Below are 137,416 nucleotides of genomic sequence, written 5' to 3' on the forward strand. Positions count from 1 at the left end.
TGCAGACATACAAAACTCCGAGAGCTCTTTGAATTGCAGTCTGCATGGGAAACCACAGTATTTCAGCCCCTTTCCTCCAGTATCCCTGCAAAGCTTTGTAAGGGCTGTTTTCCCATGCTTGCCCTGCTTTCTTGAGCACCCTCACTGTCCTAAACTGTCGGTTGCAGCTCTGGGATGTATGTAGTGGTGCCAGCATCTGCATAATGCTCAGCTCAAAATGTGCCTTGGGTAATTCTAGAAAATTATCATGTCTGAGCAATGCGACATTTGAAGCTAGACTGAAAGGCATGCTGGCATGTCTGCTTTCCTGGGAAGTCAGTGTTGTTTGTAGGGAGCACAGAGAAACAGGGCAGCTCTTAACTTGTGCAGAGCCATCTTGTGTAAGTTCACTGAGAGACAAAGTGCCAGTAACACAGCTGTGCTGTGACTCTGGACTTGTGCAACACCAGCACCCCAAGTGTTTTGGACAAGTGATGGCGTCATGAAGTCTGTCATACTAGTCTTGTGCCTTGCTCCAGGTCCTGACTGGTCCTGGGCCTCCCTTTCCAGTGTTCCTTCCCATAGACACAGCAGACACACCTATGGGTTCTTTCCAAAAAAAACCAGGTGAGGCTAAAGCAGGTCATGTCCTTTGCTGCATTCCCCAACATCTGCCCCAGATCACCCGTCTCCCAGTATCTTGGTGCCAGCTTGGCGCTGGTGCAGGTGTGGGGTGAAAGGGACATGCCAATAAGACTCCTGGGACAAGCACAGATGTTGGGGATTCAAACGGCTTCAGATTTTTTCCCTGAAGATCTTACCAGAATTGCAGACAAGACAATTTAATTTTGACATGGTGCCATTTTCCAGTGGAGCAGCTTTCTGTTCAGTCCTGCCCTAAAACAGAGCAGCACTGGGGGCAGCTGTACAGCCAAGCGTGTAGCTGAGCCGTTCTGCACCTTGCTTGAGCTGACCTGGTAATAGGGGAAAGACTATGTGGAGCAGAGGACCCAGCTGACAGCAGATCCTGTCCCTATGCAGTGGAGGGAAAAAATGATAGGGAGGTATGGACCTATGTGCCAGTGTCAACAGAGGGCTGCTGTTTTGTTTTCCCTCCCTGGACACTTATGCATACAGTGAATTTGTGAGTCACAGGATGGCAGCCCAGCAGATCGACTCATTTGCCCAGTACTGGAATAAGCTAGTGTGCAAGCCTGAAATGGTGAGCTGGCTCTGTTTGCTCAGCTGACAGCAGTGCAGCAGTTTTCTAAATCCACTGCATCCCTTAGAGCAAAAAAGGAGGAAATGTAGCAACCACCAAGAGAAAATACAGAAACTCTGTATTGCTCTTTCCACTAAATATGCCCAAATGCAGGCAGACAGCTCTCTCCCCTTATTTCCCCAAGCACAGAGTGTTCGCTTTATCCGGTGATGTAACAGATTGCTAAATAATAGACAAACCTGATATGAACTCTCCTACTTATCTCTGTGCTGTGGAAGAATGCGGAAGAATCTTGGTGCATTTTTCACTTGATTTTAACATCTTTGCCACGAGCAATATGCCACTGCCCTCTGCTGGAAAAGCAAGAGCGGTCGTGCCAGTCAAGCGGGAAAGAAAACCAGAGCAGCATTTTGTAAATGCATAATATTATTGCATTTACTGCACTTGGAACTGCAGCACTGCAAAATGCAGGATGACAGGGACAGCGGGATCCCTGTGCCCTTTGGGCAGAGCAGGATGCACTCCCCTACTACAGCCCTCTTCCGTTGCTTTGGTGAGCTCCCAGGACAGGAAAAGGCTGGCAGTGAAAGGAAAAATGGGACCAGAGTTATTAGCATTTGTGCTTTCTCATACACTTCAGAGAGGAGAATGAAATACTGCTGGGATTTTTGAGAACTCTTCTATCTAAAGCTGTTTTTTGAGAACTCTTACGACAATAGTCCGGATGCAAAACACCCAGTCTTGGCTATTTTGTACATGCTAAAGTTCCAAGCTGCCATATATAAGGTAGGTCATTCAATACACCTCGAGAAAACCATGCCATTCACATAGCTGTCAGATGCCTTTTGTTATGTATCACCACAATGTGCTCCCCTCGTAAGTACTAAATCTGAGCTTAATCTTAGACCAATAGCAGCATTGGTTCCGAGCAAACAGATGTATCTGAGGCATGCCTATCTTTCCAGAAAAGGTTTCCATAAGATTTATTTAGCTATTTCTGGTTTGGTGCTTGAACCTTATCAGACTGATTTCTCATCATGATGGGGCATTAGGTTCTTCCTAAACTCACAGATAGCATTGTTAGGTTAGTCTCCAAGCACGGAAATAGTGGAGTTGCTGCCTTGAAGAACCATAGCAGATCTTCAGCTTAAAGCTGGAGGGTCAAAAACATTAGTTTTAATTGATAGTGCACAAATAGCCATAGCAGTGTGTTCCACCTACTCCAATGGTCTGCCTATATCACTGGTCAGGGTAACATCCTGCGGAAGGGTTGAGAACTCATGTAGAAAGTGTAAGAAAATGCAGCGCAGGCCTTGACAACTACCCTTTCCCTTTCAGTCTCTCTTTATTTCTCTTCTCCTTACCCTTCCCCTAGCACTGCAGCAAATGATTGTCCTGAGGATGGGAGTGCCAGGATGGGGTCAGGAGATCTGAAAATTAAATGGACTGAGTGACCAAAGACCAGCTAAGCAGTGAACGCAAAAGCCTCCTTAGCATAGAAGCAGCTGGAGCACTGGGCGTGAAATGGCTGTTCCACAACCTGGTTTGCACGATTGCTTTCCCTGACATTAACTTCTAAGCCCTCTGCCTAATTTGCTGACCCATATATAGTTTTAGGTCTTTATATATAGTAAGTGCATAACACCTTTTTTTATAATGGCTCCATGAATGACACACTGTTGCCCTGTAACTCAGTAGCTGTCCCTGTGGTTACATAGATGTGTCTGATTATAGATCAGGCTTTCAAAAGTAATAAAATGAAGTGGCATTTTATGTAACTTCAATGGGTTACAGTAGGAAGCTGTTAAAAGTAGAGGCTTAAAATAAAATTGTTCTTGATATTTTAAAAGTGATGAAATGAGGAGAAATATAAATCCACCCCCAAACACTGCAGATCACTCTTTACAAGTTTGGCATCTGCCAAGATCCTTCTTGGGGAAAAAAACCTGTCTCCTTCCCTCAGAGGGTCCTCCCACACTGTTCAAAACATAAAGCTCAAGGGTAATGTTCACTGTCCACAGACACATGGACAGATCATTCACAGGCACACTCACCATCCTCATTAACAAATGCCACTTATCACACGGGTTTTTTTGATTGCTTTCTAAAAAGTATTACTGCTGTCTTCATATTCTGTGCACTTTCTGTGATAAGACTCAAATATAGGGGAGCAGAGCTGATATAGCCAGTTCAGCCAGTTTCTGCGTTCTTTAAAGGTAAATATTTGAAGCTAGGCCATTACTGTGTTAAATTTAACGTTTATACATTAGTGTGCACTAATCAAGTGATTAGCTGACTATAATATTTCAGCAGTGGTCAGTCAAAGTATGATTACAAGTAGAATCAAGTTACTGATAATGAGAGAATATAGTCAGCTGGAAAGAAACACATGAACAGAAATAACTCCAGAATTTTAGATTATTCATTTGTGTTACCTCTAGAAGATCATCCCAGCATATTGTCTGTTGCCTTGATTTTCCTTTCATTTCTATGACATGGCTGTTGCCATAAATAAATGAACTTGCATAACTTTCAGATCATTCACTGAGTAAATCATGAAAGGAAAAATTATATTCTGCAAAATGCATTCCTCTGATGAGATGGAGTAAGTCTTGCACATTTATTTCCAACATTTTGGCTAGGCATATACCTGTCTCACATACTTAATAAACACAAGATTATTTTTCAGAATTCCACTGAATGATTTTTGCCATTAAACACAAAAAGGAAAATAAAAAAATTAAAAAAAACCCAACCATTCACTATTAAAAGACTTTAATTACTTGGAACACTAACATCAAGAATGTTTACTTGAAAATATTTCTTTCCACTTTAGTTCATCTTCAAACCTGTTACACTATATTCCACTGACTAATATTACAAATTACACTGACATGTTTCCTCACACTTATAAAAGATAGAACTACAGTAAATTGTTTCACAAGGTGTTTGGAAAAAACATATATAAGAAATTATTCTCTCCCTCTTCTTCTATGATGAAGCAGAAGCTCAGTTTTAACGTACAAGAACAGTCATTATAGAGCTAAATATATCTGACATATTTAACCTCACAAATAAATAAATATATACAGGGGAGGTTACAGCATGTCAACTACAAAGTGGAATATTACATTGTAGAACTGAGAGCATTCAAGAGCATCTAACTGACACAGTTTAAGATTACTACATGGTAGTAAAAAAAAAAAAAGGAGAAAAAAATAATTCAGCAAAAATATAGGTAGCTATACATTAAACTAATAGGTTACAGCTCAGCTTCAGTCAGGATACGGTGTTTGCTTTTTATTTATATTTTACTAATCTGTTACATTTTATTGATTCCTCATTTTTCAGGAATGTCTGGTCATCCTTCACTTCTGAACACCTTAATCAGGTAGAAATCTCACAGTAAGCTGCATGTGAACACTATTATCTACAGTAGGTAAGCAAGTGGGATGATAAATGTAAGTTCAGTAAATGCTTGTACATAATCTCTCCCTAAATCATTTCCCTTACTAAAGATGATCTGACAACACTCATCTCTGTTAATAACTAGATTTTAAGCTAATCAATCAGGTTGACTTTCATTCATACCACCATGTAAGTATTTGCAGTTATGAGACTGAGGTCATTATGGTCCATGTAGTGACTGCGGTCAGATGGACAGAATACCATCAGGGCATCCTCCTTCCACCAGGGGTTTGCAGCCAGGGAAAATACACCATTTGTGCAGTCACAGCATTAAATGATCTCTGCACATGATCACAGCATTAAGTGATCTCGTGCAAAGAGCAAAGAGAGGCACAAATCCACATCCCTAATCACTGAACATCCACCTGCTTGGCAACTGAAAAATCTCAGCACAACTTTCTGGTCCCTTCTGAATACTATAAATAAATACCTGGCTAAAAATATTTTGGTTAAAAAAAAGAAAAGCCTTTTCAAAAATGAAAATTTCCATGAGGAAACATTCTCCTCTGAAAACAGTATTTAAAAATACCTTTGCTGTTTTGGCCTATTCCTTCAGCAACATGTACAGTTACAATTGTTATAAAACTTGTCATGGGGCAAGACATGCTTTCTGGCAGTCATGGCCACATGCTAATGTGTCACACATTTATTAGAACAAGTTCTTTTATGTTCTTGTTCTCTGCACACATACAACTCAATGTCGCTGTGCACACAGTATAGCTATGTGGAATTCCCCAATGTTGCCTAAATGCTGTTTAAACTCTGTGCCTCAACAACCTCAATCAAGTCAACCAACAGAGGGGCAGGAGAGGAATACTGATAACATTATGTGCCCAGAAAGATGTTATTTATTTATTACTGGTAAACGTATTCCAGGTTATTCTAATGTTGCAATGCCATCTGATGGAGGTGTCTATACATACAGCAATCTGAAGTACAGAAACTGACAAATGAACCCATGGGTTTACAAAGTATTCATCTTGCATTTAAATACTTACGTTTTAGCACCGTTCATTTTTCTTAAGACTGTGGTACACATTGTGGTTTCCTGTCATATTTACTGTGTGCATTATAAAAATGTGTGGAGAGAGTCCTACATACATATTTATACATCTACATATAGCTGCATGTCTTCTATTTTGTTTAGTGAAAAAGAATATTAAACATAGAATTGGCTGGAGATGTTTTATACATACCGATCAATAAACGTTGAAACATGACTTTGTGTAAACTTTGGATTTACCTGTGTACTTGTTGTGCACAGATGCAAATGATAAATATGACTGTGTTTCCATATATATCAATGGGCTTAAAATCTGCAAAAGTTACTAATGACCTCCATGCCTTTCTCAGCCAGCACATTTATGTAATACGTGTATTTCTTTGTACATGGATATAATATAGCCTGAATTTACAGCACATACTCTTTTGGTAAGCAAGATTTGCATGATTAGGTCTATTTAGTGAAAAATGGTTTAAAATAACCCTTTAACACTGGTGGTAGGGTTTTTCACTTATGAATAAAGAACAGACAGCACTAGACAGTAAAAAAGCAAGAATCTAACAAGTATAATAGGGAAAAATACCTATTTTTCAACAGAAAAAGACCATCAGTAAACTGCTTTTCTGTACTGCATGTCACATCTGTTATTTTCACCAGGAGTTAAGACTCGCTTCTGTCTGGACTATATAATTTAGAGATAGGCTTGTGGCTCTTCAGTTTTAAGAAATATTTACACAGGATTACAATTAGCTGTCCAGGCATCATGTTGGCTGGCGCGCATTTAAAAACAGCTCAATACCATAGTGGAAAAATTGACTTTTTCCACAACAGTAAAAAATCAGTCCTTGAGTGGGAGCTGTTAACAGGAGAATATTATAAACTGGGAAAAAATAACTAAACAGGTCACATTTTATGACATCCAGTACTGGCAGTTCAAAAAAGACTTTCTGTCTTCCTTCAGTTTAAAAAATTCAGAAGCCCAGTTAGAACTTTGTGCTGTGACTGAATGTGTCGGACATGATGATATTTTTATAGAAGTTGTTGGAGTGAGGATTACAGTATCCCTTGACCTTGTCAATAACCTGGTGGACAGGGATAATTGATGTCTGTTCTCCATCATCTTGGGCAAATTTTGAAGATGGCTTGTCAAGATAAACATTCTCTAGAAAGGGGAAAAAGCAACAATAAGAAGTTAGAGCTTCTTAAGTAAACTCATAGTTTAACAGGTCTAACAGTGTCATTCCCACATAGTTATGCCTTCATTTGCCACTACTGGCATTATCTAAATACATTAATTTACTGTTGATGCTTTGAATCTTACAAACTAAAAACATTTTGATGTTTTTAGCACTGGAATAGAGGCTACCTCCTTAACATCTGGTAAATCACATCTCCACACAATAAAGTAGGGGAAAATGACAATAAAAGGATTTAATTATTTCAGTAGCTGAGGTTTTAGGGTAGCACAGAAATAATGTACTCTGTGCAAAATATACCAGAAAATGACTTGCATTTTAAAGCAGACAGCCAGACTGAAACTGGCCTAAACTTTGACTTGCCGAGCATCCCTTTGTTTTTTTCCATAATATAGAGGGTACTGAACAACAGTGGGGAGAAAAAGATGCAGAAAACTGGCACCCCCTCACATTTCAGGTGCTACCAGCCAAGGGTGGAGCTGAAGAGAAAGAGGAGCAAGGCATTTCCCAGCCGGGCTGGCGAAGTGCTTCGGCGGCTAACAGTATTGCTGTTCAGAGAACGGTCAGTAGGTAGAGCTCATGTAGTGAGCAATGAGACGACAGAGCCTGTATCTCATTTTCTCAAGTACAAAGTGCCAACGAGCTTTCTTATCTCTTCCACCGCAGTGAATAAAGCTGGAATTAATTTTCTTAACCCAGGCAAGTTTTGCACCATTGCAAGCCAACAGTAAGATGGAGTATCCTGTGAAGCAATGTTTTCTACAAGTGACATTTTTGATGGCTGTTTACAAGACTAGTGAAATCACCCTCAAAAATTCCTTGCTAAAGGATAATTTAAGAATTTAGCCTACTACTTAAACTATGATTTCATACAAAAAAATCTTAGAGAAATAAATTAACTAAAAGTAAACGGAAAAGTAACCCACCCCTGCAGAAGTCATGATACCAAGCCATAAAAAGCGTTGCAAAGGAGAAATGGATTGCAGAGTGAGAAATCAACACAATTTTACTTGTGACAAAAGAAACAGGCATGTTCAGGCATATCAGGATGATTTTTTTTCAAAGCACGCAATAATATCTATGAATTGCAGCAAATAACTCCATGTCCAACAGCAACCTGCAGAGTACTGTGTGCCTTTCAGATGTATGCATTTACTAGCCAATGCTACTACATTTTGAAGTTTTTCTACATATTTAATCTTATTACAAAGTTAGTTCTCAGTCTTTAGGGAAAGTTTTTGAAATTCCTTGTAAATATGTACACTTTTTCTCACAAGGCATCATTACGTTAAATACCAGCTACTTCCTCATGAAATTTGTATGCACAGGAATTACATAAGGCCTTTGAAACCACTGGGAGGCTCTTAAATTTTTTTTAGCTCAATGGGCTTTGCACTTAAGTACAGGGTTAAAATCCTGTATCACTGAAGTAATTGGTAGTTGTACCATGAAATTATCCACAGAAATAATCTTAACTTTTAATTCACATAAGTGTCACATATGGTACTATCTACAAGTTTGTATCAGGCCCCTAGACAGCTGTCCCACAAGATGCTGAAGTGATTTTTTCCTTTACCCAGTGAGGTCCACTCAATATTCGTGTTCCAATCGGTGCATTCTGCAGTCAACCAGCAATTCACAGCATGGCTTTCAGGCATATATAGTTTCTCATTCCGAGTTATTTTGGGTGTGACTAGATATGAAAACCCATAGCTAGAAGACTAATTCCATAATGGCCATAGACCAAATAGAAACACAGTATCTTGAAATTCCTGTAATAACTTTAAAAAAATATGAAAACATTTTCTAGGACTCAATCAGATTGCTTTTGCTTTTTATTGTATTTTTTGTGTATGGGTATTTCAACTCAGTCTCTTTTCCACAGATTACTGTACACAGCATTAATGTCAGGACATGGTCTAGTTTCTAAAAAGGTATCTTCCAAATGCTTTATGCCCCATGCAGAGTGCAGACACCCAGACTCCGAAGCTCACTTATCCTTTGATTCAGCATCGATGGTGCAAGATGTAATATTGAGAAACAAGCAGCGCTTCTGATTAGCAAAGTACTTTGTGTCAATGAGGTCATCATGCAAGACATGTCCCTCCACCCTGCTGTTCGACCCATGCATTCAACAAAAGCAATTCTCATTTTACCTGTAATGCTCCACCACTGATGAGGAAAGGGCTTTAGAAGACATTATCTATACCACAAACACATGAACGCTTGTGTCAATTCCAGAGAGCACATTATAACCATATTAACAAGAGTTGCCAAGACATGTAGCTATTATATTATTTGTTTGCAATTTAGCTAAGACATCAAACAACTTTAGCTGTATTAAAAATCAGAATCTGAACGTTATTTTCTATTACTTTAACATGTGAGAAGAATGTCATCATATAAAAACCTAACCTTATCAAAAATTCCTTTGGATTATCACAAAAAATGTGTATTTTCAGAGGTCAAAGCAAAATGTATTAGAATCTTAAAAGCAGAGAGAAAACTGTGGTATTCCCTTAACGTCCAACAAACCATCACATTACAGACTCTGATTACATTACCAACGGCAGTCCCTTTTACTTGTCTATGGGATTAAGCTCACCACTTTTGAAGAAAGCACGAGCTTCTTCCTAAATGCAAGTTTCTTTTAACCTACTCACTTTTTATCTGGAACTGTTTTATTGTTTTGCTTTAAGAATGCATTTCAAAAGCCCCAGCATTAAGTCTCTTTAATTGTCAGACTGATAGAAAGTCGAGTCCAGCAAAACATTCAAGCATATTTTTATCATTAATCCCAATACTAAGGGTCTAAATGTTTATCTGCCACAAGTGCAAATGGGAATTCTCTGTCTGCAGAAGAGAGGTTGCTCTGCAGTGGACAATGCTCTCCTCCTCTACTATTAAATTATGAGCAGCATTGTGATCAGTGACTATTATAGATGCTGTCTGTGGAAGACTGCTGACAGAAGTGTGCCTTCATAGGAGAGAGTACTGAAGACAGCTTGCTTAGGGCAGTTGTGTGTGTTGCCCATCAAACCTGAGGTGGCAGCACGGACAGGTACCCTGGTGAGGCAAGCCCCAGATGTGTACTCCAGCATGGCTGCAAACAGCAGTCCTGAAAGCAAGCTCAGGTACACTGGGGTATTTCTAAGACACTGGTCATTTTTACTGCATTCAAAGCAAATGTTCTTCATGTACAATCTCAATAATCAGGAAAGACATACACTCTTAAAACACTTGATGCATAGCCCCTCATGCTAATGGATGCACTGAATATCGGTTACTGAGAAAATAATAGTAAGATTCTTATTAAACAGTAACATACATTTTAAAAATACCAAACCTATACAAATGGATAAATTTTCTCACATTAACCTTTGAGTAGAAATCCCTATTTTGCCTTTAACATGAAACTACATATTCAGAGAGGCAAGAACTCACCTGTATGGCTGTTTCGTTTGCAATATGTATTTGTTGTAGATTTTGATTTGGATGTTAAGTAGGTTGAATTGGAGCCAATGGAACTAGAGGATAGGGATTTCCCAAGATTATCAGAACTCTTCTTTATAATATTGGTGGCTGTTTTGCTCCAATCTAAAAATGATTGAAAATTTTTACATAAATAATTACCATAGGCACTAAATGCCTAATTTATTCAATTGTGAACATTTCAAGTATCAGGTACATTTCCTAATGTTGCTTCTTACACACAGCCTGTCCTTTTCCTATTAGGTAGCCTCTTTTATGCTTAAGAAATACAAATCAAGACAAATATTTTATCTTAAATCATTGCTTTAGGGTATAGGTTACTATTTCTCTGATCTAGCTGTGGCAGTGTTGCAGGGCTTTAACTTGTTTGTTTCTTTGCCTTATCATAGCATGCCCTGAAGTATACTTCAACTGGATAGGTATGCAAATTCACATTTGGCTATGTTTCAGTATTCTGCCTGAAAACTATGTCAGGTTCGTGCACAATAAAACCAGCCGATGGGGTTGGACTGGTTAGTGCTAGGCATAATGGCCGCACATAACTATACCACTGAGGTACTCAAATCATACCCACAACAGCAGCATAAAAATCTGGAAATAATGTGATCCATCTGTGTCTTCCAGTTCAGGAGTTACAGCATGAACCACGTGGAAACTGAACAGATGAAACAATCTGGATGCCTGATCAGAAAGAATATGCTTTTCCTAATTTGTATTAACTCTTTAAAATCATGAATCAGATTTTCTTACTACAAAGTGAAAGCAGAAATACTTTATAGTGTACAATGACAATGCATTCCCTAACAAAACAGAGCAAGACAAAGCAGAAGTCGCCATGGCAAAAAGGTTACTTAAAAACTTGAAAACAAACCTTGGATGCCAAGACAGAAAGGACACAAGGATATCTGGAGCATTGTTATTATCCAGGATATACCAGCTCACCTTACTAGGCAATGAGCTTATGCCACCTTACATCAACTGTAGATTTCAATGCTGGTCACATTGAGCAAGAACCATATGAGCAAAAAATCATCTGGTTCCATCAGACAGTAAAACAAAATCCAGTTCCTAAACATAGGAGTCTAATGCCATCTGAGACTGCCAAAGGTACAAGAGACTATAAATGCAGTGTCCCAAGTGGTGTACTTTTAAGTGTCCAAACCAACTGCTCTCCTTGCTCTCTGAGAGTTGCAGATGAAGATGAACTTCAATCCTGGAACCTCATTAGGCTTCTCCTAAAGGAATTTTCTATGGTTTTGAGTACTCAGTGGTCTCCCTGAATTATACGGTCAAGTACAGAACAGTTTGAACAGGCAAAGATAAAAACAAAGGAAGTCAGAGTATTTCTATCTGCTCTTTAATAATTGCTCCTAGATCAACCTCACAGTCCACACAATTCATCGAACATGCTGTAATGTAGGAGACAAAGACTGGCTTTTGAATAACAGAGTTTGAATCTCTGGAACTTCTTTTTTTTTTTTTTCCAGGTCCAAAAGACTCTTTTGAAACCATGCTTATAGCACAGAATTCACCAGCTGCTTCAGTGGAAAACTGACAGAGAAGGCTTGGGCATTTTTATGAAGTGGTATATGAAAAGTCCCTTGGCAAGTGTTAGTACTGAAGTGAAATGACAGGCTATGATTAATCTATATTTCCACATCTCTGGCTTACATTGAGTTATATTAAAAATAACATAGCAAGCTGTTCACTTTTATAGACTACTGGACTTTAATAGACTACTGCAGCACCTAAGGAGGGGAGCTATGAATTGCTTTTACCTGAATTGTCTGCCAGTCGGAATCTGCCACAGCAAAGATGCCTCCTCCATTGCTTCTGCACGTTTTCTTTCATTGCACAATGGAATACAAATATAAACAAACCTGTGACAAAAGCAAATAAACAGCAAATGAAGCATGTATTTATAAATAAACAGATTAATGAATGTCTGCTAAAACAAAGACTGAACTGTAAGTGAAGGAAAACAATTTTAAAGTTTTGTTATTGTCATCTCTGCCTCCTTTAGGAAGTATGGAAATTAATTAAAGTTTTTCCAACCTCTAACTGCCGTGTCAGTGTCTGGAGAGAAGAAAGGAAATCTAAAGAGAGAGAATAGGACCCCTTTTATTGACACTGTTGATTTAGATCCAGCTCAGTGTGGATTTTCTAATTATTTTTTTGGCTGAAAGGGAAATAATTAAAAGGTTTTGTCTTTGAACCAAATGAGTATTTTCACCAAACAGGACTGCTAGAGACAAATTGCAAAGTAAATACAGGCACTTATATTAGTAAGGAGATAATTTTATCTTCTCCTGTTCTGTATGTATAGAACTCTGGGCTGTATTCCTTTACAACCAGAAATTCTTGTAATTGGCACTAAAGAATGCCCTGGAAAAGAGCACTTTGATTTATGTGCATCTCATGTATGTACTTGAAATGATTATGAAAATGGTAAGAATATGTTTACAAGTACTAATTAGGTGTCCAGATACTTCTTAAGAAAATTTCCTGGTTTGTGCATGCGATTGTAATAAATGTGTTTAAGAATGTTTTTGTAGTTTATTTTTTGCTTGCAATTGTATAATCTTTATTTTCAAGACAAAAGGTAAGCATCTACCATGCTATAAATGAGGTCTTAACTGGGCATATGATACAATTTCATCAGATATTTTGGAGCTAAATATAGAAGTTGGAAGTCTCATATGCTCCTGGCTCTTTCCAGGTAGGCACTAGTTGTGGAATCTTCCATCGTTCTCTGTTTTGGCCTGTTCTTGTTTTACTCTTACTCTCTAGGAGAGAGCTAGCCTGAGGCTGAACACCTGATGGCAAAATGTCACTGCCAAATCCCTCATGATTATATCTTAAACATGGATAAATACTACTTAATGTGGGCAAATGTGGTTAAGTACCATCCCTTAAAACAGTGCCTTTATGATCATCATGAATAGTTCTGTATACTAATGCCTACTATGTTTCAGCTGGTAGAGCACAATGGCAGGGTACAGCTTGGAAAAAAGTGCTCTGGAGCATAAAATTATCCTCTTTCCTCCAAAGCGTTAAAGTCTAATTTTGCATGAATGCATGTCATTGAACTGGACTTCTATTTGCTTACAGCCATCACGCCAGGCTCAGAGCACTGAGATCAGTTAACTTTAGGTAAAAGTTGTGACATGGAAAACTTTTTGCAGTTTTTCAAGAGCTGATAGGGAAAAAAACCAAACCAAAACAAAGCAGCACAATTTAGGAAAGGCAAACATACCTTAACGCATCCCATACACAAACTCTGCTGCACTACAGTTTTTCTGTTCAGTGAAACATTTCTTTGTGTGGTTTTAAGCACACAATAATCCCAATTCAATCATTAGCAGCTCTTACAGGCTTAGAGATAAGCAGTTGTTTGTGGCCCAAATTACCTCTTCGTACTTCTGCACAGCTACAAACTTACTAAATTGATGCTTAATTAAGTTGTAGTGAATGTCTGGACTATTCTGAATGGTTAAAAAAGAAAATGTGCATGCCTATAGTAATACAAAACAAATGTACTGCATTAGTACTTTGCCTTTGCCCTGTCTGGACTTGGTCTCTAGATTTTTTTTTTTAATCTGTATTTCATTATTCATTAAGTTTACAATGTGCTTTAGTAGCACAGTTTTGGTTTTGCTTCCCAGAGCCAAATCAGACCTAGGCTTGGTTTGGACTTGAAGGTATTTGGCTTGCCCAGGCATACATATAAAATGAGCAGCCAAAAAAAGATGTTCCCATTTTTTTTTACTTTGAGCATCAAAGAGAAAAAAATCATTTCCTATGTAGATGAAATAGCAAAGTACACTAACACCAGTAGCTGCTGCAATTTACTTTTTCACTGACAGCGCACAGAAAACTTGATGGAGGCTGCAGGTATAGCTTAAAATACTCATGCAGGTTTCAAAAAACTTGAGAGGGAATAAACGTATTTACTGAGGTCTTCAAAAAAGCTCATTCTAATACTGATGAAAGACTTGTCAGACTTTGCCCATCTTTTTGGTGCTAAGAAATGCTTCCCGATACAAACCCTAATTTTTCCTTTGCTCCATTCCATCCCCTTACTGCTACATGTGCACTGCACCAGATATATGTGATTTTAAATATCCTCTTCCTTAGCTTTGCCTAGCTCTTTCTGACACAGCAGTAAGCATTTTGAGATATGGGATTGTTATCTTCCTGTGCTTTATATGACATTCCTGAGCATATACTGTGCCATCATTGCTACCAAAATCTGTGAAAAGCTCTTCACTCTTGCTTTTGCATTTACTCCTCAGCTTTTTCAGTTTCATCTCCTGGCTTAACTGCCTTCCAAATACTCATTTTCCATTGAATGGTGTTATTACCCCACAGAGACTTAAGCAGTGGTGGTCAACCTTGTGTACACTCTGCACATACAAGACTAATTGATTGCACTGGAAATTCTGGTTACAGAGAACTTGTTCAATTTGGTCCTTGGCACGCTTTTCAGAGTTTCAATCTTTTTTCATGTTCTTCGCATACTTCTAATCTCCTTAGGCCCTTCTAAATTTCTAACAGGGACACACTGCAGCAAATACTTTACTATGCTGCCAGGGGAGTATCAGAATCTGTTCTTTGGAAAACAAGTCTTTAGTAAGAACACCACATCCGAACAACTTTTGCCATTTTACCAAAGTATTTTTGGTTGAAACTGAACCATACCAAAACCTACAACATTATTCTCTTTCTGCAAATGCTCAATAAATCTTTTAGCACAGTAAATATACCTCAGCTGTAAGAGATATAATCTACACAGTGTCACAGTAAGTACGTTTTTTCATAAAGGGAAGATATTTTGCTGACCCTGAGAAAATTTGTTTCTTATCTCAGTATTTGTGTGGCATAACACATGCTCCTCCAATGACATTGAAGGACAATGCAAATTTCAGCTCTCAGCTGAAATTCTTTTAAATGTCACCTATACAATTCTGTAATTTATGGCTGTTTGATTACAATTTCCAGCATTTTCAAAAAGATGAACTATGTTGGAAAGGTAAATATCCAAAACTTCACTAAAGGCAACCAAAAAAAAGCTGACTACAACAGTCACTGGATTTTCCTTACAGAGCTAAAGGATATCCCATATCTTTGTGCTACTTATTCACATTGGAACAGGACTGAATTTTGTCTTATGAGCTTTTCATGCCTAAATAAAATAGTTATGAGCTTTACAGATTCCCTTCAGGGATAAATTAAGTAAAGAGGCTTCCTATATTTGTTATAATCAGTGAAAGAAAATGCTGAAGGTCATACAGCATGTATCTCAGCACTGATTGCTGAAGACTGGCAGCTAGGAATAGCATTATTTATTATTCAGTGCATTTTATGGAAAAGACCTTGAAGTGCTAATTACTTTAACTAAGACATTCAAGCCATATGTAATTGGTATTATTTCACATAAAGGGAAACTAATGACGGTTTAGCATCAAGGGAAAAACTAGAGTGCTTGGATCTGTGTTTCCTAGTCAAATCACTAAACGTAGTATGTCCCAGGACAGCAACAGTTCAAATATTATTTGATCGGCTTACCTTGCAGTGAATTGAAAATTGAGAAGAGGTACAGGAAAGGAAGAGTTAAGGGACCCCAGGCAAAAAAGGCAAAGCCCCATGTCATGCCCAAGAGGAAGGTCAGGCTGACCACGCTACGGAGGTTCCTCAGGATCTCTTCCTTCAGGCTCCGATTAGTTCTTTTCCCATTCCTCCCACAGATCTGCACCATCACCACAATAAACATGGCAACATTCATCAGAAACATGATTCCAAAGTATCCAGCACATGTCACATAAAAGACAACTTCATTCTTGATCCAGCAGCTGTAAAAAAATACAAAAATACGATCATTTTTAGGTAATGCAAACTATACTCCAACTATTTATATGCCTACAAGGAATATCCATCTATCTCTGATATCACTGATGCTGAGCTATACTTTAACATGAAACCTTTGTCTATTTTCTGTTTGTAAAGAGGATCAAGTTTAGTGACATTTTAAATGACCATAGCCCATCTTCATTAGGGACTGTAGTGATAGGACAAAGGGTAACGGGTTAAAACTTAAACAGGGGAAGTTTAGATTGGATATAAGGAGGAAGTCCTTTACTGTGAGGGTGGTGAGGCACTGGAGTGGGTTGCCCGAGGAAGTTGTGAATGCTCCATCCCTGACAGTGTTCAGGGCCAGGTTGGACAGAGCCTTGGATGACATGGTTTAGTGTGAGGTGTCCCTGCCCATGGCAGGGGGGTTGGTCTTAAGGTCCTTTCCAGCCCTAACTATTCTATGATTCTATGATTCTACGTCAGAAGTCTGAGGGTTGTACTGCATTTTTGTTGAAGCTAAACAGAAAATCTGGCCTCAGATACAAGTTGTGGGGACTGCAATGCCATCATGGAAAGCTTAGCCTCAGTATGTGTAGCTTCCACACTTTCACCTGTGTGAAGCACAGGATACTTTAGTAACAGAATGGGAAAACTTGGATTTTCAGTGTCAAAATCCCAAGTTTCTGTCACTTGAGTGAAAGGAGAACTCACATCTCTGCAGAATAAGCAGGATGGGTAGCCTTTTGAGGTAGCCGTTTGGCAGCTGGCCGTGTGAGAGACCCAGCTTGCTCCTCTAATAGCAAACTGACAGAATATTTAGCATGAAACAATAATAAAAATACAAAATGACAGCTTTGCCAGGCAAGGAACTTTTCCAAAGCATCTGACCAATGCTGTTTTTTCGTACTTTTCTTTCATACATTCAGTGCAATTTCTTTCATACTTTAAATGCTAAATGGTATGAGATTAAAAGAAATACTCACAAGTTGTCTCCTCCTTGTCCATTAGCATCTTTGCCGTATAACTGTTTGCCATATACATGACTTGCATTTGTATTAGCACTTGCAAAAACAATTGCTATCACCAGAGCTGGCAAACCTGAAACAAGAAAACTAGCAGCTTGCTTTCAAATCACCTAAAACTTCAAAATCACCATGCAAAGCCAAATTACTGATGTCTCCACCCTTATTAATACAGACTATCCTGAGGTAGTTCTGTCAGAAAACTGCACAGAGAAGTAGAAGGAAACAATTTTTTAAACAATAGTTCAAATAGTAATCGAAGAAATTAATGGGTATTAACTGAATAAGCCTCATAACATCCTGTAAGTATGCAATATGGAAAGTAAAGTAAAATAATCTCCCTTAGTTACCAAATTTGAAATTGCATGCAGGCTCTTATAGCGAGAAGAAGGTTAACAAACTATTACAAAAATGAGATCTAATGGAGGGATGATACTGGGAGTTTTTGGGGGGATCTTTTTTCATTGATGCTAGTGTCACTTTATTACTCTGGAGAACTGGGGAATGTGAACTTGAACCTGTAGTTTCTCCACTGCTTCTCGCAGCTGTAAATGTGTGTTAAGTGTGTGCATTATTTCTTAATAATTAGGTAAAGGGAATATTTTTGTAAAATCGACAGCTATACAGAAGAGAACTCTGTGCAGAATGGTACAGCTCACACAAAAGAAACCTACATTTCCTGACATGCCTTATTTACATGTCTTATCCTTGCTATGACAAAACAGATTCAAAGGGGAAGAGGTTAATTTGCTTTTCCAACCACTCAGTCCTTGTCCTCTGCTGAGGCTGCCAAAGAGGATGCTAGTTGCCAATGGAAAGACATCAATTATCAGCTGGACTGAGGTCAATGCTCTAGCCATGAGGTTAATGGTTTTGTATTGTGTTGTATTATTTCAAACACAATATGTGCATTCAAGCAGAGGGCACAGATTCCTGATACAGAAAAAAAAAAAAAAGAAGAATAAAAGCCTTGCTGCCTGACCCTTGCAGTTATTTTTTAATATTATATTTTCCATTTCAGTCCTGCTGTGTACACTGCTTAGGGCAGGCAGGCTCTCTCTGTGGTTTAAACACTGTGCTGAAGCTCAGGAAGTTTTGTTTGCTTCTGATTCTGCCATAGTCTTGTACTTGTTGGGAAGAAACTTTAAGTTGGGTTGAAAGCTTTTTGAAAGTCAATGCAAAGATCCCCATAGGCTTTGTAGTAACTGCAAGAGTTTCTGAATTCATTGTGTGCCACGGTTCTCTGTATTTGATATGACACTAATATTTGCCCTCTCCCATTCTGGCCTCCCTGGAAAGTTTGTTTGGTCTCCACACTCCTCCTTGGGCTGTGAGCTGCTCTGGACACGGGGTTCCAGTTATGGTGTATTTGCACAGAATTAATACAGAGTAATTCCGCAACAGAGTGGGTTTACTGCACTCAGGTACCACCGTGTGGAAAATGTCACACAAATTTTGATTCTGCTCTGCATTTGTGATAGACAGTTTTTATATAGCATAATTTCAAAATCTATGCTATGTAAATATTGACGCTACTGAACTCACCCCAGCCAATGATGCAAAACTTCAGTATGTATCGCTGTATATACGTGTTAAACACTTTCACCAGAGCAATGTACATGTGAACAGCTTCCAGTCCCATCCATGTAAAGGTGGCCAGAAGAAAAAAGTGCAAAAGTGCAGCTACAGCTATGCAGAGGCCATCTATGTCAAAGGATGCAATCCAGCCATCAAGTAAGAAGATCAGGTTAAGAAAGAGCAGGGCTGTGCTCAAGTTCATCAGGATCTTGGATGGGTAATCTCTTCGCAACTTCCTAATGAGAGAAATACAGGCGCATATGATTAATTGGCTTCAATCACCCAAGCTACTTACTGGGATTTGCTGCTATCTGTAAGCTTTTATGGCAATAAAGCATAGTGATGTGTACTTCTGTGTGATATCTCTGCAGGCTTCTGCTATATGTGATGCGGGAAAACTACTACTTCTTTGGGTGCTTAATAAGCTAATTAACTACTACAATATTTTAGCAACCAATCTATTATTAAACCCCCTTCAAATTAAATATAACACAATGTGTTTTGTACTTTAAATGAAAACTGAATTAGAAGAACACTTGCAAAATACAGCTGACCAGAAGCTCATCTGGTAATTTTCCACGTAAATCTTTGCTTGATTTTTGGAATATATAGTTCAGTGCATAATCTTTCCTGTTTGTTTGGGTTTTTTTGTTTGTTTGTTTGCTTGCTTAATAGCATTTTAGGAATATTGAAGATCAAGTCAGTTTTTGTTTTTAACTAACACACATTGAAATGTATGAACTGATGGCCAAGCCAACAACTTCTGCCATGTTGGAACAGAATGCTATACCATAGGTAATGCCATAGGAATGCAATCATTGGAGATATTCAGAACTCAGAAAATCCTTTTCCTCCCCTAGCAGACTATCATTCTTCAGGAGCTACTCTGTCCTGTTTTGTTACAGGCGGAATGGTTCCTTTGTGTTGACATGACTTCATTTTCTCTTTTTACTATTCACAGTACTGTACCACTTCAAAACTTTTGGATTCCCTTGAGTCACTTTCACATTTCAGTAGGACTGCTATTGAAATTGTTGCAACATTTCACAATTTATATTAATTTTATTTCTCTTTCCACTTCTTCCTGAAGGGCTCTAGAATGTAATTGGAAATTACATTCCATGTAATGTAAATGTAAATGCAGCTGGAAATTTCTCTCTTTATACTTAGGACTTGTTATACTCACACAGGTAAGATTTGTTTTGTTTTTACTAAAAGCCTGGTGGAGGATTTTAAAATAATACATATCTGTTTAGACTCTAGAAGATTCTGTACTCCCAAAAGTGAAATTTTTGAGACGCACTAACATAAAGTTAAGTCTCTTTTAAAAAAAAAAAAAAAATCACAACATTGTGACCATGATTTTGGAGGCTTTTTTAAAATTTTATATATATATATATATATAAATTTCCTTTCCTAGACAAATAAACCACACTAACCATACAACTAATTTATTTTACTCATCACATTCAGATACCTCCTTTGTGATCTTTTTCACAGAACTAATACTTACTCAAATGCAATATATGTCAGAAGAGTTGCAGCTGAAAATATAGCAGATATCCCACAGCCTATGTAAGTGATAAAGGTGAGGACCTTGGTATTCTGTGGGTCTATTTGTGTAACGGTTCTCTGAAGATCCTATTTGAGAGAGGAGGAAGAGGTATCAGTTACAGCAAACACTTTCGCCATGTGCACAACACTCTTGGTAATTAGTCAAGTAAAATTCCAAAGCACTTTGGCAATATTACTGTAACCCTGACATGAGGGTTCATGTTTATTGAGTATACTTAGTCTATAGTTGTTACACGTCTCACTTCCTTCCCATAGCTCTTCAAAACATTGTGTTTTAAGTATTATAACTGCTGGGATCAGCAGACAGAGTCTGATACTGACCCTTATAATTCAGTACCAGGAATTGAAATGTCCTTCTCTGGGAAAATTTTCAAAATTTTTAGTTCCATTGCTTTTTCAAAATTTTTAGTTCCATTGCTTACAAGCAACACTCTTTAAGAAGATGCAAGATTTAAGAGAATGTAATTTAAAAGTATTCATACTAAAATGTGCAACATTCTGGGAAGTTTCTGACATCACTTCTCATTATTAAAAGTTCCTGATCATCTATGGGTGAAACCAAGGGCAAGATACTCCTTTTTGGTTTTATGGTCTGTTTTGACATGCAAACTATAGTCATAAATAGAATTGGTCAGAAAAAAAGTGACAAAGACAACATTAAAAAAAAATTGGAAATGAAGCAGGAACATCCTGAGGATTTTTTTTTTCCAGTTTTCTGTCCAGCTGTAATTGCCACATAGTACTGTCTGAGCATAAATGGCAGTGTTATTTCCTTTTTTTAAGGACAAAAAAAATGAGAATGTTTGGATCTATATCACAGTGGAGTAAATGTAAGCAAATACTAACACATAATGGTTTCCATTTTACAGTAGCTGTACCTAGGAAAATTATCTAGCAAAAAGAATGAAATGCTCCAAAGATTGCATTCTTTATAGGAAAAGGAAGAAGCAGGTTTCTTACACCTTGTCCCAACCTTATATGACAGTTTGTATATACAAGAAGAATGTTATTTGAAAACAATTTAATATCTAAATTAAAGTCAGAAAAGATTATTAAAATGGAAAAGCAATTAGAAGGGTCAAAACTATGTAAAAATCTACTGGAACACAGCCCAGATTCAGAGAACTTCTGCCTTATTTCAAAGTGCCACAAAAGCATTCGGAGAAGAGAAGGGACTCATTGACTATACCCTACAGAAAGCTCTTTTTTTCTGTGTTTGAGGATGAAAAGTGAAACAAGACTACAATTTAGCCTGCAAAAAGACAAAAAGCATGTGGCTTTTTCATATGTACATCTGAGCCTGACATGAAGAGAGTAGCTCTGTTAAGAAGGATCTGGAAAGCCAAAGCTGAAAAAATTGGTGCACGGGGCTCCCTTGTTCAGTTAAGTCAAGTCCTATGTGTCACTGAAACAAGTTAAATTAAACCCCAAAAACTTCCATTAGGAGCACTGTTGTGATCAAGAGCAGATATCTTTTATGTAGGTATGCTTCAGAGGCCAAAGAATGTTCATTTTAGATGGAAAGAAATGTTCCAGCCCACTTCTGAGCATAAAAAAAATCTCCACATGTTAATACAAGGTAACAGTATTCCATCTTTTTAATGTTGAGATTTTCTTCCTCTCAAAAAGACTTCATGTGCAAATTGCTGGAGACACTTGAATGCCAGAAGAATTATGATACTGTGGTTGAAGTGCTCTGTACATTTCCCTTTTTCATCTTCCTGATAGGCTATGCCCTACCTATCTCAGCCACCCTGTCTGGAGACTTTGCTTAAGGCTCTGAAAGAGTATGAGTTACACATATTATATGAGCTCTCAGTGAGCAGCCTTTTTCCAGGAAAAGGCTTGTACTGCAAGGCATCCCCAAAGCTGATTAAAGCCGTTTATAAGAAAACAGCAAGTACAGGTTTACATATTTCAGGAAAGAAGGTATTGATCTATACTTTTTGGCAGTAGATAAATATAAATATTGTCAGATTTGCAACCTAAATTTGTGAGGGATGATTTAGTCTCTTGAATCTCAGGATGAAAGGGAATTATTGTGCTCCCTTGACTTTTCATCCTCCTTAGCCATTTTACTGACGCTAGGACATTTTTTCCCCATGACTCTTTTCCCTGACAATGTGAGTCTCTCTTTTATTGTTCTGAAAACAGCACCTGAACTTTTTCTCCTACTTTTTTTTTTTTTCTGCAAACAACTTTCCCACTTCCCTGATCTTGACATTTCAAATCTACCTAGACTTCGTTCACTTCCCTCTTGCTACGCCCTCTTGTTACATGTGACAGCTGCATGTCATTGTTGTCAGATTATATTGGTAAGAGAAATCCTTATGAGTCATTAAGGTAATTTTTTTCTGTTTCACTAGTGGAAGTGTTATTATTGGGCCTTGACTTTACAGTCTATGACTTTCTTTTTCACTGAGCCTTGTCCCAGCTTTGAAGGATGGTATAATATGCTCTCTGTATTTTGGTATTGCTCAGAAGTCTCAACACCAGGTCTTTTGTGGCACAGTATTTTTAAAATATAGAATACTCTTATGGGCACAATTTTTTATTTTTAAATATTTAGCCACTTGTAAAGAACTCAATAATAATCATAACAATAAAACAGCAACAACAACATACTTTCATTGCTAACTTTACATTACCTCATTCCCGAGTCCTTATCACTAGCTATTTTGTTATGAAAAAATAACTTTATGACAATAATGGGGAAAATGATGATACGAAAAATATGAGTGTTCTTGACCCAAGACAAAAACTGCATTGCAGTTCCTAGAAAAGGTAACTTAGTGAACAGTGAGTTTACCTACCATTAGGACCCCAAAGTGTGTGAGGTGATTGCATAAGCAAACCGTCTCATTTTCATTGGATTCTGTGTCCACCTGGCAGCCCTCAGGGTTCCAGCCACCACTTCCACCTGTGGAAATCAAAGAGGAGAAACTGTGCTTTCCCACAAACTCATGTCATTCTCTCTTCTAATACATATTTCATCTTGTGCAAACGCTTTCTCAAATTGTGTAAGTGAACATAAAAAACAATCAGGAGAGAAGCAAGTGTCAGATTTCCTAGTTTCTGCAGAGAATCACACCAGATGAGTGTCCCAGTAATGGACCACTGAGCTGAAGCAATAGATCAAGATCTAAAAAGTAGGAAGCTTTTTTGAGCTGATGAATGACTTTGTGGATCACTCATTAAAACACAGCTTAGTTTTACCCAACAGGTTTTAGAACTCTTTTTTACCACACTGACATAACGTCTGCAACTACCTCCCTCTACTTATATATCCCCAGGCATTTATTGCCTGGAGCAGAGGGTCCCACCCTTCCTCTCTGGAGCATGTAATGCACAAGGTCAGCGTGGATAATCCCAATGATCCTTTGTGGCCTTCAGAAAAAACATGAAGTAAACAATCCCCTACCCCCCACCTGAAAAGGCCATTATGAGAAATAAGTAGAAATATTATTTTTTTAAAAATAGAAAGGTAAAAAGTAAAATTTGGATTTCCGATTACTTCTCCTTTCATTTTCTCCTGCTAAAACATGAACTAATTTTGTGAAATAGTTCGTATTCTCTGAACTCTTAGGACATTTTTGCACAGCTCCAGGCAAAATCAGCAAATTACCTGACTGGCCCTATAACTTTACCCCAAATTCAAGACAGAATCTCTCAAAAGACTGCGATGATGTTCCAAAACCACTTAAAAGTCTCCCCCATTCAAGCAGCTACTAGAAAAACTTTTCTCCCTGTGTGTTTCTCCTTCTTAAGTTTAGTTTCCAAACTGGATTATTCTTACCCATCCCACCCAGCCCCCCCTCATTTTTATCCTTCTGCATTCTCTTCAGTTCTTCTGTTGAATTTCACGATTTCAAGGACAAGTTTGGACGGTAAATTTTATTTCTTGCAACACTAAATCTCTCCCCTGGGAATCCTCCTGGTAAGGACAGTTATTTCTTTGCTTTATTTGTTTCACTGTAAGCAAGAGAAATATCTCAGTAGTGATCTTCTAACGTAGAAGGATCTGGAAATTCATCCCAGAGAATGACTTTGTCTTTGCAAAGAATGAAGAACCTGAGTGTAACATCACACATGGGTTAGACAGTAGCAATGAAGAATGGGCTAAAATGCTGTCTTGTTAATGTCTCCATATGAGACCTCATCATGCTGGACTGCCATCCATTTACAAGGTGGATGAGGTTTGTGTAATGCAGTTCCTAATCTTCTATGGAAGAAAAACGAGCTTAAGATTTGTAACAGGCACAATCTCACAATTAAATAACCAACATATAAAAATGATCAATTAAAAATATGGCTAAGAACCATTCATTTATCTGTGCAGCATTACTTTTTTAATTAACACATACAGACAGATCAGTTAGAAACTGCTATCAGATACAGAAAAGTAGAAAAAAATAATTTACAAATTTAAAATGTTAAACAAATTAACATTAAAAATTTTCTAAAAGTATATTTAACCTCTGCTGTTGCAAGCAACTGTATTAACCAGAAGAAAAAATACAATCTAAAGATTTCATTGAATTGTGCAAGGACTGATTAAGAAGCAAAATGGCCAAGTCTGTGACCAATTTTAAAACTTAGACACTTTTATTCCCCACATAAAAGAAAATACAGTAATTTTAAACTTACCATTTTTGTTCATATCCCAGAAGACACAGGTAGGCTTAGGATCTTCCTAAGAACATATGCAAAATTAGGCTTTGTATACCTCTTCAGACAAGTCTTATCAACATATACATGTACAGCAGAAGTTTTACTACATATCTTTTCATTAAATGAGCAGAAGACTAAATATCATTCGGATTCTTGAAATTTTGTCTACTGTCAATTTAAAACGTACTCTGCTAGAAAGACACAGCTGCCTAGATTATAAAATCTAGAGCACTGTTCCTTTGAACTGCTTCTTTTCCACATCCTCAGAATAATGATGTTTTATTTTCTCACTACAGTTATCCATGAATATGATGTTTTTACAGACTAAATACTTTTTACTGTTCACTTCCTTAGGACTTTTAAGTGAATCCTCTATGTAACTGGCCTAGAAAACATGCAAAAGCCTGCTGAATTTAAGGGAAGGTTGTTTTGCCTGACAAAATATTAAATTATAATGAAACATAAGATTAATCCAAGTTAATCAAACTGTGAAAATCACAAACCAGGCTCCCACTATATAAACAGTTTTCTTCGGTACTGCATTTTAACATCTTAATATTCTGTCTTAACTTCTACAGTGCTGTCTCTTTTGGAGTAGCTATTGACAACATGAAGAACAGAGTCAAGCTGACATATTTTTTAACTGAAACAGCATGTAGCCAAAGGTTACATTTGGTCTGTATTTCCCTAAATTAATTGTAGTCATCTTTTAACAACATGGTTCTGTCCATTCTTCCTTTGATGAAAACCACATGACAACAAAATAATATGGGGAACTATTAACAAAGCAATTCATGCTTGATCAAACAATTTAAGTCATTCTAAAGCTGCGGTGTAATAAATCACATCCCTGGTCACTGGTTGCGAATTTGGTCATGAACAGAGGTGCTGCCTACAGTTAATGGCACGGAAATTGCCTCTGAGTGGCAAAAATCCATCCAAATGAATCAGGCTATATGCTTTGCCTATACATAATCTGCATTCTTTTCCGCTGAATGGTGAGTCTTGTTTTACCTGAATTTTGGTATGCTTGATTGTAACCTTCACGTAATCCTGAAGATCCTGAATGGTTATGTTTCCAATACTGCATGCTACCACAAAACTGGTCAAATCAGCAGGATTTTCTGCATCCTTTGAAAGATTCAGAAAAATATAATAAAAGCTTACATAGCAGGTAACATAAAAGCCAGAGTACACAATTTCATTTTTACAGAGTGATAGAGTAAGTAAGTTGTCAGCATTTCTGCACTTTTGATCATGCAATATAAGAACATTATGTTATTCAATCAAATTATGGGTTTCCCTCATGGAAGTTTCCCTATTTTCCATATAGCCATAAACACATATAGGCACAATTATTCTGGAGAGGTTAGAAGGCTTAAATTCTCCTTTTAATCATTATGCCTGATGCCAAAAAAATTATGACTCAAACAATGCAGCAGATAACAACCCATGATATGATTAGCTCATTTCCTTAAACAATAATGAACTAGCTTTCTTATCTTATTGTCAACACTATCCTTTTTAGTAGATGCAAAGTTTTTGAAGCATAAAATATTTTCTGTGTATTGTTGCTAAATCATCCTCCATCTTAGAATGAATAAGAAGTAGTAAACAAATTCAAAACAATGTTATAGACTGTAGGAGAGAGTAATATCTATAATGTCTTATTTGATGGGATTTTAAATAAAAGGCTGATGCTGTCAATAAGCAGTACCATTTCTAACCTGCAGTGAAAAAGTACCAGGTTCAGAATTTTCCAAAAGATAAGTTTTCCTTGAAAACTGATGTTTTACTAATATGGAAGTGCTTTGGAAATCCTATATTCTTTTGACGACCTTCCACTGAAACCTCATAATTACATGCCTGGTTGGCCTCAAGGGAAGGTGAGAAGCTTGGTTACTGCCTGTGGCAGATCTTAGGTCAAATAACCTATTGCCACTCACTTTACCTCCAAAAATCTGGGCTGCTAAACTCCTAAACCCCTGATTCCTTCAGTCCAGGGGTTTTGTTAGCCTCACAAGATGTCAGATACCAGTACTGGGCTCATGATACCCCATCAGTCATGAGACACAGAATAGCTTCAGTTATTAAGTGCACACTATCCTGAGAAGAATATTTTCTTTCTTAAGAACCATATCCAAGAGTTTTCAAACACAGTATTTCAGATTATACTGAAGCTTTGAAACATAATTTCCTAAAAACTGAAAAATTGCAAAGAAATGAAAATGCAGTTTTCTGGACAGTTCTTTAGCATTTAAAAAAGAGAAAACATCTTGGCTACCAACTAAATTTCAATATTAGTCAATTCTATGGAAGCCTTTGCACAGATTTTGATGGTTTTTTATGTATTCTATCTCCTGCAGATAAAAAGCAGAAATTAGTATCAATTGGTCTCTTTATAATATATGCTTACTTGTCCTTATAAAGGAATAGAAATAAGGTTTACATTAAAGTAGAATACAGGTAACTGATTATTTAGCTATAAGGCTGTGCTCAGCTAAATTAGGGGTAAGCTTTCAGCTAGCAAAATACATAGAGGTACAAAGTAAAGCAATGCTGAGGCTAGTTTCAATGACATAAACCTGGTCTAGTTTAAGCAATCAAAACAATTCACATATTTATCATATTCGTACATTACTTTCATGGCCTCAGAACTCATGAGGATGATCCTTTCAAATAACTTTACACATGCAAAAAGATGATGTCTAGAAATGAAGTAGCCATTCCAGTGTTTCTTAACATAGTCAAAGATAGGAAATCAGTATGTCCAGAGCATAATACATCTTACCTATTCTTTCTAAATATCTAGGTTGAATATGGGTCGCCTAAAAATATGTGTCCATTGTAAGAGGCTTTAAAGTATCCTGTCCAGTCTCTAGCTGCTACTGCAGAAGATCTCACATCTCTTACAGATTTATTGTCACATCTGTCAGCCAGTAAGTAGTACCTTTTACCTTGGGGTGTTGCAAAGTGCACCCCTTTGTCTGATGCCTAGTCCTGCACCAGGATGAGATGTGTCACATCTCAACATCATTGTTAATTCTTTTCCATCAAGTGGCTTTGAAGGAAATTTACGGACAACAGTTCAGGCATAGGTATATATGCTGAACACACCTATGTTTGGTGAAATGCATCCTACCCTGAATATCTTACATCAGCTTTTCATACAGACTTACAAGTAATGTAACAATCATATTTTTATGAATCACAAGATAAAAATTACTAGTATTTTCTCAGTTGCAATAAAAAAAAAACAAACAACCCTCCAGTGCTTTAAAGCATGCCGTTTCACTGTTATATTGAATGCTTGTAAGAAACACAGCCAATAGCATTGGGATTTTTACTTGCAACTGTAATAAATATTTATGAAATACTTTTATACTAATGGATAAAGTTATTGGGTTTGAGATGGCATGTACAATTCTATGATTCTATGTGGGTCAATTTATTTTTAGGCTGTATTTTTAGGCTGTATTTACTTTTAATTTACTTAATTTTTAGACTTACCAAAATGAGATTTTTACACATTTTTAATAAATTACATTGAACATGTCAGCCATAAATAGTTTGAAAAACACACCAAAAAAAGAAGGTATTTAGATGCAAATTTTCATGGTTTCTGCTTTCCAGTGATTAAGTATCCCTTAGAAACCAGTTCAAACCATTAAAGGACAAATTCTGATTTTATATGTTTTTATGCCATTATGACGAGCCTACATCTGTAGTCTTCTGGGTTTTTTTAATTAAATATATCCATCCTGTTTTTTATCAACAGTGGCCTAAAATGAATATTATTTTAAATAGTTAATACTTAGGAGTGTATTTCAGAAGGCAACTGAGGGTCATGAGTATTTTCTTGCCTAGATTATCTTAAGAATCTGGATACACTGCCAATAAAAACGATAATATAGGGACAATACAATACTACAGAGTTCTGCGGATGCACAGGAGCCAAAGTTCATTTGAAATACTAATGGGAAAACAAACTCAAGCCTTCTGAGACTCAGTCAGCAGTTAAGTATGTAACAATGTTTCCTTCTTAATTAACTTTTTTTTTTCAAAATATGTAAGTTTTTGATTGTTTTTCCAAGCTGTGAACTCTTCCTAATTTTTTTCACATCTGCTATGCAGGAACTATTTATAATTAACATGTGTTGGGACCCAAAGGAGAAAAAAAGTCAAATGTACCTGAGTTCTCTTGGCGTTCAGGTACAAGTACTGTTATCCCATGTTAAAATACAGTGTGCTTATGAGAGCCCATATGTGGAAAGAATAATAGTATGTATAGAAACAAATGTTCTTTGGCTGATGACCACCAGCTCAGAGTTTCCAACTGAATATAAGTATTCAGGTGGATATCAGGGCCACCCAACTGTTTTAAGGAAAAGAGAAAGAAAGAGTACTTGGCAGCGTTAAATGCCAAATTCCCTTCCGATAGAAAAGAATCTGGCTCCACTGAACATCAACGACTTATATTAATACATTTTAACAGAAATTATGCTGTTTAAAAGGCCTTGCCACTTTACTCTGAGTCTAATCAGCTGGGATACAGTTTTCCACAGATTACCCTGAGAAAAAGTTTATTTCACATGTGACAGGAATTTGCAATTTGGGTGACAAGATTTAGCATAAGGTGTCCCTGCCCACGGCAGGGGGGTTGGAACTAGATGATCTTAAGGTCCTTTCCAACCCTAATTATTCTATGATTCTATGATTCTATAATCAATTTGCAGTCAATCAAACTACAGTCAAAAGTTGGCTTTAATTCAACTTCAGCAATGTGACTACTTCGTCACTATGAACATAACACCGTCTCTAGTGCCTACATCTGCTATCACCTTCTCATTCCTGTAACTCATGAGATGCTGTGAAACGATTACACTACAGGAAACTTTCAGCAGCTGGCTTTGACTCACCCTAACTGAAATTCACACACAAACACATTAAAGTTTACCTGAAAAAGACCATTTTTATTGAAGAAAGTAAACTGAGCCCTGGATATAACTTCAAACTCATCTTGACTTAGATTCTTCAGTAAACTTGGTGGCAGAACAACAGAAGCGATGGCATTTGTCTGATCTTTGTCAAAATCTATCTGTTAAATAAAAAGAACAGAAGAAAATGTTCAAACAAAAAAGAAACCATCCACTGTCCACAACTGGGTTCACATCCTTACACAAAGATATGTAAACATGCAACTAGAAGTTACCAAACTAATATGACCTGTGCCTATGTAAGAACTGATGCAATAAATAAATAAAGGCCTGGGAGGTTTTCCCATTCTTTCAGCATGAGATCACCCTTCTACAAAAATGTATTAGATAAAACCAACAAACAGAAAACCTCCTCCACTGCTATAATGATGATTTGGAAGTAATGAGATGGCAATAGTAGCAGTCAGTAATTTTCAGTAACCTTCAAGATGCTTCTCCTCATACCAAACAATATTGAGAAAAGAAAAACAAGTTCTGAATCCTACTTTCTTGAGTTGCATCATTTGATCTCCACATCTTAATTTTCTTATGAGCTTTTCTTGTTTCTCTGTTACAGAAGGGAGATCTTACAATAATGATTAGCATCATCTCTCTGTGTTTGTCATGCTATGTAGCACAAAGAAAAGACACCTTCTGGCATCAATATAAGCTTAATCTATACCTGCAAAATGTCAGACAGCTGAAAGCCCTCTATGGCATAGGGATGTAACAAGTGACCAGGAAAAGAATGAGGATGCAAACTTGCATTTCATCAGCTACCAATAAACAATTCTATGACTGCATGCTCTTCCTTCATGGCGTTCCACCTTATCCATCAAAAGGGGAGCAAGCCATCTCACAGTGGCTCCATAGAAAAAGCGATTAAGCATTTTACTGTGATATAAGGAAACTCACAATCCTGAGTTCTCCAGAGGCAACTTTATCACATATTTATGCTTCTCATGCTCAGCCACAGGATTCTTAAAGCACCATTAGCTAATAGAAAGTTAAAAGCCATAGGCCAGATTTATTTAAGTTGCAAATTTTCGCAGTTTTACTGTGAATAACAGGCACCCTTGGAAATTAGTAAGAAATGGCTCACAGATATCTCCTGACATGGCTAGAAGCAGTTGAATAAATGATTTTGAAAGGATAATGGTGCCATATTAAACAGAAAGTCTGCGTGTGATAAAGTTGTTCATTAGATACAGTCAGCAAATAGAATGGAAGAAGCTTCTATAAAGAAGTATGGATATAGTACAGGAACAATTTAATAATATGAATCACCAAAAGCTAGCTTAGTCAAAGGTTTGGCAAGAAATGTAAAAGCACAGGGGACTGAAATAGAATCTTTCCAAATCGCCATGGACATTTTTGCTTAATATCTACTGTAAAAAAAAAAAAAAATCTGGAAACATTCTGATACACAGCTAGAAGAGTTTAATGCTCCCTGATGAGCCTGGGATAGGTCATCACATCACTGGTGAAAAACCTGGGCTTTCACAAGGGAATCTCCCTCCAGCAGGGATAACAAGTATCTTTCTGACAGGCATGGAAAATCTAAACGGTGACCCAGCTGCTGCAGACTTTTCTGGGAGGAAGGATGCTAAGAATTCTCAATCAATCAGCCGCTGGAAATGTGAAAGTCTTAGAATAAACTCATGTTCCAATAGGAACATTATAAATAATTTGATGAGTTTGGATTCTATGATTATTTAGACAGTGCTGTAAGAAATGATTCCAGGGCAAGAAAATTCCTGGATGTCCTCAAGCCACAGATGGTAATTCTTATTATACATGCAAATATCCCAAACCTGGCTTCAGAATTTTTCCTTTCCTCTTTCCATAAATACAGGATAAAATCTGGAGAAGAAGCATCCCTTTGATAATAATCAAAGAACAATCAGCTATTTAGCTTCATGAATAACAGACCTAAACAACAGCAGATTTACAATCATTAAAGATTTCTAATAAAATTGATTCAAAGAAATTTTACCCAAAATTTATATAAATATAAATATGTGAAAACTCGATTACATTACATCCATTTGTATCTATTCAAATCAGCATTTGAGTTTTGATCCAAGGTTTATATACATAGCATGTAAAAGGCCTGCACCTTATAATGCTACTACTACTTTTTCTGGCACTTTTATTACTGTTTTTGATTTTTACAGTACACAGTACTTTATAAAATGATCAGACACATGTTAGGTTTGTTGTCTTACCAATTTGCAGCAGGAATTTTGTTTTGTTCTATAAGTTTATACCGCAGTGATTAGTCTGTTTTCATAATGGCATAATGGCACGTTTCGTTTGAATTCAGCTTTGGTTCCTTTTTGAATTCCTCTTTATTTCCTCTACCAAGTGATGGGTGTTTTTTTTACTTCTTCTGTTTAATCCTTTTTGTGTTTTTCTCCAAGTAAGACTCACCACATTCTAATAGTTAGATTCCCAGGAAACTGAGATTACATTACCTCTGTCATAGACTTCTCATATAACTGTGAAAAAAAGACACTGCACTACATTTTAAAAAGCATTTAGGTGCCATAATATGCAAGCAGGCATATAGTGGAATTTTAGAAGTTTCAGCACCTTATTGCTACTGATTTCAAAAGAATCTTTGGAAAATTCCAATGGGTGTTCCATGTGCTTCTCAAATGCTGTTTCATGGCTTTTAGATGTCTAGGCTTTTCTATTTGTGGAAAAAAAAAGAAGAAAAAGTATTTTGTGATGACAAATATCTGAACTACAGCAGCCTGTCTAGATACTGTAGCACTAGAGACCATTATGCATTTTGTGTGATAAGTAGTTTTTTTTCTTCATTTTTCATGTCTAGGCTGGTCAAGCTCCACATGAATGTCTTGAACCACCTCAAACATCGCCAATGGAGCAACCTATGTGTGGACAACTGGATCAGCCTTACATCCCTGTTAGCAGTAAGTTTTTAAACTCTACTGGAATATTGAAGACCTATTTTATATGTAGAAATCTACATGTAAATACCTACAGTTAGACGTCTTAGTCTAAAGCTGAAATGCATCAATGGAATTGTCTGTTAGCATACAATGGGTGATACAGCAGACTGTTAGAGACCATTTTCCCTTTTCATCATTAGAACGTAAATAGAACATGAAATGGATCCATCCTGGATCTGTAAGGAAAATACTTTTTATCCATATGGAACGTGTGACTTTATCTGGGTTTCCTGTCACTCAAAGAAATACTACATTAATTTGTTTGGATGATTGCAGGAAAGAGGAAATAAAAAGTATGGGGAGAACTGGGAACTGTGGTTTTATAAAAGCACAGTAAAGTCACCTGAACAACAGGCACATTTCATGTTCCAATGTAACTGCTTGTTCCATACCTGGAAATCAGATGCATTATTTTGTGGACTGACACTGAAAGAACCACCTCTGAATGAAGTCGAGTTTATAGAAGACACTCCAAGTGCAAGGTTTCGCGTTGAAATACTCATGGATGGTCCAGTGAACTGGATCTTTAAAGCCAAGGCATCAATAGTTTTTAGAGCTCTAAAACCAGAAATAAAATTATTATAAAAACTGAAAACAGGAAAAAAAAATACTATGCTCTTTTTACTCTCCACATTTAAGATGATCCTTTTACTATGTTTCTATCACTCATCTGTGTATTCACAAGGAGACACTCAGGCTGTAAATTTAGGCATCTCTGTTGAAAACAAAAGGTTTTGATTAAGAAAAACTATCTGACTACATATCACTGGCCCTGAAATAACTTTCCAACAATACTTAGATCTATGCTGTGTCATGTAACAGGAGAATTCCATCCAAACACTTTATCATCATCTTTGTCATGCACATTCATTTTAGTACAAGAAGAAATATTTGTATATCTAATTTGGAAAATTATTTTTGATCAAAATCACTGTGGTTGTTCATCTATAAATAGAAGGGAGAATCATAGAATCACAGAATCGTTAGGGTTGGAAAGGACCTTAAGATCATCAAGTTCCAACACCCCTGCCATGGGCAGGGACACCTCACACTAAACCATATCCTTCCAACCTTGCAGGTTGCTCTAAAAACCTTGACTTAAATGCAGAAATACTTACTCTGAAGATGATGCTGCCAGTACACTGTCTGAACTGGTTAGAATATTTGAAAAAATTGTCACCACGGTAGAACCCAGAGATTCATCAATTTCTTCATCGTTCACAATTTTTTTGAGCTTCTGCACAACATCATTCACTTTGTCTGAGGTTAGCTGTTGCCCTTCACCAGTGAGATTCAGAAGCTGATTGGCTATATCAGCTGCATTTTCTGTAAGTGTATGGGTAAAATGAAGTAAAAAGAGAACATAATGTATATCAGTCCTGAAATATTCAGAAATACACATTTTTATCCTCATTGTTGAAAGCTACACCATGTTCTGTGGTACTTGAACATAGGACCTTATAATTTTAACAAATTTATAATTTTCTGAAAAGCTATATAAAACTTGCTGTCCTCACTGGGGCTGTGTCTTTCTTGCCTTAATTTGATTTGAGTTTGCAAATTAGAACTATTATTGAAATGGCTGATTGAAAGGAAAAAGGGGAAGTAAGAAATAAAAAGCATATTTTCTCTCTTTTTTTTTCTCCTTACGCTATCCTTTCTTTTTTTTTTTTTTCCACTGGGAAAAAACGGTTTCACTTTGAAATGAAACAAATGCATCCGAAGTCACTATTACTGACAAAGTATTAACTCTTCTAAGCTTGAGGGAGAAAGTCTGACCATATTGCAAGTGTTTTAGTTCCTTCAGAAGGTCGTGCTTATACTGGGCTGGCAAGCACAACACACAAGCATATTTCTTGACAAGAATCTTCCTGGTAAGTTTGACAGTTTATCCAATGGCAAACTATCAGAGTAAGTCACGTGTTAAACCATAAATTTGATGCCATAGAAAACTAATGTCAACACTAAATTTTAAAATATAAAAATTGAGATTTATTGGAATTTGCAAGTAAGATTTTGAAAGAAGATAGGGCTTCTTTAGTTTGCAACTGGATGTGTTTTTTTTTAATGCTGCGTTTTATAATATAGCTTTCGCTACCTTTACTGTAGAATTTTCATTTTACATGAAATAATGGTTTCCTATAGTCTGACTGCGAGTACTCAATCAAACAAGATAGGTAGCCAGGCCCCCTAGGACCCCTCTATCAGTGAGGGTGCTTCTTCAAGAAAGCAAATTAGAACAGCAGCTAAGTGTAGGTGCTCTGAATTCCTTAGGCGAGTACCATTCTCCTCACTAGCACTGGCACTAAAAATGGGGACCATAAAATTGTTATGCATTGTTTTATTACTCCTTTAAGGCTAGAAGGACACCAACGGGTATTTTGCAAAGTGAGAAAAAATCTGAAAATTTCTGATTGGAAACCCAGTGAAGAGAGTGGGAGTCTTTCCACTGGCACTTACAGGCACTGGAAACATTTAAAATTTATCTGAATATCAAGCTACCACCTGCTTCAGTTCTTGCTGAATTACCTTTAGAGTTTGATTTATTTCATTAATTGGTACCCAGAGCTTTTCATGGATGGGCTGAATTCAACTTGATGTACTTCCCCAGAATTTAAATATTTTACATTTGCACTGACTTTTTAGACAGATTTTAAGCAACCCAGCATAAAGGAATATTTTGTTCCTTAATGTAACTTCATTACAGCAAGCGGTAACCAAGGTCTACAAAACTATTCCTTTAGCCGAAGACCAGTATCAATATACACACCTGTGCAATTTCTAAGATCAGGCTGGCCCCAGTATGATGTATAATTCTGCAGACCCAAATAGCTAAAGAGGAAAAATGACAAAATTCACATGAAATACAATAGCATGCATTACATAAATTTTTCATAATTCTTCTATAGGAGTCACAGTGGTCAACTCTTCTCAATTCACAACTGTCCTAGCAACATGGCCCCTAGTAAAATGAAATATGTATGCTTGTCAGTGTAAATATGTGAACAATTAAGTGACAGTGCTGAGACAAACTCTTGCTCTTTTGGACAAATTCCCAGCTGATTGCTATACTGATTTGATAAACTGCATTAGTAGAAATTCTGGCCTTGCATTTCAGGAAAGAGAAAAAAGTTGACAAAATCTACTGTGCCCTTACTATGACATCATCAGATGCTGTATCCATAATTTCCATCTGATACAAATGGTTTTGATCATGCCAATGGCAAACTGTAAGAAGAACAAGGACAGGAGCTATGTGGAGATATATAGATTTATGCCACCGCTGAAAACTGGGGCAAGTCACCGTCAGATCCAGGTCCCAGGTGAGGGTCACGTATAAACAGTTTTTTCAAAATGCTTTTTAAAAAAAGCCTTACCATAGCAAAATACCCAGATATGGCTCTGAAATTAACCACGCTTTGCTCCTCAGTTTTCTTTAAACACAGTCATGTTATCACAGCAAGGCAAAGGCAGAATGGAGAACAGGAAAAATGTATCCTTTCATTCAGCACATGATAGAATAAAGTTATTCCTCCATTGATTGACTTTATTATAACAGCACACTAGTTGGTAACCTTCCACTGTGGGAAGTACAGGATTAGAAGAAGGCCTTAGAAGAGCTTCCTCTTCTCTCAAAACACATCCCACCTGTACTCCATATTAGCAAAACCTAGTGGATGCAGAGTCAAGGAAAGCATAGCACAGTGCAGAACACATACTTTTTTTTTTTTCCACGAGAAGTGCTGTACATGGACAATCAACGTATTGTGCAGACCACACATGAACAATAAAGATAAGCAATATGGGGCAGCAAAGACCAGAAGCCTTAATTTTTAATGATTCTGAGGTTCTGACATAAAAACAATTTGACTTCTGCACTGCTCACTCTACAACAAAAGTTGGTCTATTAGAATCCAGCAGTTCTTGTATAAGATTAAGAGGCTGAGGAAGTGAGTTAGTTACATATAATGCTGGTTGCTTTCCTGTTTGGCACAGATGCTCAAAGCTGATTCATGTTGCCATATTGTTTTCAAAAAGTAAAAGATCTGGTCTTCTCAGAACATGTTCCAGATGTAATGTGGGCAGATAAGACTACTGTATTACATGTAATGGTGATCATCCTAAATACTGACAAAATTAAATAACACATCATAGCCATGTTCAAGCCACTGAAAGGAGATCAAAGCCATATTGTTTTGGTAATATAGCAAAGGAAGTAATAATACTACCATTTTACAAATGTGAAATAGAGATATGGTGTCTAAATCTTTATTACATGCTCACAAAGAAAGCCAACAGTAGGGAAAATTTATGCTAAACCATGTGTTTTTAAAAATACAAGTTTAAATCTTTAAGCATAAGATTATCCCCAACTTCAATCCTGACTAACTACTAGCAAAATGCTTGTTTCACAGAATTTCTTTTACTTTCTCTTAATGACATGAGATGATCTGGATTAAACCAATTACACCACTCATCATCAAATTTTGTTGAAATTTCTTATACAAGTCAGATAGTAGTAGTTGAGAGGTAGCAAATATGAAACTTTGGTTTCAGTAACATAAACATCAAGACTAGAAGAGAGCAGTTTAATTTTGTATAAAGGTGCTATTTTTATAGTCACTTTGAACACGTATTACTTGTGGGCCTCAACTGCCCTACAGAAGTGGTAGATGAGCCTTTTTTTTCTTGTCAGTGAAGTACATACTCTTACTGTACACACATAATCTCTCACAGTATAGAAGTCATCTTCCTGAAATACAATACCAGCCAATGACAACCATTATGCAGGATGCAGTTTAACTATATAACCAGAAAGTTGCATTTGAAGCTCTCAGCTTCTTAGGTATTTGAAAACCTACCAGGTTCTTGATGCAGTCTGAACAGAGCTCCCATGGCATAATGTGAAGTTGGTAACAGTTGGTCTGGTATCTGGCCAAAAATAGTTTGGAGGGTTTTCTTCTGCTAAACATTTTTCTGTAACAATAAAAGTGTATCAGTGTTAATGGTAAATTTCTTCATCTAATCATCTTCCACTTCTTCCTCATCTTATCACCCAGTCTACAGTGCAAAGCTGTCTTTACATTAAATGCTCGGTTGCTGTCTACAGAGTAGTGGCAATGGAAGGGGCCACAACAGGGGACAATATATAGTGCTGGTGCTTGAGACACAGGATTGAACCATGCATGCTGCGCATTCCACATGCACTCCACCAGCCCCCACCTCCTCCCTCTCAAAGGAAGGGCAGTCTCTGCAAGAAGCTAAATGGTAAAAGATGAGAGCTAAAAGGAAGTTGATTAAGGACAGCAACTGGCAGGAGCACAAACAACGGGGTGGAGGAGTGGGCATGAGGGGCCTTGGAGGTCCAAAATATCTCACGAAAGCTCTGGCTGTAAATCATACTTCTTACAAGAGGAGCTGTCAGGAACTGTCCCAGCCTCTTTGAACCAGACAGCAAAACTGACTAAAGCAGTCTGGACAGCCGCATTTGTGTTAAAACAGGTATCTTGAGCACAGCTCTCTGAGATTAGTGGAACAATGAGGCTTACAGGAAAAATTTAAAATTTGAAACAGCCATACCGCTTGGCAATGTGAGATTAGTAGAGCACAGAAAATGCTTACTTATGGACAAGCAAACAAAATCTGTTGTAGCAAAGCCAAAAACTACCTACCCACTGGATCAACATCAACAGTATGAATCTTATATCCTCCTTCCATGGTCCCATTATTACTTATGAGCTTCTGTCGGATGTCTTCCTCTTCTAAATTGATGTTATTGGTAGAATTATAAACCAGAAGAGCCAAAACCCCAAAACTGCAAGGAAAATTATGAGTGTTTGAGTCAGAACAGCAGAGGCCAAATGTGTGGAAATAAAAATATCTGACAAACTCTGGTTTTCCTAGTATGGAACAAGTAGCACCAAGACAATGTTGCTCATTATCTGTAAATTACTTTTTTTGTATATATAAGGCCATGAAAAAAAGTACATTTAGGAAATTTCATCCTCGAGTTACCATTAAAGAAGCATCTTATCAAAGTAGCTAAGAAATGTTTTCAGAAGATTCAGATTCTTTTAAAAGATGAAAGCATAAAGCTGTGAGTTCTAAATGGGCCTTAATTAAATTTAAAAATCTGGTTGCTGATGTCTGAAGAACTTAAAAGCTGATTCATCCCACCTTACAAAACTTGGGAAAAATCATCCAAGAGGGTCTGTCTCTTCGCTGACTGCAGAAGACTGGAAGATTAACAAAGAACAGATGTCTACATTTTGATGTAGTGAAAAACACCCCGACACACTTCTGAAACTTTTAGTCCTAATTAGGGAAATCTAGTTACTCAGATGAGTAATTCAAGTTTGAGCAGCAGTAGCTGTTTTGTACTGTAGCCCACTGCTACTTTCTTGGGCATAAGATGTAGTTAAAAGTGCCCAAGACTCTTTCCTGTGAGAGAAATAAAAGTCCCCACCCTTGTCCAAAAACATAGCTTTTCTGGAAGGGAAATAATGAACAGAAAAAAGTTCTGGCAGGACACAGGAAAGAAGCCCAGAGTAGAAAGCTCAAAAATTTCCTCCTGGTACACAGAAAACACATGTTGGAGAAGAGAATGTCGGTACCCAAGAGCATTGCTTGGATCTGGCTAGTAGAAGGTGACGCCACTGAAGCATGGAACATTGGCTCTTCGTGTTAGCCAAAATGCAGAGAAAAGGAAAAAGCAAGCCTCCTTTGGGTTGTCTTCATCATAGCCTTGCCCTTGGATACCCAGCAGTCTGAATAAAGACAGACCTTTGCAGCGTGTGAGCAGTTCCTGGCAGCCTGGGAAGTGGCAGCACTGTCAGCACACATAGAGTGAGCAGGGCACACACCAAACAGAGCTGCTCACACTGGCAGCACCCAGTGCAAGAAAGCAGCTGTGAGCTAAAGGGTCTTCAAGTCTACTTGAAGACTAGAAGAAAAAATCTGTATGGGTGCTGTATGTAGGAGGGCTGGTAGGGTTTTCAGGTACCCCTTCCTAGACAGACCAGGACTTCATTTCCAAAAATCTTTCAGAAGGACATCCCCATGATAACAGCTCAGAGTTGCACTTTCCAGAGGCGCCTAGTCTGGTACAGTATAAAGCTACAGCTTACTGTACAGATGTTGCTCTTAGATGGCAGATTGAACCCTCTTTCTCTCAGACATAATTCTAAAAACTGAGCAAATCCAGTAATTTTGAAGTGCTCTCATTAGTGGAATGACATTAAAAGAGCTGGCATTAGAGCAACCTCTCAGTCTAGGAAAAAAACTACAAATGAAAAACAAAGCCCAAACCTCATAAAGAAATCCCAACTGTTAACTAAATACTCCACACATTTCACTGTTGCACATGTAAAGTAAATAAAATATACACAGTCCCTGGTTGGAGCCTTTTTTTTTGTCTAGGTTTGGGTTTGGTTTTTTTTGTTGTTTATTGCATACCAGTACACTTTCCTATTTTCTTGCCATATCTACTGTTTTACTGGTAACATTTTGCTGGAGAAGAAGTGAAAAAGTGACAACCTGGCTTGGCGTGTTGTTTCCCAGTGGATGTATTTTAGCAGAGAAATTACAGCTATCCCTGGCTAGGTCACTGCTACCCTGCTCCCAGAGATAGTGACTTCCTCCTAACACTCTTTTGGCCTCTGTGGAGTGTTCAGTATATGGCAATAGGCTCAGTAGGGTGGATATGCACCCTTGCAGCTTTTGCTATATACCTCAGGTATATTATGTGGCATAAGTTTATTATGGCATTTATTTTTAGCAGAAGCATGGAAATTGCCTATGGGATTGCCAGTTCCTTCAGCCCTCCAGCACTTCAGCCGAGAGTCTCCTGGCACTTAACCATCTTTCCTAAAAGATTCTGGCTTCACTCATCTATTCCCTTTACTTCAGAAGAGGAAAACTTAATGTACTGATGCCACTCCCTACCTCAGCACTTTGGCTGCAAAACAGAAGTCATCAGTCACTGCTGCTGCTATGCTGTCTATTGCAGGACTCCCAGCTAACCAAAATGATATTTAATACTGTACCATAACTGTGCAGAGGGATAACAGCAACAAAACAGAAGGGATAATGATAGATGAAGTAGAACTGGTTACAGTTATCTTGAACAATTATAGAGAAAGGTATTGATTATGAAGCACTGATAAAAATAATCTCTAAACCACTTTGTTATTTGTGTTCTGAGAAACTCTGAGAGCACAAGACATGTATACTGTGTAATAAGAGCCTGTACCATATTATGATGAAAACAATTTCTATAAACTTTTCAGAATGACTCATGCTAGCTTCCCAAAGTAAATAAATACCTTTTAACTTGACAGCTGACGCAATATGAAGCTGAGCGCTTCCTTCCACTTTTGTCACACTCAGATCCCAGGAAGAAAACATTTTAATGGTGAAGAACAAAAATTCTTGCTTTGGGAAACAGTAGGCCTACACTCAAATAAATGGCAACACTGCTATGCTCTGCTGGTGTCACTGGACTTAACACACCCAGTCTTACATCTTTTTTTGTGTGGCATATAAAAGCAGAGAGATTCTCAATGCAGTAACCAGATACAAACTGCACATCACCACAGCAACCTGTACTGTTAGTACTACTGCAGTCAGTATAAAAAAATGGACTGTGGTGTACGTAAACACCATGGGGATAAGTATTAATGCCTCTCTTCTCTTTCACTGAAATGGTAATAGCTGCAGCAAGCAAGGAAACAGGGGAAGACTGGTGTCTATCCCACTTTTTCCTGGTCTGTTGAGCTAAGCTGGCTCACAGAGAGAAGTTTACAGAGCTGCATCCTCATCAAAAGCACAGAAGGCGGTGGTGGAGCCTATGCTGCCATGGTGCGTACCACAAAGAAGGCTTTCTTCTCTGGCAGCGTGACTCAGAGCTATTCCAGGACTGTGTGCCTACACACAGGCAGTGGTCTCACTGCTACGCAATGCAAGAAGCCTGAAGGAAGGATTAACAAACCATGTGAACCGTGCAGCACAGACTCCCTCATACCTGAAGATATGTGGTTGATAATTAGCAATGCATATTTCTCCATGCATTTCAGTTGTACTAGACAGTCTGGGCTAATACTGAGTTATTGTGGTTGCCAAACTGTTTAACAAATCACTATTTATTTCCTTTGTAGTTAATGTTACTTGATTTAAAGAATATAAAGAATCATTTTAAATGCACCTAAGTACTCAGGGAGTCTATACTTCCACGAAAAGTCACTGGGAATTTCATTCCTAAGTACCTTGGCATATTCAAAAATGTTTCAAGATGTCAGAATTAAATTCTTTACCAATGTTGCTGTTATGCTGGCTTTGAAGAAGCAGAGATGGGTAGCTGTAGCTCAAAACTGGCAGCACAGGTAGGCCATCTAGTCACCTGTGAACACTACTAACTTCTTCCCATTAAATGGACAAAGAGCGAGCTGATTATTGCTTAAGCCACTCATGAATATTTACTATAAACAACAGAAAAAATATTAGAAAACACACAGAATGAGACAGAATGAAATGTCAAAAGAGAGGGAAATTAAAAGTATTCCACACAAGCATCTGAGTTGTGGATCAACTTTTACTTGAGCTGATTTTGACTGTGATACCATTAAAATGTTCAGAACAGAGAGAAAAAAAACAGGACTGGCCATAAAAAATACATTCAAAATAATGCCAGGGATGAAGTGGTTCCTTTATCAGCAGAAGGTTTTATTACAGAAAAAATAAAAAATCACAGACATCAGGACACAAAACTAAAATCTGCAGTTTCTTTTTAGACTATTAAAAATAAAAGAATCCTAAGCCTTTCTCTTAAGTCAGTGGCCACTGTATCAGAATAGAGCTGTAAATAGCAGGGTCATACCTCTATGCCTGTCCTTTTGCCTTTGGGCCTTACTCCTCCTTACAGATCTGGTGTGGGAATACAAAAAAAAAACTAAGGCTTTTAAACAGAAACCACTTACAGTACGTGAAGATTTGGTATGAAGACTATTTGTTAGTAGAGAATGTAGCAGAAAGGGCTGGAATCCTTCACATTTCAACATCTTGTTTTCACTGAAATGTTTTTGGTGGTGCTTGAACTATGTTCGAAAGATACAAAGAAAAACCCCATTCGCTAACACAGTACTTCCCTAAAAATGGCATCTAACAATGTCAGGCCAGTTAAAAGTCACTGGAAAGACAATGAAAGTCACTGGAAGTTGGATGAAAAGCAGGCAGCTCCAGCAGGACACTAAGAAGCGTTCATCCCTCAGTCACTTGGGAGAAATTCTCAGATTTCTCCATCTGTAATGAAGGCTTTATTTATAGGTCATGGACACAAGATGCCACTGTGGAGAAACCTGTGGATTTATGCTTGGCTCTTTGTTGCTCAGTTTTTCAAGCAGAAATGTTACACATAATGTACACATTATGTGGCATTTTAAAACATTGCTCAGCACTGGTCAAGGCTGTTCTTTTCTGCCTTCAGTAACACTGAAGTTGAATTCACAGCGAGTAGAGGTGTGCCAGGTCCAAGTTGTTCCTAAAACCTCACCAGCAGAAACCAGGAAAATTTTAAAAATAGGAATAGGCATCACAGATGTGTTCGTTTATAACAATAAAGTAACTATTATTTCATAACAAATAATCTTAAGTAACCTACAAAGAATGCAAAAGGCAGATACTTTACTTGGTAAAGATGCTTAGGACTATAAAAGTAAAATTATGCTGCTCTGATGTTGCTAGCTCCTGTCTAAAGCTATTACGCAATGTAATTAGCTTAAGTTTTATCCAAGTGCATTAAAATTTCCATTAAGCAACACAAGACCCAAGAACACAGCATGCAGGTGCCTCACTCTGCTTCACTGACACTGGTGGCACAACTCCCACGGGCCTCAAAAAAGAACTAGGCATGACTATGGGCAGCTCTGATTTCCTGCTTTCTTCTCTATTTTCATTCCTAAGAGAAGGGATTTCTGTTTAAATTTAGTGGTCTTTACACAAATGCTCACCACTGTGGTTTTTAATTTGGATGAGTTGTTTAGCAGTACTAACATTAATGTTGTTTCCCACAGTAGAAGAAATTGAACATGGGAAATAGGTCAGAATTACGACACTCAAGTAGTGGATGCTGGAGCAAGCATAATCTTCTTTATATATTAAGCAGAGAAAAGGTTTTAAATTAATTGGGACCTGAATTCTCAAAATTACTTGCAAAATTAAAGAAGAAATAAGAAGCAGTGGAGCGGAATTGTTTAATAAAGACGAATTCCGGAGGCAGCCCTATAGAGCCATTTGACAAGACCTAGGATCAGTAGGACCCTTCTGAGAAAAGCAGCAGCAGGAGTCACACAAAATTCTGAAAAAGCTGTAGAGTCATAAAAAGCAATGAATTAATGAAAGAAACAAACACATTTATCATTTATCTACATCAAATCCACAAATTGGCTGCACTTTCAAAGATTTCTTCAAAATAATGGGGTACCATTCTGAAACTTAACTTTGAACAGCTGCCCTCTCATTAAGAGATGGCAACAGTATGACCAGAATCAAAAAATAAAAACAGATATGAAGTCAGGTTAAACTGTGATAACATTCTATTAAGGTAGTTAATAATCTACTAAAGTATTAGCTTGATATATTGCTCTCATACAGATATCTCACAGTATTAAATGTGCTGATAATAATATGAATTTTGGACTTGGCACTCTATCTCTCACCACCATGTACATAAATTCGTAACAATCACAGTGTACTTTGGATTTCCGCAGCTCATAGAACACAACAATGAAAGATTAAGAATCCACTTCCACATTTTTGTTTCATTTTGCTCTTCTCTGGAAACAGTACAGTTTAAAATATTTATTTGGAAAACACCTATTTTTAACATGCCAAAAAAAGCCAGCTTCCTACCTCCTACTTTCAGCTTCTATTTCTTCTCTACATCATTCTAACAATTCTTCCTCTTTCACTTGCAAGAAGATTAAGTGGGGAGAATGACAGCAGAAGTGCCTTGATAAGGTAGCAGTGTGGTAAATAAGGTTGAAGCACAGGAAATTGCATAGAAAGTATTGGGAAAGTTCTGGGGGTTTTTATATTTGTTTTGTTTGTAGTTTTGGTTTGGTTTTGGTTTTTAACTGCTGTATAAAATACTAATCCAAAAGGTAAGGAAAAAAGATGCAATCTGAATAGTAAGAATATGACTTCATGTAAAGAGAGGGAAAACTTCTGAAGAGCAATTTGAAGAATTATAATAGTGCCTTAGAAATAAAAAGGTTATGATCTTGGGGGAAATTCAGAAAAGAGAGATAAGGTTTTGTGAGTTACAGTAAGATTATTACATTCACTTCTGTAAAGATAGTTAAGGCCATGATACTTATGGGTTAGGTCTTTTAACTGTGGAGTGAAATTCTGTTCAGGTGAACATAAATGGAATAAGAAGTATTTAAAGCTAAGAGAAGTAGTAGAATGGCTCAAACTATAACAGACTTACTCTTGCCTATCCAAAATGGAGAAACAAGAAAGCTGGAGAGGGGCTTTTTACAAGGCATGTAGGGATAGAACAAGGGGAAATGGTTTTAAACTGAAAAAGAGTAGATCTAGAAGATATTAGGAAAAAATTCATTATGAGGCACTGGCACAGATTGCCCAGAGAAGCTGTGGCTGCACCATCCCTGGAAGTGGTCAGTGCTAGGTTGGATGGGGCTTTGAGCAACCTGGTCTGCTGGAAGGTGTCCCTGCCCCTGTCATGGGGGTCGGAACTAGATGGATTTAAGGTCCTTTCCAACCCAAACCATTCTATAATTCCATGAAGTACAAAAATCTTCAGACAACTATTCACTGAAATAATCTATATGAATGTTTAATTAACAGAGCCTGCACAAAATCCCGCTGTAAGTAAGTTACATGCAAGATATCATCCTTAACATTTCAGTGGACCACCTGAGTAGTGAGAAAGTAACATTACTTCCATCAGGGATTAAAAATTTCCAACCTGTAACCTGCTAATATTTTATACCCCCAAATGTTACTCTGGTGTGCTGCAGGATTTCCTTAGAATCCTACCCAGGACAAAACCAAGAAAGTGGAAAACCTAACAAAGTATCTTGAAAACAATGACTGGAAAATAGTTAAAAAAAACAGTTTGTTTTCTGGATCTTCAGAAGTTCAACAGATTTCTTCCTTGCAAAATCTAGAAATAGATGCATGAACCTCAAAGAACTGGAAACCTGGTGACTAAACCCAGGAACATTGAAGACTACTGGTAAGCTGATCCTTCTTTTTTTTTTTGTAAGGGAAGCAATATATAATGATAGACATATACTTAGAAGACCTGAAGCTGAGAGAACACCAGCTTTTCTCAAATGTCTCTCCTGTAAGAGGTAAATGATGCATGAAAATACATGTCAGACATGAAAAATGCATGAGAAAACAGCAAAAAATTCAGTGTATATATATTTGTATATATGCACATGTGCTTATACAACGCATGAAAAGTTTAATTTTTGTTAGTCATGTATCATGCAGCTCAATTAAATTTTTTGTTATCCCTGTGTTACCCCAACTTAGTTGCTAGGTTGGGCAAAATTTTGATTTCTCTTTTTGCACTTTTCTAAGTAAACATGCCCAGCATGACAATCCTGATTATTTGGAGAACAGTAACATTTTGAGTGACATGCTCACATTTATACTAAATTTTTCAGAATTATAAAAAAATACCAGTTGGCCTTGACACAAAGTGCACTAGAGCCCATGAGAAGATTAGTTTTTCATTAGACCTGAAAAGCTTTATGACATACTACAAATGTGTAATTACATTGCTTCTGAAATTACATGTGATAAGCAAAGTAAATAGGAATGAGGTTACTTCCTCATAACTATCTAGAAGTAATTTAGTGCTGTATTCACTGTCTGTCACAAAAGGAGGGAAAGGGAATTACCAGAATTACTAGAATAATTTCTCCCCCTTCACCTTATTTTTTTTTTTTTTAATAGACAAGGAATAATAAACAGAATTCAGAAGACAGGACGGTGGGAAGGTGAGACAAGAAGAAATCAGGTATGCAGTCTAGGGGAGAACATGCTGACAGGCTGAGCTGGTAGCCTTGTAAAAGATGCAGGAATAAAGATGGGGAAAGTTTTACATTTCTCAGCAGCCTTGGACTGTTGGTAAGACCTGAGGCATGGTCTCCACTTAAAAGGTTCTGCTGGCATAACCATATCAATTACAAGTGGGAAAAAAAGTCCAAGCCACATCACTACACCTTACTGCAAAAATGTAGGTCAAACAGCAAAACAGCCCATTCAGAGACTGGGTTTACACTATACCAGCTAAATGGTTTTGCCAATAAAAGCTGTCTTTCTGCTGTGGGTGTGTGGGAAGGAGATAGTAACTTTTACAAATCTTTTTGCGTGTAGCTAAACTGTAGAAAACTGGAAGCATCAATAACTACTCCCTGCTGGTAAATTGGGAATACTTGGCTACCTCTGAAATGAAAATACCCAGCTGTTACTATGGCAGTTCTCAAGTCCCTTTCCATGAGATTTTTGCCTACTACTGCAAACAGATACATCCCATACCCACTTGTTGCCCCTTCCTCACAATACTAATAATTCTGTTTTGGTTTCCTCTCCTTACTTTGGTTCCAAGATTCACTCCCTCCCCACATATCTCTCAGAAATCAGACTGCTGCTTTCAAAGAAATCCCCCAAGGCCCAATTTTCAGAGGGTGTGACCCATCTAACTTTCTTTGGCTGCCTTTGAGGCTGTCCCAACTCAAGTGCCTCTGGGCCCAGCAAAAGCCAGGAAATGAGAGCATATGGTAAATAGTTTCACTCACTCTCATTTTACTTTCAATTCTAGCATGATTTTTCAGTGTTTTGCATCTAGTAAGATGTCTGTTAACTCAAAAGACTCTGGTTCAAGAGAAAAAATGCAGTGACAGTGGATAGATAGCAGTGTACCAATGCTTGTTGCTAAAGAAAGCTGGGTGTGCCATACCACATATATATGATATGTCTATTCAGTTTTGTGACAGGTGAAACCTGAGCCCTGAAAAAGGATCTGTTAAGGTTTAAAGCTCAGCAGGTTCAAACCAAAACAAACACAATAACCAGTATTAGGTTTTTGAACACATCCAGAGCACACAGCTCACCAGCAGTCATACATTTACACACTGGCAGCATATGCCAAATAACAGACAACGAATCCAGCAACAGACAACAAAGCCTGTTGTAAAGCCACTTGTAATAGCAGCCATTGCCTCTATCAAGAAAATGTCTTTAAAAATGTTACCTTTTAATACTTCTTTTTTCCCTTGTTCCCTCTTTTATGGAGCCAGGGTGGATGCTATGAAAGAAATGAATATTAATTAGGGTGGGCTAGTTCTCAAAAGGAACATAGCATAAACATCTTTCCCCTATCATTTACCTGATATTGACCACATACACAGTATAATTCCAGTTCTGGAAAGTACGGTTTAGCTGAAAAACAGAAATACATTGATCAGATGAATAATGAGATGTCAATAGGATACTTTGTTGCTTAAGACAGAGTTAGAAATTCACCCTTCTCCCCCCTGAGAAATCCCCTTCTCTTTTTCAAAGCAAAGAGAACACTCTCCCATTTCAGTGAGGTGACTGTTGTATTAGATACATAACTGGTAGTGAAAGATGTGGACTTTTTTACTGACAGAAGGAAATCTTAAGGCCACAACATGCTGAATGTGCATGGGATGCTAAACTTTTCCTTTTTTCCTGTTCTTTCGCATCTTAAATTCCCAGAAACAACCTTTTAATGATCTTTTTTTTCAGATCTTTGTACTATTTATTCTGAGTGGGCAGCAGGTGTTCAGTTTTCCCACTGGGAGAAACTTCTGTATACTCTGGTAGGGCCAAGTGACACCTTTATAGATTTTCTGGCTCAGGCACCTATGTACATTTGCCTGGTTACTGCTGTCAAGAGACTTGCACCTGGCTGTATTTCTGGCTTGTAGATGACTATTGGTTTCTTTAGCTTCTGAAAGCTGAAAGTCTCCAGCTTTATTAAAAGAAACAGAAAGAATAATTGCCATATATTATGATAACATATTTTCATGTTAAGTAGTTGGTATAAAGACTACCTACAGACTGAGTGCCACTATGTGAACTGTCAAAAGGGACAGAGAATATCTGTACTCAGACAGAAGGCACTTTCAGAGACAAGAACTTCAAAAATCCTCCACCCAAAGGGCCCAGAAAGGAGCTTGTTTGATAAATGGGCTGAAAAAACAGGGCCCCAACAGAAACCCCAACAACTAACCTATGATAGAAGACTTCTGAAGTAGAGAATATTAGTGTAAATTGCAAAATTATATTGCCTCACACAAATGAACATTGTCTTTTTTATTATTATTTCTATTACTACAACTTCAAAACCATGTTAGTATTTTTGGAGAAAAATTTTGCTCTCTATAATGATGTTGGAACTTAAACATCTACCTCTTTCAGTGGACAATTCTGATCTCTCTGAACTTCCAAAAGTTCAACTAGCATCTACATTTCTTAAGAAGATGGCTCGTATAATGGAGACATTTCAAAATTTTATCTATAATGCTTAATAGCCCCAGTTAGACCTGAACTCATTACTGTGTAAATCAATAATAGAAAGATTTTCAGAGAACACAAATTAATTTAAGAATTTAGTTAATAGCCTCCCCCTTTTTTTTTTTTTTTTTTTTTTTTTTTTTCGGACTGGTAACATCAATGGGGCAGATTCATGTATGTAATCACAGAGGAGAAAAAACGTAGCTTACCCATTCTGCAACCACATCATGTACTTTTAACGTAGCATCAGAGTTGGAACTAAAGACAACTATAGATATCCTGTAGAATAGCCCACCTGTTCATTAGAAAGGTATTATAATGTTAGAAATTGAGCAAATTACCCTTTATAATAATGAGACTTTAGTTTCATGATGAATAGAAAGATTGGGCTGAAACCAACATACAAGGACACGTCAAGCTCTAGATGGCATTCTAAAATTTTGGAGTGAACAAGCCCTGTGGGCTTGGGCTCATTCCCATTAGACCTGTCGAATTAGACAGGAATTTCCTGCCCACCTCTCCCCCCATTTTTTGAGACACATGAAATGTGATATGGAAACTCACAAATGCATGTATAAATAGTATTTTGCATATGCCTTTAATGTGGTGTGTAAAAGATGATGAAAGTGTAAGGAATTTACGAAATTAGAATTACAGTAGTCTGCAACACAATAAATTTTGCTCCCAGTCATATTGTTATAATCCAGAATTCAACCACTGCAGATTACACTTAAAGAGAGCAGATAAAGCTCATCAACTGGAAACCACAAGACAACTGACAGCAGAATTAGGTGGGAGAAGGAATACCCCATTCTTGTTTTCACAACGCAGTCATTGCTCTCGGGCCTAGTGATGGCCAGATAGTAGAAGAACTCACATTAGCTTTAGAAAACTGGCAACTGAACAAACTATCTTTCAGTCACAAAATGTGTAACACTTGGCTTGGGGCAATTTTATATTCAGTAAAATGGTTTTGAAATGGCACAGGATAAATATAAACTCCCTTTAAGCTCAGGAGTTGGTAAGCAGCACTAGAAGATTACAGGTCTAATAAGTAACATCAAATCATGTTATATTCTCTGTTAAAAGCCTATACTTTTCACAAGTCAAATTAAGTCCTTGGAAGTATAAAATTGGACTTTGGGCAAGTTGAAAACACTTGCAAGATTTGGATCTTATTTATATGCATATATCTCTGTATATACATATATTCAATTTTATATGTATAATGTAACTTTCATATGTGCTATACCAATACACACATACAGAAAGTGTGCATTATATATTTCATATATAGTCATATATATAATTATAACCTTATTTATATAATGATGTATATGGAAAAAATCACCTTAATATAGGAATATGCAAAGTATGTCTAAAATCAAATATAGTAACTATAAACTAGTCAAGAGCCTCAAGATCTCCACCAGATGGTTACCCAAAGCATGTTTTAATGAGGCAAAGAAAGAACTAATCTACATTTTGAAACACTCTCAGGAGACTGCAGTGGCAGATAGTGAAAACCAGAAATGATTTCTCACACTCCAAATTAAACAGTGGAAATCCCATCCCAAAATGGTGAATGAAAAAAATATTTTTATGGGCAGAAAATTGATGAAAAGTAGCCAAAGATAATTTGAAAAAAGAACCTGGAAAAACAATCTTCCCACACCCACCATTAACTTCAAAATTACAATGATCAATGAAATTCCAGGCTTGCTGTTGGTTTGCTTTTTTTTTTTGTTCTGTTAGGCAAACTAAAGTTGTTTTTTGAAAGTTAAATCCTCAAAAATATATGAATACAGTTAGTTAAAAACAGTCATACAATCTCAATAAAATGGCATAAAAAATATTAAATATATGGCAACCTAATACATTATCCTCACAGTCTCATGACAGCTGTTTTAGAGATGCACACAAAAATTAGAAATCAAATGTTAATGACATTTACTATCACTAAGATGTTACTAATTCCCTTCTACTGTAATTAAACTACTGTTGCAAAATCGTTTTATATGCTAAACGGATCTATACCTAAAGGATGAAAGCCAGCTACTTCTACCAACTGTATATATAACAGGTAAGATAATCTGGATTTTTTTCTATAGCTAACTTAATGGTGTGACATACTGTAGTTGACCTCAGGTCGACACAGGCAGCCCAGCTCAGTGATGGAGTAACACAAACAAGACAAAAAGACTGCAGAAGAGCTAGTAAGTTGATTCAGTGGTGGATAAGGAGTGGTATTTTGGCTTGTCTCAGAGGGCAAATTGGCCAAGGAATGAACATGTGCTGAAACTGGAAACTGATGGTACATTACAGAAGAAACTGGCATTTGGGATGGCATGAGAGAGTGATGGATTGCTGCTGCAGGTGTCATCAGAGTGCCCTGAAAGATAGTGCCTTTTTGCTGAATAACAACTCCACTGTATGAAGACGGCAAAGGTATTGCATCATTCATTACTGCAGCTCTTGATGCCTTCAAAATAGAAGAGAGATTTGCAAAACGTCCATAATCAGCATTTTCAAAATCCAAGACGTGAGTACTAAAAGTATTCAGAGAAGACATTCCTTCTCTGGGCTTGCTGAAGGATCTGTACACCTCCCCTTCTGAATCCCATTCAGAAAGCTTCAATATATTTGTTGATGTCAGAACAGAATTCCTTATGTCTTCATTATCACCAATGCTTTCTTGTTCTACTGCCCATAGAGAGTATCTCAGACTGTCCCCTTGATTTTCAATGGAGTTTTGTCCTGTAACAGTTAGATGATTTCTTGGTATTACAGTTGTTGGCAAGCTTAACTCTGGTATGTCCCACTGAGTAACCAGGCTTGGAGAAATTGTATCAAGACGGTTCTGAAAACTCTGTGAGAGTGGAGGTGTGGAGTAAGGTTCACTGACTCTGAATTCTGAGTCTGAATGAAGAAGGTGCCTTAATTCCAAAGACCAAGTCACTGGAAGGAAGTCAGAACTCATCAAAGTGATGTTTTTTAAAAGAATATCTGCATCTATTTGAACTTTACTTCTTGCTTTATCAATAGGATTTGCTACAGCATCATTTTCTGAACGACTTTGAGGCTGCAGTGATTCATGTGTTCTTGTATGGTTTACCAAACTCTTAACTCGTGTATTTATCAAGAAAGGAGCCTGGGTATACCTTGAAGACTGGATTCCTGAATGCATTGGAAGGCCAGAAACAAGCTGCTGCCTTTTGTTTAGGAAGGTCATGTTGGTTTGATCACTTACTAGGTCAGTTCTAATTTGCATGTGTAAACTATCAAATATAATTAATTTCTCTGTGGAGTTTTCAAGTATCTTATCAAAGGGACTTAAGGGACTTACCTGTACTTCTAGAGAGGGTAGTCTCAAAGGTGCTTCCAAGGAGGGCAAAGGAAAATCAAAATAAAATTCACTGTTGGAAGACATGGTTATGTTTGCAAAGTTCATTGTTGAGTACAACTGTGATATTGTCCTGCCATTACTTTCTGAAATTCTCTTTGAGAGGCCTGGAATAAATGAACTAAAGATTTGTGTTTCCAAAGCTGATGCATGACTAGAGAATTTCATTTCTTCAGCCCTGTGATCTAATAATCTAATGGCGGATGTTTGTTCAGAGATACTGCCAGATTTATCAGGTGAACTAATGGATGACAATCTTTCTGTTGGGGAAGAAAGCAGTTTATTAAATAAGAGCCACCTATTTTCTGATGGCTCCCCAGAAAACACTTGAGATTCTTCTTTCAAATAGTAGGAAACAGTCCAGAAACTTGCTGTTAAAGAAGGAGAAATATCTAGATATTCTGTTGGAAAATCCAAGTAACCTGAGCCCCCAGAGCTGCCAACTCTATTCCTGTTCTCTGCCTCTAATATGGAAAATGCATCCAAATTGTTCTCCACTATTCCATACCTGAGGATGTCACTTGGATTTTGAAAATATACTGTATGTTTTAAATAATGAGACCAGTAATTGCTATTGGAAATAAACATGCTGTCACTTTCCATATATATGGCAGTCAACAATGGTTGATAAACAGGCAGGTTCGTTACAACATCCTTAAATGCTGAACTTGTCCAGCCTGCTCCTAGCAGAAGTGCTGAGGATGGTGGTAGTTCTCTACTGTGTCCTAGGAATGAATTTGTCAGTTGGATATCAGGCATAAATTTTGTGTATGTTGTTTTCATGTTTTGAAAAAAAATTTTTGGGTTTGCATGTGGAGTCGCCATAGAAGTTAAATTTGTAATGCCTCCTAAGTAATGTTCCTTAACGTGTGTAGATTTTCTAAACTCAAATTCACTATTTGCTTCTAATGCAGAAAAAGTTTCCCTATCAGCATTGCCTTCTATCATTTCCAGGTAAAAGTTTTCAGGTGAGGAGTCTAGCAAATCTAGCTTACTTTTTTGGAATGATGGTTTCTGCTCTGTAGCTGATATAGATAAGCTAGAAAAAGAATGTCTGTCTTCAATGTCAGAGGTGATATAATGATGAAATAAGGTCTCATTCCACCAACTCGCAGGATCCAAGATGTTGCTTATATGCTTGAAATCGGTTGTGCTGCTGTTGGAGGATGAAATCCACAGAGTTTCTTTTTTGTGTTCATAAGCAGTGCTGCTGCTGCTAACAGGAGAGTGGAACACTGACTCAGAGTCAGAATGATCCAGCCCATCTGCCAAAGTCTGTGCTAGCTCTGCATTAGGACTTCTGCTTTGACGAAGAGGAACTGCTGCATTCACAGAAGGCTCTGTAACAGCATCTGATGCATCAGAAGTGCCATGAAATGAACTTCTAGAATAATTCAAAATATTTTCATTTGGTGACTGATTCATCGCAGTATTATCTAGGTTGATTTTTTCTGTAAAAGCAGCCCAGGTATCATTGCCAGTGTCCTCAGAAGTGGCTGATGTGGACATAGTTAGAAGAAAAAAGTTGTAGATAGTTTTTCTCTCTGGGTTCTCATCTGCTGAGTTTTTACTGAAATGGAGAGGCCTTCGTTTCACTGGCCAAATAATCGGGGTTGAGATAATTCCTATGGTTTTGACCCCTTCTATCTTAGACTCTTGGTGCCTCTGTGGTCGTATACGGGAGGATTCAGGTGAATTTCTCTTCATTCTGAAGATAACTGTAGCAGGAAGTCTGAATTCCTGCAGGTCTGTGTGTAGTAAGCCACATAGTTAAAGGATTAAAGAAAATATATGCAACTTAACTGTCTGTTCTTGGCCTAAAAATCAACTTACCAAGACTGAAAAATTACTCCAGACAGCTGAGTGAAAGTTTAATTTGCTTCTACTGTAAACAAATTTGGGTTATTTTTCTTAGTCTTTCTACTTTCTCTTGGGAGTTTCAAAGCCAAAGAAAGGATTTAATTGTCCAGTTTTTATTCATGCTAACATTAAGAAGGCTTTCCCTCTGTAGTTACAAAAATCAGTTAAATGCTTACAGCGAACATAAAGTGAATGGCTCCACAAAAGAAAAATGCAGTATTTAGAAGAAATTTTCAATATCTGCTTCTTACTTCTACAGTTTAATAAGTCTGGACAGGCTGAATGCAGATAAATTCTTTCACATTGTCTACTGTACTGCCTGATTGCCAATGTACAACAAATGATCTGCCAAGAATCTCCAGGAATTTTAAAACCTACAGTAACAACTGATGCATTTGGGGATAAAACCAAAATCAAACCAGGCAAAAAAAAAAAACAACAAAAAACAAAACAAAACAAAAAACTAGCCCAAAATGGAAACAAACCACAAAACCCCCCACGTATTCTAATTTATTTCTGTGGAGCACACTGAAAAAAATAAATCTTAAAAAAAAAAATAATAATCTTTAAGCCTCAGATAAAAATTGCAGAAATCTACATCTGTGTTGTTAATGTTTAACAACTATCTTTAACAAACTAATAAATATTTTAGCTGTGCCTCATAAAATGATGCTCAGTCTCTAGGAGACAGTGATATCACAGAATTTGAGAAAACCCCAAAAGAAATCCCAGCTTTTTTTCCTGTGCTAATAATAGGTTCATTTACTACCTTATTTTTTCCCGTAATCTTTCTAAATGAAAAGTAAACGATATCTGATACTGTCAACATTTTCCCTAGTAAAGTCTAATCCAGCTCTTCTTGAAGTCAGTGGAAAGATTCCTGTTGACTCAGTGGAGGTGGCTTTGCTCCATAGGAATGATTCCACTTAGCTCCTGCAACTGACTAGTGAGGAACAGACAATCTCAGCATACTACCACCCTGGCTGCATAAGCAGGAGCTACACAATGACTCATAACCTGTAGCCTTAAAACATTTCAATAGCATGATTCTTTACAGACCCTCTTTAAAAATCCCTCTCCCTTCCCTCATTCTTTGCATGGGTAAATACAATGGGTGACACATTCATACAAGTGTCAGGTAAACATGATACAAATAAACACAAGAGTTTGGTTCTGTTGTCATTTACACCATTCTTACATGGTTCAGTGAAGTTACTCCTGATTTATTTCAGTGTAAATAAGATCAAAACTGAGGCATGACCCTTGACATTATGATACTATGAAAAACACACCTTAAAATACAATAATTTTGCTCTAGACACAGTACAAGGAAAAATGTAACACAGGATTTCTTACCATTGTTTGGCTTATCGTTTCTATTAGTATCGGGCATGTTAGTGGTGACAGTGGGTGGTGTAGGAGTAGTAGCATTTACAGTAGCTGGTAATAAAGATGAGAGAGAGGTGAACTTGAATGAAATATGAATGTTAATACGGTAAGACAAAATGGGAACAACACATGACAATGTAAAATGAAAACATCTACACACAATGCCATATTTTAAAATAAACTTTTTTCTTTCCCTGCAGAAAGTGATAAATGGATATGAACTGAGGTCCCAGTCCTGCAATCTTCACTTTCACTGTTTTGCAAGTGTAAGATTTGCAAGATCAGTCCTGCTGCTATTATAAACTCAAAATCCTCTTAAAAGAGTTTCAGATCCAAACGGCTGCGCAAAGACCAGAAAACAGATCTAAGATGCATGAATACAGAATATTTCTTGTGAAAAGAATAACTGTCCCTGCTCAGGGTCTGAAGAAGACAAACAAATTTGAAACTAAAGCACCCAAGTAAGGATCCAGTTATCACCATTGAAATCATTCACTAAAGAGAACTGAAATCACATTTGGTATAATTGAAATGGACTATATATTTTGTAAGCTTCACGTAGGATCTTGGCTGTATTCCCACTGACATTAACAGGAGTCACCCCACACAACCCTGGGAAATATTTCCCAGGAGAACCAGCTAGAACACTTCTCAAAATCAAACTGCAAATTTCCCCCTGGTAGTGGACTGGGAAGATAAACACGCTAAAGGAATTCAAAGATCATACCACTACATTTTCAAATAACAGTTTGGAAAATAATTTCATTTTTTCTAGAAACTCCCAAGGAATGCAAATCCACTCACTGACAGATTTCTTTTTCCCTGAAAACTCTTTTTAAAATCTGAAGGTTAGTGCAGTATAATCTCAGCATTACATTGCTTTTGCAGATTTGACCAAGAACCAACCTGAAAAGGTTAAAAATGTATTTTAGGCAAGAGATTCTGATTTTTTGATTTTTTGTGGGGTTGTTTTAGCTAACCTTTTGAGTCTGAAAGTCATAAACTCACGTCTCAGCTTAGGGAGCAGGTTCATGCTCAGGTTTCAGTGAAACAAGAAGCTTAGGGCAGGAGAAGGAAGAGTTGGACATTCCAGTAAACAGGTTCTAACTGGGAATGTGAATATATAAAGTGACACCCTATAATATAAAAAAACTCTTCTTCCATGAAACTTCAGGGCTGTATTGTCTGAGAAACAAGTTATAAGGGTTCTTCCTGACTGTATCTTCCAGCCAACACCATTAAAGGAGTTATGTTCCAATGAATGAAAATATTTGTTAAGCATAATGGAGAAAATGGCTCTTTCATCAGACTGTAGCTGACACAATCTGGCATCTGCAAACTTTGTTACTGGTGCAATTGCACAACACACAACAAACAAACAAAAAAGGAATCCAAACTGGCCTCTCAGTTTAAAATAAATCTGCATTGCTGACAGAAATAGACATTTTTTTATGATTTTCATAATTATGACAATAATGATGATGGTGATGATGATGGTAAATCTGATCTGTCACTTCCAAAGTGACAAACACAGAACACCAGAGACACTTTAGCAAATGCTTTTCAGAAGAAAAAGAAGAGTATTACCTTAGTGAAAGGACTCAGTCTTTACTGAAGATGTGATGGTCTAAGAAGTTAAGAGAGGCAAGTTTGAAAAGTAGCATCTTTTACTAGAGGCAACATCTTCTACTAAACAAGTTAATAAAGCTGAAAAAAAGGATGAGGCTTTTAGAAAAGCAGGCTTGCTTTGCTGAAAGTGTGCCCATCTCTGCAGTCATATTGGATGACCTAATGTCCTTTCACACCATCCCATTTTGATAGAGGAAAATGCCTTGAGCTCTTCCAGGAGAATACAAGAAATTTTTTATATGGTGGCTATATTACCTTTTACATATAAAAAGACCAATATTGATAATTGTTGCTGTCACATTTACCTAAGGTATTCAGGTAGCATTATTTATATTACACTGTGCTTTGTTAATGTGACACCTGAAAATTACTGTTTGAAATCTGATTATGGACATTACTGCATTTCACTTTCCCTGTGGAGACCAGTACAACACGCTCCAAGAACATGATAAATTAACCTCAGGAAAATATGGGAGTACACTGAAGACTGACATAGATCTCTTACTGACTTCCTAAGGAAAGTGCATCTTCCGTACTGTTAAGCTCAAACTGATTTACTTCTAAATGTCAGTTTGAAAGACTCCTGAGACTTCCTCCTCTCCTTTTATATTTTATTCTCTGCTATATCCTTCCTTCACCATTCAGCCTGAAAAGGATTACAGAGCTAGACATTATTTTTGGTGCATCTGCTGCTGTGACTGAAGTTTAATGTAGCATGATACCTCACTAGCAGGTCTGGGTTCATGAAGGTATCGTGGAAATGAGCTGACGTTGGTCATGTTGAGTGTTTTTATACAACTTTCCCCTCTAAGCAGAGCAGAAGGAATTAACTGTCTCTGCATGTTCAACGATTCACTTGGCATGGAAATCTCCAGACTTCACCTATTCTTTGCATTCAACTGAGCTGATCTTAAAATCACGTAATATATCCTTATATGTGTAATTTTTACACTACTAAACCATCACTAAGCACTGTATAAAGTGTTTCATTAACTAACAGCTGCTGGAATTTGCAGTTTGATGTTAGATTTTCACCTGCTAATCTCAAAAGTAGTTAGCCTCAAAATAGTTTATTGGAAAAAAATGAATAGTCAGATCCTTTATTTACATCTGCTTATTTTTTTTTGTTTACAGATGTACCCACTTCTTATCCTAGTTAATACTTTACTATCAAAATGTGCAGGAGGAAAAGAGATGGAGAAAGAAAAGAAAGCAGTCAATTAATTCAGTTTTGATATAATGGAGACTATCTGGAATATGTATTATCAACAGAGTGATCGCATTTTTTCCACATATTGTACATACAGGACACCCACACACTTGATGAGACTAAAGAATTCCTTTCCTTGCTATTATTTATTGCAGTTCACCCTTTTAGAAATAATAAAGAAAAGGAATAAAAAAAGAACAACCAAGGAAAATAAAGATTTCACAAAGACGAAACTGTGAAAATAACCTGGGCTTCTTACCTTGGCAAAGGCTTCCCAGGTTTGCACAACTGGTTGGTTCAATTGTAGAAGAGGGAATTAGGTATGAGCCTTTAGGAAAAGGAAGCAAAATAGTTAGAAAGATCTGGCTACTGGGCATAAAACTATCATGTCTCAAAATACATTACACTTCGCAGTGACACAGTCCTCTTCCTAATTTCTCTCAGTGGCAAAACTGATACTGCCATTTGCCTGCAAGATTTATGTGTTTGCATTTTCTGTTGCAGCTGAGGGATCCATGAAAACCCGCTGACTTGCAAGTTACAGTGACTTACGCATCCTCCACTGGTTTTCCTAGCTTTTGCTGAATAACATAACATTAAATGAATGCAACCTGCGTGTACTCTGTGAAATGGCTTTAAGCAGAGGGGTCAGTATGGCCACAGGATTTATGCAATCCCAGTGAGTAATAATATGTGCCTCAGAGAAGCAACCACGCTCTGCTGCTGTAGCACAGGTTACCCACCTCCCACCTCTGAGTAATTTGCCTGTGACAGACACCAACCAGATAAAAGGTGATTAAACTTGTTCCTCTGCCCAGGGTGTGGTTGTGATTAATATTCTGGTATGCAGGATTTATAGGCAGATAATGTTACAAGTCTGTATCTCCACTGAATTATTCATAACATGTACACACTTTGATGATCTGAAGACAAAAATAGGGCATATAAGAACAGCTACAAAGAACTGGTGAAGCCGCATTAATCACACTTTGCGTATCCCAGCATTTCAGCTGCAGATAGAGCAGCTTTTGCACATTGCACTGAAAATAATGGGGCCATAGAGGATGGCATAATATGAACCTACTGGGAGAGTTTGCCCTTTCGGCTTTTGCTTTACCACTTCAAGTTTGTAAGGGCTCAATGAGCTTCTCTCATGAAACATTGTATCCTTCCATAAAATTAAAGAGCCACCACCCACCAGCTCGTAAAGATAGCTAGGAAAGTATTTCCTGTGATGCAAGAGCAGATAAAGCATGCGGCCTCAACACAGAAATCATGTCAGGACACAGATACCATTACATGTATGGCAGAATTAAAAACACCTGATCCTCAACAAATATAAAAGCTTGGGCTTTTTTTGTGGGTTTTTGTTTTTGTTATAATGGATTAAGAGATTCAGACAAAGTAATTTCCCTGGTACACTTCCCATGCACTCCAGGAAGGATGCTCTAAGTAGGTGCAGTACCTCCTGTGTGAGAATTCTTTTTTTCTCCAAAAAGTGTATTTGCTAGTATTAAACAGTCAATATCAAAACCTCCTGTAACTTATCTCCTTTTGGTTCTGTATAATGGAAAAATCACCTGAAACTTGGCTTGGAAAATCTGTGGACCTCTGTATTTTCTTCAGTGAGTAGTTAAAAACTATTTTACTTAGTGAAACTGAAAAAAAATACAATGCAACTTTGCAAAACACTTAAGTCAGAAGATTGTTGTATTAGTTCTGCATTGCAAGGTTTTGGTAGCTGGGGGTCTACAGAGGTGGCTTCTGTAAGAAGCTACTAGAAACTTCCCCTGTGTCTCGTAGAGCCCATGCCATCCAGCTACAAGACATACCCATCGCTGGCCAAGGCCAAGCCCACCAGTGACAGTGGTAGCACCTCTGAGATAGCATAGTTAAGAAGGGGGGAAAAATAACTGCAGAACTGCAGCCAGAGAGAGGAGTGAGAACATGTGAGAGCAACAGCTCTGCAGACACCAAGGTTAGCGCAGAAGGAGGGGAGGAAGTGCTTCAGGCGATGGAGCAGAGATTCCCCTGCAGCCTGTGATGCAGACCATGGTGGCTGTCCCCCATGAAGCCTATGGGGGTCCACAGTGGAGTAGATATCCACCTGCCCATGATGGTAATTGCTGAGTGATCTCTCCCTCTCCTTATCTTGACCCATGAGCCTTTTGTTATATTTTCTCTCTCCTGTCCAGCTGAGGAGGGGGGTGACAGAGCAGCTCTGGTGGGCACCTGTCATACAAACAGCATTAACCCACCACAACCGTATACTTTAAAGAGAAATGTTTTCAGTAAATATATTTATGAAGCCAAGTAGCATGGTCAGTAATGTGAACAGAAGATATGGACTTGTATTATGGAAACTTTGTCTAAAGTATCTCAGTCTAAATGTCTGAAACTCAGACATCTGTATCTGCTTGTCATGCTATACTTTCTTTATAGTCAGCGGAGAGGAACTCCTACAGCAACAAACTTCTGACTTAACTGAAACATCTTCTCCAGTATGAGATGCATTGACCTTTGGAACAGTCTTTTTCTTTCTATTATACATTAACAGTACTGAGGACAATTAGCTCAGCCAGAAACATCATTCAGCTGCCCAAGGAGGACAGATCCTACCCTGAATTAAATCTGAGAGCAAAATTAAGAATTCCTCTGGCTTTGAGGAGTGAAGGACTCATATGAAGTGCACATGAAGCAAGTGCAATTTCAGGCATGGTCAGACATGGGGCCACATTACCCTTAACTGAGTAGATCATATCCTGCTATAGATGTAGCCAGTGCAGGCTCCAAAATTAGTATCAGAAGTTGATTAAATGCTCCTCAGTTTGCCTGCACTGAGCTCTGAACTGTTGGTTGTACACTGCTATCGTTACTTAGGCTACTTGTTTTAAAAGTAGTCTGGATACCCAGGCTGTGTACATATACCTTTAAATGCAAGCTGTCTGAAGGTACTGCAATAAAAACAGAATTCCATCAAGTCTTACAGAAACACCCCACCATGATTGCACAGCTGTGAAAACATTAGTCTAAGGAATAAAGTAGGAGAAGGTAAAACTAAGAAAAGATTATCTGGAACAATTTGCCAGTGTTTTTATGCTCCGTAAATCTACTTGTAAAATCTTTGTTTAAAAAAACAGGAAAATAATACCCCTTGAAAAATGTAAGCACTGTTCAGGCACAGATATGTTGAGATCATTGCTAAATGCGCGGCTTAGGTTTTTTTAAGCTACATGCCACTTCTTGCGGAAGCACTGGAGCTGTGCAGAAACCTCTTTTCTGCCTAAATCCTTCCATTGCTGGTAAATGAAGCCTAATCAGTTAGATTCATCTCCCTACTGTCAGTGGTTTATTCACGGGTGATAGCCTGACTCATCAACTCTCCTGTTGGAGGCTGGTTTTACAATGATGGCTTTTATTCAAGAAGATGAAGGGAAGAAAATTCTAACAATTCCATCTCTGAGATCAGTAACCATGTTTGAAATGGCACTGCACTCAGTATTTTCTTTTACAAAATCTCTGGGTCAGGAAAGACTGTATCACAGAGGGTGATATAGCATCTTCAAAAGAAAAAGACTAATTAGTTAGCTTTCTCATAGGCCTACAGGAAGTAACAATGCTTACATATAAATATATTTGAAATGGCTTGTATAGAAACCTGAGCCCAACCTATGAATACTAATGCACATTTTCTAAACTAATAACCTGCTGTAAGGAACCACTGAACAATGACATCCCAAGGAATAAAGCTGTGGAATGAAAATAAATGTACTGTTTCTATGAGAACAGCTGCGGTATTACATTTGTGTCACAGAACTGTACAGCTTCTAACAGAAAGAAGGGCAAAGACCCATACTCCAGTCAAAACTAAATATGACCACAACATTCACATAGGTCTTGGTAGGCTGCTTAGTGAAAATGTTGTGGTAATCTTCATGGTACAAAGGTGTAAGAGAAGTAAGAATGTCTGGGAAGTTATTCTCAGTCAGATCTGGAAAAGCAACTTTGGTTTGTTTGGTTTTTTTTGTCCAAAAGGCCTTCACCAGTCATGGTCACTGTTTAGATCAGCCTTTTCTTTGTTCTGGTAGAGGGGTGAAGACACCTGGTTGCTTGTGTTTTCATAAAGGTGTTGCTTCATTTTTTTTAGCAGAGGCATGCTGAGAACTGTCCCAGTGAGTCTAACTGTGAAGGAGTACCTCACACTGGTTTGAGTGAACTAAAGCAAACAAGACGTTTTCTTAGCCACCTTAATCCTTCACGAGCTATTAGATACAGAAACTAGCACACCTTAACGATACCAGCTTCTGTTTCAAGCTAAGGATTCTCAGAGCGCTGACAGGTGCTCTGTCAGGAGGTGCTTACACTGACACTATCTAAACTATGTTTAAACTAACAAGGAGTAAGGTGTCAAAGGGACAAGGCGGCAGAACTGGAGAGGACATTAGATATGAAGAGACCCTACATGGTTCAGAAAGAACCAATATTTGGAAATGCTTAGTTTGACTTTTCTGGGTGTTTTTTGTTTGGTTGGTTGCTTTTTTTTCACAAATGCCAGGAATGCATTTGCTGTAATAGGAGGGCTCAAACTCTGATAAGAGCTGATTTTCACAAGCATACATGTGTGTATAGGCTACTGCTGCCAGGATTTTTCCCTATGCATTTTATAATTATCTAAATATCTCTAAAGTTGTTACTAAGCAAAAAAGAAGAAAAAACACTGGTCCGAAGTGACAAAGATTTTTCAGTTTTTGATGTTCCAACAGAAAACTGTCAATCACCTGTAATAACATATACATATGTAAGAATGACACCTGGACAATTATGAGACTCATAGAATGGTTAGGGTTGGAAAAGACCTTAAGATCATCTAGTTCCAATCCCCCTGCCATGGGCAGGAACAACTCACACTAAACCATGTCACCCAAGGCTCTGTCCAACCTGGCCTTGATCACTGCTAATGACAGAGCATTTACCACTTCTTTGGGCAACTTGTTCCAGTGCCTCACCATCCTCACAGTAAAGAATTTCTTCCTTTTACCTAACCTAAACCTTCTGTGTTTGAGTTGGAACACATTGCCTCTTGTCCTATCACTGTATGAGGTCCCCAGGCTGAATAGCCCCAACTCTCTCAGCCTGTCTTCATACGGGAGGTGCTCCAGCCCCCTGATCATCCCTGTGGCCCTCTGGACTTGCTCCAACAGCTCCATGTTCTCATGCTGAGGACACCAGAACTGCACACAGTACTCCAAGTGAGATCATGAGAGTAGAGTAAAGGCACAGGATCACCCTGCTGGTCACGCTCCTTTTGATGCAGCCCAGGATACGGTTAGTGTTATCTGAGCATCTGAGGCATGAAATGAGAAGAGGCTGGACAATGTACTGAAATTTATCTTCTGGAGTAATCTACAGGAAGAAAGTTCTTCAGTAATTACCAGTTAAAAGAAGGACTGATAATATGTCACCAGGAAGATAAAACAATGATTTTGATCTAAAACTCTTCCTGTCTGCCTCCTCTAATTTAATGTTTTCTTATACTCTTCTGTCTCATATGGATTGTTGTTTTGTCACAGTTTTTGCTGGCTCTGCACACACAGCACAAGGCTAGCAAGTGCTCCTTCTGGCTAATCAAAGGGCCAAGGGGCAGGCACAAAACCATTTCGTAAATGGTCAGTTAACACACATTTTTTTCTCCAGATATCGCTGTAATCTTATTTAAGGCTAGCACGTACTTGCCTGTTATCCCCATTTCATACGAGTAGAAGGCCAGGAAACAAATTGTTCAGAAAAAACTTTGATATGCAGATTATTTCAAGCAGCAACTCAACATACTCAGGGGCTTGTTCTTTTCCTTTAGGGAATCAAATCTACACCCTTTCAAAGCATCTGCATATGGCAAGAGTTGAGCTGAAGTCTAATAAAGGTAAGAGCTAGCAGTATTCCTTTCACAGGAACTCTTTATTTTTTTCCATGCTGGTATATGATATGTTCAGCACAATGCACATGTGTGGGGGGAAAATAAGCAAAAAAAGATTTGGCAAGGCATACTCACCACAACTCAAATTGTTTTCTGCTTTCAGTGCTGAAGTTGGAATACTCCAGAATTCATTTTCCCAGTCTACAATGTTTCCTTTCACATCACAGCTGAGGTTGGCCAGTGTTTGTGCATTCATGGTGAAATTCCAGAGGCGGAAGTTGTAAATGTCTCCATTTAGAGAGCTCACTTCATTGCTGTTAGAGCCCAGCACCAGCCTGCCGTTTCCAGGGATAACTTTGCCAAAGATACCTGGACAGTACACTATATGATAGGTGCTTTTGGCATATATACCTATGCTGCCCGAGAAGCTATCCCCTACGACACAGAGCTGTTGAAAAGTTCCCGTGAAAAACTCTGCATTTCGGGGCAATGCATTCTCAAGGATGCACTGCGTGCCTGAGATGGACAGAAAATGGCCTTTTGTGGTCTTCCCAAAGCTGAAAAATTCTTTTGACAATGCATCGGTGTATGAGAAAACCTTCCAGTCATCATTGTCATCATTGCTGCCCTTGGTTGCTTCGAAGCACAGCGTAAACTGGCTGAGCTCTGGCACTGAGACAGTCTCTGCCACATACACAGCATCAACATCAGGAACCTGAGGAATGATGACTTTCTGATTCCTCAGAGACACGGCAACTAGAACCAAGAGCAGATAAATAAATTAAAAAAAAAAAAAATCATCATATAAAGGCAGACTGGCAGCAGAAGCTGAAGTTACATTCATTAAAATCAAACATTCACCAGGTGTTTTTATCACTGTAATATACCAATAGCACCTACAAAGAGGAATTTGTCTTGGGAATGCACGAGTGAAAATGTACAATTCCTTTTCAGTAACATAGACAATGCTGTTAACAGCCTCACAAGATGCATTAACAGCAATATTAGGACATATTACCTACTAACTTCTAACTCTGCCTCAGCTCACTTCATAAAAATTACTACTCGTTCATCCAGTAAGTATGCAGTAGGCAATGGAATAAACAAGTTACTTGAAAAACACAGTATGACTTCCTTTAAGTTATATTATTTTAACTTGTCTGCATGACTGCATTACACCAGTGAAGTTCACATCTTGCTTCTTTTAAATACTGCAACAGAAGAAAGCCCCCATTAAATTCCTTGGCAAACTGAAGCTTTTTGTTCTTGAATCCAGCTAAAGGGTTTCTGCAATGCATTAGGCATCTTCTCAGCAGCCTTCTGGTTGAATACTGAAACCATGAATATTTATATCCAAGCTGTTCACCATTTGTTAATATTTGTGTCATCAATTTTGGATTTTGCACAAGTATCTAGAAATGGCTAGTCCTCCTGCAAATGTGCACTGCAGTAAGGGCAGACTGCAGCAGCCTTTGGTTTCACTTGTGGTTCCACAGTTTTGTGACAGACAACATCTCCAGCAAGTATCTGCTACTTATTTTACACAATTTCACAGTCTATATGCTGGAAGTGAAACTGGTTTTTGCTATACCTGAAACAGTAAATGTCACAGCTATTAATCCCTAGTCCCTTCTGGGATTTTTAAGAGATGGCACAACACATACATTAATTACCGTTCCCTTCTCAGAATTAAATAAAAGCCTTTCAATATGGGAGAGTGAGACATGTAAAGAAAGGGTGACTGTCACGCCACGCTCAGGAAAAAAGACAGATACATAGGATATAAGGATTCTGCGTAGTCTGTGGTATTGCAATTTCCCTTTGCCAGCAGCTTGCAAAGTCTCTGAGCTCCAAACTGCCATGTTTGGATACACAAAAGGACATAATCTGACAAATATATAGTAAAATAACATTGCGCATTATCTGCCAACCCAGCAAATGCAGAATGGGAGGGAAGAGAGAAAAATACTGGCCTTTATAATGACTGGATTTACTTCATAATTTTTCCTTCCCAAGGGCAAAAGTATGTTGTAACAATTTTATAGATAGAAAATGCATTCAACTCTCCACTGAAAACGGGGGCTTTTTTTTCATGGGTTTATTATACTGAAAGCTTCTTTACATAATACGGGAAGTGTTCCAGAAGAAGTATAAGGATTCCAGACTTAAAAAAGAAGAAAGAAACCTCATTCATATGAATGCTGCCCTGCCTGTGTTAGGATGGTAAGCAGAGTTATAAACCACCTGGTCACATTTAAACAGTATAGAAAGAGAAATAAACAGGGAAGACATTGCTCCAGCACTGAAGAAGTCTACCCAACTTCACTGTACTCGGATCCAACAGATTTAACCACTGGCACCTTCCCTGTAGAGTGAAAGAAGAAAACTAACAACTGTTTTGTCCCTGTGGAGAAAACAGAATCGTGCCATCAACATAAAGCAGAGATTTCCTTCCTGATTACAGCCACACAGAAAGTCATCATACTGATGAATTTCAGATATTTGTATTGGAGAAGCTGGTTATTCTCCAAGGAAGAATATACATATATATTCTTAGAATATTTATTCAAGTGTTTAGACTACTTCCAGAATGATGTTAAATTGTTTCTGTTAGGAAGATAGCTGGATTGCAATGAACAGGGGTATTTTTGGACACACTGCTACTTACTTGTGAAGAACGTACAAAAACCTTGGCAGCTCAAAAGCAGCAGAAATGACCAGCAACAGGCAGCTCACTGCTCTGAGATCCACATCTGCTTTTATGGGAGCACTGGGACAACATGAAGCCTGCCTCTGCTGCTTTTCAGGGCCCCCAGTTTACGTGCAGCTCACTGTCTCACATCTTGTATGCCCCTTTACATAAACAAGCCAGGAGTCTCTAGAAAGTATTTTATAATCCCTTGCAGGAAAAACTGCTTTCCTGACAATTGGTGGGCTTTTCACCATGGTTCAGTGCTTAAGTGGTGGCTTCTGCTGTTCCTAACTTCACTGTTTTCATCTGCCCTTTCACTGTTGCTGGAAGAAATGCACTACTTTTAATGAGATCTGCAAGTGTCTATGTATCAAATACCTGTTTGAGAATTTTTTGTTACTATTTCACTGAACTGTGTTTTTAATCTGGGCTACTGCAGTACTACTCAACTCTATGCTAATTTCACTTAACATTGTCTCAAGCATTTCTAACAGCAAGGAAGCTAACACAGGTCTGTTGGCTAGCCTTCCTCTCATTTACGTGACTGAGTTCTACTCACCAGTTAACTTATGCAGTTAAGAATTACTAGAAAATTATTTAACATGCCAGCTGTTCAGCTGCTGTAAATTGACACAGCCATCCTAAGACTAGCAAAGCTGCATTCATTTACTGCGACTAAGGATATGGCCCGTCCATCTACTTTTGGTGTGTTGCAGAAGGTGACAACAGGAAAGGCAGCATTTGTGTGGGTGGCCAACTTGTTATGAATAACAGGACATGCTCTGTGAAACTCAGCTTGAAACTGCTCTTACATAAAACCAAGGAGCCACACAAAAGCTGTTCTATTCCCTGATAATTCCCTCCCAAAACTCACTCTCTTATTTTGTCTTTCCCTTTTTTTGCGTACATATTTTATATTAGGATGAACCATTAATCTCTTTCTAAATGCCATGTCCAGTTAGAAAATTTGTGTGTCTTTGAACAGCCGTTTTCATTGCATTACTTTGTTAAACTCAAAACTGAACTACTTAATTTCATTATTTACATATGACTACTTCCAAGAAATAAAGTATGAATATAACCCTGTTTTTCTTGCTCTAGGATAAATGAACGATTTTGCTCAAGCATCATGTTTGCAGTAGTAACAATGGTGTCAGCTTGACAAAGGAGTTTTGCAGCTCCATTGGGAACCTGAAGTTAGGGGGTGTGCAATTTCTCCAATGGCTTTGGGAACTCTTTGCAAGGAAAAGAGAATGTAGCACTAACATCTGCCATGCAGATGCATCATAATGTGTGTGTGTGTGGATGATGTCCTATTGTCTACATGCTTTTATAACTTAAAGGAAAGCGGTACATTATCCTCCCTTTACGAAGCCCCTTTTCTGCATCCATAGCCAGGTTAAACGCTGCAGTGATCTTTGCCTGCAAATGGTTCCCTACTATACCTGTGGACCTTTTCTCTCCTCTTCACTGAACATATTTGAGGGCAACACTGCATCTTTCAATTCCAATTGTGAGTCATCTCATCCCTTATAGTCATACTTACACATGAAAAGATTAAAGAGGAAAAAGGAAATTAATAATTTTGCATAATCTCGCTGCTCCTAGAATTACTACTACATTCATTTCTTCAGCATGAAAAAGGACAGTAAAAGTAAAAAGAAGTATTTTTAGCTCATATGACATTACTTTTTTTTTTTCAGAATTACACACAAATTTTGCTGGCAAATCAGGAGTACTCTTTTCTCATGAATCCTGGGGGCTACTATCTTAATTATGTTAAAATATATAATATATGTAATAAATATTAAAAAAATATTCTGAGGAAGATGTACCTGTAACTGAAGAGATAACTGCAAACCTCTTTCCTCTGTCTTTCTACAGCAGCCAGCCAACCAACAGAAGTGTGAAATAATAATATAAATGCTCAATACAATACTAGTATTTAGTCTAAGGTGTGTGACTTCAGAAAACCTACTGAGAGCAGGCAACTGTAAACTATAACCCTGAAGTGGAATGAATGGTCAGTAGCATATGCGGCCTGTAGGCGATGATCCTATGTCCTTCTGTTACCTCGCCGCCCTTTACCGCCATGTGAGAGCCACTAATTAATGCTTTAAACAACAAAACAAACATATGCCGTTTGTACCTATATATTCTAAGAGAATAAGAGTAAGTGTCCTTTTCTTTTCTGCAGCTGTTAAGCTTTTTAAAAAGTAAGCATTGCTACATATTTAAGGGAGGGAAAGAAAGATCAAGGAACTGGAATGAAAGGTAGCCATCCTGCAATGCCAGTTCATCCCTGGGAGTTTGTTCTAGAGGCTAGAAGAACTCCTGAGAAGTTCTTCAGCACAGCTCCTTCCCACTGTTGGGTATTTCACTGGGCCAAAGGTCTGTGCCGGCCGTATTTCTGGCCCAGCTAAGCTCCCTTTCATGCTCTCTTTCAGTTTTCTGTCCATGTGCAGGTATGTTGACCTGAAGGAGAAGTGTCTTGCTTCCAAACCCTCCAGCATAAATTTGCAGGGAGAGGCACAGCTAGGCCTAAAATTTTTGCATGTGAAGAAGTTTTTCTAACACAATCTGATGTTTTGTTCCAGAATAAAATAATTTATTTTCACCCAAAGAAAAAAAATTCAGTAAGAAAAAAATAAGAGAACTCTGTCGCTTTACCCTGCAGCCTCCCCATCCTTTCTCTTCTTATGAAAGACTCGATTTACTGAGGAAGTGTCATTCTAATCCTTATAAGACATTTCCTTCTAACATCTAAAAGAGGAATGAAATGCTCTCGGTTTACTTACTTCGTACATAGGTGGCATTAAAACCTTTCTTTTGGATACTGAAGTCACTTTTAAATGACACAATCATTTCATTTCCGGTAGAGTTATAGGATAATCCTTTGGCAGTGATGCCACACAGATTCATTGGGCTTTCTCCATTGTCTAATGTTAGTGAATCATAAATGCAGCCTGGAGCTTCTTCAATGTCAAAATCAATAAATGTTAGCTGTATGATGAATCCATGAGGTGCTCGGATGATCCACTTGCATGCTTGGCTGTTAGGATAATCACTGGGGAAGCATGGAGAAGTGAAAACTCCAGATGGGTCAGTTAGCACAGTCCTACAGTCATAGCATCCATGTGCTGGCAAGAAAAACAGAGAAAGGTTGACATCAGGAAGAGAGATAACAGAAAAGTATCATCAACACAATAACTAAATGTAGATCTATATAGAAAAACATAAACAGAGATGGGAGGAAGAAAGGCAGAAAAAAGTCCTGGTTTCTAGTGGGCAAAATGCTGTGAGAATAGTACAGCAAAATATGATTTTATATCAGAAAACCTACAAAAAATAAATATAAATTATAGTGCTAAATATCCATTTGTGCACACACTATGAATCTGCTATATGTATTGACTGGACAAAGGTGAAGCAAAAGCAAGATTTTTTAATTCAGAACGGCAAACAAATCCTCAAACTGCAACTTCGAAAAAGACGACTGGTGTCCTTTACAATTTTTAGCTACTCGCCTGATGCTGACTAGTGGCCATTCCAGCAGCTCTGTGCCATGCTACTGTTTCCAGTGGAATGTCCCTGGAATGCAGCAGCACAGAGGCTGGCTGAAGAGTGGCACAAGCAACAGCTCTGCAGAGCTCACAAAGGTTAGTCATCAGCATTCGCAAAAAATGCCCTCCACATCACCCAGACGGGTAGCTGGCTTTTGAATCCACAGCAAATTACTGCACTCCCGCACTCTTCCCATGCTGACTCAGCTCCATTGACATATTTGTGGCAGTCACGCTCTAAGAAATTCTTCTCCTATTCCTCATACTCCTTTGCCCACCTGCTGTGCTTATTCACAAGATAAGCCTGGTTAGTTGCTGTGGTTGTGTCTATTGTTTGCTCATTTATCATATATTTATTTAGTGTATTATATGATACAATTACTGTGAACTGCCTGCTGCTAAAACCTGCAACAGTTTGCCAAATCAGCACTGAACAAACTAGGTGGGAACAGAATATCACCAACAGATAACCAAAGAAACAACTGGCACACTCATGCTGAATTACTTTGCAAACATTTCACTAGGCCATAGTCCTGCATCAAACACCAAAGTATGAAAAAATAGGACAATATGAGCAGGCATTATCAGTTGCAGAAGCAAAAAGCAACTAAAAAAATTGTCAAGTGTAAACTACATACACAGCAGCTATAAAACAGGAATTAATACAACAAACTTCTCCAAAGAACCCTTGATGTTTCTATCCACTGCTTGGGTCCTGATATCATTCAGTCACATTCAAATGGTGTTTGGCCTCAGCAAATGGACCCTGACTCTGTGAAGCTACACAGCAAAACTAGAAGCAGCTTACATCTGCAGGGAGAACTGTGAGGTGTATTTTACAGAGGTTTTGTAATTTTTATTTGAAAATCAAAAATTCATATGGCCCCAAAGAGGTAAGAACAATTCATCAGGCTCTCAGAGCTGGCTACACTAGAAAAGATCAGAGGGATTCTTACTTGTTCAGATGAGAAAAAAAAAGACTGTCTGAAAGATTTGCAGGTAACTTGGGAAGAAGTGGGGCTCATGACACTGGAAAATGATCATGCAGTAGAAACAGGAGCCTGTCCACTCCTAATTTCTCTGCAGATCTTTACAGTCAGAGGACTATGCTCACCTGCCCTAGAACCCTGCTGTTCCATTTATTAACCAAAGAGGGAACATTTATTTATTGGTATGGTGACTGTAAATCCTACAGTTGCACAAACAGCTTCATCCAGTAGATTTTGCACAGATAAGTATCAATTTTCAGAGAACCACCCTAGACTGAGAGGAGGAAGAACAGGAAAAGCATGCTCTATGCCACAAGCCACAGTGGTCTTCTAGTCTCAGGGCAAGTGAACCTCTACAGGGCAGAGCAGCTGTAAGATTGATCTGGCTGGAGCTGCCTCCAGCTGGAAGGCTCAGTGATTCACGCTCCTGCCTACATTTTTGCTAGGATGAGGGCTACAAGTGCTGAGGATCTGGCAGTATGCTGCACCCACTCTCCTACTTGTTCCTGCCAGAGAAATAAATGACACAGGGCTATCTAGGCAGCTGAGAGTATTTCCTGTTCAGATGGACCTGAAGCCAGGGACTAAGCCGTGAAGTGGTGTAAATACAAATACAAACATAAGTGTTAATGTGCACGCATTCAGCCTTGGACCCCTAAAGTAAATCTTAAGGGCACTACAAAACACTGCTGAACCAGAAAAGCTATGCTACTTGTCAGTAAAAGTGTATCTTTCAAACTGGCAGAATATTACATTCAACCTGAGACTGGAAAAGTAAAATTTGACCATCAGAAAGAACACAGACATTCTTAAGAGAAGCCTGCCTTTATTAATTCCATTGATCACCATCAGCCAAAATAGGACTCAGCTTTTCCTTTTATCTCTCTGATGAGTATTTATAACTGATGCTAAGCTGTATAAAATCCCCGATCAGTACATGTAATAAAAAACTTTTTCCCTGCTGTCACTGTAAGTGCTAAAACATGAAGGTTATTTAAGCTATTGGGTTTTTTTACTCATTTAGTCTTTTGCTAGCGTATTATTATTATATCCATATTGTTTTGTTGGTTTTACAGAACTAACACACACACAAAAAAACAGGCCCTAAATTTAGATAGGAAAATAAGTGCTCAAAACTTTACATACACAGAAGAAACAGATTTGGTGAGCAAAATAGTCTACTTTTTTGAAGTGCGTTGGCTTCATTTTGGCATAGTACCTATTATGTCCATGACTGCAATTTGAAGGAGAAATAGCCTGTTTTGATGCAAATGTCCACCGTAGTAAGTAAAAAGAAAAGAAAACAAACAACAAAACTATATATAAACAGAATGGTTTTGAATGGAACTTTCTGCACAGCTTCTCGTGAGACACTTATTTTTCTATAAACACCATCTATTATACTCATTAAAGAGAAAAAATTGCTGTGGCAACTTCAGGCTGTCAGCCAAAGCTGACAAATATTTTGCAATCCCATTGGCCCAGACCAGTTCAGAACGGTGGATACTGAATACTTATTGCAATACACACCACAAACATTTCTACAAGCAATCTAAGATATTTTCTTGATTTTAATGGAAACAAATATAGGTATGATGCTCTTGGTCAGGAACTCCACATACACAGAATCTGCCTATCAATTATTTTTTGATCACCCTAAACCACAGGAAATTCACTCTTGAAATATATTTTACCCAGAAAAGCCTTCATCTTTTCTCTCCATCTTTTCTTCATCAAACCAAAATGAACACCTTCCTCATATAGTGAAATCAAGGACTTTCAAGACTTCCTAAACTGAAAGTTTCACTAGGTAATTAATTTTTCTCCATCATGAGAATAACCTGAGTATGGTTTTCCTTTCATAATCACTATTGTTGTTTTTTTTTTCTGCAGGAATCATACTTCCTATAATATTATACTAAAAAGTAAAATTAATAAGTTCCTCTGGAGTACATTACAGCTTTTACCAAAGTTATCTAAGCAATTCACAAATGTTAATTGACTTCAGAAGAGGAACTGACTGCAGGGGAAATGTTTTTTTCCCTCCTATCATACCCACTTTATAAGGATAACACTAGGCATGGACATAATGGGCAAAAATGGTGAAAGTTTCCATGGATTTTGGGTTCTACTCTAAGAAATGAGAGTACTGATTTTCCTTAACTACTTAGTATTTGTACGGGGTTTTATATGTCCAATGCACACTACCAGTGACCTTAAACTGCAGCTGGAAGAACAGTCTGCCAATCTGGCCCACTGTAGAAAATCCAAAAAGGAGTACTTAGCGGCCAGTGGGAAATTTTGGTCAAAGCAATCTAGCCATCTTTAATAGGAACTTATCACTAAAGGCGGGGACAGAATCCCATTCTCATAGTTGCTAATTTTCCTAACTATGAGACCATTCTCTTGTCTTCTAGGAGTCTTCTGCCTATTTCACATATATACCTTTGAATTTTTATGAAGAGGAAAGTACCCTGCATTGGTCTTCCCCACACCATGCTGAATCATTTGCAGACTGTCCTAAAAATAAGGGGCTAAGAGACACAGTATATGACTCATTAAAGATTGCATGAAACAAACAGACCTGTGCACACACTGTGCGTAAACCTCATATTCTATAGAATAAAACTAAGTGCTAAGCTTGTCCCATCTACTGATTTTGTCTCTTTAGAGCATTAGCACAGAATTCCACCATTTGAACTCATGAAGACACCTGTTGCTACTGAGATACAGAATTTGAAAGTGACTTTCAAGAGCCATTTGTGGGCAGCTGAAGCTGTCATCAGACCCAGAGCTACAATGCTGAGCTGCGGATTTGGGAAGGAAACATTCTGTATATAACCTCATCCCATACATTTTGTATTTCTCTTTTTCTGATTTCTTCTTATATCACTAACACATTCCAGCACTTGCCTCCAAAATCTGTGCTAATATTTGTATTTTCCTCTAGCTCCTAACATTTCTCTACTTCTCTCGTTGTCATCATTTCCCCAAAAAAACTCATCTTTTGCCCTCTTATACTCTGCACTTCTTTCTCAGGCATGAGTTTTTACTTTTTCTCCACCTGCTTTCATTTCTGCACTTATCCAACCTTGGAGAAATGATGGACAACAACTTTTGCTTGGCCAAGAATTTTTTAAAAGAGCAAAAGCAATCTATCTTTGGACAGTGCTTGTTTCAGCCCTAAAGACTTGAAATTTGTGAAGGTTAGAATCAAAACAAAACAAGATTTCTGGGGAAAAATGTCTGTGTTTGAAATCTGTGCATTATCCAGTTTGTTTTCACACTAAGTTACACCTTGAACTGCATTTTTCTTTTTCCAGCTGTGGCATGCAGCTGCCCTTCCGTACAGCATTTTCCACCTTACAGAAGTGTAAATGACTACATGTGCGTAGGCAGCAGCACAGGATACCAGTGATAGTCGGTGCTGGTTCAATTAACACTGCTGGTATTTTTTTTAAATCCACTAAAAGGCTTCTCATAAAAGTAAGACAGAATGGTGCTGGATTTCATTTTGGCATGAAAATTAATTTTATTTCCCCTGTAGAGGACATAACTTTCATATGAAAATATTCTGAAATAAATCTATGCAGCTTTGGGATTGAATTTTCAGAAACCGAACAAAACAGTTGATGTTAACTCCAGTCTTACTCAAGTGAACAATCAAATTTCTTCTGCCTGACAGAATTAGGCCAATCCTAATCCACAAAAAGTCTTAGCTAGAACACGTGGCACTTTAGACATAAAAAAGCAGTACAGAATTAATTATAATTTGCTTTCATGTAGACATCTGCGAACCTTTAAGCACTTTACGTACATTCTTAAAAGGTAGCACAAGGATGGTCATTTTGAACTAAGTAAGAGAGGAGCATGGGGAAGTGACATTACACAGGCACTTGCAAGCATCTGGCGAAGCCCAAAATAGAAGTGAAAGTTTACAATCATTTACTGTAACAGCATGAAAAAATATCTCTTTTGATGAAATTTAGGCAGAAAAAAAGTCTTGCTTTATAATAGGCAATTAATTGTTGGAAGTTTTTTCTATTTCAAGAATGTCATAACAGAGATACAGCCAAACATTAGGTTAAATGTATTTATGACTCCAAATAGATGGGTGAATGAGGTCAGCAATGGGCACACCTGCAGGCAAGGAAGAGGAAGGGCCAAACCACCAAGGTGTGGGTGGGCTGGAATGGCTACAGAACAAACAAACCCATGTTATTCCAACGAGACACAAACACTAAACCCAGAACAGCTATCACATGCCAAAGGCTTCAAGAGTAGCGTATCTTCACTCTAAAAAAACATTTCAGATGTAAAGGCAATCTGTAGATCTACAAAAATGCCTATAAGCAAAATGTCAATATAGTAATTGCAAAGAATCACATCACTCACTCTGGACATAAGTAATGCTCTGCTTACTCACTTAAAAGTTAGCTGTAAGGTAAGACCTATACAAATTTTTATGCAAAATATTAAGCATAGCACTCTTCTGGAGCCCCTGCATGTCAAATCATGCTGTTCGCTCTCTGCGCAACCCACAATTTGATTGAGCTGTGTTTGAGAAAATGCAAATAAGGAGGTGTGGCAGGTTTATTTTTCTTCTTTTCCAAATTGTAGAAGCTGTATGCCCTCCCCAAAAGGTCCTTATTTTGCTACGGTATGCTGGCCCTGATAAAAATGACTGTAAACAACACATAATTTCATGTTAGCATGCATTGTAATTGTCAAATTAAACAGACAATCCTAATTCTAACTATTTAAAACATTCGTATTTAAACAAAGAGAAAAAAAAGGAAAAAAAAAAAAGAAAAAAAGGATTATCTCTGCAATAAATAGAAGGGAAGACTCTCATCCTGACTTGTATAAAAGTTTGTCCCTTCACATACAGTGTTACAGGGCTGAGGTCTACTGTTTGGAAACATGATTGTGATTGTGTATAAATGTAAAGAACCTCTGATTTGCAGTGATAATATAGAACCATTTCTACTTCATTTCTACAGTGCATATAACCCAAAATTCACAAAAATCTTAAGCAAAATCTAAAGTCTCACAGCTATGATTTGGATTTAAGCATGGACTTGAAATACAGCAACTGTTTAAAGTCCTTTCCCACACAATGATGCCTTTGAGTCCTGTATTTGAAGCTTTACAGTCCTGTCTTCATCCTTGCAGCCCCCTCAAGGCAGAATGGGAGGGCATGACTCTACTGCCACATGAAAACAGCAGCGGAGCCACTGCACAGACCCAAGTAGTGTGGAAGGCTGTGCTATCCCCTCTAGTTTTGATCATTTTCTTCCCATTTTAAGGTAAGGATTAATAACTGGACCAACATCATAAACAAACGCCCATTCAGAGAGAGAGATCTACTCTCAGACACAGAGGCTGCATATGAAAAGATGATTACCCAATGATTAAACAATTAAAATTAACCATTTTATACCCGGGCTGATGTCCACACAGCAACCATATCTTCCTTCCTTTGCTTGACAACCAAGTGAGCATATTCTAGATTTCCAAGCTGCTGACTGAAACTGAATGGAATGAGAGGTTCATCTTTTATATCAAAAAAATTATCGTCCCAGAAAAAGTTCCTTTCAGCCTTTGAATTTACTTCCTAAGTTACCTTCTGCCTAAAGACCAGGAAAGGCAATGTTTAATACTAATTAAGTTATGAACTTTCTAAAAATGTCACCAGGTAAAAGACTTTTATTCCCTGCCTTCTCACTTAAAAAGAGGGGCATTGTTCCTTCGGGTATGGTTCAAAGATGTCCCATCAGCCACAGTCAGTAGGGTGTTATATTAACTTACAGCTCCGTGAAGGCATCAGTAGCATGCTTTCATGCTGGACAACTCATGTGTGGAGGAACACATTCCGGCTAACCTTCACGGGGGTTTAAAGTTCTCAAACACTGAACAGTTAAACTGCTGGTCACTAAATGCCTGGCAGTGTAGTGTAGGTCATCCAAAATGAAACCCAGTTCAATTTAAATAATTCTAAAACATTCCTAAAATACCTACTTATATTAATACATGTAGAATATATAGAACCCCCAACAGGATAAACATTATCAGTTTTTATGTGGAACCACCTGCATAAACTCATCAGTAATATAGCAGCATAATTAAAAATATAAATCTTATAAGCTTTATATGAGAAAAACTTCACATTGTCCTACTTAAAGCTGCAACATATAATCAGTTACATTTTGCACAGCATGAATATAATAGAGATGTAATTAGGAAGAATCTTTCATCTCTGTTATTCTTAGTTTGCAAATGTGACTTTATTGATTTGTAAGAAAACGCTATTTTAAGCACTACTAAAAACTCACTCTAGACTTTTATTCTGCATCATTCCCATTGCATCATCTGCATAGTACTCCTTGTACCCAGCAAGAATTTAAAGCCTCCATATTCCTGACTGGAAATAGCACATAACCCTGGCAGGGCCTTTTATAATTCAATGAAAGACAAGATTGTGCTCTCAGAAAATAATTCAACAATTGGGTTTTGGCCACTGAAGCCAGGAGACAAAGACAGTACTATGCTTTGGCCAGTCATATCAGTTTGCCTCACATCATCATTTGCTGATGCATTATGTCCTGCAGCATACGCTTTAAATGGTGGAACCAGTTGGTGCACCTAAGAAAAGTGAAATGGTAGAAAAAAGTCTTCTCACAGGCTATTACGCAGACATATATGAAAGTATAACTGTTGCCTGTGAAGTCACTTCTTGCATCCTGCTTCCTATTGCTCTAACCCTGATTGCTTATTAACGGAATTAGACCTGGTTATTTTCTCTCTTTTGGAAAACAAGAACAAGAAACTTAATGAAATTATATGTAGCAAACTGAAAACTGATAAAAGACAGTATTTTCTCTTATGTTACATCAGCATGTGAAACTCTGACCCTAAAAGTATCAGAGGAAGGATCATAAAATTCAGAAAGCAAACATTTTTCCAAGTATCTAATAAGACCTCTGAATCCCTCCAGATATGTAACAATCGATAAGAAGAGACATACCTGTAAAGAGTTGTAAACATTCTCGCTTATGCTTGAAACTAATCTCAACAACTGATCAGGAACACTATTAACACCCATACCTTGATGGCAGGCACGATCCCAGGCTCTGGGACTTGACCTTCAGGACAACTGCAGAGAGAGGCTGACCCTGGCACTGCTCAAGCCAGCCCAGCCACCTCTTCTACAAACACTTCCCGGTCATGGCTCAGCAGCCAGCACAGGTCAGTGACCATTCCCAAAATGCAACCTGAATACAGCTACCCTAGTTTTTATAACCATGTGCATTTGGGACATGGCATGAGCTGGCCTCTGATGCAGAGCACAGCCTTGCGGAGCACAGACTCCTTGCAGAGCACATCTCATTTAGTGGAACAGAGATGGTCAGTGCATGGGTGGTAAAGGAAAAGTAGCCACGCAAGACAGAGCATGAGGCCCTATCTTATTTATCTTACGTAGAAGCCAATAGAGCAGGTCTCGCTAGTTTTGGTGGTTCAAACACTACACGTAAATCTGGGAGAAACAGGTGGTAGTACATCCTGTTTCTAACATGATAATCAAAATTATCTTTCAGGATATGCTTTAAGCCAGTAAAAGTAATAACGTACCAAAAAAAAATCAGGAAGAGCAAAGCTTAACTTTCAAATCGGGTTAAGATTAGAAAAGCAGAAGTGAGAATAGTAAATTACTGACTCAGGAAGCATTTGCAATGAAAGCAGGCAGCAGCCAGCTACTACTAAACCCAGCAGCAGACTTCACTAAAACCAAGACAGCAGAAGCTGATCTGCACTTCCTCATGATAAAAGTGTATAACATGGTCTCAACACCTTGAGAGATTTTCTTGCTTATTTTCTCACAAATAAATAGCTAAACCACAGCATGATTCTTAATCCTTTTCATAAGGGACATAGAGGGACTAGAACTTTACACTGATTTAGGGTGTACTATTCATACACAGTCTGTTGAGACTTTGGACAGGACATTTCAGGGAACTGATCTCTTGACTTCTCAAGACCAGCATCCTAATCAGACCTCTGAGTCATTCAAGTGTTGACATTATCAGCATCTGTTATATACCAGATCTCCATAATGTTATGATAGCCCTGAAAAGATCAGAATTGGTGCTCTTCACTCTCTCAGACTGGGATGCTAGCACAGTACAAAGACCGCTAGAAATTCAGTGTGTTTCCAGATACTCCATAACGCCACTAGGCCCCATTTTTATCCTGGAATTCAGCAGATATTTATTTCTGTTATCATTGCCACTAAAAGCTCTGGCCCCTCTTGATCATTCTAGCACAAATATCCTACCTCCTGACAGCAACCAACTTTATCACAGCAGTGGCTCCACAGGTTTTGATTGATCTGGGAAATTGAGGGAACCAGCTACAATAGAAGAAAATATATTCAGAGCCAGGGTGGGGGCCCTGCACTGCCTGTTTCCCCTTAGTTGTTTGGTTTTGTGCCAATGAAAATGGAAGTGGAAACAAACATACTGACTGGGTAAATCTCCCCTGACCCATATGAGTGGAGTTCACACTGTAGACAAAGTTATGGATTTCCCCCAGAGGGAGGGGGTAATGTGAAAATCCTGTGTTACACCCATTGTAACTTAAGAATATTTTCATTGGCATTCCTGTGATAATCTTATAAAAATAACAGAATTGACTCGCTAGTTTTGGCCTGAGTTGGACTTTTTTTTCCATAAAGTAGCAGAAGTTTGCGACAAAGAGTGGTATTGACAGTTCAGTTTAGATATGCTGAATAAAAAAGTATTAACTAGTAAGTATACAGACTGGTACAATAAGCACATAAGCTAAAATACATGCCCATAAAGAGAAGATTGTATTAGGGAAGGGATAGGGTGGGAACAGGTAAGTTTTTTGTGAGATTGCTGCATTTAACACAATGGTTTCAAACTGAGATCTATGTATCACACTCCATCGCAAATCATGCTGAGACTTACAAGAGTTAACAGTCATAAAGAATGTTGGGGTTTTTCCACTCCAACAAGAAGTTCTGGCTACCGGCTCCTAGTTGTTCATTGTTAAAAGAGGACCACATCTTTAGCTGGAGTAAATCCATGAGCCCAGTTAGCTTCAACAGAGCTATACCAGGCTGCACAAGCCGAGGAGCTCATTGGTTAAATAATTTCCTGGGTACCATTTGTGCAAGCATTTGTCATGCCTGCCTGGGAAGCTGTTCAAAAAATGAGTGGGAAAACATCTAACACTCTTTTAGTGAAGAGTGGTTTGTAGGAACTGGAGATCCCACCAAACTGCAACGTTATTTTAACCAGTATCACAAGTCATGTTTTCAGTAAAACTCAGTCACACAGATGGATACAAGAAATAGATTTCTTCTATTCACTGGACACAGACTAAAGAAATTACCAGGATTAAATTTCCGGGTAACAAATAGATCAGAAGTTATTTCTCAATAGTTTCCATTGCTGAGAATAGAATAATGCTATATGTGATATGGCAATTGTATCTCTTGTGAGGGTGGAGAAGTATACACATTTTTGACATGTAGTGTTACTCTGACATCTCGATGCTTTTTAATCAATGTTTTCAAACAAGGCATTCATTATGGCTTTAGAATAATTTCAGTGATACAGTACCTAAAACTGCTTTCTTATCCTGGTGTTTCTATCAAATGTAAAGATGGAAGGGAATGACATATCTAGCTCAAACCAGTAATTCTTTCACTGCTCTATTAACATTTCCACCCCTGGGTTGTTCATGTATTCTTTCCTTTACGTAACGGCAGAAAAGAAAATGTTATGAACACAGACGGCAAAGTCTGTATTAAGCTGTCAAGTGTCTCCTTACTACTTCCATTAAGCTTACAATGACTGATCTTTCTTTGACTAGACCTGAACCTTTCATTTTTGTCAGTTTAGGCTATGTGATTTATTTTTCTAACCTTGATCCAGATCTCCCATCACTCTAGCCACTGAACTCCCACTGCAATCAATCAAGAAATCTCCCTACACATTCCAGTACTTTTCCCAACTCTATCAGCTTTTTCTACTAGTTTCATAGAGAAAAATATTCCATGGTGAATGGACTTCAAAGTTAGGAATTTGATTCTGATGAAACCACATGTATTTAACTCCTTGAGGACGTACAGTGTGTGCCCTACTTTTTACATCTTGCTTCTTTACTGAAAGCAAGAAAACATATTCACAATGATCAAATCAGAAATAAATAACTGACCTAACTGTGTCTGTTTTGTCAACTATGACCACTTAACACATAAAACCTGGACATACTCTCTTTTTAGCAAGGAAACTATAATAGGTTTAACTAAGCTTGGCTTGGAGACCTCTGTTAGGTTTCAACATGCCTTATGTCTTGTTTTCATTATTTGTCTTCTCTACCTCTTAATGTACAGATTTCTAGATAGTGATTTTTTTTAAGCTAAAAAAGCTAAAAAAGAAAGCTAAACTGGTCTCTGTGTTCAAAACGTGTATAGCATGTAATTGTGTAATACTGGACAGCTTCAAATCTCAGACTCCAGGAGAAATCAGTTCTTCACTGAAAGACGAATTCTAATAGTAGACTTAAAGCTTCTTGTTTCCCCAAATCTAAACCAGCAAGTTACTCAGTTTATTATAAGAACAAGAATGCTTTCTTAGTCTTAAAAGAACTTGCTTCGTGTGAAGGAAGTTCATTTTTTGCCATGGTTCTGCAATCATCGGCATTATTTGGAAACAAATCTAAAGCACTTGCCACTTAGTGGAAACTTCAGAGTTTTACAATTGACTTGCTCTGTAATTACTGAAACCAAACCAAGCCAATCAACCAAAGGAAACCTCTTTCATGAATCTGTTATTTACATATAAAGCAGACAGGAAAAAGGTATTTTGTTAGTTCTGGAGACACAGTTTAAGGGGTTTGAAAAGATTAGGAAGTATAATGACAGGTGCACAGTGTTCCTTGAAATGAGACGGGAAGTGAGTATGAGACAGAACTTTATGGCATCATCCTTCTATAAAACTAAACGGACAAACTGTTCTCTCTTAATAATGACTATACTCTAACATTTATAACCAAGTATTGTACCTTTACTTGACCTTTAACACATTGTACTGTGTTAATTGCCTGAACTATTCAATTAATGACAGCCAAGCCCTGGATTGCTCCCATATTCCTTCTGTCTGAGGCTATTTTTTTAAATATCTCCCTGAAATATGAAACTCTGCATGTCTTTTTTGTATTCTACAAAGCTTTGAAGTTCCAGCAAGCCAACATGTATCACCATCATGGCCCAGATAGGTGTATTCTTTGCTGGGTAAAACAATGGCTAGATGGCAGAGCCCGAAGAATGTTGATAGTGTCACATCAAGCTGGTGACCAGTCACTAGTGTTGTCCCTCAGGGCTTGGTATTAGGGCCAGTGTTGTTTAATATCTTTACTGATGATCTGGATGAGGGGTTTGAGCACACCCTCAGTAAATTTGCAGATGACATCAAGCTGGCTGGGGGTGTTGATCTGTTTAAGGGTAAGAAGGCTCTACAGAGGGATCTGGGCAGGCTGGATCAATGAGCTGTGGCCAATTTCATGAGGTTCAACAAGGCAGAGTGCCAGGCCCTGCACTTGGCCCACAACAACCCCATGCAGAGCTACAGGCTTGGGGAAGAGTGGATGAAAAGCTGCTTGGTGGAAAACGACCTGGGTGTGTTGACTGAGTCACTGAACATGAGCAGCTTGTGCCCAGGCAGCCAAGAAGGCCAACAGCATCCTGGCCTGTATCAGAAACAGCATAGCCAGCAGGACTAGGGCAGTGATTGTCCCCCTATCCTTGGCACTGGTGAGGCCACCCCTTAAATACTATGCTCAGTTCTGGGCACCTCACTACAGGAGAGACATTGATTTCCTGGAGCGGGTCCACAGAAGGGCAACAAAGCTGGTGAAGAGTGTGGAAGAACAAGTCTTAATGAGGAGTGGCTGAGGGAACTCAGGTTGTTTAGTCTGGAGAAGAGAAGGCTCAGGGGGGACCATATCGCTCTCTACAACTACTTGAAAAGAGGATGGAGCGAAGAGGTGTCTGATCTCTTCTCCAAAGTAACAAGTGATAGGACAATAGGAAACAGGCTCATTTTGCCAAACGGGAGGTTTAGACTGAAAGCATATCACAGAATCTTTATGGAGGGAAAGAAAAATATCAGTGCAAGGCCTGACGTGGGCAATACGTTACCTTCATTTCACTAGTGTCAGGAAAGGTAAGAAGTGGCCTAAAACCAGAGAGCTAACTGTTGGTGAGTCCTAGCTGTAACACAGAGTCATAACAGGAAAGCTACAGCCATGGAAAATAAGGAAAGGCATACCATTACACCACTTTGCTTCCTAAATGATCATATCATTGTACTTGCACAAAGGTGGAACAGAAAAAGGCAGACAAAGCCTGGTGAAAACACACTAAGGGCTGTATCAATGATCAGGGGGCTGGAGTACCTCTCCTATGAAGACATGCTGAGAGAGTTGGACTTGTTCAGCCTGAAGAAGAGAAAGCTCAGGGGAGATCTTACAGCAGCCTTCCAGTACCTAAAGGAGGCCTGCAAGGAATCTGAAGAGGGACTTTTTACAAGGGTGTGTAAAGGTAGGACAAAGAGGAATGGCTTTTAACTGAAAGAGGGTAGATTTGAATTAGATACTACGAAGAAATTCTTCCCTGTCAGGGTGGTGAGACACTGGAACAGGCTGCCCAGGGAAGTAGTGGCTGCCTCATCCCTGGGAGTGTTCAAGGCCAGGTTGGATGGGGCTTGAAGCAACTTGGTCTAATGGAAGGTGCCCCTGCAGGGGCATTGCAACTAGATGATCTTTAAGGTCCTTTCCAACCCAAACCATTCTATGATTCTATGGCATCTGACTCTCTATTTCTCCTAATAGTAGCTCCTTCTGACTCTGACATACTGCATCTTAAGAACAAGGATATTCCAAAACATCCATCAGGCTACCCTATGGGTAGGCATTAGGAGGAGGCATATTAATGTTGCAGTGTATAGGTTGGAACCCAGCACAAAGACCTGCTAAAACACAACTCAGCATACTTAACAAGTTCGTCATGCCATGCCACAGTGAGATTTTTTTAGTGGGCATACTTCTCTCATGCAAACAAGAGAAGAATGAGTCATGAATGAGTTCTCAACAGCTCTGCAGAAATTAGTCCAAAACCATGGCTGTGGGAGAACTAAGCTGAACAGGCTGTGAGAGCACTGAGGAACAAGAAGAAACGAGAGAGTCCAAAACCATCATTAGGGAGCACACAGTAAAGAGGATAGAGTCTATGTAAACAGGAAATAAAGGAAGTCTTGCATTTTACCCTGACCACAGTGTTTAACTGCCACAGACAAGAAAAATTAAACAATTCCCTTCACACTACCTATGTGCATAACTAAGTAGTTATTGTATTCTGTGCGCTGTCATGTTGACCTAAATCCACCTTGCTACAGTCCTGTGACAGCATTCCTTCAACACAAGTCAGTGACTAAGCCTAGAACTATGGCTCCTGTGGAAGGAATGGCAGAATTTTTAGATGTATCATCTGAGTTTTATTTTGACTTATGACAGATCCATGTTGTTAAGACTAGGGCTTTACTTAAGAGGTCAATCAATAAAACTTTGTGACTTAATGTTTTCTTTCTTCTAGATTTTTTTATCGAGGACTCCCAGCTAGTAGCTTAACTAAGATACAGTATTTATAAAGAGCTCCTTACTGTAAGTATTCCTTCTTATTCTAACTACTCCAGTTGACCCTAGTGCCAAGGTCTACAAAACAGCTGCTGCCCAGACCTCCTATTTCTTATGAAATCAAATCAATTGAATCTATTTTATTAGCTGTAGGGCTGACACAAGCACCAACCATTACAAGCTTTCCAGTGAAAGTTACCAAGTAGTTTGTGCAAACCAACAGGGCAGCTTCAGCATAGATCTCCCTCAGTGTGCACAGAAAAGTCGAGAAATCTTTTAATACCTGCAGGTATTAAATCTAATATGAACCTAATACCTGGACAGCAGATCCAGGCATGTTAATTTCGTGTAGCAAAGAAATAACTGGAAGATTAAAACATAACAGCTGTCAACTGGACCCCCTTGGAAATAAGCAGCACAGGAATAACTGGACAGGAAAACGTATTCCCAAAAAAGGAAAAAATAAAAAAATCTTCAAAAAAAAATTCTGCAAAATATATCAAATAAGTCATTTCAAATGAATCAAAACATTTCATTGGTATTGCCTATAATAGTTTAAGGAAACTTTTAAAATATTGAAGTAAATTCAAAACAATTATTTAAAACTTTGCTTTAAATTTTCAAAGCAGTATTTTTTCTTCCATCATCAAAACATTTCTGCTAGATTTTCATCCTGTCACTTTTCTTTAAAATTTAGACTTTTCAGTTTCAACAAAATTTATTTGGAGAAAAACAAGAAAGCAGTCTGATTTAATAACAACCCCATTCCTCATCCAAACAGCTTTCAAGGAATGCTAATATTTTCTTTCCTCTTTGTAGTTTTAAGTGCTATTGTGAAGTAAACTGCAGTGAGACAGAGCACTGGAGATCCATCCGTAGTTTGAAAAGCCTTCAGGTGTGCTAGACAGCTCTCCTGTGACTCTCATGACTGCAGGGGTTTCTCCATCCAGGCAGTTCCCACCCCCTCCTATATTCAAGTCTCAAGACTACTCAGCCAGAACAGCCAAAACAGGCTCTGACAGCATACAGCTAACAGCAATTATAGAATTTTATAGCATGTGATAACTGAGTCATTATGATCAGGCTGCAACAACTAGAAGAAGGAAACTTCTTATATAATAGCTCAGATGGTAACTGATTGCATATATTCTTCAGTCGTCTCTGGATCAGTTAGGAAACTGGCCGAGCACTGCTTCATGGTCTGTCTGGGACACCACTGGGCAAAATGCTATCCTTTCAAGATGAGAGAGGCCTACAGTGCTGAAAAGACTCACTCAAGTACCCACTTGTATCTAGGCACTGTTATAGAAACAAAATTTGATATAATCCTGATCTAAATGGCCATGAAACTGTGACCACATGTCTTGGTTTCTGCTGGGATAAGAGTTAATTTTCTTCCTAGTAGCTGGTGCAGTACTGTGCTTTGTCTTTAGTCTGAGAACAATGCTGATAACACACTGTGCTTACACTAAATCAAGAACTTTTCAGTTTCCCATGCTTTACAAGTGAGGAGGTAAACTAGAAGTCAGGAGGGAGCAGAGACAAGACAGCTCACCCAAACTAGCCAAAGGGGTATCCCACACCACAGCACGTCATGCTCAGCATATAAACTGTGGAGAGTTGTGTGAGAACTGCCATCACTGCTTGGGGATGAGCAGGGCATCAGTGAGCGGGTGGTGAGCAATTGCATTGTACATCACTTGTTTTTCTTGGGCTTTATTCTCACTCTTGCCTTTCCATTACTATTAATTACTATTACTATTACTATGTTTTACTTGATTTCTAAATTAAACTGTTCTTATCTCAACCCACAGCTTTTATCTTTTACCAATTCTCCTCCTCATCCCACCCTGGGAGTACAAGGAGTGGGGAGTGGCTGCATGTTACTTAATTACCTGCTGGGGTTAAACCATGAACACCACATCTTCCACTACTGAATCACATGCTGCACTACACAGTAGTAATAGTGGCAAGCTAAACGCTTTCTTGGCTCATCTTATAAATCTGCTTCCAGCCTGCAGTCTGAACTAAAACAAAGTGTCAGCAGCAACTTTAAGCACTTTTTAATTATGGAAATGGCAGGAGGCCGTTTGTAAGTAATCAAGCAATTCCTAGGTTCATCCCAGGTACGACTTGCGAACATTTGCCAGACTGCCTTCTTTCATTTATGACTAGACAGACAATTTCAGCTTTGCTTCTCAAATGTCTTGTCTGTTCACAGGTGCTGCCTCTGAGGCTGACTCTACCAACAAAACAAACACAAAATGGTAACAAAAATCTTGGAGTACCCTAAACCAGCTGATCATATCAACTTTCCAAATAGGACAAATCAACAAAAATAAACCCGACCATGCTTAGAGTCTTCTCAGTAAAGTAAGAATGATCTGATTTTGCCTGTCCGTGGAGAAAGGGCTGTGATGAAGCAATTCCAGCAAAGTATAAGGGACAGAGCGGGTTAAGTGATACAGGTGTGAGGAAGAGTTGTCAGGAGAGGTCTGGAAAGCCAAACTTGAAGCAACTACTGCTTTTATCAGTATGAAATGTCACTGCTGCTACTTGCACGGGTGATCCCACCTCCTCCAGCATAAGCCACACATTCACATCCCTTCCTTAATGGTAGTGAGGTTACCTTGGGCTGTATGTATCAGGATTACAGCTGCTCTGCTGCCTATAGCAGACTTCCACTTAAAGCAACTACTGTGCTCAGCGTCAGTGTGGGATGAGGCTTTGAGCAACCTGGTCTGCTGGAAGGTGTCCTTGACCATGGCAGGAGGGTTGGAACTAGATGATCCTTAAGGTCCCTTCCAATCCAAACCATTCTATGATTCTATGAATGCTCTGCTCTGCCTGAAGCTGGTCCTCCTCCCAGAACTGTGTCTCCAAGACCAACCAAAGGTCTGGTTTCATTCTGAAAGTCAAAGCAGGAGCTTTACTGGGAAATCACCTTGTTCTGGTTTTAATCCATGACTCTTAGCACAGATACAATGTGAAATGTATCATTTCATGGCAAATGACAGTTACAATAAGAAAACAGTAGTTCCAGTGTAGAAATTTCTTAACCTCAAGAAGTCAAAGTGATGGTAAACACTGTAGTAAAACCAAGATACTATGTAAAACAGGTATATTAGAAATGTATTACAGTAATTAGGAGTACCTGATTTTCCTCCTATTTGGCACTTAAAGTGGCAAATATAACTTTAGAATAAAAACATGGGGAAAACATTCTAGACAAAGCATAAAGAGACATTCTTCTACTAAATTCTTGCCCATGCGTCTACATTGCACACCAGCAACATCATTAATTTTAAAAGAACTCTAAGAAGTTCTAGCTGCGAATCATGCCATATATATATATACATATAATTTTGTAAAGTGGAATGTAGGAAAAGCTACTGTTCCAGTTGTAATGCTGACAGCCTGAAGGGATTTAAAAGCCTGATAGTTCAACTACATTAAGTAATTTGGGCATTCTCATTAATACTATTTTCTCTTATACTTAAATTTTCTTTAAACCAATTTGGTTATTCCCTGCAAATATAATCCTTGCTATTTCATTTACAAGTTACAAGCCTTCCTGTTCTAAGAAAACAATTACTTTCCAGGAAGTAATAGTATCAGAAGTTTCTTGGCATTTGGGATTATTAAAAAAACAAAACTAGCACAACAGTGCTTATCTTCCACTTAGAACTGACTTCTGCGTGGCCTTTCAAACAGAAAGGTATAAAAACCTCTGATGTCAACCAGATGATCTCTGAACTGCTTACCAGTAAGAATTAATCTATTGTATTTATGTGACCATATCTGAGTTGATACGAGGATATGCAGAAGTGCTCTATCCTTTCAGGGAGAGGTAGTACTGTTAGTGCTATGACTACCACATTTGCACTGTGCAGAGTAACAGGTTTGTCTCTACACTTGTGAGACAGAACATATCCCATATATGGTGAATTGCAGACTATCTTGGTTCCTCCTGCATTTTAGTTTATTCCTGTCTCTTCTTCATTTCAGAAGAAAGCAGAAATTAATGCTTTCTTTCTCCAGTGATTGTTCTTTTCGCCCTTTCACACTCTGAAGGAGAACTGTATGAAAACCAGATGCTGGTTCCTTTCTCAAGATAGTCAAACTGTGGTCTAGCTATTTACTGCAACTGAAAAAGTTCTTCTGCTAATGTTCAGGGTTGTGAGCCGCAAGAGAGGCTCTAGGACAAAATTATAATGAGGAACCACCACTCAAGTGAGCTGCTCAAACCTTTCATTACATTTTAATAAAGTACTAGAAGTACCACTCAGTCCTTTCCACGCTTGTCAGCATGATCAAACACATCCTATTATTTTCTAAGCTATTTTTGCAAGATGAAGTCTTAGTCTAGAGCTCTTGGAACAGCAGTGTAATTACAAGTCATACATCCTGATGATTTGCTAATAATGTTAGCACCTGTAAAGGTTGCCAGTAACTGACAGTCAGGTAAAACTGGTTTACTCCAGTTTTATTTTTCTCACTGAGCAGACTACTGCCATGGCTACCACAAGGGACCTGTGGTATAAGAAATGCTAGAATTAGTGGACACCTGGATAAATAAAATCTATTTGGGAGAGTCAACATGCCTTCTGTAAAGCAACATTTTGTCTTACAAACCTCTTGAGAGTTTTCTGCAGGGTTCACTCACGCTATGTGGGTAAATGTGACCCACTTGACACAGTTCACTTGGATATCCAGAAAATTTCTGTCAAAGACTTTTGCCAAAGGCTTTAAAGGAAACTAAGCAGCCATTACTTAATGAGGAAAGTTCTGGCAGGGATAAATAACTGGCTAAGAGGCAGGGCACAGGAGTAAATGTGAAGCTGTAAAAATGCAAGAAAGTCACCAGCAGAGTTCCACAAGGGTCTTTGCTGGGATCAACATCAGGTACCATATTCAGAGAGTATCTGAAAAAGCAGTAGAAGAGTATAGACAAAGTTTGCTGATGATAGAAAGCTACTCCAGATAGTAGATACGTTGAAAGCAAACTGTACAGAACTGAGAAGTGAGTCTCTTATTGGTTAGACTGAATAAGCGAAAAAAAAAAGACAAAATTCGATGTACATAACTGACAGTGCCCTGAGTGCACTGAAAGACTTTAATTGGCTTTCAGTTCTTGCTGGATGTATGTTGTAGATGTATCTGTCTCTGGCTGCTCCTGACCCCACTTCCTGGATGGTCCCTGGACCTGGTTCATTGCCTTGCCCTGTCTGCTAAACTGGCTCTGATGTGGTGGCACTGCACCTGGTCAGTGAGGGCCCTGTCTGCACTAGGGTTGCCCCAGCTCCCATATTCTTCTCCATCAGAGGCTGCCCAACTCCTGCTGCTCCCAGCTAGCTGACAGTCCAGGGCATGCAGAGGTATTGCAGCCTGGGCTTAAATGAAACGTCTGAGCCACAGGCAGAGGATGTCTGGGTGGGGGTTTTGGGTTGAGATGGTCAGGGCAAGCGAAGGAGTAATCAAGTACTCTTCAGGTTGGGAAAGAGATGATGTAATAGAGATCTGAAAAAGGTCTACAAAATGTCTGTGGTGACAAGAAAAACTGGGAGAGGGGCTATCTGCTCACTGTCATGGTAGCCCCTTGTTACAGAAGCCAGGTTCAAACCAAGGAGAACAAGGTGGTTCTTCATGCAGCAGGAAGTGGATATGTGGCACTCCCTGCCTGAGGACAACTGTGGATGCGGGAGTTCAAAGGGACAGTGGGCAACTAGTTGGCAGAAATCTATTGCAGGTTACTAAACAGGCAAACCACACCAGCCTCAGTGAGATTTTCATTCCCAAAATGGAAACAGTTGAAGTTTGGGAGAGTTTTGAGGGGAAGAATCATGTACGTAGGCTTCGTTTTAACTCCTTTATTTCAGGTGCCCATCTATGAACACTGGGCTTCTTGGATCCCGGCCTAAACCAGTAACAGACCTACTTCTGTTCCAAAAGAAGATGGGCATCAGATCTTGTCCACAGTTACAGGAAAATTTAATTATTTCATTATCTGTAATCTGAAAACAGCCACAGTTATTAAACATTTCTTAATTTCTGGAAGACTCATTTGTGCTACCACTACCTACATGTCTGGAGGGTAAGAAAAACAACTTCAGCTCTAAAGGAAATCCTTTTTCAAATCTGATGTTTTAAGGATTACAATCCTTGTTCTTTTTGAGGATGTTGGCACCAGAGGCGCTAAGGAAACAGGGGGTGCCTGGCACTGCATGCCAGCTGCAGTCTTTCATCTAGCAGAAGATCTTCACATCAAAGATATCCTACCCTTGACTAAATATATTTATTTATTTACTTATTTTATTTATTGCTGAAGAAGTGGGCATCTTTCCACAAAGCTCTGGGCACCCCGCCATTACTTCAGATACACAGAAAGATTCATGCATTTCCAAGAACCCACTTCCTAGCAAAATGCCACCTTCATTCAAACCTCAGTCTACAGAGGACCTACTCATCCAAACTCTAACATTCCCCAGATGCTCATCCAGAAACTAACACTGCAGAAGTACAAGCCTTAACATCTCCTCATTAGATGATAGGTATTTTCTTGTCTGTCTTTTGCTAAGTGAAACACTGAATCCTCTGTTGCAAACAAAAAGTGTTTTGTTTTCTTTTTGCAACAGGATGACACAAATCAATCATCAATAAGCTAAAAATTACAGTGCCATAAAAAAACAAATGAACAAAAAACCCAAACAAACAAACTGAAAACAAAAAGAAACCCAAAACCACAACACAAAACCAAACCCAAACAAACAAAAGAAACAAACCCAAAACCCCTATGCACAGTACCTGGAAAGACTATTATAGAAGCTAAAGAAAGGAAATATTTCAAATGTATAAAACCAGATCTCCTTGAAGTTATGGATGGAATAAATAATTGAAGGGAATCTCCGTCCCCAACCCCCTTTTGATCTTACAAGTGATAGTAGCACATAGCAAGCACTACAACAGAATACCCCTCTGTTCCTTTTTTCTACTTCATTATCAAATACTCTGTTCTGGTGTTGCATGGGTCATACAGAACCAGGTTGCGACTATTCTACCTGCTTGGTCATTCAAAGGCCACGATAAATGACTAAATTCAAAGGAAAGTTCTACCCCTAAGTGAACCGCTTCACAGTGAAGTGACTTGATTACTCCATTCACTGTCAATCTCAGCTTCCTTAAATCGTCTCAAAAATATGGTGGAGAACATTCTGATAAAGTGAGAAGGAGCAAAACAAGAAAAATAAGTAAACAACATTTTGTTAACAAAGATTTTCTGCTCTGCATATGGGTTAAGTTAAAATTCTAGGTAAGCATCTCTAATTATACTGTTATCCGCATATACACTTACATGCCAACAATATAAAACTCTCCCAGAAACATGCAGACACCATTAGGATTGAACAATCAAGGACTACTGAAGTTAGGAAATACCAGAGTTAACCTTCCTTTGACTTTTGTGCACAGATAATTGAAAAAACCCTTCAATTACATAATCACACACTACCGCTTCTGCAGGACCTCATTCAGTGCACAGGAAGGACAAATTCCATGAAATAAGCAACTTTTTTGTATCCTCCTTTACCTCCGTTCTTCCGTGTATGACCCTCAGCCTTGCAGGAATTCCAGTCCTCTCCTGAGACAGAATCAAATCACTGATTTCCTTGTGAGCTCTCCTGTGCTGAACATGAGTTCATCTGAACATTTCCCCAACAGTTATTAATTAAGAACTTATGACAGTGAGAGAACAAGTATTCTTAAATTAATTTTATAGAAGAGTAGCTGGGGAATATCCTTTGGGATAGTGGGATAGTAGCTGGGAAGAACCCTTTGACATTAAGTGTCTAATCTCAGATATGCAAGAGCTAACTTGCTCATAATTTGCAGCGTTATGTTGAGGTTAATATAGTAAAACACTGTTCCTATTTACTTCAACTGCCATTACACATGCAAGTAACTCTATAGCTTTAAATTAGGCACAGAAAATGAGATACATTCAAGACAGCCACGAAATTCATTTGCTCAGCCATCCCTAGCAGACAAGAGTCAGAGACATACTGTGTCATAATTAGAAAACATAAATTACATGAACATGGCAATATCCACATATAATTGGGAGCCTGGATATTCACTCAAACCTCTCATATTACTGATGATAAACAGGTGCTCACAACAAAAAACATTATTTAGTCAAGTCTCACACGTATCTATTTTTCCGTGACTAAAGCAGCCCATATTCAGGATCAAAATTCACTTAAAGTGTGGACAAAGGTTCTGTGCTATTGGGCTAGACTTACAAATCTGTCAGCATTCACAGGCAGTACAGGAGAGCCACCTGCACAATCCAAATATACACAGTAATGTGTTTCCATATGTATATTTGCCTGTAAACTGTTGTAAAAGTTTAGCTAAACATCTTCCTGTATTAAAGTTTAACTTGTGTCATAAAAATATAACGTTTTATAGGCATTTTTATCACACAATTAATTGTACTTTTAAAGTAGAACCAAAGAACAAGTCAAGTAACTATTTATGGCAGTACACAAGCACAGGGTAATGGCTGATCCAACATCCAGACAATGTATCTCTAGTGAGATATGATGATAACTAATATTATTTTACTTATTAAAGATCAGGCCACATGGAGACTAAAATAAAATACCATCATTATTACTATTTGACATTTATATTGTAACCTTTAGTGAACAACTTTCATGGAGTTGCATTATAACTTTAAAAACATAGCAGGTGAATTGTTAATCTTACTGAAAACTCCTTATGTGTTTTATATAACCCCAAGAAAGGCCAATACGGGAACATATTCACCAGATCAGTGTTTAGACTGAGCATATGGCCTTCAGCATTTTGCATAACCACTGACAAATATAGCCCAACAATGGGATCTAATGGTGCAGATTATCTCTTTGCATTTCAGGATACTAGTTCTTCAATGTATAGACTATCTTGGCAATACAAAGCCTACTTGCATAGCGTTTGATCATGATATATGTTACCATCGACACTTATATATATACTTTTAAGTTTACATTCCAACACTGTAGGTTTTATGAGGAAAAGGACAAATGGGGACTATTTGTGAGAACTATTGTGAGGGAGAATATAAATTATATGAACTACAAACATGAAGACTATTAAATTATGACAAATTATAAAGAACAAATTGCAAGTACCACAGAAGAGCTGCTTGGCAAGGGGGAAAAAAGTTTCCTTTAATTTTCACTAACCACTATTAAGTAATTTATGTCTGTGACTCATAACATGCATGTTTTGTGACCAGATTCTGGCTGAAGACATTTTGAGGTTTCTTTGGTTGGCTGTCTTTTAAAAAAAATGCAAGTTTACTTTCCATTCTACTGCCATTCCTTACAATGAATTCTGTAAAGAAAAGCTAATAGAAATCTGATGTGAAACACCACAATTTACTGAAAGGGGTGTTGGGTTTTTTGGTGTTTTTTTTTGTTTTTTTGTTTGTTTGTTTGTTTTTGTGTGGGGGGGTTTTGTTGTTTGTTTTTTTTTTTTTTTTTTAGTTTGGCTTGATCCCTCTTAGTAGATATTTCTTCAGATTTTCACATATTTCAAGTGAATAAACACAGTAGCTGATTAAGATAAGAAGCATTGCAGACCTCATCGTAAAGATTAGACCTCCGGCCAGGCTGAGCTATCTTCTCACTAGAAACACACACACTACAGTAAAATATGAGGAAAGCTCAAAAAAATCTTTCATGCCACTATAATTAAAAGCAAGCCATTTAAAGAATTAAAAAAAACAACTTTGCTCTCTATGTTAGGATAAAAGACCAGGCAGATTATTAATTATGGGTAGGTAGGTAGAAGCAAAAGTGGATGTCTGAATTCTTACGATGTTTTAACTGGCTCTGCCAGTTATTGAACAGTTCCCCAACCAGATGCAGTAAACCTAGCTGAAAAAGGGAGATATAGCAAAAATGCTGTCTTCTCCTCAGCTTAGCTTTTGGGAATGCTGAGAAAGAATGCTCATTTCCCACTGAATCTCTGGGAATATGAGGTGCTTTGAACTCCTCAAAACATCGCGTCCCACATAAAGCATGCAGAGTGCTGGAAGAAAAAGTCTTTCAATATCTGTTGTTCCAGGAGAGTTTGTGCATTTGAGGTTATTTTTGCTAGAGCTTAAGTCTGTTCTTAAGTACCAAGTCAGAATTCCCATGACATGGGGATTACAAAGACAAAAAGCAGAATACAAAACCCTCTTCCATTTCAAGCATTACTGGGTGAGATTACGGTAATCTGCAGACAAAACCCACAAGCTACAACATATAATTGCTGCCAAGTGTACACAGCAACTCTTCTTTCATTCTTTAAGTCCTTTTCCTCTCCGAACACTGAACAGCACTGCTGCAGCACAATGCAAGTTAAATCTCTTGAAGGCATGGGGCAGAACTTTGGTTTCTTCTGACATGAGAACATTGTTTGGCCAAGCCATCAACTTCCAAAGAGTTTCTATATGGGGAGGGATTTTCTGAAGTGTTCAACAGTTATGTCTCTAAACTGTTATTCAAAGGGGCATTAACACTTGCATTGCCTTTGCTGGGACTCAGCAAAATCAACGTTATGCAATAGAGCTGAAATGAAGGAACCACCAGATTAAATACATCTGAACAGTCACTCAAGAGTTTCCTTATGTTTTATTCCAAAAGGTGTGCAAAACTATTTCAAGGTTAAAGAAGCTCAGTCTTAATTTCACAATTGCTAAGCATAAAAAAAGGAAATGGCATGCTTGCTACGAATTAATTTTATTATTTTTTCAATCACATTATTAGTATCAGTTATTCTTCTTTACTTTCTTGAAAAAATATATTTTAATTCAGAAAATTAATTCTTTCTAGAAATAAGAAAATATGGTGAAATTTTAAAATTAACATTGTCATTTTCTCTTTCAGATTCAGAATATTTATTATTTTAGAAAACTGATTAAGATGATAAAGCAAGATAAATGTTTTGAAAACAATAGCTTTAAGGACTGGACTCTTCTCAGCTACATTTCTGGCATCTGATACATTCCATTGCTATAATGTGCTATTCAGAAAAGATTTATGTAGCCAAGCACAAGAAAATAGGCGATTATTTTTCCTAAAATCTTGAGTTCAGTTGTTGATTATATAATTAAGTTGCCAGTCACTAAATTCTGATATGATATAAACAATACAGAACAATTTCAGATAGTTTCATTGAGGGTAACAGTCAAAAGGATCAGTAACTATAGCAGTTGCCTAAAAGTGAATACTTGTATCGTGTAAATCAATGCTGCTGACAGCAGGGGGGAGAAAATCACCCAAAACTAAAGACAACTGACTAAGCCAGACATATATTATTTGTAGATAACTTCCAAGTTACTAGCATTTGGCAAGGGGTTTAGAACCCACTCATTTGGTATTACCCACGGGTGAAAAATATGCACAGATTTTATTAGAGGGAGGGAGTGTATATACAGATGTTTGCTTTTTTAATCCTCAGCACTATCTCCTGATTGCCATGTGCCAGCAGAAGGAGAAATCTAACATCATACCAGTGCTACTTCTATCATTTTGACTTTCACTGAGACCACTCTGAGAACACAGAAGGTTAAATGCAATTCACTTGTAAAATAATCACTTAACAGAAGAATAATTTTCCATATGCAGAGACAGACAGAGGGAAGGCCTGACTGACGGCATTGCTGGTATACAATATCTTTTGCCAGTTCCAACAGTAAGTTTTTAGCAGAAGCACACCCAATTAGAAAGAAGATCAAAATACTGGACATCAGGGAAACAATATACAGCCAAAATTTGACAGTTCAAAGAAAAAAAGCCTACATTTTATAAACTAGTCACATAATACACAGTAACCAGAACAGCTGTTGCACACAGCACATTGGATGTACCAGGCTTACCCATGCAGGGGAAGTGGCTCATTGCTTTTACTGCTACGCTTCCTTTCAACAGTTTCATCAGTCAAACATTTATTTTTTTACAAAACGCACAACTTCTAACTCATTGTATGAATGATGCCTCTGTTCAACACCACCATTTCACCCTTTTATTTCTGTGTGGACATTACAGATGTGACTTCTTGAAATTTAAAAATTTTTAAACCAAAGTTAAAATCCAAGAGCAATCGGACACCATTTGGGCAGGGTTTTTTTGTTCAAAACATTGGATAGGTGGACACCCACATCCATTACAAAATCTCTCAGTTATTTTACATTTCAGTACAAAAGACATATTATTGATGTTCTGCTGTGTATTCTTAATGACTCGGCAGAGAGGATGATTTCAGGATTCTCTGTATGCTTCTAGTTTCTGAAAAGTGCACTATGATACATGACTAACATATTCTGGAATTGGAAAATACTTAGACACAGAATTACAATAAAAAATAGTAAAAGATTTAAAATTTAAACCTTGTAAATTCAAACCTTCTCATTCAAAATGAGAAACATTTTTCTTCACTCCTCACACCAAAAGAACAAAAATCAGGGGATGGAGTCACTTGTACAAATGCCTCTGTGATAACTGCAACCATGAGGCCTTTTTCTCCACCTAAAAAGCAAGTGCTGAACAAAAAATTGCCTTCAGCTTCATAGTATGGATTTGTCACTGCACAGCTCATAATTAAAAGAGCTATGAGAAACCAGAGCACGCATCTGAACAAAACAAACTCTGTTCAAGATAGCGAGTTGCAGTTTTCTGTCTGACACCCATTAAGAAGCATAATCATGAGGGAAAAAAGCTGGAATTGGGAAAACTCTGACTGCATTGTATCCTTTCAAAAATTAGGTTAGCTGTGTGACGATCTTTTCATGGATATCCCCTGTGCTCTTCAACAGCTAACTCTCACAGTTATTTAGCTGTGAAAAAAAGCAGCTGTTTTACAGTGTATTGGAAGACAATTGGACTACTTCAGGTATATCCAGAGGAAAATTGGTTTCAAGAATGGGAACGAACTTTCTGTCACTCTTTAAATTGAGAAAAATATTTTCCAACACACAATGTTTTGGTCTATAAAAACTTTCAAAAAATAAGCTGCTTGAAAATAGGACATGTTTACACTTCTATAGGATATAAGTACCTTACAACTTACTTGATATAGCTGCAGTTTTGCTGTATTAAGCAATGTGAGTTCCCACTGTGGTGGCATCTCTTGTCAAAAGTGACTATTTGCTGCACTGGAATTTGGATAAACCAGTAAATAACTGAAAATACCTTCAGAAATTACTGAAGGGGAAATTCCCACAACGGGAATTGGCGAGTGTGTTTGGGGGCTGAAATCTTGAGGACAATTAGCAAAAATATTTCCAACTAACAAATTGAAAACAGTCAACATACTGCTCCAACTGCTGTTGTCCCGGACAACAGGGTAAAAACTACAACATGAAAGATGAGAAAAAAGGAGTTCAAATTCATAGTGCTACCAAAAAATTATGACTGGAGCTGGGCTCAGAGAGAAAAGTGGTTTCATCCTTCAAGATAAGGTCAATAAATGAATTAGCATGAATGATACCTGGAGGCCAGACTACATAAACAAAACTCTTAACTATGAATTATGCACTTAACTTTCCAATACTGCAGTAAAAGTTAGAGCTTAGATTGTCATTTACAGGAACTGAGCAGATCATCAAGCAATGAACCCGGACAAAACACGAGGTGCTTCTGGAAGCCCTCCCCTCCCTTTCCCTGCCTGTATTACGGCAGAAAAAGTAGTTTTGGGTCAATGTATCACAGTAAGGGATGTACTTCTGTGATGTAGCTTAACACTGTTACACTAATATTTTAGTTAACTCTGTAGAAAATCTTTATGGTCTACAGTTGAAGTACCTTACTTTCCTATCATGGGAAGGCAATTTTTCTTTTCCATCATGGGAAGAAGAAATTCTGAATCTGTATGGGTGAATTATTTAATCAGAGGTATTGGTATACACAATCTTAACAAGGCATGTAATTTTCTGTGTGGGTCTTCCTATTTCTTAGTTTCTTTCCAAATTGCACCTAAATTCATTCACCTTTTTTTTTTTCTAGATTCTTGAAAAATGTCTTGTCCATACATAGATATACTTGCCCATACATTATCTGAGGTATCTCTGTGCTGTGGTTGTAATGTAAGTTCTAACATTTCATTTATCAGTGATAACAGAGGCCTTGATCTAGTGAACCTTACATGTTGCACCTTGTGCAAATCACTTAAGCAATCCCATTAAGTACACAAATCCAGTATTTTAGCAAACCAATCATGGACATAATAATATGCATCTAAAACCTGCAAGACCAGCCCTTTTGATTGAGAAATTCTGACTTGACATTGGTAGTAACTCACCTCTAAAAGGTTCACTTGTATATGAAATAAATAATTTTATTACTCTATATTAATTGTAGTACTTACTAAAGTGCATGTCACATGATTGCTAAACTTGTATGTAAAGAACTCCTATCTGGAAAACTTCTGTTAAGACCTGCACTTTATGATGCAACATTTCTTGCATTATTAATCCACAAAACAAAAAAAGTTACATTTTCAAAGAAAGACTTGTCTTTTAATGAGACAAAACTCATTTTGTTTCAAAATGTCCATTCACTTTATTGAGCCAACTGACAAATACCATAAAGAATAATTTCTTTTACATAATAACCTCTATCAGAGGCAGCCTTTTGTAAAGCACAGTCCAGCTGGCCACAAGTCATTCTATTGCTGGATCTGTCACTTAGCTAGATAGTTTTACTGTCTGTTGTCATAGACAATACTGACAAACTCAAAAATTGTCATTTGACAATGTTTTCAATTTTTAACAGTGAACAGAAAAAAATTAGGTAAGAATAAGTTATAAACAGATTCTAAAGCCTAAAGGTCATTAAGATAGAGCCTTCAGTGAAAGGTAAATTCTTTCTTTAAAGGTGTATTATTTGGAGAGAAGTATATTATTTAGCTTATCTTCTAATAAAGGAGTGCAGAGAACCTGTAAAATGAGGTCCTAGTCAGTCTGAATTTCTGTGATGTTTGACCGTACTTCATTTGGGTTTGGCTACAAGTACATATCAGAGGAGGGAAAAAAATCACTGCACTTTTAAGGCAATATTGTTATGGTTAATGCAATAAGGTCCAAACACTTTAGGGAAAAGAATTATCAGCAGCATCAAAAAATTATAGCTAAAAAGTAAACAGAGGTAATGAGAGGCACCTTCCTGTGAAATTCATTCCAACAGTGATTTACTTTTACATTAACAAACTGTCAACTAAGGGAAATACAAGGAAGCCAACTAGTAACTTTTCCTTCGCAAGATTTATATGAACAGACATTCTAAACACATGCCTCAACCCCACAGAAATTTAGATATTCAACAGAACATAAAGTATTGATGATTTGCTTTTCTTAAGCTACATTAAAATATAAAATTAGACTGACAGAGAAAGGGGAAAGAATAAAAGTACCTTTCCACTATTGATTAAATATCCAGACTCCTTCTGACTAATCTCTCAATTACACATGATGTACACGCCTGTGTAAGGAAAGAGACTGCCAGATTGAGTACGTTTAAGGTTTTTTGAGCTTTTCCGTAACTTCCTGAAACATGAATTTCCATGCACTGTCAGTCAGTTTTACCCTGCTCAGCAATATATGCGTGCCTGTTCCCACCACGGCAATACCATAGGTGAAGTTTCATAAAGCATCAGTAATAAGGTTACAAAATCATCCCCTGCCTTCCCACCATATGTGAGGATTGTGCTGACTGACTGGATGAATGTCTTGGCACTTTGGTTCCTAATATGCACATGTTAAGAGAAAGGAAGATAAGGGAATGTGCTGACAGCCATTTCATCATTTGCTCAGTGATAGGATCTTTGGCCCTTGTCTGGGGTAGGCAGTTTCAGATCTGTGGTGAAAATACACATTTCCTGACATGGGCCGTTTCAGATAAAACCGGATCCATTTTCACAGAGGGCAACGTGACTAACTCTTGCGGCTAGGGCTGGTGGCATGAACAATACTTCCCACCATACTCCCTTCCCATTTCTTATTAGGCTCCTGAGCCTGCAGAGTCACTCTGAAACTCTCCCAGAAACAAAGGAGGACTTTAATCCCTCCTTTATCTACACAGGCCCAATTAAAGAGGATGACAGACAGAGAAGATCCTGTATTGTGGACCAGTATCAGCCATGTGGGTAAAGGACCTGTTTTCAGATTTATTCTTTTTTCTCACCTCATTTTTTCTTGACAAATTAAAAACAGCACAAATTTTGAATCACCACTAAATTAAATGAAATTAACATTTCAGCGACTGTTATAGAATTGACACTTACTCTTAAGTGAGCTCTTGGGGATTGATTAAAGCCTTTTGAGGACAGGGAAACATGACTACAGACACCAATGCACTTTACTGATTGATGAACAAAAGGACAAATGCTCACTCTGTCATAAGCTAGTTGCAGTAATTCCACGATAACCACTGCATGGGAAGCAATGCAGAAGTAGTGTAAGAAAAATTGTAGGTGCACCCATGGCTTTATTAAAATTAGTATTTTCCACATCCTGAATAAAACTAAATATAGTTGCATGGTAGCCAAAATTTAAAGCAGGTACTGACTCTTACACAATCATGTACCTACTGAGGACAGAACAAGGTAAAACTCCTATGAGGATATTGCAGTCTCCTCTAAACATGCAATGTTCAAAACACTGGAAGCCCAGTACTGACAAGACCTTTTAAAACTAGATTGGAAAGTAACTATGTAAACTGGAATCTGCATTTAAGGTCACTGAATATACTCCAGTTCTGCTCCTGGGTTACCATAGAGAGCACAGACCAAAATCATCCTACTTCCTTCTGTCTGTCCTCATTAGTTATGTTTTCCAGAACTCTGTTCACTCTTTTCGTTCCCTTTTTGACTCTCTGGAACCAACAACATGTACATACAAATTGAAAGTTAGGAATGCCTGAATCTCAGATAAAAGTGGATTTAACTAATTCTGTTTAAAATGCCACCATTCTAACATCTCAGCAGCTTCTATACAGTCCTTTCACTGGAAGGTAGGCAAGCTGTTTACAAGGGAAGCAAGACACGCACTCATCATTACTGGCAGGGAAACTGAGGCACAGCCAAATGACTAACTCAAGACCTTCAGGGATGTCTATCGTAGACAGGAATGGAAATATGTCAAGTTGCTTACAGGGCTGCTATGTAACTTCACCTCATGATACAACACATGATCTGAAGCCAGTATGCGAAAACGGTTACGACTGCTGAGATTTTAACTAAAGTACATCTCACACATTCATAATTTATTATTTACTTTTATATTTTTTTCCTGCCCTTCTATTTTTAGTGTCAGAGTCCATCTTTTGATTCTTCTGAGGTACCACACCTGTATTTTGGGATTACGCTCCACTGCTGCACCTGTTTGTCAGTGCCTTACTCATAATTTTGTGGCTAAACATCCTTTTCACAGACCATCCTGCTTCTGTTCTAAGTTTTTTTGCTGTGTAATCCTTCTCCTAAGCTTTATTTCTGAAAGGAGGCCAAGTCCTGTAATTCTTCTCAGGTTAAACTATAAAATTATTATTTTTGCATTTTTTCAATGTCACAGCATGACTGATATTTTTATCCGTATGAGTTGCCCCTTAAATAATCCGTAACACTTGTACCTGATAATCTAAATCCCTCACTTGTATCTAACCTCCTCTAGGCAAAGATTAATAACCCCCAATAGCTTTCTAAGTTTACAGATTCCTAAATTTATAGCTTTCCAGTGAGGCTGGATGAATATCAGGTTTTACAATATTTCTACAGTAATTTCAGTAAAACTTAAGATGCCAGAGAGATTATGGATACTGCATGAATCCACAACCAAAGTGACCAATATCTTTTAAGAACACAAAATAACGCAGGAGCAGCAGTGCTTCCCACCTTGTCTGCCTTGTTCTATTTTAAAAATAATTAAAAAAAAAAACAAAAAGAAAACCCACTGAAGCAACAAAAGTCCCAACAGATGAAAAGACTCCATTTTGCAGCATAACCTATACTTTTACACCGATATAAAAAGAAACATGAGCCCTGAGGGTCTGCAGGCAAGTACTACCAAATGACAGGTTGCTGTAAAGGTTAATGTCTCATTTTCATTTCAGCCAAGTATTAACAGCAGACTATCTACGATCTCTCTCACTGTCGAACAGCAAACATTTGTCTATTGAACCTGGGTGTTTGCAGTTTACCTTATTTATCTACTCATCATTCACACAGATAGGGAAATGTCTTTTCCATTTATTGAAAGTTTTGAAGATTTCAAATCTTTCCCAGCCAAAGCAACAAAGAAAAAGCCCCCAGGGGCACGTACTTGAGATGCAGAAGACTCATGTTCAGGTCTCTGCCCTGATTTCCACCAGAGACCTGTTTCCGAGTCTCCTACATACCAAGCCAGCACCTTAAGAAAGGGCACGGACAATAACTGTAATAGAGCAGACCAAATTAACAACATCACTTTGCCTGCTTTACCAACCCAACAGCATCAACCCCTTTACTGTTGAAGTAGTTAACCCAGGGCAATATATGATTTTGTAGAAATGCATATTGGAGTTTGGCAAAGGGCTTTCGACCCATCCACTTGTTTAGCACCAGCACAGGCAGCAACGGTATGCTGTGGTTAGCTGAATTCACTTGTAGTTGGCTTTCTCTGTACTCACAGCATACTGACTAGGACCTTCTGGCTCATGGAACTTACTCTTGCTGTGTCACCTGCACTTTTGATAACTAAACTTTTATCAAAAGGAATCAGCAAAGACTAATAGTCTTTGGGTCTTAATGTTCTAGTTTAATGCTCTAGTCACCCAATAACAGCCCCCAGCAGCTGAAATTAGAGCAGATTTTGCTGATATTTTACTTTGTGTTGAGGATGGCAGCTGCATCACCAAGGACCACTCATTGCCCAGGAACACAAAGGCCATCAGCCAACGGAGCAACGGGTGGGAGTTAGGCCCTAAGTACATTTCTGGCTACACAATTTAATGGAAATGGAAAACACCTATTAAAGTGACATGAAGCTGGAAACTGCTACTGTACAGCTACTGCATTGTTTTTTCTCTAAATAACAAGTTCACGTTAAAAAAAACACAACACTGCACTTTTTATTTAAAGCAAAAACAACATCAAAGAAGCTAGAAACTCTATATATAAACCATCCTTTTTTTCCAATGGCAAGTCTGTAACAGCAAAACTACCCATCTGATATGGAATTAGCTGAGCACTAAAAGCTGATCCAAAATTTTCATATGCTCCAGAATAAACTCCAGATCTTTTTTTTTTTTTCCAGTAAAGCAGCTGGAGCTCTTAAAATATTTTGCACTCTTCGTGGTTAGGAAAAGACATTTAGTAAATGAAATCTCTCATTCATATGTTTAAAGAAAACAGTTGGAATGTGTTACATTACTCTGTACTCAAGTATCACTACAGACCAAGATGATGCTAAGTTTAAAATGACTGTTCTTTACAGCGCAGGATTACCTTATGTACTACAGTTTGCTGAGGAATGTTTCTATTATTTGAATCATAAAAGCATTTAAAAATAATAAGCACACTACAGTTATTTTACAGCTCAGAATTAGAGTGAAGGGGTACTGAATGCATCATCTATAAGCACAAACAGTACTGTGGAAAATGAAAGAACTTGCAATATTCCAACAACTGAAAGAAATTCAAAAGAAAAGTAGGTATTAACAAGGTAAATGCAAATGGACGGGCAAAATGAAGGAATTCAAAGTCAAAGAAAACAAAACCAAAGCCAATTAACAATAGTAAATTTAAAAAAAGAAGAAAATTCAGCAGTATCAGAAAATATGACCCAACTTATCAAATCATGATTAATAATTATAATGCATCACTTTGATCAAAATGTTATGTTGTACATAATTCAGTCATAGGTAAGCATAATCCTTAGTCATCAAACTCTGGTCCTAGGCCATTTATTAAAACAAAAAGATAATTTGATGACTTACCTGCTTGCTGCATATATAAGATATACATAGTAAACAAGCAGAGACAGTGCTGCAGCTTCCATTTCCAATGATAGCACCACATTTCACTTACATGAGACATCCTGTGGAAAAAAAAAAGTGAGCAGACTTTAGAAGCTTTACAACAAGCCAAGAAAATGAGAAAAGACTGTTGTTAGTCAAATTAGTAACTAGTAGAAATAAAGTAGCACTTGAAAATTATGGATGGCCCTAGTGTTGCTGAATCAGAGACAAAAGTCTCTACGCCTGCTAAAAAGGGTCAGAAATGATGCTGTCTGATTCTTAGCAGACAGCAAGTGGAAGACTGGTCAGCACTAGGCTTCTAAGCAGGTTGGTGTGCGAGTTATTTCAGTAAAAGAAACAAGTAGCCCATCTGATGAGAGCCTGAAAGAGTTAAGGTGTAGGTTTCTTTCGGGGAGATTGCAAAGTTTTACTCTATCTACTTATATAACTTGCATACGTGGTTTAAACAGATATATAATACAGATGCATTTGTTATTAACTATATAAAGAAGGTAGGTGAAAATCTGCCTCTGCCCTTTACTCACCTTTCCGTATTTTTCAGTGCTAATATTCTGATAGCTACATTTTCTTCTGACATCTTAAATGAAAATTCTGAAACTTCCCTTGAAAAAAATCTATGGGCTTATGTGTGCTGCAAGTGAAGTCAGGGACATCTTTATTATTTAATAAAACAAATGCAATTATATAAAAAATATTATCAGTTCTAGCTTGAACTTAAAGGTTCCTTTGCCTTGAAGCATACAGGACATTTAATGGCAAAACCAAAATATTTCCTCCATACTGGGTAGAAGAGGAAGCAAGAAAGACTTCATAAATTTGGTCAGACTTTTAACCGTGTATCCAAAATGAATCGTGATCCATTACATTACTGTCTCCTTTTACTTAACATGTTAACAACAAGCAAAAGTAAGCAACAAGTAATAAAACACAACATGCATTATTTTGACCAACTCAATCCCCTCTTATTTGATGATAACTGGCTTTTGTTCAGTAGGATACTATCTACTTATGCTGGGAGAAAATCTCTAACAGAATGAATTCCCAAAATATTTAATAAGTCTATTCCCAGCAACAGTATATAAGGAAGAATGACAAATGAACAGTCACGAAGAAACACCGGTGAACACAAATGTGTTCCAAGCTAGTGCATTTAAATAGGGAAAAAAACAGTATTTGGAATGGCCACCAGTATGATTTATTGGGACAGAAAATGAAAGAGACAAGTGAAGGGAAGTACAGAGTTCATACTCAGTGGCAAGAAAAATCATCTTTTTGAAGTTGGTAAAGTAGTCTTTCTCTGCTCCACAGACATTCATTGCTGCGAACCCGTCAGTGAAACCCGGGGGCAAATGTAAATCCTTTCCCAGTATCACCTTCTCCTACTCCCCAAAGTGGAGTTCTGCAATGTAGACAAGCCAAACTCAATGCAGCAAGATAAACCATTGTAAAGGAACAACTAACGTTTCACTTCTGAAAGTAGTAGTTCATGAAACCACTCCTGTGGCTAGAGGCCAATTGGGCCCAGGTAAATGGCACTTCAACAGACTGCTGCGATCAGATTTCCCTTCAGTGCAGTGTTACATGGCACAAGTATCTGGCTACAAAAGAAGTCCAGTTCTTTATGGGTAGTTGTATCAAGTTAGGAATCTGAAGCTGATTTATTTTTCTGAGATACTGTAAAGTCAAACTTAACAAGTGTTGAAGACAAGCACAGAAAACACTTGGGTCTGAAATACAAGAATCTCTTTGATGAAGCCAGACACATAAAATAACCAGATTATCAAACAACAGAACTATTGTCCTTCAACTTAATGACCAAAAAAATCCCTATTAAGATCTCAAACAGCAGAATGCTGAGTTTTGGGAACAGTTGCTAATCAACATATATAACTCATAAATCCACAATACCATAGAAGTTACTTAGAAAATAGACTTTAAACAGGGGTCTGTATGAAAACACATACAGCATGCATGTAGACTCAAAGAGTGACGAAATGGAAATGCTGAGGATAGCAGCATGACAGCTGAGATAGATACAGAGGAATATTGCTGTTTCTACAGAAGAAAGAGTTTGCAGCTACTGATGAGATACATGCCAGACTGGTGCACGATCTACCAAAGTAAATCTGTAGAAGTGGTTGCATTACTGTTTTCTGTTTGTTGTTTACTTTTGAGCAGGCACAGTTAAAGTCACCAGACTAGGAAACAGTCACAAACAGTTATTTATTAATTCAGATGAAATCTGTGTTGGGTTTCATCATATAGATGCATTTTCTGTGTGCTACAGCAGTCAGAAATTTTGATGCCTGTGAACTCAGCTGAAATTTTTCTCATTGAATAGCTGGAGAATCCAAGATAACTTCTGAGATACTCAAGAAAAAAATAACATGACAAGTACCTGTTGCCTAGGTCTGGAGTGAGTTTGCCCAGTCACATTGCCTTTAGCGCCTTTCTTAAAGAATCTGAGATTCTGCATTACTCTGAGTGTGCTATTTAATTTTGCCAATTTCTATTTACTAATGTTTACTTGAATTGTGGCAACGCTTACAAGCCAGTACGTCATGGTGTTAGCTGACATTCTGTTTCCTCTTCTTCACAAAAGGAAGCACAAGAAAAAAAACAGTACAAGAACAGAAATATTTCAAGAACATGGATAATCAGCAACAGCACAGAGCATAAATGTGTATCGCAAGGCAGAAAGGAATAACTTGAAAGATTTTTAAACCTAGGAAAAGGCTAGATCATTATACAATTACTGTAAAAAACACGTAATTCTTTACCAAATAAATAAATACATAAAAAATAGCAAGCCTGCCTTCTCCACCTACATTCTCCACGTATAGAACGATTTTCTGTACACCACATCAACTGAGCTCACAAGACAGAGATGTTTATCAAACTCCAACAAGAATGCCCACAGAAGCAGCACACTACCAAAACATTCCAGGCACCATGACTTAGACCTGTTTCTTTTGGAGAGAACTTTTGAAGATCTGTGTCACAAATCATAACCGCTAGCTGAATGCTAAAAACGAGAGACAAAATCAGTTATTTCCATGTACTTGAGATCTTGCATTGGCAAAAAGCCAAGATTCAGAAACCTGACTGCTCAGAGCCTTACACTGTGATGTGTGCAACACTCCTGTTCACACAAGACATTGTCAGCAATGGAAGTCAGCTAACACATTGCCAACAAAAAGGCTTCTTCCATAACAAAATCCATCCCTGGTATTTTTCTAATGGCAATCCAATCAGCAGCCATTTGTGAAAATAAGCCAGAGCAACTGGTAAATACTTCCCAGGTATTAAAAAAAACCGCAACTTAGTTGCAGATATTATTCACCTGTTAATACCCATTATATTTATTTTAAGGTTCATTTTCTTGATCATTATTGTTAACTGACATCTAGAACAGAATCCAAACAGCATATGAATAATTCAACAGAAAAACTGGCAAACAGTCCTGAGCTAATTTATAACTTATCAAGGCATGATATGGTCCCCTGCTATAACAGTACTGACTTGATGGCTCAAGAGACCCTTTTGGTCCTGTGTTCCTATTTTAAATAGTATTAAAAGGATGTGTTCTGTGTTTTAATATTCATCAGTAGCACAGAGAATAAGTATCAGCACAGCAATGTACTAAACCACATCAAGAGTAAACAAACCAGTCCCTATCAAAGATCTCAGAACATACAAGGTTTATTTCAGTCTTTAACTCTGAATACATTAAACTTGCTGAATGCTATTCATACTGGGTTTTCTTCTCTATTTTATTTCAATTTAAATGAGAAAGCCCTGTTCTGTTCCCAGCTGGTAAGATGCTAGTGGCTCTGAACAGATCATTGTAGACTGTCAAACAAAGAACCAAAACAACATTTTACCCAACATATCTGGGGACTATTATGACACCTACAATAGGAGTACATCCATTTCGCTTGGATATACTCTCACAACAGCAGTGTCACTTAACACTTTTTTTTTTTTAAGTAGAAAAATTAGAATGGGACCTTCTGTGGAGTCTCATAGAAGAGCTACTAATTTTTCTATGGACTTGCATTATTCCATGCACTGTAGTTACCAATTCAACACAGTCCACTTCACTGCTACTTTAATTTCCTATAACATAGGGGGACAATGAGCTTATTCACAATTCATTCCAGAAGAGCAAAATAGACATGTAATTTATCTAAACCATAAATGGATGGTAACTTGACATAGCTCAAGATTAAAATTAGTTAAGAGTCCTGCTATGTCTAACTACTAAGCCTTTTACTCTACATGCCAGCAGCCAGTTAACACCATCACCTCTTACGGAGCATACAGCTCTGCAAGAATATATACGCAAAATGTGAATAATCCTGGAGCATTTCATTTGTATACTGTATGGTCTCAAAACATCCAACACATATTTGAAAACACCATCTTCCTTGTTCAAAGCTTCAGCAAAGTTCCCTGGAGCAGGATGTGAATTCTGCCTCAGGCAGGCTGACATGGCTTTCTTTGGTCTTCGACATGTCTAAAACTATTAAGGAAAAACGTTGCTAAGACTTTAAAATTAAAAGAAAGATAACATCAATTTATTTTTTTTTCCTCACATTAGTTATAAACAAAAGTATTTTAAGCTTAAATCACTCTAAAGGGAACTACAACAAGATGATTACAACTCACAGTTTAGTTCCTGCAGGTTAACAGAGGAGTCGGTTTTAACTTTGAAAACCTTGCTTGAAATTGTAGCACACGAATGTCTTGAAAGATTAATTACACAATTCCACTTAAAACTTTCATTTTGTTAAGCATTACTTGTTCCTAAGTATCCTTACATTCAACCGTTAAAACACCCTCATGCTTATGGAAACTGATGAAAAAAATAAACCACTGCCTTTTTAATTTAAACAGTGCCAGCTGTATCAGATCCATCTTAGCCTCTTGGCTTTCCTTTCAAAATGAACTTTTTCCCAGTTGCAGACAACTAATCCGCTGGATGCCTGCAACTCCGTAGCACTGCAGCAGTAGGTCTTTAGGAACTCCTCATTTCTGCCTCTGCTGCACCGTGCGCTGCCAGAAAACCCTGCCCTCTTCCCCTTGCAGTGATTCCCTCGGATCCAGCCACAGGTCGCTTTCTCTCACCTGGCTGTGAACGCATCGGCCAAAACGCCTAATCCCAAACTTTAGTGCCTTGCCTTCGACAAGAACCTGCCAGTAAGGGCGAAACATACCGCGGAAAGCGCCCAGAGACCACAGGAGTGGCCTGCCCGGGACCAGGCGGCGGGCGGACTGGCCCACAGACAGACGAGCCACTGACCCGCCCCTCGCACCCCGACGGCGGCGGAGCTCCGCGCTGCCTCCTCCTCTTCGCAGTGCTCTCGAAGGAGAGCGGCGGGGCCGGGGAGATTTCATGGAGGTCCCCCGTCCCTCCCGCTCTCTTTCTCCCTACTCCTGCTGGCACCGCACCTGGGGGGCTGGGAACGCCGCCTGTGCTGGACGGGGCTCCTCGACGTGAGCACCCACGGTCCCCAGCCGGGACGCCGGGGCTGGGCGAGCGCCGGGGCACCAGCGGTCACAGGGAGCGGCGAGCGGGGACAAGGGTTTCCCTACTTGCCTTCAAGCACGGGGAAGCTCGTAAGAGAGGTGCTAAAAACGGGACTACAGCGGTCTGGGAAAGGCAGCGGCCATCCGGGACCCGGTGGGGCAGTCGCTGGCGGACCCGGAGCCCGGACGGGGCAGAGCCGTGCCTGCCGTGCCCTCAAGAGGTTCCGACGTGAAACTCTTCGTTTCCCCATTCCTTCAGCCCTACCTATCTGCACAGCTCAAACCTGACATTACTCATCAGCTGCTACTGAGGGAGAAGGAGGGTGAAAGGGGAAGCCCTGCCTATCCAGCTGAAGTTTCCCACTCCACGAAGGAGCCCGCTCGCCGAGGGGGTGACCGGCGCTCCCGGAGCGCAGGGAAGAGCTGAAACTTACATGGTGACATTACGGGGCGGCTCCTACCGGCCTCAGCAACCATCCTCCTCCTCCTCCTCCTCCTTCTTCTTCTCCCGCGCCGCCGCTTGCGGGCTCCTCGCGAATGTCATCGCCAGTCGCCCACCGCGCCCGCCCCCCGCACGGCACTGCTCCGCTCCTCCTCCTCCTCCCGCCGCCGCGGTGCCCGCCCCGGGACGTGCCTCTCTTGGCACAAGCCGAAGGAACTTCGGTGCCTCCCGCGGAGGGCTGGGACCGCCCCGTCCGCGCCCGCCGGTCCCCGCTCCCGCCGCGCCTGGGGCTCAGGTGGCGGCGGCTCCGGCGCGGCCCCGCGGTTGGCCCGGCCACACCCGCCGCACTGGGGGCAGGACGGGACCCGCCGAGCCGCCGCCGCCACCGGAGGGCCTCGGGCTCTCCTCCCAGGACCAGCTCCACCAGAGCAGCGCGCCGCTGTGGGCGGAGGGTGGCTACCGGGACCGCGCGCCAGTCGCAACGCCCCGGCCCACTGGTAAGGGGCTAACCCAGGGGTGCACGGTCCCCAAGCAGATGTATACCCCACCAGGAGAGCCCGGCCCAAAGCACACAGGCCACCTCTGAGGAGATCCCATGGCAGGGATCCCATGACCCTCGGTGGTCACAGCCTCCTGGGCACGAAGCTCCTCGCAACACCCCAGGGGCAGCAGGTCCCTGGGGCACGCACCCTGCCCACCCGCCACACTGCAGGCAGCAGAGGTGAGTGCACACAGCCCTGTGTGTCTCCGAGAGACAAACCACCCGTGTTCCACAGTTGCTGACACGGACCCCAAGGCACTTAAAGGTACCAGTTTTCCCTGATGCACACAAGGCACACTTGGAATAGAAGACAGGTGGAGGTGGTGCACCTCTGACCCATTTTCTGAAGCGCACAGGGCTGTACGGTGCTCACACACACAGTGCCAGCCCACACTTACTTCATGCCTGCATAGCAATTTGGAGGGTGGTAGTTTGCACCATTTGCTAATGATCCGAGTTGCTTTGTTCAATTAAAATCTGTAGAGTGTGGTACTGGAATGATAGGGAGATACAGCACAACACAAGGTCACAAAAGTCCAGAAATTTCATGGTACTCCTTGGATCTGAGCTGGAATGATTGGAAAGGATGGGGGAAGAGAAGACGGCATAGGGAATTATTCAATGACTTTATCAGCATGCAATGGCAGTTGAAAGCAAACAGAGTTCCTATTAAAAACAAAAAGAAACAAACCACTACATCTTTCATGAACTTTATACTGGACATTAATATTCACTCATTCTGGTCAATTTTCATTTTTAGTCTTTAAGAACAGGGGAGCTGTAGTTTCTTTTTCACTGTAACTTCCTGGCACTGAACACAGGTGCAAGAACCACTGGGGCTGCATTCACCAAAGCTTTGAGTGGCCAGCTTCAAGCTGCAGCCCAAAGGCAGGAAGGATGACTTTGTACACAGGTTGGCTTTTCCTCCATGTTAATAGCTCTGTATCCTGAGCAGGTATTGCACCCCTTTCCACCCTGCTTCTGTGTCTGGGGTCACACAGGGAAACCCCGGGGACTGCCAGAGGCATGGGGAAGGGTAAAAGACCAGGTTTGCCCCAGGACTTGTAGTCAACTGCCCCAATGCTTTCTGCAGCAGTCTGTTGGATGAAGTCTGTGTAGATCAACTTTATACAGCATTTCCAGTGAGTCCGATGTATCAATGCATGTCAGACTTACTCTACTAGGTACAGTCAGTTTGTGCCTGAGCAATAAGTTATCATCACCTGGGTTTATTGTACACACACAGACTGCATTTATCCCACATGCATAGCAAGTTTGTGCATCTAGAATGCATTGGCTCACTGTATATGTGCAGATGAATTGAAGATAAAGCTCAGTATCTCCTGGGCATATTGGGCCCACTGCGTATGTGTGTGATGCACACAGAAAGTCAAGAGCATCTGAAAGAAGTCAATCTGCTGTTCATGCAGACATTCTTGATTGATATGTGTGTAATGCATCTGCCGACTATGTTGGAAACTTGCATCTTCCTTCCCTACTTGGAAGGTAGAAGAAAGGAAAGGAAAAAAGAAGTCATGGGAGTTTTTTTGTTTCTTGATTAATTCTCCTGTTCTGAATTTGCTGTCATATACTTTCTCAATCATCGGTCTGCTTTCCCCTTCACAGCAGGAGCACTGCTGCTCCTGGATCCTCAAGACAAACACTCCCTGTGCTGTCCAGTAGGAATAATGTGCAGTGCAGATTTTCTGGATGATGAAGTAGCATGTTGCTGAAGGCTGTCTCAGAGCTGCAGAGTAGGGAAGAGCAGCCTAACTGCTCATGAGAAAATGCCCATCATTATCTGGCAGCAGCTCGCTGTGCCACATCTGCCTTTAATAAACAGTGAAACAACTTCATATGGGGTTGTCGAGGGGGACTACTTTTCTGGCTGCTGCTTAGCAAAAGTGAGAGTTTGTGTAAATTACAGTGATTTTAAGGTCTCTGTCCAGAGAGACTGCAGGCTACCTTACAAAACCTCGCTCAGGTTAACATTGCAGGCCATGATTTGGAGGAAAAAAGTTCCCAAAGTCTGGGAAACAGAGCTATAATCAACCAGTGAGAGGTTCTTTATATGGACATCAAGTGAGTGATACCAACAGAAGGATGAGAGGGTCTTTTCTTTTTTTTTCTTACTGTGGCTGTAGTGCTAATGTTGCTTTGCACTTCTTTTTATTATACTACAAGCAATGTTGTCTGAATATTGTTAGGTAGAGGGGTAGCATATTCTAGGAATATTCCAGAGTGTTTCATGAATATTCTGAGATGATTAGTGAAATATTTTTTATGAGTTTTGTAGGCCCTGATTTTTATGGCTTTGTTTATATAATGTTTTAAACTTACGGGTTAGGTTGGTTTCTTCATGTTTTGTGCAACATTGCACAACCTCCTGAAATATTTTATAAGAATGCTTAAGAATGTTTCATGAAATGATAATATGAACTATCATATTTTATGTCTGTATAATTCCTACATGATTTTTCTTGAAACTTTTGTTCTGAAACTTTCCTCCTTATTATAACAATTTCATTTAGGAAAACCTGTGTTTATTTTCCAAAGCACCGCAAATGATGAAACTGTATTGCCTGTAACAGTGCAAAAGAGAAAACGCTTGATGCACAGCAATAAAAAGGAAGCTTAAAATAGATAGTGCAGTGCTATAAACTTGTGAAGAAAATTCAATATCAGATGCATTCTCAAAAAGTCCAAGGAAAAAAAAAAGTTGGCTTTGTGCTCTACCACCATTCTTGGCTTTCTGCCTGGTCATTTTCCTATCTTGCAGAAAACTTGATAGATACCCCCAGCTGAGTCTGCAAGTTCAAAGGTGAGCTCCCAGAAGCTGGTTTTGAGGATCAAAGTCTGGGCGTTGAGCTAAAAGGTGAAGTAGCAGCACTGATATGAACTGCTGCTCTCAAGTCTTGTAATTCAAGGTTACTTTAAACTGTTGAGATAGAGCAGGCAAGGACTCTGTTTCACTATGCTTTTTCTTATAGTAATCTTTAGAGTTCTGCAGCTCTTCCTTTTTGAGGGTCTTCTATCTGTCTAAAGACTACTTAGCCAGCACCCAGACTTCAGCCCCAGTCAGCCTCGTTTGCCCCATCCTGGATCACAGCAGAAGTCATTTTTCACAGTCCAGAGGACAACCTGCCTGAACGTCCTGGCTTTTCAACTAACTCTGCCAGAAAGTCCCTAAACAACTCCTCTTTCCTTACTTTTTCCTTATTTGAGAGATTCAAAGCCTTACCTTTCTGTTTTTAGGTATAGATGAGGTGAGAACCGGATCAGGAAAGTCTTTTTCTTTGTTCAGTTCTTTTTTTCTGGAGAGGTGTTTTCCCTTCAGGTTTGAGATGCCATCCAGACAGTACTGGTTCCCATTAGTAATAGACTGAAGAGGCAGCAAGTCAGTTTTCACTGTGGTTCTTAATGCAGTGTTTTCATGTACAAGCTTGGCAGGGATGGCTGAATGCTGGGTGTCTGAATGTTTCTTAGAGGCTGCTGATCCACTAGATAGAGGGAAATGGCGCACAGTTTCTATGCCTGATCAAATATCAAGCAAGCATGGGCTTCCAGAGACTTGGGAGGCAAGGGCATTGGAAGGACCGTATTGACTAAAGTTGATAATTGGTGATACACCTATGAACGACTGCACTGACTTCTTATATGTTCTTGAATTTATTGTTTTGTCTTCTGAAAACAAGCATAAAGTGAGTTGTAACTCTAATACATTTCTACAACTTATGTGCAGAAGTTCAGGGGCTAACCCACCTTGATGTTTGCCTCATTGGTACTTTCTCTGTGTGCTTTCATGTGCATAAATCTTAGGTTATGAAATATTTCCTGTCAGGGAGGTTACCAACAGCTAAAATGCTGTGCTTTGAGCCAGATGAAATGTCTTTGATGAAGTGCTGACAGCATTGCATACACAGTGTCTGCACACACTGCTCTTCATAAGCAAAGCACAGACTGGGAAGAAAACTAATTTGGATGGTTCTCACAAAACATTTCAAGTTTTTAATCACTGTAATTTTTTTGAGCCCATTCCAACTCCTTACTCTCTTGATCAAGCACTCCAGGGGTCCTAAACCTTAGCCTGCTGGAGCACACTGCCACTCAGTGTTCTTGCATACCTTTCTGATCTCTGGGGTTGGGAGGATGCTGGAGGTCCTTGCTTACCATCTCTAAAGGCTTCCTGAACTTTGATTTCTCTCAAGGGGAAGAGGAACCTCAGAACTTTTTCCCAGTTTCAGATGAATGGAGTTAGGAGCAGTGCTCATATTACATGGTGATGCATTCTATTGCCATAAAGAACCTGCAGGATGATGTTAATAAGAGCAGCGAGCAATTATCAGCAGGCTGATCTGAGCTGGTGTCTGGTATTTGAACAGGAAGATAAACCTGGTAAGCAAGAGCTTGTAAAATCAGAGGATATGCAGTGAGAGCTAATCATTCTTGGTGTGATATGAAGAATGGGGGAAGAAGCACAGTATACAGAAAGTCACAGGTGGTGAAAATAGAGACTTCACCAAAGAGATCATTTCTGCAAAGTATACTTTAAACTCATTAGATACCAACCAACAGGTAGAACACATTAAACTATCCAATTGTCTTGTCTAAAAATGTGTCTTTGTGACTGGAAGTCATTTCAATAAGAAGTTCAACACCAGCTAAACTCCCCCACCTTCTCAAAACACTGACTTTGAAATCAGAGTTATTTAAAGAAGGTACACTGATATGGCCTTCCCAAGGTTTCAGTTGAGTAGGCTGTAGTTTCGGGTACCAGTTACCTGATTCATCTCTCATTCTGCATTCTTGATTGTTTTCAGTCATGGACTAACCAGTTTGAAGGAGTCAAAAAATCAGTCATTCTTCACCTATTTTTAGAATCAAATTTTTCCTATAATACAATTTCTGGGCAGGATTTCTCACTTCCGTTTTCAGTCCAGATGTTAAAGATTTGGAACAACTGGAAGAAAAGCTGACCTCATGGTATTTCCATCAGGTTCCACTAGTGGAACAACTGGAAACCTCATGAGGAAAGCCCTTCTCTAAGTGTTCAGACTAGTTTCGCAGACTCAAGAGCTTAGGAAACTTCGGATAAGTTTTTGAGTAAGCATCAAAATATTTGGATGCTTATCAGAACTGGAACCAAAGTGAACATTATGAATTTCATTCATCATTCTTTGTAAAAAACACACAAGTGGTAACAAAATCACAGGATTACATAGAAGTGGAAATCATTGCACATTAATCATAATCAATTAGCTTTTTCACATGTAATAAAAAATAACACCCTTCTTCAGCAGAATGGAAACTAGATGCTAAAAACAAGTGCAACATTCAATCAAAGAAGTGTTGAAGGACCAAAGCTGCAGTTGTAGGGTGAAAGCAGTAAATGTACAGATGTATAAACCCTTTCTGGCTTTAAAGAGACTGAAAGAAAAAAGATGAGAGAGTGCCATGCTTCAGATTAACTAAGTATCAGCTGCTTTTCTAAGACTTTTCACTGTATTCAGGCTGAAACCACAGGAGTTACACACTGGTGTTTTAAGCCAGCACTGTAAAGTATTCTTTTGAAGGTATGAGGAAAAGTTCTTGCGATTCTACTGTCCAATAAAATATGCAAAAAAGAATATTGGTTCAAAGCTATGTGAAGAGTTGACCTGTTTTTTTAGCTTAAATTCCATTTCCTATGCATATGCATTATTATAAATTATACAGGCCTATACTCCCTGTTCCACAAGACAAGCAAGAAATACAACAGGTTCTTGAGCCTGAAGCACATAATGGAGGAATACATGTAACACCTAGTCTGGCAGCCTTCAGCTCCCCAAACCAAATGATTAGGAATGCTGTGAAATCTGGACTAAATAGGACAGACTGTGGTGTGAATTCACAGTAACTGTTAAACTTATGCTTCAGACTATAAGGCCCCAGCCAGTACAAGAACAGTTAATTAAAAATGTGCTTTCCATTAAAAAGTGATCTGAGAAAAAAAAATCCAAAACCTGAACTTTTCAAAGTACATTTTAAATTACCCTCACCATAATATCTAAATGCTTCATAACATAGCACCCTTCAGTGAATATGTGGACTTACCCTTATTTTCCAAGTAGGGAACTTACAGACAGAGACATTATGGACAAAATTACAAGAAGAGTCCACATGCTCAGTGCCCAGCCTGGAATTATTAGGATATTATTTTCCTTTGTGATTTTTGAGTTATATTTATAACATTTCGCTATTTTTAAGATGTATTCCTGTTGAGCTCAGGCTTCCTTATTGTAAAAACCAATAAGGAAGTTGAAATACAGGAGTTAGTGATGATTTTTTTTAATATAAAAAGATCTGTGGCAGCGGTAGGAACCAGTTCTTTGCAGCTTCCTTAAAGTATTTTTTGTCTGCCTTCAACTCCTTGCCCATGTGTTTTTCCCCCTTTATCACTGGTTGCAGGCATTGTTCACAGAAGCAGCATCTCAAATCGTACAACTAATCCTGATTCTTGCAGGAATATGTATAGACTTCCAGCAGTGAATAGGGTTAGGACCTTGAGGAGGGTGTGGTGAGAAATGAAAGCTTATGTCACGATACATATTGTTATATGGCTACTTTCTACCCATGTCCAGCTCACTGAGCTCCTCTTGCAACTGGATCATCTAACTGCAGAAACTCCAGTTAAGCTGCCATATTTTACTCTAGCTTGACCAGGGACTGATACAACATCCTTGTTAGGATCTGCAACTAAAAAAAGGAACACCTTATACTTCTTTTTAACTCAAAGAAGTACCACCAGGTGAGCCAAAATGAGCTTGGAATCACTAGATTAATGTGTATTTGCCTCACCTAAACCTGGACTTTTCCAAACGATGATTTAGGAATACACACCTCTGCAGACCTCCTGGCTGATTCTTCTTTGTATCTTCTCTTCTGCTTTCATCGGCAGAATATAATAAATAAATAAATAAATAAATAAATGAAGCCATGAAAAATCAAAAGCAGAGGTACAGCCCCATTAAGAGAATGATACTGGAACAGGAATAACTTTTTGTGATTGTGGAGGATTAGGAGAGGTGGTGACTTTCCACAAACCAGCTGCAGAACAAGGTAAAGCAGTCAGCAGTGAAGAAACAGATACCAAAGCTTTATAGACAGCTTTAATTCAGAATTGTAATAGAAGACCTAGTTCACCATCTGAACATGCTTAATTTAGTGTGAAAGCTGAGCTAGATGCATATGCTTTCAATTTTTTTTATTTATTTCTTTTTAAACACTGCTGTGACTTTCATCATAGAAGCAAGACTGCATCTACTTGTACTGCAACATGAATGTGCAGCTGCATGCATTTCCTAAGAGAGAGCGCTAATTGAGACTATGTAGGATGTGCTCATAACTTGTCATAGCCCAAGTCACACATGATTTTTTTTTTAATCTTTTAGGTTCTTTGTGAAAGTTTATGCGTTTTCTGCATAAGCCATCCTAAAACATAGCCTCAGGAACCAAAATCACTTAATTCTTTGGTGTTACTTCTATAAGGCATGTGTTGGATGGTTTTATCTATGTTTATTCCTTAATTTGAGAGAAAGTGCATTAGAAAAACAGTTGAGATCATATATCTTCATGATGACTAAATACGACTTGGAAAATTTTGTGGAGAAGGGGAAAGAAACAGGGAATGTCTACTTACCTAACTTGAAATCGGGGCTTGACAAGTCACAGAAAACTATGCAAGGAGAGGAGAAAATATTTTCCATTTAACCCTATGTGAAACTTTGGTGTTTCGTTCTTAGTATTATAAAATTTTTCCTACCCTCCTTTCCTCCCTGCCCTGCTTCCCCTCCCTTCCCTGTCACTTCTTCCCTCACCTCCCCCCTTCCAAATATTTGATGGTAAAGTTATTTTAATTAGAGTTTCTAAATTCAATGCTATTCAACTTAACTCTATATTAATACCTACTTAGATGAGAAATCATTAAATAGCTTTTAAAGTATTAAAAAAATCTGTATTTTGCATTTATTTTGAAAAATAGTGAGATTAATGTATGTTTGCAGAAAAATAAACCCAAACCAGGAACTCCAAGCTTTATTACCTAGATATACTGTCATTTCCCTGAATTGTATTAAAATTTTCAAAACATCATAAAAAGAACAACCCGTATTACAGAACAAAGTCAGTCAAAACCTCTATGTTAAACACAAAAAGAAAAAATAAAATTAAAAAAAAAAGAAAGAAACCACCCAAACCTACCTCTATTTTTTTTTTTTCATTATTTTTAAACATTATTTTCCATTTATGTTTGGGAAATATGGACCAGTCCTACCTTCAGTAGAGGTATCTCCTGTACTCTTTTGTTAGGGCATGGAGACTGTTTATTTTAGTTCCCTAAGCATTACATTGTAAGTGGATATAGAGAAAAATCCTGCCCACTGTAGCCCTGACTGCCAGGAGGAATTCAAGTGCATATATAGCCGGCAGCATAATCCCCCCCTTATCACAGCCCTCTCCCCAGCACTGTGGTTAAAAAGGCACAGGACAGCATTTCCCAGTGAAATGGCTGCAGCAAGACTCTGTAGCTTACCCACAGCAAATTCCAGCTGGTGAGAAAAAATTCACCCATGACTTACTGAAGCAAGGAGCAAGCTTTGCCGGTGAACCAGGATACAGGAGGAGAGGACAGATCCCACAGCACCGGAATTGTAGCCGTGCCTGTGTTCCTATGGCTAGCTTCATATTTCAGCCTTAAAGTCTAGCTAATCACAAGAGCTTCTACTACTTAGATGCTTGAAGTGTTATAGTATAGCATATATTAGGGATACAGTGCTCTTAAGGTAAAAAAATAAGCAAAATCTACTCTCATTATTAGCCATGTTAATTACTGACCATTTATATACGCTCTTAATCTGTGAAATCTATTACAACAAACAGTGACAGAAAGAAACCATTTCAAATAATGTAAATACAAATACAAGTATAAATGCTTAAGATTCCCAAAGTTTAACAATGTCTGGATATCATTCCCATTTAACTTTCATATTTTGCTGTTTTAAATTAATTTAATCAGAAATGAGCAATTATGAAATGCAGAGGGTTAAAGAACAATGTCCAAATAAATCCCTTGTAAGAAAACATCTGAACTTAGTTTAATGATTATTTTTGATAATCCACAAAGATTAATTAAAAATATACAGTAATTCCTTTGAAGTTCACCATTTTCATTATGATGTTGAAATGTCTTCCTGCAGCTAAACTTTGTCTAATCTATCCTGAACATACTTATTTATTTTTTCAAATAGAAAAGGAAATTTAGACAGTTGAATGTTAGTGCTGCTTATTAATTCCACAACGTTGTCAGTAATTTATTAAACTGGAAGTATTTGGCGGACCAGTTCGAGTTACTGACTCAGCAGCTCAAATATGTCCCTAAAGCAATGATCTAACACACAGGTTCTTTCATGTCCTAAGTTACTGGAGTCCAGGTCTCAATGACATGGTTTTACCATCGTCACATCATAACTCTAAACATATGCTTGGGAATCTTTATTTGAAGTCTCAGTGGAGAAATCAATGGAGCTGTCACTTATCGTAGGTATATCCCATTCAAGTTATGGACAAGACATATTAGCTGAATGACCTGGGAAGGCACAATGTCTACCCCAAACTCTTCCTATGAGAAAGTAGTCTGCAGCACTGGAGTCCCATTTAAAGTATATTGCAAGAAATATTAACCTATCAGCAGAGGTATTTTCTGTATCATCATTAAATGATCCTCCTATAAAAGGCTGCATTTATATATTCAGAGTGGGTGTTCCTATGGGTACTTCCCTTTCTTCTTGCAAAGCATGCTTCCTCCCCATCTTGTCTCTGCCCTTATTGCCTCATGTTTTTTTTTTTGAAGGACGATGAAATAAGAAACAGCACTGTGTCCAAAGACCACAACAATGGCTTCCTAGTCATCTTTCTGCCCCACAGGCATGCAGCACTCCTCCTCCACCTTCTCCTTGCTCAATAATAGGCAACTGGAATTTCACACATCATCTCAGTGTGTAAGGCACAGGTAAACAAAGGAGTGGAAAACCCTAACAACTACTGAGGAAGAAGGATGAGTGTATGAGGCAGAAGACAGACATTGGTGGGGTGATTAAGGAGACAGAAAATCTCAGGAGTTGGGAATTTTAGAAGGAAGATGTTGGGAAAATGGTAGAAGTGATGGAAAAAGGCTGGATAGATAAGCCAAAGAGGTGTTGAAGAGGTAGAGACAGGACCATGTAATAAAGAGAAATATAAATACTGCTACGGAGTGAAAAATGGCAAGAGATGTCATTGTAGTGAGAAGAAGAAGGAATGGAAGAAGGTAAAAGGAGATACACAAGGAAAACAAATTAAATTGGAAAAATTTGAAAATATTAAATAAGCATTAAATTTATTAAAATTAAAATGATTGGATCAAAAGAAATGGGCGTGGAAAAGATGATGCTAAATCGGACTTGGAGTTCATACACTGCAAGCATTTTTGTAAACATTTTAACAATTTAACTGGAAATGCACTTTTCAGAGCACTGTTTTGAGGTGACACACCTATGTGAGAATGTGTGTGTAGAGATAATATTCACTATACTGAATAAGGATGAACAATCTAAATTATTAAAAACCATGAAGTTAAAATCATTACATTCTTCTTCCATTTCCATCCCTTTTTTTATGAACTTGAATGCAGACATTCATTAAGCTAATGAGGAAAATAGAACTGAATTTGCTCTAGTCTGCCTGGAATGGCTCCCAGTACTGCTTGGTTCAATAGTCAGTAAGATTTAAATTTGAATTTTCCAGATTTAAATCTGAAGTTTCTTAGCTTCAGAAACGTTCAAATTCCTACTGAAGTCAGTAAGAACAGTGTCTATTAAGTTGCTCTCCAACTTTTGTCCCTTTATCTTATATCAGAAGAACTTCCTCTACATTAAAAACAATCTCTGGACAAAAACTAACTTTTTTTCCTGAGTTATAACGATTAAATTACATTGTATTATTGACATGAACATTTCAAAAGACAAGAAGAATCATTATGCTGTCTCTAGTGATGGTTATTAATGACATAGTCTTTAGAAACAGTTGTACAGTTCTTAATTACTCTCAACAGAGAAGAAAAAAGTAATTTATCTGTTGTTTTTCTGGCAGGTGTTACTAACTAAGCTTCTTTAAACCCAACTAAAAGAGTATAATAGTAATTTAAGACATCATCAACTTAGCTGTAGTGCTGGATCTCAGGACAGGTTTCTGATTTCAACTAGTACTTAAACTGCAATCAGCAGTGGAAATAATTTGAAACTGCTCTGCTTACACAAGAAGAGCCGATTCCCCCTGAGGTCAAGGGAAAGGTTCCCACTGACTTCAACAGGCTTTGGATTAAGCTGTGAGTAGGGACCTGCTCGGACTAAATACTGGTGACAGAATCTGGGGCTCTGCCAGATAAACACAAAAACGGAATTTCAGAATGTTTCGTTCCTGGAAGAGATGCGACTTTCTAGCCTTTGTTTTTTAGCTCTAATTATTCCCCATCCAAAAAAGGGAGGAAAGAAACAGGAGAAAAGACTGATTTTTTCTTTTGCTCTCAAATCTTCAACAGAATGTGAGTCCATTCATGAGAAACCAATGTGTTTTAAAATGTCTTTACTAACAGTGATAGCAAACAAAATGCAGGAAGGTATGATCTAGGAAAACAGTCAATGGTGTTGGAACCCATGGGCAATTCAAGGTTTCAAGTTAAATGTCAGAATGTACACTAGAGAATTCCATTCCCTGTTAGCATGTATTTCATACTTGTTTGAAAATAGCCTGGTGATTGATTCTCGGATAACTTCTTTGATACAACACATACATTACCCCTTCCTTTTAACAAATTTGGGACTATTAAGAGCCAAGGAATATCCCTTTTATTTATCTCTTTCTACTGAGATTATAGTAAGACATCCTTCTAAAAGCTGATTTTTGTGTGGGGACATAGCATAAATTCCCATATATATTAAGCAGCATTTCTCTTAATTTTCCATTGGCTTTCATATTTGTAAATTAGTTAAGTGCTAATGCCTTCTGAATTACATTAGATTTAAAAATTATTACAAAGGAAAACACCTTGACAATAAATAATTTATATACTAGACTAGAATTAAATACATTGATTTATTTTCATGAGACGGACATATATTAAAAGATGGACATATATTAAAGGCACTGCAAGTGCTTAAACATTGTATTCCTTAGATCATCAATGGATTAATCATTGTTCCTGGCTTCAAGCACTTTCTGCTCAAGCAGACATACAGACAAAAGCAACAAATGGGAGCACTGTACTAAGTTCATTGTGGCACACTGGTGTTTTTAAGATATAACAAATGGATGTTTTACCAGAAAACCAGGTTTGAACAAAGGCCAGTGTAGGGAAACCAGTTCATAAAGACTGTGAACTTCCAGCACAGAGGAAAGCATTTGTCCTAGTCTGAGCAAGAAAGCACATTTATCTTTCCCAGTGTCAGCAGTGCAAATACATGCAATTTACACATTATTGTTTAAACTTCTGAAAAAAAAATGTGGCCCTTGAGGCTTTCTTCTTCAGAAAATACAAAGTTAAACCAAGCTTCCCACTAACTTTTTTTTTTTTGTGTGTGGGAATTGCATAAAAGCAGTTGGGAAGCACAATTAAAAAATCCCTTGACTGTAACTCATTCACCACACCCTGAAGCCCAAATTTAGCAGGAAAATAGCTAGGGTTGCCTCACCATGGCATGCCTAAAAAAGTCGCCTTGATAACTAGATCATAGAGCCAAATTCAGTGTAATTTTAGTTAATGATGCAAATGTTGTTTCAGGCAAGTTGGATGCAATACTTTATATCCTACTTTTGTTAGCTGATGAAACAGGTATAAGAATAAGCCTTGTTGAGATTGTAGGTCCTCTTATTTGGGTCTCTTTTAGCATGGAATAGGTTTTTCCTGTAAATGCACAGTAGTTCAAAATGCCTGAGGTTTTATTTTGCCTTGAGGTAATAGTTTCTTGGCAACCCACCATGTCTTTTTTACTTGCTTTGCAAAGAAACAGCAGGACAGTGTGAGCAGTTAGTACAAAAGACTACCTCTTTAGAGAAAATGTTGTGTGCCATCATCAAAATATATTCATATATATCCTATATACTTACACACACATATATAGATGTTGACCAATAACTAATTAATTTATTATCTGCATGGGGACTGAAAGAAGCTGAGAACTTGTAGATGCATGCTGAAAAAGAAAGCCCTCTTCAGAAAATAACAGGGAAAACCAATTAGCTTGCTAATAGGTGTATTGCTCAAGTAAAATATTACATTAATAAAGGGAGCTAAGAACCCACTTGTGTCTCTACATATGAAAATATATTCTAATTTATTATTTTGGCCCTATCTTATGCTAGAATTATTCATTTAAATTACTGATGCAAGAAAAACAAGTCTTGCAGGGCCCACTGACTACAGTCTCCAAGACAAAAGTTAAGATCCAGAATCCAAGTGAGGGTAACACTGTAACCAAAAATTGATGTTCCCTTATCTGAAGGTTTATCCATGTATTTCTGCTTGTATTTCAAGCTGCTTAAACCATGGCAAATGCAGTCTTTTAGTCATTCCTCTCACAGCCATGATGCACTAAACTTTCAAAATTGCCATCTACTTTTAAGGATGCTGAACTGGCTCCCCATGGTGTTGATATGCTAACACTGGAAAATAGCCACCTGAGAGAATTTTTGGTACCTACAGTATAGTCTTCCCTCCAACCCACATACTGCCCTCCCCTTCACAAAAGTCTCTTCCTCTCCTGACCCTCACTGTGCTGTGAAGACCCCAGCCCTACAGCCTCCACCACACCCCAGCTAACAGCACTGTTCCCTAAGAACAATATGAGAGCATACCAACCTTGAATACTCTTTCCAGTCTGCTTTCCTCCCTGTTGTACTCATAAAGCAAATAAGGTCCTGTGCTGTTATTTTTTCAGACCACAGCTTTTTACCTACATCTCTTTTTCTTCACACTCCCTCAATCCCAGCCTGCAGCCTGCCTCACTGCATCTTCAGACTCTGGAATTAGACCTGTTAAGAGACAGACAAGCTGGAACCAGAAAGATGAAAGAAAGGTAACTAAGCAGAATTTAACTAATCTGTGGGCTGTTCTTAGAGAAGACTGAATTAACCTCTGTAGAAGTGGGGAAGATGTCTGAGCCATTATGGGAATATTCATGTATGTAAAACTGAAAATAGCTCTGGGGCTATTCTCAACAGAAACACAGAAGAAAACCAAATAAGCTAACACCAAGAGAAAAGTTTTGTGCCATTAAAATACAAATTTTCTCATAATGCTAATGGATATTTGGTTTGTGGAAACAGTGTCGATTTTGTAATTCATTTTATAACTGATAATCAACATGAGCTGGCTGCAGTGTGCGCTTGCAGCCCAGAAAGCCAACTGTATCCTGGGCTGCATCAAAAGGAGGTGATCCTGCCCCTCTACTCTGCTCTCGTGACACCTCACTTGGAGTATTGCGTGCAGTTCTGGTGTCCTCAACACAAAAAGGACATGGAACTGTTGGAACAAGTCCAGAGGAGGGCCACGAGGATGATCAGGGGAATGGAGCACCTCCTGTATGAAGATAGGCTGAGAATGTTGGGGCTGTTCAGCCTGGAGAGGAGAAGGCTGCGTGGAGACCTCATAGCAGCCTTCCAGTATCTGAAGGGGGCCTACAGGGATGCTGGAGAGGGACTCTTCATTAGGGACTGTAGTGACAGGACAAGGGGTAACGGGTTCAAACTTAAACAGGGGAAATCTAGATTGGATATAAGGAAGAAATTCTTTACTGTGAGGGTGGTGAGGCACTGGAATCGGTTGCCCAGGGAGGTTGTGAATGCTCCATCCCTGGCGGTGTTCAAGGCCAGGCTGGACAGAGCCTTGGGTGACATGTTTTAGTGTGAGGTGTCCCTGCCCATCGCAGGGGGTTTGGAACTTGATGATCTTAAGGTCCTTTCCATCCCTAGCTATTCTATGATTCTATGACTGATATTTGATTGAAGCTGTGCCTAGGAAAAGGGGAGAAAAGGTGTTTTTTCTATTGTTTATGTTTTCTTTTTCTAAATCAATTATTGCAAGTTTGTTAATTGGCAACAAATAAAATCATATTGACACAGTTTTCTCTGCAACAGTTTTGGAGTCCCTTTCTGGCATTTATAAGCCATTGTAAATAATTTCTTCTCTGTTACCGTAGCTCTCCCTTTACTATTACTGTGTCATGTCAGGCTGTAGCTACTTCTCACATGCAAGAATGTTCCTCCTTATTTCAAAGTAAGTCTAAGTGTTTTTCAAAAAGCTTTGGGTACTACTGTGACTTTAACTAACACTATTAGATAGAAATTCCAGGTGGGGCTAACTCACTGCTGATTTTGTTAACTGTGTGATTGTCATTGATAAATATGTTCAGTTTCCCTGCAAACTGAGACTTATTTTCATGAAAAGCCAATTACATTTATATTTACATATATTTATATATAAATAAACAGATTCCTACTATGCAGCAGGCAATATCATGTTTATTGGTTATTTCTCAAAATAACAAGAAGCCTTTTTAACTGCTATGGCATTTTAAATAAAATATGGTGAGATGTGAAAGGAATAAAGTCTTTACTACAGAACTTGATATAAGTCTTTGCATACGCAGTTATAAGCTTTAAGTAGTTTTTTTGCAAGCACTTATTTTAGATTTAATCTAATCAGAGTGCTGTAAACCAATGATTCACAAGTTTTACATGTACACCCTTATTACATAATGCACAACCATACTGAGAAAAATGCAGAGTACAATGTTGTCCATCTACAAGGGGAGATTGAGGTAAACTCCAACAGTTTGTTCTTGAAGTCACAGCGTTCCTTTAACTCCACAAGAAGATATTCTAAAATAATCTCCCATTTTGCATGTCAGTTTAGTTGATAGTCAAAAGACTGTCAGTATTTCTTCAGATGACCCTTTCAGCAGTTGAGGGTGGTTTATGCTGTATGCACAGAAATAAAGTGACTACACTTCCCTCAAATGGCCATCAAATGAGTGAAAGGAAACCTTTCTGTAATGGCTGCGATGAACATTAATAATATTTGTTAGTTTGTCATCCACTTCTACTCTTTCCAGAATTACTAAAAAAGAGAATAGACCACAATTAATTCAATCACAGCAAGCAGTGGATGGAAACAGACCACACACAGCTGCTGTATTTCCTTTCTCTGAAAGTGATACCGGCATCTAAATAAAATTTGAAGAAGAGAAGGACTCCAGCTTTCATTTTTGGAAAGTGTAATAATAAGCCAACAATATGTTTATGAAGACAATTAATAACACATCCATCTCAATGGCTTTGGCAGTCATCCTTTGGTCTCCATTCCCTACTACACAGTGTCAGAACTCAAGGTACAAATGCTCTTTCCATCTGGACAATCTCCCTTCTTGTCTGCCCTCCTAATGCTTATTGCTTACGGTGAACAAAGTCTCAGCTTTCAGTAAAGTTATTCCTTAAAAAAAGTAATGCGCAGACCAGACTGGGCTCTTCTGACTTCTTCCCCCCACCCTCCCCATGCTGCTCCCAAGAATCTGAATGGTTTTCTGAATTGTCCTCTCATGATCATACCCGATTGTTTTAGCCTTAGCACAGCACCAGCTCATTAGTTTCCAAGCAAGATCCTATCCCATCCTCCATGGTATTTCATCCATCTCCCTGGCTAACATCTGCTGCTGTGCTGTCATCAGGCAAGGGCTGTGACAGGGCTTACATCTTAAGCATACCTCTCCTTCTGATACTGAATCTGAGTACCTCCTTCAGCTGGAAGTCATATCCCTTAATCTTTCTCTCTAAAAAGTGCCTTTGTAACACATTAGTTGTGGGTTTTTAACTGCATGTGGTAATCCTGCCACTTCTACTGAAAGTTCTGTAAGGCCTTTAATATTTTGGCTGTTGGACTCTAAGATGGGATCTCAAGACAGAACTTTTGCGGTGGATCTGTGTGCACCTCTTCCTGTGAGTATACTGAACACCCCAACAAGACCTTCTACCTATACTGGCATACTCAAAACACAAACTAGAAGCAAATGACTCTAAAGAGGTCTTTATATCTGCTAGATAAATCAGACAAAACTCAAAGCATTTCAAAAGAGGGTAATTCCAGAGGTAAAAAACACTCACTAAAAATAAAAATTATATATATATATAAAGGATATAGGTCTTTTCTGCACAGAGAGATTGTTGCATTTCATCAACTGAGACAACTGGTGCAATCATACCCTAGCAGTGACCCGATAATAAGAAGTAATTTACATCCATCTGCAGGGAAGACTAAACTATGGTAGGAAAAAAGCATATTGTTGCTCCCAAAATGCATTGTATTGATGTAACTCCTTATATAGTTCTGCCAAAACAGAAATCATACAGATCCAGCCCTAAGGTGTCACTGAAAGCTATTACAAATACTATCTAAAATACCCAAATCACTTACAGAATTACCAGGTGTGATGTAGCACATATTCAATAGAAAACGGAGCCAGGACAACAGAGACACACTGTTCCTTCCGCTATTACAGTCTGAGAAACGACATAAAATGAGGATAATGAAAGAGAAAGCTTTGCTATTGTCTGTCATTAACAAGGCTATAATTGTTACAGCCCTCAGCACCAAGATTTTATTAAACAGATACAAACAGGCAGTCCCACAACAGGAAAAGACTTAAGGAGCAGCCTAGAGTCAGTTTTAGGGAAGGACTTATTTTTCATGCTTGGTCTACTAATTCCAGTTATTGTTTATAAATCTTTCATGTCAGAGTACTGCCGTTAATGAAAGCATTTGTGTTTACTGCCTTTATTAATATCCCCTGAAAACTGACATATTTATCTTCGCTAGCACTAATAATTATAATACTAATACATTAGTTACAAAGAGCAGGCTGCAGTCCAGAAAAGCCAGTTAAATTCAACTTTAGTTCAAAGGACAGCAAATAAAAGCTTAGTTGCAAAACTGTGCAACTAAGAAAACCAGGCTCCACTGGAAAGTAAAGCACGTCTTTAAACAGCCTTAACGTAAGTACAGCTGAGAACTACCACGCTAGGAAGAAATGTAGGCACTTCCTTCAATTTTTTTTATCTACTATCTTCCTTACTTCTTAAGGCAACAGTGAAATTAAAATTACAAGTCATGTTTTCTCCCTTAAAAAGACCTTTAAAATCTTTTGCACTAGAATCAACTACATTCTACACCTAAAAGGTATTTGGGTACATGCTGCAGACTGGAAACAGCTTCAGCAAAGTTTCCAGAATCTTAACTGCTTGACAGCAAACATACTATTACCTGGAACTGAAAATTAGAAATGTACTTTAGGAAAGTTCATCTCCCTAGGATAAAGTTAGCTTTGGTGGATAACCTTTTCTACCTGCATATAAAGATGCAAACCATAAGTTAGTGAGGAAAACATAATACAGTTTGTCATGGGACTATGTTGCATCAATTTTGCTACAATGGCTCACTTGGCTTCAGTGAATTTGTGTGAAATTTTGACTGCATTGTGCTTAAAAACTGCATTTAGCTGCAGTGTATCTATAAAATAATTACATTTATTATAATTACTGCTTTAGCACAAGTTTTGCACTGGTATTGAAGTATGAAAGTCTCTTCTTTCCTCAAGACACAGTTCTTTTAAAAGTACGTTATTTGACGTGTAGGCAATTAATGTGAAAACTTTAATAGTAACTAAATATAAAAAGGAAACACTTTTTCCATTTCTGTTACAGGGATATTCTACTTAAGTATAGCTGATGCCAAATCTTTCCCTATGTCTGATCTGTTAGTAGCAGCTTTCATGTTCCCTTTGAGAGACTGAAAACATATGAGCAAATAAAACTGGATTTAGTATGGCTTCAAAGATGTTTCAGTGCACATCAGCTTCAAAATTGAACAGTTATTGTATAGCAGCAAAAAGATCTTCACAGGCATTTTGAGCTGAGGGCAAAAAATAGAGCATGATCAGAGACTAAAGTTTCTGCACTAGTATAAAATGCAGATTTAATGCATTAGAAATACTAGTCCTAAAGTAAGCTTGTTCCCAGTAAAGGACATCACCAAAATGCTTAATAGGAGTAATTGAAGACACTGTTACTTCACTATTCAGGGGAACCTAACAGTCCAATTTAATGATTTAAGCATAATCTGACCACTTCAACAGTAAAATACTTATACCAGTATTTTAATAAACCCAGGTCCAGAAAGCACCATAAACCACTTGTTGCAACCATCCACAACACTGATGGCAGCAAAGCAACCCAACCCAGGCTTCGGTTGCTATACTAGCACTCCTAACCTTAGTCGAGGAAGGTTAACCAACAACACTGAAATTCAAGCTGCCACAATTTTACTGTTTGCGGTATTTAAGACAACTTAGATACAGCTACTTTTGCTGCAATAATGCTCCACACTTGAACAGTCTTTAAAAATGTGTCCTTGCTTTGCACATGGAAATAAAGAGCTCCCTCTTGTCTTTATCAGTTGGTCTAAATATTAAGGATTTCAACAGTGTGGGGAGTGGGAAATTGATATTTACACTACCCAACTTTAAGCACTTAACGTACTTCCTTCCCCCTCGTCTCCAGTGTCTGCCAGGTTTACATTTGCTGCAGCTATAGCACCTTTGTCCCCTCTGGGAACAAAACACCAGAAATGGCGTATGGCCTCAAGCTTTCTGATAAGCAGCAAGGAAACAGGATTTAAATTCACATGACAGGTACTCAGCTAATCATTTTTCGTAAATGATAGTGCTATTATATTAGACATTAAGCAGGGAAAATGTGTGTGTAGAAACAGAACCATTCATCTACTTCAAGTCATCTACAGAGAAATACTTTAAGGATCAGATTCACGTGTACTTAGTTGATTTATTTTTTTTTTTCTCCACACAATCATGCGAGTTTTTGATGTCAGACATCATCATCAGTTCTAGTCAAATAACTGAAGACAGATGCCAGAGAATACTACTTGGTTTTCAACTACGCAAATAATTTATCTACAGAAATCTATCCATGTCTTCAAAACTGTCACTGAGGAATTATTAATATCAAACTAAGAGGCTGCCTTTGGAATGGACAATGTTGGATTAGTAACTATGAAGACACTAGAGTCTAAAAATATATTACTTTCCCCAAACTTCCTACAGTTACAACTGTACTTCTTGTAGACCACACATACCTGAAGCTTCCTTACCTGGTTCTGAGAACAGCAGGGAAATTGATGCTTGAAGCAACCTTCCACCTGGGCTGATAAGTAATTTAAACTGAACTGGAATCTGTCTGGTATTTTGAAAACAAAGAAGCTTTCAATAGTACACATCAATGAAATGTAAAGGTTATGGGCATTTTAGAATAGGATATGATGATGCTAAAGTTTTATTCTATACTATATCATATTGTCATACACAAAATTATTAACTCTGTCCACCTGAGTATATGAAGAGATGGAAATAGGAACAGTGTCAAACCCAAAACTTTAATTCTTGATTAGTGACAGTGTGCCATAAATTCCATTCAACCCCATACTAAATTATTGCATTAGCTCACTCGGGATCAAAGGTCCTGCATTTACACAAAATATATATTAGAACATAAATGTTTCTTCAAGTTTAGCAGAACTACAGGAAAAAAAGCAGAAAAACACTGGAGGATGGAATTGAAACAGAGAAGGCAGATTAGATCATTTACTGGAGTAATTTATCACAGTGCTGGATGCCACCAGCTCCAACCAGACAACTAAAATGGGCACAGTCACTGCTCCATTAAAGCCATAAGTCTGGTTAAACACAAGAGAGAACGGTCTGAGTAGTATGTGACAGTCTCTGCTCCAACCACAGCCCCTCTCATACCTGCACCAGTGCTCCTCCAGCAAGCATGGAATTCCAAGGAATTCTAAGGAAACATAGCTCTAAAAACCAGAATTTGTGCTGAAACACTGCCTGCAACAGCACATTCGCATTGTGCATTTCAGGATTGTTTTTTAAAAACTTACAAATAGCTTTTACCCTGCCGGCTGCCTTTGCAGAAAAGCAGAGACAGTAGTTGGGGATGTCAGAACCTCTCCAACACCTACATTCCTTATGGATGACCAGGGAACAGCCACAGTGGTGGTATCTCTTCTCTGGAGATGGATTCATTTAATTTCTTGTATACCAGTGGCAAGTTTGGGAAGACAGTAAAATATATTAGAATATATATCTAGCGATATATATTCTAGTACATATTAGATATATTTCTAAGATATATTAGAAATATTTATCATGAATACGTTTTATGACTAATAAATTGTATCAGCTGAAATAAGAAGCACTTGACTGCTGAGCCTTTTATGATTTTGGTTCCCTCAATAGTAACTTTTCCTCGACTTTTATTGCTTCTATTGCTTGTGCTATAGAAAATAGACAACATGCTTAATAGATGAAGGGCCACTAGTTCAATGGGACTCATAAGAATTTACTAGTAAAACTAAATAAAAATTAAAATTCTAAATGGAGTTAAGAAATATAAATCCATCACTGAAAGTAAAGTCTAGGTTTGGTTTTGGTACATTTTTGTTTGTTATTTTTTCCCCTTTGGTGCTACTCCCATGTTAGGATTATTCATAAAGTAATCAAAGACAAATATAAAAATGCATAGCTCTTCCTTTAGAAGTTCATATCCATGTTATGACAGTAGGAGAGTCAAAGCTCTGTCTGATCATCTTTGCATGGTTCCTAGTTTTGCCAAGGATGCAGTAGGCAATAATTATTGACTCCAAATAGGCAACAGTAGGAAGTCTAACCAGTCTGTAAAGAGCTGGTTATTGCTTTGTTGTCTAATTAACACTTGGATATACTTCAACACATAAATACACTTCCATTTTAAAAAGAAGAATGGTGCTTTGTAAAACACTGGCATGCTTGCATCCTGCTTATTTCACAATGCATGGTACTGTGGTCAGAAGTACTGCTCTAGAATACCCATCAGGGCAGCATCCGACACAAAATTAATACATACTCAAATCTTATTTTGTTTTCAAAATGGCACTCCTATTTGAAAGAAATTAGTCAGAACTAAAGGGAAAATAAAACAGCACACCTGTTGAATAGATGAAACCCCATGTAGAAAACTGGCAGCAATTATGCAGGGTAATGACAGGTAGTCATGAAAGGGATTCTGTTTGACATGGTGGCCTGCTTTGAACTCTCCCTCCTTGGTTCATCTGGGTTTGTACCCTAAGATTTTGTAATCCAAGAATCTTCCAAAGGACAAAGAAAACTCGATCAAAATGGAGTGTGCACTGCAAAATACTGACTCGTGCCTTTTCCCTCTAAACTAGTCTTGGTTCACTGGATTGTTGTTTTGGCAGATTTTTACTTGGCAAAAGTCAAGTCTCACATCCAATACTGTAATTAGAGAAAATAAACAAAGATGTATCCTGTTAATATATAATACACTATTATAATGGAAATAACAACTGAAAAAGCACTATTTGGAGTAAGACTATATACAAAAAAATCATACAAAGTGATGCAATTTTCTCCTTCCATTTTACAAATTGCTTATCTGGTATAAGATGCAGAAGTAAAATACTGTAAGGAGAGAAAAAGAAAAAAAATCCCCTTTGGTTAGTGTGCTGACCTCTAGGAGCTGGCAAGACACAAAAATAAGTGAGTCCCCGCCATCCAGAGCTAAGCTGCTTTTTACATGAAAGCAGATCTAGAACAAAAACAAGTTGTGGAAACCCGTATGCTGGGAAAAAAAGCATAAGGTAATTCTATAGCATGCCAACAAGGTCATGGCACAGGCAGAAAACTGCACTCTCCAGGTGTGCCCAGATTGTAGGTTGCCAGACAGTAATTACAAATTCCATTCCCAAGCAAATATCAGAAGTGGCAAAGACTGTGCAGGTAGAAAGCAACATATCTGAATAGATGTGACAGAGAAAAATCTCCATAATGTATACATCTTTTTATACCATAGATACCAGACCCGAATAACACAAAGCAAATGGACAAAATCACAATAGCCATTGGTGATATTTAGGCTGTATAAACTTTGAACTGGTGTTAAAGAACTTCAGAAGCACAGTTTAGCAGCTAAAATCTTCAGAACAAATTAAGCCCTAAAGATCTGATTATTTGGAGTATTTTTCTGCTTTAATTATCTTTGTTTCCACTTAGGGCAACCTAGATGTAAGTTTTCTTGCATCCTCAATTTATTACTTTCCTTCCTTCTCTGGAAGTTTCCCTCACTTCTTTACACACTCTACAATCACATGTCGCCAAAGAGTATCTGTCCCTTCTCCAAGAACCTACTGTTCCTGTAACAATTATATGGATCCATGAGAATCATGCTTGCATCAATGTGTAAAACAGCATGCATATGTATAAGCATGCTCCATCTCATCCCCATTAACAAAGCAAGCCATTCACTTCACAGAATCATAGAATAGTTAGGGTTGGAAAGGACCTTAAGATCATCTAGTTCCAACCCCCCTGCCATGGGCAGGGACACCTCACACTAAACTTCAGCAACATTCACCTTGTCAGCAAGTCACGTAATTTTTACAACATAACTTTGAGGAAAAAAAAAGCTACTGACAAGTCTGAGGTACCTGCCATTATTGTTGCCACACTGCAGAGGTGCAACTCGTGTTTCTTTGAAACTGTTTATGTGATTTGTTCATGACTCACAGCAACTCCAAGAACCAGCAAGCTGGCCTAACGCATGAAAAGGTAATTGAAAGCAGTCAGAAAGAGGCAAACAGCATAAAAAGAGTACTTTTTCTTGCACACATTCATATTGCATAATCTCCTCTGCAGAGAATTTGACATACTTATTGAAGGTTCTGATTCTGTCCCCAGGAAAGTGCTAATTTCATCATTTTAGTGAAAGATCTCTATGACTCTAGATTTCTCCTCCTAGAAAACTTGCTATCCAGACACTGAATTACATATTACAGAATCAGACATTACTAAGATGGAAACCAATGTTCACACACTAAATTTTATTCGCTCTATTTTCATGTAGAATCTGACCAGGTAATTTTCTTCTCTCCCTGACTATTTTGATGACACTGATCAAAATTTGTGTTGCCAGGGAAAGGAACTACTGAAGAAATCTATCTGCATTCAACAAAGCTGAATGCTTACAACAGATGCCAGCATTTAGTGTGATCATGAAGCATTATGGCTTGTTTGTGAATGCAGTAACACAAGTTATGAAGCTCCATTTGGTGTCAAGTGTAGCATTTAATGAAATATCAGCAAAGAAAAGATGTGCTATGGAATCTTTTAAAGCTACCCTTCCCAAGTTTGGAGTATGTTTAAATGTCTATGAGGCAAAATACAAATTAGTATCAATGCTTCCCAAACATTTACTTTGTCTCCAATTTTAAGTACAACAGCAGTTAGTTGAGAACTTTGCTTAGTAAAATCTCTGGATAGAAGATGCCTGTACAAATCTCTCACACTCCAGACAATCAAATGAATCTAGAGTAATCCACTAACAAAAATTACTTGAAGGATGAGTGAATTTTGCTGGGGAAGTTTCCTCTTCCACATCTAGACTGACATTTTATTTTGAGACTGCAAATAGATAAAACGTCTGGATTCAATTATATTTTTCCAGAGACTAATACTAATTGCCATTAAAAACTTTGATTTCTTTTACACTCACAAGAATGTATTAATCTTGTTATGGTGTCCCCATAGAATAAAAATAGATATTTACAGTACTGGATGAAGAAATTAGCATACATGTCCCCCAGACCTCCCAATGCAGTAAAGATGTAGACAGTTCATCTTCAACATT

The 137,416-nt window shown here is 38.3% G+C and overlaps 1 protein-coding gene across 7 annotated transcripts; it reads right to left on the reverse strand.

Annotated features, from left to right (window-relative positions):
- Window positions 1–5,494: 5,494 nt before the first annotated feature.
- ADGRG6 (adhesion G protein-coupled receptor G6) lies at window positions 5,495–117,007 on the reverse strand. Of its 7 annotated transcripts, XM_062614242.1 has the most exons (26): window positions 111,983–112,120; window positions 105,975–106,075; window positions 70,484–70,825; window positions 65,129–65,749; window positions 59,339–59,407; window positions 56,208–56,291; window positions 49,798–49,883; window positions 48,435–48,487; window positions 48,300–48,353; window positions 38,686–38,828; window positions 37,876–37,990; window positions 35,784–35,845; window positions 34,132–34,339; window positions 33,406–33,571; window positions 30,017–30,157; window positions 26,074–26,190; window positions 25,036–25,081; window positions 23,202–23,308; window positions 20,327–20,454; window positions 18,781–19,049; window positions 17,197–17,311; window positions 15,929–16,212; window positions 12,139–12,240; window positions 10,313–10,465; window positions 9,025–9,071; window positions 6,696–6,834 (listed from the first exon to the last, which is right to left on the reverse strand). In XM_062614242.1, coding segments are annotated over exons 1-25 (3,582 nt in total). In that variant the 5' UTR covers window positions 111,985–112,120; the 3' UTR covers window positions 6,696–6,834; window positions 9,025–9,057. The 7 variants fall into 7 exon arrangements, with proteins under 7 accessions (XP_062470222.1, XP_062470221.1, XP_062470224.1 ...); XM_062614238.1 differs by lacking the exons at window positions 9,025–9,071; window positions 111,983–112,120 and adding an exon at window positions 116,702–117,007 and having other exon boundaries at window positions 5,495–6,834; XM_062614237.1 differs by lacking the exon at window positions 9,025–9,071 and having other exon boundaries at window positions 5,495–6,834.
- Between the last annotated feature and the right edge of the window lie 20,409 nt (window positions 117,008–137,416).

Source organism: Pezoporus occidentalis, unplaced genomic scaffold (genome assembly GCF_034315485.1).
Source record: "Pezoporus occidentalis ecotype Australia unplaced genomic scaffold, CSIRO_AGI_Poc_V1 ctg174, whole genome shotgun sequence".
Classification (NCBI taxonomy): Eukaryota; Metazoa; Chordata; class Aves; order Psittaciformes; family Psittacidae; genus Pezoporus; species Pezoporus occidentalis.

Coding starts and splice junctions, on each gene's coding strand:
- ADGRG6 (XM_062614237.1), bottom strand. Junction 30,158..33,405: donor ATAATGCATCTGATTTCCAG/GTATGGAACAAG, acceptor TTTATTTAACAG/ATAGATTTTGACAAAGATCA. Junction 19,050..20,326: donor CTGACATATATTGCATTTGA/GTAAGTATTAGT, acceptor TTCTCTCATTAG/GAAGTTGCGAAGAGATTACC.